The 122,248-nt window shown below is 49.7% G+C and overlaps 8 protein-coding genes across 16 annotated transcripts; 3 read left to right on the top strand and 5 right to left on the bottom strand.

Annotated features, from left to right (window-relative positions):
• Positions 1–1,304: 1,304 nt before the first annotated feature.
• On the bottom strand, positions 1,305–12,780 carry PNPLA1 (patatin like phospholipase domain containing 1). Its single transcript, XM_039699368.1, has 9 exons — positions 12,135–12,780; positions 9,140–9,372; positions 7,622–7,687; positions 5,375–5,587; positions 4,892–4,952; positions 4,673–4,813; positions 4,329–4,422; positions 3,962–4,075; positions 1,305–3,440 (listed from the first exon to the last, which is right to left on the bottom strand). Exons 1-9 carry the CDS (start codon positions 12,334–12,336, stop codon positions 3,437–3,439), a joined length of 1,128 nt encoding a protein of 375 aa, XP_039555302.1. The 5' UTR covers positions 12,337–12,780; the 3' UTR covers positions 1,305–3,436.
• A 5,889-nt stretch (positions 12,781–18,669) lies between these two features.
• BCL2L14 (BCL2 like 14) lies at positions 18,670–24,884 on the bottom strand. The gene is made up of 6 exons (XM_039699421.1): positions 23,180–24,884; positions 21,376–22,109; positions 20,695–20,829; positions 20,164–20,225; positions 19,636–19,893; positions 18,670–19,116 (listed from the first exon to the last, which is right to left on the bottom strand). Exons 1-6 carry the CDS (start codon positions 23,185–23,187, stop codon positions 19,069–19,071), a joined length of 1,245 nt encoding a protein of 414 aa, XP_039555355.1. The 5' UTR covers positions 23,188–24,884; the 3' UTR covers positions 18,670–19,068.
• A 2,037-nt stretch (positions 24,885–26,921) lies between these two features.
• On the bottom strand, positions 26,922–34,112 carry ETV7 (ETS variant transcription factor 7). 2 transcript variants are annotated; one of them, XR_005626544.1, is made up of 9 exons: positions 33,762–34,112; positions 31,519–31,636; positions 31,094–31,258; positions 30,340–30,447; positions 29,342–29,530; positions 28,923–29,065; positions 28,499–28,599; positions 27,380–28,067; positions 26,922–27,125 (listed from the first exon to the last, which is right to left on the bottom strand). XR_005626544.1 is itself a non-coding variant. In XM_039699422.1 (8 exons), exons 1-8 carry the CDS (start codon positions 33,765–33,767, stop codon positions 27,953–27,955), a joined length of 945 nt encoding a protein of 314 aa, XP_039555356.1. In that variant the 5' UTR covers positions 33,768–34,112; the 3' UTR covers positions 27,168–27,952. The 2 variants fall into 2 exon arrangements, 1 of the variants encoding a protein (XP_039555356.1); XM_039699422.1 differs by lacking the exon at positions 26,922–27,125 and having other exon boundaries at positions 27,168–28,067.
• Positions 34,113–35,757: 1,645 nt separating this feature from the next.
• On the top strand, positions 35,758–66,646 carry KCTD20 (potassium channel tetramerization domain containing 20). Of its 6 annotated transcripts, XM_039699346.1 has the most exons (10): positions 38,204–38,219; positions 38,704–38,791; positions 39,705–39,829; positions 57,479–57,675; positions 58,321–58,597; positions 59,630–59,732; positions 60,244–60,364; positions 61,313–61,510; positions 61,958–62,068; positions 63,475–66,646. In XM_039699346.1, the coding sequence occupies exons 3-10, from the start codon at positions 39,765–39,767 to the stop codon at positions 63,765–63,767; spliced, it is 1,365 nt and encodes a 454-aa protein (XP_039555280.1). In that variant the 5' UTR covers positions 38,204–38,219; positions 38,704–38,791; positions 39,705–39,764; the 3' UTR covers positions 63,768–66,646. The 6 variants fall into 6 exon arrangements, with proteins under 6 accessions (XP_039555277.1, XP_039555276.1, XP_039555280.1 ...); XM_039699343.1 differs by lacking the exons at positions 38,204–38,219; positions 39,705–39,829 and adding an exon at positions 35,758–36,007 and having other exon boundaries at positions 38,707–38,791; XM_039699342.1 differs by lacking the exons at positions 38,204–38,219; positions 39,705–39,829 and adding an exon at positions 35,758–36,007.
• A 3,287-nt stretch (positions 66,647–69,933) lies between these two features.
• On the bottom strand, positions 69,934–83,485 carry STK38 (serine/threonine kinase 38). 2 transcript variants are annotated; one of them, XM_039699341.1, is made up of 14 exons: positions 83,369–83,485; positions 81,401–81,533; positions 78,955–79,006; positions 78,686–78,808; positions 77,651–77,734; positions 76,841–76,964; positions 76,269–76,423; positions 74,610–74,712; positions 73,823–73,884; positions 73,160–73,277; positions 72,676–72,799; positions 71,886–71,981; positions 71,544–71,638; positions 69,934–70,742 (listed from the first exon to the last, which is right to left on the bottom strand). In XM_039699341.1, exons 2-14 carry the CDS (start codon positions 81,529–81,531, stop codon positions 70,612–70,614), a joined length of 1,398 nt encoding a protein of 465 aa, XP_039555275.1. In that variant the 5' UTR covers positions 81,532–81,533; positions 83,369–83,485; the 3' UTR covers positions 69,934–70,611. The 2 variants fall into 2 exon arrangements, with proteins under 2 accessions (XP_039555275.1, XP_039555274.1); XM_039699340.1 differs by lacking the exon at positions 83,369–83,485 and adding an exon at positions 82,307–82,546.
• A 2,573-nt stretch (positions 83,486–86,058) lies between these two features.
• On the bottom strand, positions 86,059–86,650 carry LOC120497650 (parathyroid hormone 4-like). The gene has a single exon (XM_039699401.1). The coding sequence runs from the start codon at positions 86,500–86,502 to the stop codon at positions 86,122–86,124; it is 381 nt and encodes a 126-aa protein (XP_039555335.1). The 5' UTR covers positions 86,503–86,650; the 3' UTR covers positions 86,059–86,121.
• An 11,712-nt stretch (positions 86,651–98,362) lies between these two features.
• On the top strand, positions 98,363–104,771 carry SRSF3 (serine and arginine rich splicing factor 3). 2 transcript variants are annotated; one of them, XM_039699359.1, is made up of 6 exons: positions 98,363–98,497; positions 99,243–99,450; positions 100,331–100,465; positions 102,968–103,006; positions 103,625–103,711; positions 103,956–104,771. In XM_039699359.1, the coding sequence occupies exons 2-6, from the start codon at positions 99,245–99,247 to the stop codon at positions 103,981–103,983; spliced, it is 495 nt and encodes a 164-aa protein (XP_039555293.1). In that variant the 5' UTR covers positions 98,363–98,497; positions 99,243–99,244; the 3' UTR covers positions 103,984–104,771. The 2 variants fall into 2 exon arrangements, with proteins under 2 accessions (XP_039555293.1, XP_039555292.1); XM_039699358.1 differs by lacking the exon at positions 102,968–103,006 and adding an exon at positions 102,659–102,697.
• Positions 104,772–116,627: 11,856 nt separating this feature from the next.
• Positions 116,628–121,473, top strand: CDKN1A (cyclin dependent kinase inhibitor 1A). Its single transcript, XM_039699403.1, has 3 exons — positions 116,628–116,719; positions 119,074–119,487; positions 120,215–121,473. Exons 2-3 carry the CDS (start codon positions 119,082–119,084, stop codon positions 120,262–120,264), a joined length of 456 nt encoding a protein of 151 aa, XP_039555337.1. The 5' UTR covers positions 116,628–116,719; positions 119,074–119,081; the 3' UTR covers positions 120,265–121,473.
• The last annotated feature ends 775 nt before the right edge of the window (positions 121,474–122,248 follow it).

Genomic DNA, 122,248 nt, shown 5'->3' with positions numbered 1-122,248 from the left:
CCAGAGAGATGTCCTGGGTTCCGACACTTAGTGTCACCATGTTGCTCTCCTTTTATGTGTTCATCTTTTTCTTTTCTCTGACTCAGGAGAGAATTGGTGTCTGTAGGTTCATTTGTTTTCAAGTTCTATCAGTTGGAAAACTTTATAGAGATCTGGAGTGCTGCAAGGTTACTCCTGTCTGGGCTCTGCATGGAGGAATTGCTGGCCATGCCTTTCACTGCTAGTGGCGTGGTCCACAGCGGCACTGTGCAGCCACACCGGTCATTGGCTCCATGTCACATCTCTCCTCACGTGAGGCACCAACAAGGAAAAGTTGCTGCTGCCGTTTCTGCCCTTCTGTCTGCAGCATGGCTGGCTAAAAGCGGCCAAGCAAGTACAGTTCATTGTGAGCCATGCTGAGATGGCAGCGGCCATGTGGCACCGCCCCGGCTGTGCGGTCCCAGCTGTGTGGCCTCTCCTGGACCACGAAGGCAGCAGCTGCTCCTGGCCCTGGCCACTCTCAACCTCGGCTGCAGGGCTGGGATTGCCCCCAGTGGCATGACCCAGCAGCCCCTCCAAGGAAAGGGCCCAGCAGCCCCCCTTGGGAAGGGGACCAGTGGCTCTCCCACCATCTCTCCAGGGAAAGGGAAAGATGAATTGCACATCTTTTTCCCTCATTAAATATGTCATCACAGAGGCATTGCTAACTTCTCTAAATGGGCCACCCCATACGCCAATCATCAGAGCCTTTAGGGATTGCCTCTGCTGGACATAGTACAAGTCTAGAGGAGCCTCCCCCTCAGAAGCAGCTTCTGTGGCTTTCTCTGCCACCATACCAGCCAGGTTCTGCTAACCTAACACTGTGCAAGGAAAGCATATTAGAGCTGCTCGTAAACATCTACCAGTATCATTTTCAAGGAACACAAGGCAGGTTTAAATACAAAACTTATCGTTTTCTGCAATCCTATACAAAATAATGCCAGCTCCCATTTTAGTTTTCAATGGAAAACCAGTGAATCCTCAGAATTTCCGTTTGCAGTTTACTAAAATATACAAGGAAGCAGTTGATGAAATGCAAAGTTTCTTTGAATTTTACTCTTTATTTTCTCTTTGCTTATGAGTGTTTCAACATTTCAGAATTTATCAGATTAAGTAAAATTACTCAGCTTTTTCAACATGATGATTATTTATGATGCAACCACATAAATTAAATGAAAAGTGAAAAAAGACACAATCTCTTGTATCTAAGAGGCCCACAACAAATGAGGAATATAAAGGGAAAGAATAGGAACATTACCATTCCAGATCTAAAAAGATAGACCAGTTTTGTTTGGGGGTTCCTTGCAGATTGATTTTGCTTGAAGTTCTCAATGTTTTACAATTGTTTATGCTCAAGCACCACATGGGGCAGGTGACATACATTGGGCAGATCAAACTGTGCTCCTCTTTGTGGCTGAGGTTTGCAGATGCATTTAATGGATTTGGAAGTCCAGTTCCAAGATGAGAATTTTCTTTGGGGGATTTTGACGCCCATTTCAATAGGGTAACTGCCTCGGGCTGACTGAGATGGTAATATCCTGCCTGGAGGTGGGGATGGTGCTTGCAGCAGCCTGGAGAAGGAGCTGTTGGATAAGTGGGAGGGAGCAGAGGTGCAAAAGCAAATGATGAGCTCATAGTTCCTGCCTGGGGAGGCCTGAGTGTCTCTGAGCCTTCCACTTTGCCCTGTGGCAGCAACAGCTGGATTGGAGCAGCCTGCCTCTGGCTGCAGTGCTTGGGAGGTGTAAATCCATCAGGATGGATGGAAGACAGGAGCAAACAGGATCCAATGCAAACAGGATCCATCAAATGGGCCACAGAAAGTTATAAGGGGACTTGAGCACCTATGGAGACAGGCTGAGAAAGTTGGGACTGTTCAGCCAGGAGAAGAGAAGGTTGTGTGGAGACCTCACAGCCCCTTCAAGGAGCTGAAGGGGCTACAGGGAAGCTGGAGAGGGACCCCTCATCAGGAACTGCAGGGACAGGACAAGGGTCAGTGGCTGCCCACTGCCAGAGGGCAGGGATAGATGGGACGTTGGCAAGGAATTCTTCCCTGTGAGGGTGGGCATGCCCTGGCACAGGGTGCCCAGAGCAGCTGTGGCTGTCTCTGGATCCCTGGAAGTGTCCAAGGCCAGGCTGGACAGAGCTTGGAGTAACCTGGGATAGTGAAGTTGTCCCTTCCATGGTAGGGGGGGAACTCAGTGATCTTAAATTCCCTTTTATCCCAAACCTTTTCTGATCTATGAAATAAGCTTCCAGGCTTCTTTATCAAGCTCCTTCCAGTGAAGGTATTCCCAGGTCCTGATTTTAACTGAACCTGGATAGCATAGAATATTGTTCTTTCACAGAGCACTCCTAGTTAACTTTGAGTCTGGTTACATCAAAGCTGCCTTCAGCTACTCCCCACATTCGTTCTTGCAATCTCCACGGCCCTTTGGATGAAACTTCCCTCTGTTGATTTCCCTTTGTCCAATTGAACAGGCTATTTCCTCTAATAAACAGCTGCTGCTGTTGGGATCCATTTGCATTTGTTTCCTGTCAGGAACCAACAAACAGGGGAGACACACTGGGGCAAAACCAATCCACAGCTTCTGGTATGCAGCACAGTTTTGGGATAATTAAAGTGCTGCCAATTAATTCTGTGTGCAGACCAGTGACACAGGGTGTGTTTGCCTGGGCCACGCTCTGTTTGTGGCCGTGAGTTACAGACAATTGCATGAGAAGAACTCACATATTTGTGAAATGTCAGGAGATGCAGCCTGCAGGACTCAGAAGTAGGGGGAAGTTAATCTTTAATTTCTCCATCCTTCTGCACAGCTGCAAGTTCCAGGGGAATCCAAATGCACTCCCACCTCCACAGGCAGGAGATGCAGGGCTATGGGCAGGTGTGAAGCTCAAGGATTAATAATTGTTTAAAAAAAACTTCAGGGAACTGTAGAAAAATTAGTTCCTGCCCTGTATGATGCTTCCTAAGGCTTCTCTATCTCTCTGAGGAATCTCTCTTGAAGTTTTTGAGTGGGAGGAAAACACTTAAAACATGGCATTTCCTGACAACTGCCCACCCTGTGATCTGCATTAAAGCAGGGAAGTGATGCTGCTGGTGGGAAGGAGGTGGAGTAGGCAGGGAAAGGACTGGGCTCTGAGGTCTGCAGGTGAAGCTGCCCCGTGGCCCCTGCAGCCTGGGGTGGGTCCCAGGAGCAGCACCAGAGCTTTGCCTCGGCCGTCATGGAAAAGCAGGTGAGGCCAGAGCAGGGACACTGCAGTGAGAGCACTGCAGACAGAACCAGACAGGTTCTGAAGAAAAAAATACTCCCCAAAAATTCCCTCGAGAACCAGCAGCCATGCTGGTGTGTGCTGGTGTTGCCCACCACATTCCGAGGCAGCGCTTCAGACCCCCAGGGCACCGCTGGGACAATCCTTGTTACCTGTGGGAGCAAGGTGAGAGCTGAGGCAGGGTGGAGGTACTGACAGGGATGAGCAGCCCCAGGAATGTTTGACTCCAAAGGCCTTTCTCACAGCTGAGGAGTTTGCAGCTGCCTCAGGGCAAAATCATTCTGAGTCTCCTGGGCAGCTGCACAGGAGGAAACATGCAAGCAGATTTTGGGGGTATATGCCTTAAATCCCTGAGAGCTTAGTGCCAGAACATCTCTCAAGATCTTGGTGAATGTGCCTGGTCTCCTGCCAGGACAGAGCCCAGCAAGTTAATACCTGGCACACAAATGGATTGCAGTAGGGAGGTAGCACTAAGCTGGTTTGTAACTTCTTTGAGATATCAAAATAATATCACAGGGATAAAAAATTAGCTACTTTTAATGTGGGCTACTCCAGATTTGGAGTTTTTAGCCACACTCACCATCAGTGACACAATGGGTGAGGTTCCCAAAGTTTGCCTGCTCTGCACCTTGCTCTATTTATGCTAAGTGTCTGCAGCCCCCCAGCCCCTCACCTCCTCCTGTCCACGGCTGTCTTAGGCAAACCAGGCACCAAGGTTTGGAGGAGCCTGTGGAGTCGTTGTACCAGGGACCTGACACCTTCCAGCAGCCCCCACACCTTCTTCACCCTGCAAAAGCAAAGTACACAGGCTGAGTTTAGTGATGGCCGAAGGCAGCAAAGGGGAGGTGTTCATGGTAAATACACACTGTAATAATCTTTTCCATAACCAAGAGATGCTGTGGCATTCCTGTCAGTTTGGATCCCTTGGATCTTGCCTTCAGAGAACACCAAACCCCTCCATGTGTCCCTTCAGCCCCTGCTAAAGGCACAGCCCCTGGTTTGTGTGTCATTCCCTAATGCCTCTGCTGGGATGCTCTTACCCCTTCCTGAACAAGGCTGGGAGCCTGTAGGGCTGCAGCAGGACCTTTGCCAGTGGGTCCTGCAGTCCATTCACCTGCTCCTTCTTCCACAAGCCTGCACGCAGGAATGACAGCACAGAAGGAAATAAAGACCAGTAATTAGAAACTATGAAATAAATGCAATAACTCCTCTTGCCCAGGTAGGTACTGAAGCCCAGGCCAGCGTCCAGCTGAAGCCACTCTTACAAAGTCTCTTTGCAATAGAAATATTTAATAAATAACTCAGTAATGTCTTAAATGTAACACTGCTGCTCTTGAAGGCTGCAGCAGCCCTAAAGCTGAGCTGAGCACCCCAAATCCTCTACCTGGCAGGAAGTAAGGGGTCAGGCACTGAGGGACCCTTTTGTACAGGCCGGGGTGTGTCCCATTGGATTTTCCAGAGTCATTCTTCCCACAGGTGCTGCCGAAGCGGAAATTGCCATCGAAGTAGTTAAAGCCAAAGGCATCTGGGAGACATGGAGAGAAGGGGATGATGTTTGTCTGCGTCACACCGAGGTGCCCCTTGGGTCCTGGGGTGCACTTACTGTTCCTGTACAGGAAAAGGGCAGTGTCCTGGTACCCCTGGGAGAAAATGTCGTTCAAGACCTGCAAGGAGAAACACTCAAGGTCATTAAAGAGCCCTGACCCCAGTCCTACAGGATCTGTGCAAAGCTGTTTGACTGTGGAGGGCTGGGGTGGCCCATTTGGGAAGGCAGCAAGCACTGGTTGGTTTCCAAACACCACAGCACCAGTCAGAGAAACACAGAATGATTTGGGTTGGAAGGGACCTTAGAGATCACCTGGTTTTGTCTGGTCCTTTGCAGGTTGTGGACCCCATCCCAAGCTGCCCACCCATCATCAGTGTCCCTTCCCCAAAATGTACTGCAAAAACAGTGGGTGCTCTCCCCTCCCTCTGAAATCCCATTAATTAACAGTGGAGATTGAGCTGAACCTTAAATCTTGAGAGGGCAGGAGCAGCATTACTCTTCTAACCAGAACTAAGCTGGGAGAAGTCCTGGTGGGCTCACCATGGTGCTGGGTGGAAAGAGAGCGTAGCTGATCCTGCAGAGGTTCTCTATGGAGATCTGGATGCTGCCGTTGAAGATCTGGAAGCAGAAGAAGATGGCGGGGCAGTCGCGGGGGCAGATGTCCAGCTCGCCGGTGAACGGGGACACGGTGATCACGGGCTCCTCCAGGCTGGACACGGGCTGCAGGCCCGTGAACCCTCCGTCCACGTAGCGCTGGGGGAGGAGCACAGGCAGGGTTTGCTTTGGGGCCTCTGTGGTGTCACTGGGTTGGGAGCTAGCCGCTGCACAGGTGACATTCCTGTCCTGAGCCCATCCCAGCTTGTCCTCCCCACTTCTGTCCCGCCTGTGCTCTTTATCCCTTTGCCAGCTCCTTCCCCTGCCCTGCCTGTGGCACCCAGCCAGCTCCTCGACCAGGTCTGTAATCCACAGCAGTTATTAAAATGGAAATATAATTATTTTCATTCACAAAGCTTTGTACAACAATTTTTGGCAGACAAGAGCCAATTCAGACATCACTGAATGCACAGTGTTTTATAACTTTCAAGTCCTGAGCTTGAGCAGTAGGGCCCCCATGTTTAATAATGGTCTGCAGATTCATGAGGTATTACATACTGGGCAAGGAAAATGTCAATTGCTCTATTCCAAAAGGAATCTGGATTTACCACCCACCTCAGTGGTTCTGGAAGTTGCAACTGATGGAATTAAATGAAATAACAGGGGAGAGAGGCCTCACAGAGCAATCACAGACCTGGGGATGGGTTGGGTTGGAAGGGACCTTAAAGCTCATCCCATTCCACCCCCTGCCATGGGCAGGGACACCTTCCACTATCCAAGGTTGCTCCAAGCCACATCCAACCTGGCCTTGAACATTTCCAGGGACCTTAGAGACCCTGAAGGGGCTCCAAGAGTTGAAGATGGAGTGACAGGGAGATGAAGGGATGGAGCCACAGGACAAGTGGGCAATGGCTTCCCACCGCCATTAGGGTTAGATGGAATACTGGGAAAAAATCTTCCCTGTGAGGATGGTGAGGCCCTGCACAGGTTGCCCAGAAAACACTGCCAATGGAAAACACTGCCAGTGGAAAACGCTGCCAATGGAAAACACTGCCCCAAGAAAACACTGCCGCTGGAAAACACTGCCAATGGAAAACACTGCCAGTGGAAAACACTGCAAAATGGAAAACACTGCAAAATGGAAAACACTGCCAATGGAAAACACTGCCAATGGAAAACACTGCCAATGGAAAACACTGCAAAATGGAAAACACTGCCAATGGAAAACACTGCCAATGGAAAATACTGCCAATGGAAAACACTGCCACAGGAAAACACTGCCAATGGAAAACACTGCCACAGGAAAACACTGCCCCTGCAAAACACTGCCACTGGAAAACACTGCCAATGGAAAACACTGCCCTTGGAAAACACTGCCCTTGGAAAACACTGCCACTGGAAAACACTGCCAATGGAAAACACTGCCCTTGGAAAACACTGCCAATGGAAAACACTGCAAAATGGAAAACACTGCCACTGGAAAACACTGCCCCTGGAAAACACTGCCAATGGAAAACACTGCAAAATGGAAAACACTGCCACTGGAAAACACTGCCCCTGGAAAACACTGCCAATGGAAAACACTGCCACTGGAAAACACTGACAATGGAAAACACTGCCACTGGAAAACACTGCCACTGGAAAACACTGCCAATGGAAAACACTGCCAATGGAAAACACTGCCAATGGAAAACACTGCCAATGGAAAACACTGCCACTGGAAAACACTGCCGAGCTCCTCCTTCCCCTCCCTCAGACAAGCAGAGTATGGAAATGCTCAGGGCTGGGGGAGGATCCTCCCACGAACTCTCGATGTCTCAGCTGTGCAAGTCAGCACCTGAGCCGAGGGATGAAGCTGCACTGCAGACAGGCCCTGCCCAGAATAGCTGGATTGTGTCTCAAGGTCCCACTCTGGGTGTCCTCTTGTCTCACTCAGACATCCATAAGGTCATCCACACTCTGTCCATGGGCAAAGCAGGAGAAGGCTCTCCAGATGGCAATTCCACCCAGCTGTCATCTTAGGATGTGGTGAAGAATAAGCTGATGGACTTTGTCATCCTCCATCAACTAAAGGAAAAGCCTGGACACACCTATCCCTCCCTGGTCTATACATTCCTCCTTTACTGAGGAGTGTAAAGCTCAAACCAAGAACACCCTGCTGGGAGTGTGTGTTTTAGTGGAAATATCACTCACCACTCCTCTGTAGGATGGAGGGATGAATCCACAGTAAATTGGAAGAAAGCAGCTGCAGAGGAGAGCCTGGGGAGGAGAGGGATTGCAGAAGTCAGTGTTCCTGTCAAAGTTCTTCTGGACAAAAGCTGCTGATGTGGTGCCTGAAAATCCAGCCTTGACAAAGTCTGGAACCAGGCTGTTGGTGCCACCTGGACTTTGCTGGGGACTGTGGCAAGAAAGGCTTCAAGAAGGGGAAAATATCTGATTTCACCGAAGTGGAAACATTTCTCTGGAGCAGAGAACAACACTGCATTTTTAAATTTTATAGCTGCCAGAATGAATAGTCGTAATGAATAGTTGTAATGAATAGTTGGCACAGACGTGCCAACTGGACACAGTTGGACACAGTTGGGACGTCTGTGTCCAACACTGTCCTTTGATGGTGGCAAGCTGAAGCTTTGGGGCCAATTTCCATCTTTGCAGGTTTTTGGACAAAACCAAGACACCTTCACAAGGTATCCTCACCCTGCTGGGATTTGTCAGTGGTGAAGCCACTGCTGGGGCATTTACAACCACTTCCCACCAATGACATCAGCTGGGAATGAGCACCCCAGGCTCCTGGGCTACCTAGAGGAGGCACCATGGAGTGAACTCCAACACCTCTATGGAGCTGCCATCCTCTGCTGTCTCCCTGGGACAAGGGACCCAGGACTTCAGGGTCAGCTCTGTTAGGATTTTACCCTGGTATTATCCCCCCAGCAGATAATTTACTGGTTAATGAGCTGCTTGTCGTTTAGCAGCAGCTTTTTCCAGCTCTTTCCTCCCAGGAAAATGCTGAGGCAACAAGAAAGCCATTGCCAGATGGCTGAGGAGAGACCTGTAGGGAGAGCTGAGAGGTCACACCAGCACTGACAGGGCTTTTGCAAAGTCACTATTAGAGCCCCAACATCAGCTCTATGAGGCTGGAAACAAACCTGCTGCTTTTTTTAGCATGATTTGTTCCATCTGATCCTGGAACTCAAACCTTCCTCCCCACGCCCAGGCTCATGGAGCCCATTGGGGTGGGATCATGGCTCTGGCAGAGCCTCCTGACTCTCTCCCCATCTCAGGTAGAAAAAGTGCAGTTAAAGCCAGCAGCACTTGGGTATGTCCATCCCAGGCAGACAGACCTTCCCCACGTCGCTGTTTAGTAGGAAATGACAAAAAGACAGTCAGAAGGCTGAGTGGCATAAACACGTGTCCTTACTTGGAACTGCTTTTATACACTGATCGATACAGGTGGACCTATTGGTCATTTAATCAATACATTTCTCCTGACTGGCTAATTAACAAGATGCCCATAAACAACCTTATGAGAATAACAAGAAAACAGACATTATGAAAACAACACCTGCGTTTTTTTTAGTAATTGGCTATCATTGTTTATCTCCAACTCCCTAAAGTCTCCCAGGCTGATTCTAGGAAAACTCATCTAGTTTTCTCACTCTCTGACCAGGCTGTCATGTCCACACCCATGGCACCAGAGGAAGGTCTCTGCACCTGAATGAGCTCCTCCTTGGAGCTGAACTCCGAGGCCATGACGTTCTGGCCGTCCACCACGCGTGTCAGTGAGATGTGCAGCCGCCCTGAGGCCAGCAGGTAGGAATCCTCGGGCAGCATCCGCTGCAGGACCGTCTTCAGATTGGCCAGCAAGCTGCACTTGGGAGACAGGGGGCCCAGGATGGTTTTCCTGACTTCTGTTGCCAGTGCAAAGAAAAACTCCTTGAGGTCATCTGAAAGAAGCAAGGGAAAGATGGAGAGAAAGCCAATATTCCTGCTGCACTGACAGTTATATTTTAAATCTTATTTTTAACACTCCTCACAAATAAAGCTTCTTGCAGCCCCTCTGTGTTACCCCAGGATGGTACTGCTGCTACAGTGGGGGACACTGAGGCAGGGCAGAAAGGGGGGCATGACCCCCATAATGTCCTCAAAGGACATCATGTCTTTATGTGACCCCAGTGGTGAAATCTCCACCTGCACCAGGGATGGGGCCTCAAGATGTTCCTGGTCGGGATTAGGGAAAGGTTCCAGAGAGCCCCACAAGGGGGACACTGAGTTATCCATGACAACGTGACTTGCACGACACATTCCTGTCTTCCACCTCCAGTTTTCCACGTGGGCAGCCCCAGGCTTTACAGGGAGCTGGGCTGGCTCCTGTGTGAGGATGAGGGGCACCAGTTCTGCCCAGGGGAGTGAAGGTGTCTCTGCCAGGTGTCCTGGCTCCACATTGCTGGCATTCCTGGCTCACCTGAGCTCCAGGGAGGTGTTAAGAGCCATGACTTGTGTCTGCACATGCCAGGAGCTGGGTTAAAGGAGCAGAGCCCTGGAGCCCTGGCCGAGGGCTCAGGAGACTCCAGGTTTTAAAGGTTTCATAGTGATGGGGAGGAAGAGGAGTGCAGCAAAATCTGCAGGCAGCCTGATCCCATAGAGGGAATTTGGTGCCTTTGCTGACATGGAAAACTCACCAGGGGTGAGTGAAACCCTTGCAGTGAAATTTGTCCAGCACCAAAGCTGCAAAGAGCTGTCCTTGCTCCCAGGGCTCCTGTGGGCTCCCTGGGACCCTGCAGCAGCACGGGGCCACGGGCCTGGCTCAGCACCAAGGCTTTGCAGGGGCAGAGGTTTCCGTGCAGTCTCATGGGATTGTGTGGACGGACAGACGGATTAAGTGCAGTGTCCTGAAGGCAACTGGAGCAACACAGGCGTTAAGAGGGGTCATGTGTGCTTGAGCAGATGCTGAGGCCACACAGGGCAACGATTAACACTGGGCAGGTTTGCACAGAGGGGATGCTGAAAGGGCCTGACCTCCAGGGAGGAGGGGCATCCCAGGTCCCTGTCTGGCTGCTCTGTGTCCTGGAAATGGGGGAAAACATGGAAAAACTGCCCACAAGCTGCTGGGTAAGAGGTGAGAGCCGAGCCCAGCTTTGCGGAGCGAGTGAAGGATGAGCCTGGCAGCAATGTGACTGTCCCTGCCTGCACCAGCCTGGTGACAAGCATGTCCCCACGAGGTGACTGGTGGGGTCACAGAGGACAGCCTGGCTCTGGGAGCTCAGAGCTCCTCAGACAGCCCAGGGCAGGGGACAGACACCTGACTGCAGCCACCCGTGAGCCACCAAACACACCTTTCACCTTCGTTCTGACCCAGTCATCCCCAGCATGAATGTGACAGAGCTTGTGCCACATTCATTGTCCTTGTTAGAAACCTGACCAGAGTCATCACTATCCAAAGTGTCTTTTGTTCCTCTGGGGAAGATATTTTGGGCACAAGATCATCTCAGCCCCTCTAAGTGGATGGTGATTTTCACCTCCAGGGAAGCAGATTCCAGTTCAGATCCAGTTCAGGACTGGTGCCACTGGCAAGAACAGTTGCTGAATGTATTTGTACTGCTGGACAGCCCCAGCTCCATCCATTACAGCTAGCAGGAGAAACCAGAAAGTTTGGGGCCCTTGCTTATTTGTGGAGGAGTTCATCCCCACGTGGGTAGAAATGTTCCTTTCTGCCTTATCTAAACACATTTGCCGATGTTTTGAATTATTTTTAGCTGCAGAAGAACAGTTTCAGCATCCACCAGAGGTTTCAGGAGCCATATGTTCCCTCCCAGATTCCTCCATCATTGTTTGGTCCCCAAAACCTTCTGCTCCTCCTAAATGTCCCCATTGCTTGAAGCAGAACTTGGATCAGGCTTTAGAGCCTTAAGTCTTGTGTACACTTGTTTACACATGGGCACTAATTGGAAATATGGGAGGATGTGATTATTAAAAGTGGATTAACTACTGTGAATTAATTCTACACATCTTGTTGCTAGAGGGGCCTGTTTCCACATGGTTGAAAGAGGGTCAGAGCAAAACCCCTTTAGCAGCAATAGGAGAAATTCCAGCCCTGGTCTGGAGCAGACTGCTGTTTTTCCAGGAATATCCTGCTGGAGCACCGGGGAAAGGTGCACCTGGAGTTGGGAATCACACATCTCCCCTTGTCCTGGGAAGGCTGAGGGGGATCAGCAAACGAGGCTGTCAGCTCTATAGATACCTGTGTGACAGCCACTCGTGTCCCTTCATAGCCACACATCCCAAGAAACCTGATCCATAGGGAAAAGAGGGTTTACGTGGGTAAATCCAGCCCCTGGGACTGCACAGGCTGGCTTTGGGACACACCTCAGCACCCCCAGAGCAGAAGGGCAGGAGATCTGCTCCTCCAGCAGGAGCAGGAAGAGGAGCCAGTGGAATATGGAATTTGGAATGACAGGCACATCCAGATTTCCCCCTGTAATTTCTGCCCACTGAGCCAGGGAACACTCGGGCTGTCAGAACCGGCTTTTTCACCTCCCAAAACTGCGCCGTGCTGGCTGCCAAGGTGACAACACCTTGGGTTTCTGTAATGCCTGGTGAGTGAGGAGAATTCCACCAGCCCCACCACCCCCCAGCACCCCGAGGCATCCCCCCAGGGTTTGTGGAGCAGAAGAGCTCCTGGAAGGACTCGGGGCCGGGGTTTTCTTACCGAGGCCGACGCCGCACACGACGGCGGCAGCGATGAGCGACCCGGCCGAGGAGCCGTAGACCTTGCAGGCAGACTTGAGGAGCTCGGGAGCCAACTCCAGCAGGGACTGCACCACCCCAACCTGGTACAGGGCCAGGAAGCCACTGCCCGAAAAGGAGAGCGAGAAAGGGGTGCTGGAAGCCCGGAGATCCTCCACAGTCATCTCGGGATCACAGCAGCGGATCTGGCTTGAGATCTTGGGGTTGTCCTTTTCCACCAGGTGAACCTCAGGCTCTCTTCTCTTCTGCTGCCTCCAGGCTCATCTCTAGCTGCAGAGGAGTCCAGAAGATGGATTTTCTGCCTTCTTTTATGACAGCTCCCCGAGGCGTTGAGATTCGCGAGCTATTTTAATTGCTGCCTGTGCTAAAAACAGAAATTTTCCCCTGATCAAAACAGCTCTTATAATCCTCAACCACAGCCAGCTCGGATGCTCAGGGCTGAATCAGGGCTCCTCTCTCGTGCCAACAGGTCTGCAGTGCCCCAGGAGCCCTCCCAGAGAGGGTCCTGGTGTTATTGTGCCCGTCACACTTGGGAACGTCTGTGCAAAAATTCCTCTTCGCTTCATCCTTCCTTCATCAAAGGGTGTTTTCCTAAATTGGATTCTCCATCAATCCCAGCTTAGGCACAGCTCAGTACTAAGTGAGTAAAGACTTGTATAAGACACTTAAAGCCAGAGGGTGTTACACAAGGGGTGGATGCAGGGCGTTACATTGGGTTAGGTTTAGAAATACTCCTTAACTTTGCTCCCTGTTGGAAGGGTTTTGCCCTTGCCTGACCCTTGGATATTGTTTGCATCAGGCAAAAACCAAAGACCTGGATTTGCTTTTTTCTCCCCTCTCATTAAGGCCTTACAGTAGTACCACATTGCCCAGACCTGTGGTTATTGAACGAGAATCAAACTGCCTTTGAACTGTCTTCACTGCCTGATTATAAAACCAGGGAGAAATGCCATAGATTTCTTGTCTTTTCAGCCTTAATGATCTGATGCTGCTGCCAACATACAGAACAAAAATTGCCATTTTAACAGATTTATTTATTAAGCACTGGTAAATATTGTCTTGTTTCTGTTGTCCAAATCCATAGAGCTGCACGCTGAGAGGAAACATTCCCTGGGTTAGAATTAGGGCTGTGTATGCAACACAACGTGGGCATGTGGGCAAGGAATAAAGCTCTCCTTCCCTGTGTCCATGTACCAGCCTGGCCAGAACAGTGCAGCATGGCCCAGCATCCTGATACCACCTTTGCAGTGCTGCTTCATCCCAAATTTTCATACATTTTCTCCTGCCTTCTCCAGCCATGACTGTGTCCCCAAGACAGGAATTGGAGCAGAGTCCCCCACATTGACATGCAAAATGTCCCTGGGTTGAAATATCACCAGGAGCAGCAGGTGGACATTGCCTGGAACCCCCCAGGTAGATATCACAGCATGGCCAGGGCTGGGTTCTGGTGCTCCCTGGATGTCAGGACACACAGGAGGAGGTTGCCAGCTCCAAGGTATATTTAGTAATGAATGGGATCATCCTGGAGGTGAACAACTGCCTGAATTAGGGCTTCTGGATCCACAGCCTTACTGGAGGCCCTAATTTCTTGTCTTTCCACTCTCTGATGTTTCTCATGATCCCCTTGCTGGGTGAGTCTCCCACACACCCCAGCCTCTCCACCAGCCTCCTGGAGATATCAAAGCTTTGATCTGTGTGATTGGTGCCTTTGGCTCCTCCAGCCCTTGGGAAAGTAAATCCCTTCATTTAAAGGATTTTCTTCCAGCACTGGCAAGTTCATGAAGGACAAAACTATCACCTGTTGTTGTGACTGGTCTAGACACGCCAGGGCACTGGAAGTGCAGAGGGTTTGTGTGTTCTAATGAGTTGTTCCCATGCTCCCTGTGCATTAACTGCTCCTATTGCTTGCCTCAGGCCCCCGGGACTCCATCAGGCTCTGCACAAAGAGGTGCAGGATGCTCCTGCTTCACTCAGCCCTTGCACCTCCTCAGCCATGCCCAGCCCTGACTGCCAGGGTTTGGCAAAGGTGTAAATGATCCCGTGGGAGCTGTGGGAACACACTCCTCTGTCCACACACAGCTCTGTCCTGCACTCAGTCACGGGGGCTCCTCCAGCAGGGCCAAGGTGCCATATCTCCCCCGCACCCTCCCCAGCTGCCAGCACCACGGCCCGGGACAGCATCCAGGAGGCATCATCCTGCCTGGCTCAGTTCCATGCTCCCGTGAGATGAAACCTTGTCATCATCCTCTTAGCAACAGCAAATTTTGCATTAATTGGCTCATTAAGTGCCAGGCTGATTTTCTAAGCTGCCCTCCCCCCGCCCCTGCACTCCCAAGCAGGATTAGTGGGGACTGACAGCTGTGGAGACACAGGATCCTGGGATGGTCTGGGGAGACAGCCCCCAGCCCACAGGAGCCCTGGCTGGGCTGGGGGCTGTGCAGGGCTGTGTTTTGCCCGGGCAGGGTCCTGTGGCTGCCCAGATGGCCGGTGGCCGTGAGCCGGGGATTTTCGTGCAAGGTGATTGTCTTCGCTGAGGGAAGCCACAACGGGGTGTTTAGGGCAGGATGAAGGTAATGCCAAGAGCTGGAAACGGCTCAAACCCCCAGGACTAATAACTTGCCCTTCTTTAAAACCTTCTTAATATCTTCAGTGGTCACAGGCAACCAGGTCCCAATTTTATAACCAGGAGATTAATCCAAGGTGCTGGGAAGGGACCTGGGCTCCAAAAGCCACCAGCCCTGGGGTGCTGCACGAGGGCAGCTGTGGTTCTCCCCGCCTCATCCCACCATGCCCAGCTGGAGCAGCATCCCTGCACACTGGGTTGGGTTTTCTGAGAGCAGGAGCCTCTTGTGCAAGGGGCTGGGCAGGTTTTGGCTCCTTGCTTCCCCAGCACGGCTGCCCCGATGGGTGGGAAAAGGTCCCGTGGCAGAGAAGGAGAGTTTGGTTCAGCTGTGGTATTTGGAATAGCACAGGAGAGGGGAATGGGAGTTTTCCTCTCTGCTGTTTCACCTGGCAGGTGCATCCCATGTGCTGATGGAAGATGATAACCTCTGGGACAGAGGATATTTGACTTTCCACTGGGTAGTCCGTGAGGAGACAAAGCCCTTTTCTGCTCCATGCAAATCCCAACACATCCCTGGCACAGCACGAGCTCAGATGCAAAACAAATTGGGGCATCCTGTGACCCTCTAACCACATCCCAGCACCAGCTCACCCAGCCCAGCAGAGCCCCACGGGTCTGGGCAGGGAACGGGAATGTCGGGGCTGTTGCAAACAGACGAGGGCGGTTTCAGTCTCTCCCACAGTAAAATCTCCTGGGTTGGTTTCCGGCCAGAAGGAATCGCAGTGTTGACACTGCACTCGTTGTTGGCAGGAGCCAGGAGTGGGATTTAATGTTTTCCACACTCTAATTACCCCAGGCTGAATTAGATGGAGCCCTGCATGTTGTCCCCCCTCCCTCGGCAGCTGGTGACTCAATCCTGTGGCTGTCAAACACAGCCCTGAAGGCTTTGGGGACGTGGATCTGGGTGGGGAAGAGCTGCTTCTGTCCTGTGAGGGCTCTGCTTGCCCTTTTTCATTTACTTTGGGTTTTAAAAGGACCAAGAAGCTCAGATCCTCCAGGAGAGGAGGTGCTGGGCAGAGCTGGGCTGTCACCAGTGGCCCGTGGGGGATTTTCACCCCAAATGTGGCAGTGACACAGACCCACACATTTGTTTGCCACCACCATCACCTTCAACCCACTAGAGCATCCCTCCTGCACAATGCAAACCCAAAAAGTTCATCTCCTTCACCCCAGGACAGCCCCACCCTTGCAGAGGAGATGCTCCTGCTGCTGCCACCATGCCGAGCCCTGGCAACCCCCCCACCCAGCCCAGAACTGCCTTAATCCATGGCCCTACTTAGGGGTCTGGGCAAAGATTAGCTGGAAACATTCCCAGTGATTAGGGCTTAAATCTCTTTGGCATTTCACATCTTCTTAGAGCTCCTAGGTGAGACCCCAGCAGCTGTAAATCCCCTCAGTCCCTGTGGATGTTACAGCTCCTGCACCGCCTGGGAATGAGCTTTACCCAGTTCTTGGTGTCAGAGCAGGCTGCTCTGGGTAGTAAATCTCCTTCTGCTGGAAAGGGAAGGCCTATAAATTGCAAAAATGGCAGGACAACACTGTGTGTCTGCTCTCAGAGTCCCTTGTGCCACTTGGAATCTGGCTGGAAAGGAGCAGCCCACAGCAGCTGGAGCAAAGCAAACATTATTCCATCTATAACACAACTCCCAGCAGACAAGCCTGGCTGGCATTTAGGCACCAATTTATTTGAGTTTTAGAATTTTTTTCTGGATTCTTGGCTGGTAGCAGAAAATACAAAAATTTTGCTGTACATTCACAAATACATTTAGAAAACAGGTAAATAAATACATATGTACAAACAGCAACAACCCCTGAGGTTCAACACAAGCAGTTGGCAGGAGCTAAAATATAAATACAGGGTGAAATTTGGACTCTGATTTACTGACTTTTCACCCCCAGACAGGTGGAGTTCAAACATTTCACACTGTTGGTTCTCCTGAAAAGATTTTAAATCCACAGCTCAGAAGGTCGCTCCACATCCAGGTCACCATCAGGGATTGTCCTCCCACCACAAATGTTCATCCTTGGCTTCCCAGGCACCACGGGCCCCTCGCAGCAGCTGTCAGTCTGGGCTGTCACAGTGGTCTGTCCTGAGCTTTTCTCTGTTCTGCTGTGACAGAAGAAATATGCTCAGAATCATGGAATACTTTGGATTGGAAAGGACTGTCACAGCTGAGACAGCCACAATAGACAGAGTATCACCATACAATATCAGAAGGACTGGGTAGTCCGTGAGGAGACAAAGCCCTTTTCTGCTCCATGCAAATCCCAACACATCCCTGGCACAGCACGAGCTCAGATGCAAAACAAATTGGGGCATCCTGTGACCCTCTAACCACATCCCAGCACCAGCTCACCCAGCCCAGCAGAGCCCCACGGGTCTGGGCAGGGAACGGGAATGTCGGGGCTGTTGCAAACAGACGAGGGCGGTTTCAGTCTCTCCCACAGTAAAATCTCCTGGGTTGGTTTCCGGCCAGAAGGAATCGCAGTGTTGACACTGCACTCGTTGTTGGCAGGAGCCAGGAGTGGGATTTAATGTTTTCCACACTCTAATTACCCCAGGCTGAATTAGATGGAGCCCTGCATGTTGTCCCCCCTCCCTCGGCAGCTGGTGACTCAATCCTGTGGCTGTCAAACACAGCCCTGAAGGCTTTGGGGACGTGGATCTGGGTGGGGAAGAGCTGCTTCTGTCCTGTGAGGGCTCTGCTTCCCCTTTTTCATTTAGTTTGGGTTTTAAAAAGACCAAGAAGCTCAGATCCTCCAGGAGAGGAGGTGCTGGGCAGAGCTGGGCTGTCACCAGTGGCCCGTGGGGGATTTTCACCCCAAATGTGGCAGTGACACAGACCCACACATTTGTTTGCCTCCACCATCACCTTCAACCCAGTAGAGCATCCCTGCTGCACAATGCAAACCCAAAAACTTCATCTCCTTCACCCCAGAACATCTCCACCCTTGCAGAGGAGATGCTCCTGCTGCTGCCACCACGCCGAGCCCTGGCAACCCCCCCACCCAGCCCAGAACTGCCTTAATCCATGGCCCTACTTAGGGGTCTGGGCAAAGATTAGCTGGAAACATTCCCAGTGATTAGGGCTTAAATCTCTTTGGCATTTCACATCTTCTTAGAGCTCCTAGGTGAGACCCCAGCAGCTGTAAATCCCCTCAGTCCCTGTGGATGTTACAGCTCCTGCACCGCCTGGGAATGAGCTTTACCCAGTTCTTGGTGTCAGAGCAGGCTGCTCTGGGTAGTAAATCTCCTTCTGCTGGAAAGGGAAGGCCTATAAATTGTAAAAATGGCAGGACAACACTGTGTGTCTGCTCTCAGAGTCCCTTGTGCCACTTGGAATCTGGCTGGAAAGGAGCAGCCCACAGCAGCTGGAGCAAAGCAAACATTATTCCATCTATAACACAACTCCCAGCAGACAAGCCTGGCTGGCATTTAGGCACCAATTTATTTGAGTTTTAGAATTTTTTTCAAACTGGATTCTTGGCTGGTAGCAGAAACTACAAAAATTATGCTGTACATTCACAAATACATTTAGAAAACAGGTAAATAAATACATATGTACAAACAGCAACAACCCCTGAGGTTCAACACAAGCAGTTGGCAGGAGCTAAAATATAAATACAGGGTGAAATTTGGACTCTGATTTACTGACTTTTCACCCCCAGACAGGTGGAGTTCAAACATTTCACGTCTGCTGGAAAGGGAAGGCCTATAAATTGTAAAAATGGCAGGACAACACTGTGTGTCTGCTCTCAGAGTCCCTTGTGCCACTTGGAATTTGGCTGGAAAGGAGCAGCCCACAGCAGCTGGAGCAAAGCAAACATTATTCCATCTATAACACAACTCCCAGCAGACAAGCCTGGCTGGCATTTAGGCACCAATTTATTTGAGTTTTAGAATTTTTTTCAAACTGGATTCTTGGCTGGTAGCAGAAACTACAAAAATTATGCTGTACATTCACAAATACATTTAGAAAACAGGTAAATAAATACATATGTACAAACAGCAACAACCCCTGAGGTTCAACACAAGCAGTTGGCAGGAACTAAAATATAAATACAGGGTGAAATTTGGGCTCTGTTTGATTTACTGACTTTTCACCCCAGACAGGTGGAGTTCAAGCATTTCACACTGTTGGTTCTCCTGAAAAGATTTTAAATCCACAGCTCAGAAGGTCGCTCCACATCCAGGTCACCATCAGGGATTGTCCTCCCACCACAAATGTTCATCCTTGGCTTCCCAGGCACCACGGGCCCCTCGCAGCAGCTGTCAGTCTGGGCTGTCACAGTGGTCTGTCCTGAGCTTTTCTCTGTTCTGCTGTGACAGAAGAAATATGCTCAGAATCATGGAATACTTTGGATTGGAAAGGACTGTCACAGCACGTCACAGCTGAGACAGCCACAATAGACAGAGTATCACCATACAATATCAGAAGGCTTCAAACATCAGCCCTTCTTGTTCTTTAGCCCAGCCTTTTATACCCTCATGGTTCCTGCAGTGCTCCCGTGTGCCCTCTGCTCCCTTTGGTGGGTGCTCAGCACACCTGGGCACTCCAAGGCTCATTGCTGTCAGTGCTGCTCCCCTGCTTCTCACAGCTGCACCCACGGGGGATGAGGCTGGGCCAGCCCCATCCCTACCACACAAGCTGTGTGCCTACAAGGGACCTTTAAAGCTCACCCAGTCCCACCCCTGCCATGGGCAGGGACACCTTCCACTGCCCCAGGTTGCTCCACGCCTGTCCTGGAACACTTCCAGAGACGGGCAGCCACATCTTCCCAGGGCACTTGCCCTAACTTGCTGCTGGGAGCTGAGCCCCAGGCTCACCCTCCTCCTTACCTGGAGAATTTTGCCGTAGGGTGCGAAGGAATCATCCAGGTATCGGGTGCCGAAGCCCATGATCCTGTTCACTGCCTGGCTGCAGATCCCCGCCACCGTGGCGGTGAGATGGACCGTGTAGGCAAACTGGATCTCCTGGGGGTTGACGTTGGGCCTGCTGGCTGTCAGCTCCCTCTGCACGTAGGCGTCAGCCAGGTTCTTGAAGGAGCTGTAGGACATGTCCCTGAAGAACAGCTGCAGCCGCGCGTCCTCCCTCACCTGGTTGGGAGACAAGAGGGCACACGTCGTGAGGGAAGGGCTCCGTGTGCCACCCTCGTGCTGACACCTTCACCCCACACCAGGACCCTCGTGCTGACACCTTCACCCCCAGCCAGGCACAATCACACCCAGGCAAGGAATTAAAAGTTGGCGTTTCCTGATTTTCCTGGGTGTTTTCCTGCCCCAGGGAAATCAATGGTTTTGCTGTGTTTATTTTACAGCAGTGCAGAGCTTGGCCCGGATTCGCTCAGCCCCATCCAGCTCTCTCACCTCCCTGTCCAGCTCATCTCCTGCACTCCGGAGCAGAGCAACAATTCTCTTGATGGCTTCATCTGTAGAGAGAGACACCAGGTTATCTCCAGCCCTTTCTCCAAGCCTCATCTAGATGCTCTGTTTAGTCCCCAGGAAAAATTCCTTGAGCAGTGTTTATCCACCTCCATCCTTCCAAAACCCATTTCAGCCTATTTCCATGTGCCTTGTTACCCTTGTTACCCTCAGACAGAAAAATACTCTTTTACCCCTGAATTTTGTCTTTTTTGTGGTCTAGTGGAAGGTGTCTCTGCCCATGGCAGTGGGGCTGGAATGAGGCATTCTTTAAAGTCCTTTCCAACCCAAACTCCATTCTGGGGTTCTGTGAATCTCCCTCTCCCCCAGTCAAACCCTGATGCTGAAAATCTCCCACCAAGTCTCCATCCAGCTCTGGGGGTTACAAAAGCCCCAGGCCCAGGCCTGAAGCAGGGGTGGATGCCATGCAGACTCTGCAGGGGACAAGTCTTCCCCACGTTTGTTTCCAACACTCACCGACCCCGTCGGTGCCGGGGGGCTCTGGGGGCTCCCCACGCTCTCCTGCTGTGTCCCCCCGGCTCTCGCCGCCCTGCACGATCAGCCCGATGTCCTGGGACACCTGGGTGTAGCATCCGTCGGGCTGCTCCGCCTCTGCCAGACACAAACACAGACCCAGGAGTGAGGACTGGCTCTGCCAGAGCTGCCCACCCCGGATCAGCGCATTCCAAAGGTGAAGGAAGCAGTGGACCACCTGCCCTGAATCCTCCAGAGCTCCCCAGGGGTCCCCGGGCAGGGTTTTGGCACAGGAAGGGCTGGGCTGGGGATGGTGTCCTGCGGGCTTTGCCTGCTCCCAGCCCCAAGGCCAACCTCAAGAAGCTTAACATTGGCCCTAGAGTGGCTTGGGATCTAATCTCAGGTTTTAACTAAACCACCGTGACCCTTGGCTGCCAGAGGAGGAAAGCTCACCCTTGGGTGATAACTGCCCACAGCTGACTTGGGGTGACTGTGCCCAAAGCACGGGCACAACGACCCTTCCTGGGGCAGCAGCTTGGGTTGGAGTCTCCAAAACCTCTCCCAGGCCCCAGAAAACCCTGGGAGGGCGTTAGAAACCAGCACTAAACACCATGGCTCTCCCCAGGGAAGCCCAGCAGGGCCCTGCTGGCAGCAGGGCTGGGCCAGGGCTGGGTCGGGTCCCACCTGGCTGGGCTGGGGCCAGGACGTGCCGCAGGGGAAGGCAGCTGGGGCGCTTGCTCCTCGCCCCGGATCCCGGCTCTCCCCGCTCCTCCTCCCCGTGCTTCTTCAGGGAGAAAACCTTCTTGAGGCTGGGTTTCTTCTTCAGGGCTCTGCCCAGCGCTGGGGACGTGCTGGAGTCTACTCTGTGTTTTTTGGCTCCTTCTGGTTTGGAGCCCTGATTTTTGACATCTTTCTCCTTTGCTTTTTGCCCTGTGTTTTCCTTCTGGTCCTCAGGGCTCTTCTTCAAGAAGAGATTTAGGAAACCTTTCAGCCAGACTGGTTTTGAACCCGAGCGCTGTGTTTTGCTCTGGGAAGAGTTCTTTGTGCTTTTCCTCTTGGCTTTCAGCCCCTCTTTAGGCACCTCCTGGGCGGCTTTGCTGTCATCACCCAAAGTCTCCTCCAGGTCTGGTGTTTTGAGTCTCTCCTCCTGGTCCTTCCTGGGGCTGGGTTTGGCACTTGAGTACGTGCAGAAATCACTTTCTGACCGTTGTAGCCCATCCGTTTTCCTCCCTCGCCCTCTGTCTTTCTCCTGGAGGGTTTTTTTGGCCACCAGTGAGTTTTCATGGCAGCTCAGTGAGCGCCTGACATAAATCTCCAGCACCTTCTTGGCCTCTCGCCTGTCCAGAGAGAGGATCTTGCCCGACGGCTGCCGCCCCACATCCCACCGAGGCATCTCCTCAGCCGGAGCCCGAGTGCTGCTGTGGAGAAAAACAACATTTTCAGCCTGGTTTTTGCCTTCCCCAGGCGGCTGCACAGGCAGGTTGGGCTGGATGGAAACCTGCCCCGTGCTGGCACACAGGGGTGCTGTGGGTGTCTGGGGTCGTTAACGCTCCTGGTTAATGATCAGTCAGTTTTATGGTCGTTATCTGAGTGCTCCTGATGCAGATGGCTCACGCAGGGTTTTATAACCACAGACTCCTTGGTAAAGGAACCGAAACTGTGGAGAGGGGGAAGATGGGCTGGGCATATCCTAGAGGAGGAGCCTGCTCATCACCCAGGGGGTTTTATCCAGCAAGGACGTCACCCAGACACCATCCCATTATCCCATGGCAACTTGTTCCCACACCAACATGAAAAACCACGCCCCAGGAGCACCCAGTGAGCCACAGAACCCAGAATTCAGAGTATTTCCCCTTAAAGAATTGGCTGCTAAAAATCATTCCAACCCCTGGAGAGGCCAGGGGATGTGGGCTCCTGCAAGTGGCCTTGGTCACCTTGTGATGACACAGCCCTTCTGTGAGCTCCCACCAGCACAGGGCTGGGAACAGAGCCCAGAGCACCAACCCCTGCCTTTCCCACCACCCTTTTTCTCTACACCTATAAGCAAAATTCAACCAAAGACACTGCTATTGGGAAACCAGAGAGCCAGGATGGTGCCTGCCTCATACTGATTTTACTTCCATAACCAATTTTACCCTTCAAAGAACCAGACCCAAACCAGACTTCTCCACCCCTGAACAGCACACGGGGAACCAGCACCAAAATCTGGCACACTTGGCTGTACAAAGCACCCTGGAGTTGGGCATCAGCCTCTGCTGAGATCCAGAGATCATCACAACACACAGCACACCCACCCACCCCACCTCAGCCTGCTTTTGTAATCAAAAAATCAGTTCCCTTCATCCGAGCCAGCACCAAAGCCCACCAAACCCCCAATAAAAAATCATCCCACTAAATTTACTCATGGCAAAGCCACAATCCCCACGCTACTTTGGTTGATTCCAATACATTGACCACAACATTGGCTATTTTCTGGTTTGTTTTTTACCTTTCCATCACTTTTTGTGCTCCTTTGGACACAGCTCAAGATGAGCTCCTGGGCCACGGGCGCTGAGGGATCCCAGGCTCTCCTGGGAGGTGCCTTTTTATACCCTGGTGGCTGAGTTCACTCCTATTTTTAGCAGCCATCCAGGTAGGAGAGCAGCCAAGGCTTCCGCCTGGGATCCCCGCTATCACCACCCTCGTGGTGCAGATCAACGGGCGTGAGTTTCACTGGAGGAGAAAGCAATTTCCTTATGACAAGTAGCAGCAAAACAACATAGAATCACCTGTCACCTGCTGTAAGCACTGCCCTTTGAGACCAGCTATCTCAGGCAGCTGTTTGCCTTTGGGTTTGGTTTGGTTTCTTGTTTTTTACTGGGTGTGATGCCCGAAATGGGCTCCTCTGGGTTGTTTCTGTGAGGGGAAGTCACAGCTTTCTTGGATGAGCAGGGTTTCAGTGCAGGAAGCAGAGTGCCCTGCAGCTCCCGGGCGGATCCTGGGGGGCCACAGGCACTCTGGGACATGGCAATGTCAGGCTCCTGCACAACCCTGGGCATGGCTGGGCTGAAACATCCCTGAACCCACCCTGGGTTCAGACAGCTCGTGCTTCCACCCTAAAACACGAACCAGCTCTTGCCCCAAATCCTTCCCACTCCCATGGCTCCCGCTCAGCCTCACCCAGGGATGGAAAATCTCCCACCAGAGCCAGCCCAACACCTACAAACTGCACCCAGATCGGACACCAAAGCTCCTTTTGGCCACCCAGTGCCCCCTCCCGTGGCTGTGGCATCCTCCGGCAGGTGCTTCCCACCATTCCCCATCGCTGCTTTGCCATCTGATGGCAAAACCCCGCACTGCAGCTCGCAGGGATGGGGCGGCAGCCGCAGACACGCAGGCTTTGGAAAACCCCGTCTTGGAAAACCCCTCGGGAGCATTTCCACCACAGCAGCGCTGTTTTCAGCTGGAACTGATGTTCAGCCAAGGTGTCTCCTGAATTGAAATTTTCTTTTCCTGATACGGAGTTCAGCTTGCAGTCAGGGCTGTTTTGTTTCTCTTTCCATAAACTCTCTGTGCTGTAATTTCCTGTGACTGGGAGAGGTCCAGACTGCATCCCTTCATTTTTCCTGAGCCCACACGCCTGAATCAGAGGCTGGTATTGATCAGGAATTACCTGGCTCAGTTTTTCAGCACACCCATCGACTGATAAACGGGTGAGGAGCTTCCAGGCTGCTTCCCAGCTCTTGTCCACATCCTTCCAAGAGCAAGTCAATTCCAGGGGATGAGGAGGATTTTCACAATCTCTTTTTTTTTCCATTAAAAAAAAAAAAATCCACATCCACTCGGACCATGGGGGTCAGTTTGGAGATCTTTCTACTGGAGATTCCCCAAGGCTGAGTCCAAACACCATCCCTGCTCATGATTCCACTGATGCCTCTTCCAGACACAGCCAGAAGATGGGAGAGCCAAACTCCAGGAGAAATCTTCACCTAAAATGTGATTCAGGACTGAGACCTTTATCCAAGCTCAGATCCCTCCAGGATTTGGGACATGTTCAAACTAATGGGAGAGAGGCACAAGAAAAAGATGCAGGAGACTGAGATAAACCAAAATCCCATTACCAGAGTGGGGGCAAGAGATCTGCACCCAAACTTTTCATCCTCTTTTCTTATCAGTGCTGGGAGAGAACGAGGAAGCTGGCAGGAAATGCAGTGGTGAGGGGGGAGCACCCTGTGCTGGGGTTGGGGGGAAAAGCAGAACTAAACCCACGGGAACACAGCAGGGGATAAGCGGCTTCTGTGACAGAAATTGCTTCAGAAGACAGAAAAAAACCAAGGGAGAGGCATTCCCCACATGGAGCTGCAAGGCGTGGAGGTTCAGAAGGCAGGGCTCAAAGCCCCTGAATTCCTTGGGAAGACACAGCCTGAGACTGGACATCAGGAGAACTCTCCTGTGCAGGAGGCTGGGACAATCTCCCGTGGGTGTCTGGAGGGGTTGGGAAACACCTCCCTTGAGAGTCTTCTAGGCTTGGCCAGCCACAGCCACAGCCAACCTAACCCAGTGTAGGAGGCCACTGTGTTTGGTGTTGACCACAAAGATCCCTTCAAGCCAACAGCCAACCATGAGTCATCAACAGCCACGAGCCACCAGCCAGCCACGAGCCACCAAACAGGCACTGGGCACAAAAACACAGCAGCTGCAGATCTGATCCATGATGGTGCTGAGGAGGGAAGAATACGACCCATGGTGGGGGTGTGGAGGGGAACACCTGGACCATGGTGAGGTGTTGAGGGGAACACCTGGACCATGGCAGGGTGTTGAGGGCAGCCACTGCTCCCTGCCCCAGCCAACCCATGGCCTCAGTGGAAACCTCTCAGCCCAGTTCTGCAGTTCCTCTGATCCAAGAGGGTGGTGGGCACCAGCCCCCAAAGCAAATCCACTTTTCCTCCAGCCCTGGGTGTGGTTTTAGCTGCTTCTCCCAGCAGATGAGCAACGTGCAATGCCCTGCCCCAAACACCAGCAGATGTGGGGCTGCTGAAGGGTGGCTGATGTTCTGCAGGGAATGAAGCACCTGGAAACCTCTGGGAAAGCCCACATGAGGGACCTGTCTGTGTTTCACAGCCCCTGAACCCCAGCCATGCCAAAAGTCACCGAGAGCCGTGTGCTGTCCCTCCCCACACCCCCACACCAAACTCCTGGCACAAGAAGTGGTTATTTCGCTGTTTACTGACAGGGATGGGTTCCTGTTCCAGGAAAGCTGCAGGTTTACAGCCCTCCTGCCTCTGTTTGCCACAGGTATTTCTCCAGGAGGTGCATGAAAGCTTCCTAGGAGCATGGACAAAGTTCATCATTCCAACCCACCCTTCCAAAGGTGCCCTTGGATTGTCACTGCCTAAGACCCCTCCAGAGCTGCCCAGGGAGGCACAAGGTGGGTTGAGGGTTTTTGGCAGCTTCCCAGCCAGGAAAGGAAATCCCCAGCCAAGCCCAGAGTGATCTTTAGTCACCACGGGAAAAGCAGGTAAAGAGAGGTCACCTCACACACTCCCTGTGAGCACAGCACAAGAGCCAGGGCCACCAACTGCCACCTGCTCCAACAAAACAAACACAGGTGGAAGAAGCAGTGGGATCCTCAGGAGCCATCAGGGCTGGCTCTGTTGCAAGAAAGTGGAGTGGAAAGAGGAGATCAGGAAAAAGGCACCCATGGGTGCGTATCCCAGGAGTGGCACAGGGCACAGATGTCACAGCTCCCAAGGAAGATCTGCTGTCCCACAGGATTTCACCCCGAGAAAGGTTTGGTTTGACCCTTCCCTGGGACAAAAAGCATCCTTTGGGGAAGGAAGGACGAGGTGCTTCACTGCACCTTCCTGCTGTGGAGCATCCCCAGGCTGCAGCTGGGTGGGTGCTGGCAGCCTTTAGCCCCCTCTCTTAGCAGGGACTGTGGCCTCCCCTCCCAGCCAGGATCTCCCCCAGGCTGTGACCTCACACTCATTTGCCCCACTAGAGCTCCTCGTTTCCTTCTCCTCCCCCACTCAAATTTTCAAGCACCTCTGCTCTGCCACTGAGCTGGTGATTTCTCCTGGAACTGAATCTCCTCAGGCAGCTCTCCAGAGATGTGGCACTGCTGAAGCTTTGCCATCCAGCCACCACCCATCCCACCACTCTCTCTTACTGGCTACTGCCCACCTAGCATCTCCAGGCTGCAGGTGTAAAGCAGTTTTGCAGGACCAAGACCAGTTACAGCCAAAGGGACTGTAATTTCAGGCTGGCAGTAACCAGTTTTGGTGGAAACCTCATGGTGAAACCACGTGTTTGTGCTGTGCTCACCCATCAGCTGCTGAGCAGCTCAGACTGGTGGCCTCTGGCTTAGCAGCTGCCAAAAGATGTTGGGGAGGAGATCTGGGTGCCCACAGGAGCTGGTTTTAAATGAGGAAAGCTTGGATTTCCCAGTTTCAGACCTTCAAACAGAAAGAAGTGAGATTTTCAACCTTACAGTCACAGCATTTTATTTCCTCTGTGGAAAGAGAAGTGAAAATAGTAGTGGATATTTTCTATTTTCACACTCACACACAGACACCGTTCACTTCAGGTATTCCTGCTTCAAATTCAAAACAAATAATCACATATCTGACCATGGGTGGGGTCACATTTGTTACTGGCTTTGTTTCTTTTCACATTATTTAATCACAAAAGTAATTACAAAAGTCATTACCTGGAGGGAAAGGAGTTAAAGTGAATATCAGCTATGGGCAGCCATGGAGCTTCAGCCAGGCCTGATCAGGCAGGTATTTCAGCACACTCCTAACCTCAATCCCAGGAGCAATCTCAGAGCAGACAGAGATTCCAGCACGCTGCAGTCTGCAATGTGCCCTGCTCACAGCTGGGCACAGCTCCCACTGCCCAGGCAGAGCAGCAGGTGCTCACGCTCGTGCTCTGCTCTGCTCTGCTCATCTCCCTGGAGGAACAGAGGGATCTTTTCCACAGGTTTGGACCTTAAAGACAAGCATCAAAATTTCAGAGCAAAAATGTCACATTCCCTCCCACAGGGAAGGAGAGGAACCAGCAGAAGGCCAGCCCACACATCCCCCTGTGCCCTTGGGGCTGGGGACAGCTTCTGGGTGTGTTTTGCTAATGAAACCCCAGAGATGTCCCAGATTTGGCTCGCAGAAGGCTTTGAAATCCAGGCCAGCTCCATGGCCTTCTGTCCAGGAGAGGCAGGAGACACCAGCACTGCCCAGCAAAGCACAAGGTCCCTGTCATGCACTGAAGTGAAGCCTCCAAAGATTTACTGTGGTGAAACCTCCAGTGGGTCTTCCTTCAAATCTTCAGGGTCCTCACTCTCCAGCTGCTCCAGTTTGCTGGATTTCTCATGGCCAGCCTCCCCAGGAGTCTTCAAAAACCTGAAATACATTTCTGTGATGACTTCAGGGGCACATCCAAGCCCAGCCCCAAACCAGGCTGTAAATGCTGGAGCTTTTGCCCTCAACAAGGCCAGGTTGGACAGGGCTTGGAGCAACCTGTGAGAGTGGAAGGTGTCCCTGCCCATGGCAGGGGGTGGAATGAAAGGAGCTTTAAGGTCCCTTCCTCCCCAAACCCTTCTGTGAGTCTGTGATCAGCTGAGCCCTGGAGCTCAGAGGGGATTTGCCATCCTTGGGCTTTGCTGAGGATCCCAGGAAGCACTGAGGTCTCAGCTGGACAGGACAGAGCTGGACACAAACCCACTGAGGATGCTGCTGGATGAAGCAGCTGCCAACATCTGGGGCTCATCACCTTTCCACGCCCCATCCATGCTGTCCCAGGCAGCTCATTTCTCTGCTCTGCTTCACCTCACCTGAACAACAGCTTCTGCCCTGGCTCCTTTTTGATGATGTTGAGTTTGTAGTAGTGTCGGAGTGCTCGTGACATCTTCTCATAGGTCATGTTCATCCGGTTCTGGAAGGGGAACAGGAATGTGGGGTGTTGAGCAAAAGCGAGCAACAGCTCTTGGTCTGGCTCTGTGTGCAGCAGGGCCACACGTGGGACATGTGAGGAGGTTTGGGGCATCGTGGGTCTGTAGTGTGGGTCCCTAACCCAGACTGCCCTCATGGTTTCCTTTCCAAGGGGTGAGCAAGTCCCACTGTCACCACCAGGCTGGCATCTCTCACCAACCCTGCACCCCCGTGTCCCCCAGACCAAGGGAGCAGCTCACAAAAGGGACACTCAGGGGTGACAAATTCCTTCTCAGGGACGCCAAATTGCCTCTCGGCTGCACTGACCTTGTGGTTGCCCCAGAGCTGGGCCAGCCCGTTGGGGTTGACGACGCGGAACACCTTGGCCTCCCTGTCCTCCCACCTGATGTAGGGCTCGTAGCGGCGGTCGGCCAGCAGCTGGTACACGTACTCCCAGAGCAGCCTGCAGTCTGGGCACAGGGCACCTGCTGCTCCCAGAGCTGCCACCGTGCTCAGCCAGGCTGCCCCAGCAGCAGGGACGCGCGTTTAGCAGCGACAATAAATGTGAGGAGAAATCAGAGCTCGGGCACGGCAATTTCACTGCGAGATCTCAGAGCAATTACAGTTTTTCAGGTGGGGAAACTGAGGTGGAAAAGCACGGAATGAGGGGAAGGGAGACAGATGGGCAGACAGGACAAAGCACCATCCCATTTCCCCAAGGAACATGGCTATAAATTCATCATTACCTGCAATTTTCCCATCCACTGGGGCTGACAGGGTAGCAGGAAAAGAGCAGATGGCACCTGGCCTGCAGCCACTCTCTGAGCTGTGGTGGGAGAGGTTCAGGGGCTGCGTGTGGCTGTGGAACAGGGGCTGCTCTGCACAGCCCAGCCGCGAGGAAACAACTGGGCCAGCCTCAGCACTGCAGTCTGCACCTGCAAAAAAAAAACCCTAATAAGCACCCTGTGGCTCAGTAGGGTCCCAGACCTTGCAAAGCCCTGAAACAGGAGGGGAGGGACAGCCCGGGGTGGTTATCAGCCTGGGACCAGCCCAGCAGAGGAAAGCCTGGGATTTCCCTAAGGCTGCAGAAGCACAAAGTCATGGGGGGTTAGAGGAGATGCCAGCTAGGGTAAGGGTCAGATGCCGAAGAAAAACTGGCATAGGAAAAGGCCCCAGAGCACAAGCATCCCCTGGAAAATTGCTGTGGAGAATTAATGTGTTAATTACCTCGCACAGGACACAGGAAAGTGCTCCCAGATGCATCTCCACACACATCCAGCCCCTGACACCAATCCAACCCCACCCTAACTCCTACCTGGGCCCCCCAAGGGCACAAAGAAGCCTCACTGGCCCCCACCAGCCTCACCTGGGCCCTCTCCCCACCCCACCCACTGACCCAGAAGCTCTGTGGAAGCTCAGCCCAGCTCCTCAGCCCTTTCCCAGTTGTTGCAGGACTAGTCTCCAGCAGGGCTGTGCCTCTGCCTGGCTTTGACCATCCCTGATCCAAATCTCAACCTGCAGGCAGACTTTTTAGGGAAGTCACAGCCTTGCCAGTCTGCCACAGACCCCCACAGCACCGGTTCTGACCTGCTGCATCACTACAAACTCCCCAGGTGACCTGGACTTTGCTGGGCCTGGTTGCCTCTCCCAGGTGGCGTGGGATGGTTTCACAGGCTGAGCTCCAAGCCCAGGTTCTGCCTGCTGGACACTGCCATTCTCCCAGGAGATTTTTCTCCCCTCATACCTTCCTCTGTGCTCCTGGCTTTCCTGAAGGGTGAGTTCAGCAAGGGGCTGCACACCAGCACTCTTCTCTGAGTTTTAATGAACTGGAGTATTTCATAAAGCACGTCCCCTGCAGGGAAGGAAGCTCTGCTCAGATGCCTTTGGGCAATGGTGCCTCTCAGGTAACGTTGCTGAGATTCTGAACTACACAGCGTGGGGTTCTTCCCCGTCCTAAAGTACTTGCAGATCAGATGGACCAGAGAAAGGAAGAGCTGTCCTCATCTCCAGCATAAAACCCACTCTGCTGGGACCCACTGAGTGCTCTCAGCAGAACACTCCTTTGTCATATTTACATTCTCTGAAAAATCCTTTTGCCCAGGGTTTTTCTCCTGGGAAGCTGAGAAGCCTCAGAGAAAAAGGAAAACAATATTATCTCATTTGCTTTTCCTGTGTTTTGCTCCTTTGGAAGGTGTTTGGAGGTTGTTTCTTTAGATTCTGGTATGAGTTGTTTTGACTCTTTGGCCAATCAGTACCAAGCTGTGTTGGGACTCTGGAGAGAGTTACGAGTTTTCATTATTATCTTTTTAGAATTCTGTAAGTATCCTTTCTATATTCTTTAGTGTAGTTTAGTATAGTATTCTTTAATATAATATAGATCATAAAATAATAAATGAGCCTTCTGAGAACATGGAGTCAGATCCATCATTCCTCCCTGCCACGAGGGTCCCTGCAGATACAATTCTCTGGGATGGTGCTCACAAGCCCCTGGCTCTAACCTGAGCTGGGAGCTCGGTGTCTGAAGTCGTCCTTGGTGAGGATGCACAGGGCTTTGCCGTTCATTTCAAACTTGCTCTGCTCCGTGGGCCGCAGGGAATATTCCTCCTCAGCCCATCGCAGCCAGTGGATCACATCCTCCTTGCTCCACAGGGAGGGCTGGATTCCTGAAACCAGGAAAACAGCTCTCTTCTCAAAACTGCTGAGTGGCAGGGTGGGGCTTCTTCTCCATCACCAAACTTTCCCTCTACATTAAGCACTCACAGGTCAAAAACACCACAAATAGAGAAAATGACCCCTGAGGAAGCCTTGTGCCCCTTGCCAGCAGGGAATGGTCCCTGGGTGGGACACCATGGCTGTACCCACCCTGTCCCACCCCATGGCAACTCCTTTCTGGGCAGCACTGACTTGCTTAACTTCTACTCACTCAGCCTCCCTGGAAGCCTGAAGATCTGCCCGGTGCTGATGGGTGAGGGTCTGCCCTGGGATGGGGGTGGCACCGACACGGCCACCACGGGGCTGGAAGAGCTGATGGCCACTTTGCCCTGCAGAAAAGATCAGATACATCAGTGGGGGAAATTCTGGTCCTGCCTTTGCTTTGGAGGTGCCTCCATGTCCTGGATTGCCAGGCAGATTGGATTCTCTTTGCCATCCGGATGGCAGTTGGACACCTGGCTTTCCAAACCAAGACACTCACCTGCTCCAGTATTTCCTAACTGGTTTCTTATAGCAGTGTGATGTGACCTGTGTTGTTGTTGTATTAAGGGTGGATGAATGAAGTGACATAAATAAACTCTTAGGTTTTTAGAAGGTAAATATAAATTTTATTAGACACTAGATATTCTTTTATAGATAGTTATGATAAAGTTGGATTTGATTGGTCTTTAATTTATACTCTTTATACTATTGGTTAATTAGGAATAACATCCTTCTTGCAAATATTTTATAAGTAAATAGTATGTTTAAAACGCTTGTTGTAAAGATTAAGGATTGTTTTAATTCCGCCTCTGATCTTTCTCAAACTTCCCAGAGAAATGCTTGGGAAAGTTTATCTGACTCTTTCTCTGACCAGACTTTCAGCAACCACAGAAACCATAATGTGTTGTCTACAGCTCTTCCTCTCACTTTTCCATACCCCTGGTTGCCAAGAGATCCCATTCTCCAGCTCTTTAGCAGAGGAACCTGCCCTCATGCAGGCTCTGGATGGATTATCCATCCCCACTCCCCATGGGAAGCAGGAGATGGAGCTCAGGCTGGCAGAGCCTGCAGTGCCTGTGCTCCTGCAGGACCCTCTGATGCTCGATGGATGCTCAAGGTTCCAGAAGAGCACTTCAGTTCTCTAGAGCCGTGAAAATAAACCTGGCAACAGTGCTTTGATTTTGTCTTGAAAGGAGAGGGGTCTCTCACTCTGTCCCCAGTGATCATTTGGGCATAAGTGGAAGTGGCCATCCCATGGTTTGGGGAGATGCAAGCTCCTCTTGCTCACCCTCCATGGAGTTCTGGCCCCCTCAAGAATTACTTTTCCCCCTCAGCCAGGCATGTGAGCCAGAAGGGAGCTCAGATCCTGCTTCCAGCCACATCTACATCTTGAAATATTACTGGCAGCCAAGCAGATAATGTTTCCCCTTAAAAACCTATTAATGTGAATCCCAGCAATTTCTCAGCTTCACTCACTGGAAAATTAACAATTTTGCTGTCAAATGGTATTTTCTGAAGCAGTTACCAACCCTGAGCACTCAGGCTCAGGCAGGCTTTTGCAGGTGATTTAGAGCAGCCAACTGTGTGTATGGGCAGAGTTGAGCCCTCTGAAAATGAGGGTGAGGAGATGGGAGCTGGACACAAATGCAAAGCTGAAGCTCCCAAAATCAGGAGAAGAGGAGACAGGAGCAATACAGTGCATCAGTCCAGGGAAAAATGCTTCCCTGGGAGTTACAGCAGGAGGAAGGCAGCAGGTGGTGAGAGGATTTCTTCAGCAGAAGGACAATTTGGTGGTCACTGGATTGGATTTAAAAAGCAGGCAGCTACATGACACTGCATGAGGAGAAGAGTGAGACCCCAGAATAAACTCTGAGCAGGCTTGGCAGCAATGCAAACTGTCTTTCAGATTCACTCTAAGCAATAAGCTATGGGGAAAATAAAAGTGAAAGAAATCAGCAGTGTATTTTGTCTAGAACGCTCTAAAAGTTATTTTAATTTTCTCCCATCGATGTGACTCTCTTAGAAACGAAATTTACAGTAAAACCCGAACAAATCTGGTATTTTTCTTGCTCCTAAAGATTTCTAGGCCTCAAGATACATTCTGAATTTTTATTATGTTATACTAATTTTATGTTCTTTCTTTTATCCCTGCTTAGCTGCTTTCAGACTTTTCTGAGATGGCGTTTGTTTTTTTTTTGCTTCAAGAGGAAATATTGTCCCTGGGGATGTTCGAGCGGGAAGGTGAGAAAAAGCAGGGTGAAAAGGAACCCGCGGATGTGTGAGAGCAGCTTTTTGCTGAGAACCAAATGCGGGAACAGAGGCTCCCGGCTGCTCCGGGCTTCGTGAGCCCGCTTGGAGATGGGGCAGGGGCTCACCCCCGGGGCATGAAGCTGCAGCCCCGGCTGAGGAGGAGAAATCCCGAGCGGGCCGGGGTGGGGAGGACAGTCCCGAGGACAAGGGCCGGGCTCCTACCTGCATGGCCGTGGGGTGCGAGCGGAGCCCGGCCGCGCCCGCAGCGCTCCGCTCCCGTCCCCGCGGCGATCCCGGCGGAAAGCGAAATCGAAAGGAGCCCCGGGGGGACGGAGAGCGGCGGGGGCAGCGCCCGGGGCCGCGTCCTGATCCCCCCGCCCCGCTCCGCCCGGTACCGGCAGCGCCGGGAGAGCTCCGCCGGCGGGATGGAGCCGAACCGGCACCGAACCGGCACCGCACCGGGACCGAACCGGGACCGAGCCGGCACCGCACCGGCACCGCACCGGCACCGAACCGGGACCGAGCCGGCACCGAACCGGGACCGAACCGGGACACGCCGGGAGCAGCTCCGGGAGCGGGGCTCAGCCTTCCTGACCGCCGGGAGGGAGGGGAGAGGGGGGGAAAGAGGGGAAGGGGATAAAGGGGAAAGGGGGAAAGGTGGAAAGGAGGAAAAAAGGGGGGGAAGGGGGAAAAGGGGAAAAGGGAAGGGGGAAAGGGGGAAAAGGGAGAAGGGGAAAGGGAGGAAAGGGGAAAAGAGGATAAAGGGGGAAAGGGGGAGAAGGGGGGAAAGGGGGAAAGGGAGGAAAAGGGAAAAGGGAGGAAGGGGAAAGGAGAAAGGGAGAAGGGGAAAAGGGGGAAAGGAAGAAAGGGGATAAAGGGGGAAAGGGGGGAAGCGGCGCACCGGTCCCGGAGCAATGCGAGGTACGAGCACACCTGGAGGGTGCCCGCCTGCCCCCGCGCACACCCGGGGATGTGGGGACACGCACGATGTGGGGTTCTAGGGGCAACTGGGAGGGGCTGGGATGGGCTCTGAAGGGACTGGGAGGGACAAAAAGTACACTTTTAGGAACAAAAGGGGCACTGTGAGGCGACTGGGAGGGGAAATGGGATAGACTGGGATGGACTGGGAGTGACTGGAAGAGATTTGGAGGGTACTGGCATGGACTGGGAGTGAGTGGAAGAGAGTTGGAGGGGATTGAATGGGATTTGGGAGGGACTGGACAGGACTGGGAAGGACTGTGAGGTACTTAGGGACAAAAAAGGCACTGGGAGTGGACTGTTAAGGCACTGGGATAGACTGGGAGGCGCTGGGACAGGGTCGGATGGGACTGGGAGGGACACGAAGAGTACTTTTAGGAGCAGAAGGGGCACTAGAACGGCTCTAGAACCACTGGGGGCACCGGCATAGACTGGGATATACGGGGATGGACTGGGAGGCGCTTTTAGGGACAAAAAGGCGCTTGTGGGAGGGAACTGGGCTGAACTGGGAGGGAACTAGGAGGGAACTGGGCTGGACTGGGCGGGACTGGGCTGGAAAAGGGGAAAAAGGGAAAAAAAGGGGAAAGGGGGGAAAGGGGAAAAAAGGGGAAAGGGAGGAAAGGGAGGAAAGGGAAAAGGGAGGAAAGGGGGAAAAGCAGAAAGGGGAAAGGGGTTCTAGGGGCAACTGGGAGGGGCTGGGATGGGCTCTGAAGGGACTGGGAGGGACAAAAAGTACACTTTTAGGAACAAAAGGGGCACTGTGAGGCGACTGGGAGGGGAAATGGGATAGACTGGGATGGACTGGGAGTGACTGGAAGATATTTGGAGGGCACTGGGATACACTGGGATGGACTGGAAGAAATTTGGAGGGTACTGGCATGGACTGGGAGTGAGTGGAAGAGAGTTGGAGGGGATTGAATGGGATTTGGGAGGGACTGGACAGGACTGGGAAGGACTGTGAGGTACTTAGGGACAAAAAAGGCACTGGGAGTGGACTGTTAAGGCACTGGGATAGACTGGGAGGCGCTGGGACAGGGTCGGATGGGACTGGGAGGGACACGAAGAGTACTTTTAGGAGCAGAAGGGGCACTAGAAGGGCTCCGGAACCACTGGGGGGCACCGGCATAGACTGGGATATACGGGGATGGACTGGGAGGCGCTTTTAGGGACAAAAAGGTGCTTGTGGGAGGGAACTGGGCTGAACTGGGAGGGAACTAGGAGGGAACTGGGCTGGACTGGGCGGGGACTGGGTTGAACTGGGCCGGACTGGGCGGGACTGGGTTGAACTGGGCCGGACTGGGCGGGCTCCGCTCCCCGCGGGAGCCAAGCCCTCTCGCCCCGCCCCCTCATGCTTTCTTGGTTTCTATTGGCAAATTGGGGAGCCAATCACGGATCTGGCCCAATCAGAGGGCGGCGTGGGCGGCGGGCGGGTCTCAGGGGCGGGGCCCCGCCCACCGCCCGCCTGAGGGAGCGGCCGCGGCGGGGACGCGGTGAGTGCGGCCTCGGGGGCCGGGGGGCGGCCGCGGACCCTGCGGGGCTCTGCGGGCCCCTTCCCGCTCTCCTCTGGGCTTCTGGGGGTCTTCTGCGTGCCCTCGGCGCTTTGAGGGCGGTTACGGGCCCTGGGGCGCGCTCAGTGCGCTCTGTGTCCGGAAAAGGGGTTGGAGGGGGGGCTTTCCTGGCCCAGCGGGCACAGAGGAGAGCGCGGGGCCGAGAGGGGCCTGGGGGGTCACAGGAAACCCGGGGGTGGGGGCTGAGGGGCTCGCTGAGGGTCACGGGGAGCTCCGTTGTTGTGAATTAGCTTTGGAGGGGGTTCGGGGCTGTCTGGGGATCACAGGGGACGTGGATGAGGGGTCTGGGAGGTGTCTGGTTATCACAGGGGATGTGGGGGTGTCTGGGGGTCACACAGGGTGTGCTGGAGTGGGCTGAGGGAATGTTTGGGGGTCACACAGGGTGTGCTGGAGTGGGCTGTGGGGCTGAGGGAATGTTTGGGAGTCACACAGGGTGTGCTGGAGTGGGCTGTGGGGCTGAGGGGGTGTCTGGGGGTCACACAGGGTGTGCTGGAGTGGGCTGTGGGGCTGAGGGAATGTTTGGGGGCCACAGTGGACCCTGTTATTGTGAATGTGCTTTGGAGGTGCTGGGAGAGCTTTGGGGGCTGCTCTGAGGGTGCCTTGTGTGCACTGAGGGGGGCTGTCTGTGAGGATGGGCGTGCTGCCACTTTGTAGTGTTTATTCACGAAGGGGGTCTCCTACACTGTGTGTTTGCTGGGGGCTGGCACTGTTATCCCCAGGTCAGCACTGCATCCTCGTGTCCCAGACGTGTTCCCATTTTCCTGGGCTGTGTGTGAGGCCGGGGCTGTGCCCAGTGCCCCGTGCTGTGCCCACCACCCCCAGGATGGACCCAGCCTCCCCTCGGGGTGCTGGCTGGACACACACCACCCTCCCACACGTGTTCTGGGGCTGTAGGCTGGTGCAGTGTTCTTCTTAAACACGTTTTTAAGCTGGAGTTAACCTTCCTTTTCATCCCTCATTTCTGGCCCCACTGTGCTTTGGAAGGAGCAGGAATTTCTGAGGGGTTTTCCACTGAATGGATGAGTGGGTGAGACCTCAGCCCACCTCTTAGGCACAGTTTTGTGTCAGCTGTGGTCCTGCCTGTCTCTGTTCTGCCATCTCAGTGACCTGAGGCTCTTCAGGGAAGGGATGATAAAAATGCAGTCTTGGGTATGAGGTTTAATAAGACCAAGGTCCAGGTGCTGCATCAGGGTCAGGTCAGCCTCCAGTATCAATCCAGGCTGGGAATGAAGAGCTGGAGAACAGCCCTGGGAGAAGGACTTGGGCATGAGCTGCTTGGACGTGCCCTGGTCAGGAGTGTTGGACGCAGAACCCCCAGAGCCCTGGGCTGCTCCCCAGCGTGGGCAGCAGGGACGGGGGGGTTCTCTTCCTCTGCCCTGATCTGGTGAGACTCCACCTGCAGAGCTGCCTCCAGCCCTGGGGTCCAGCACAGGAAGGGCATGAAGCTGTTGGAGGAGACCACTGAGATGAACAGAGGGATGGAGCAGCTCTGCTGTGAGGAAAGGCTGAGATTTGGGGTTGTTCAGGCTGGAAGAGAGAAGGTTTGGGGTGACTGTATTGTGGCCTTCTGGGAGCTGAAAGGTGGAGATAAACTGTTTACAAGGGCCAGGAGTGGCAGGGCGAGGGGGAAGGGCTTCACCCTGACAGTAGATTTAGATGGAATATTGGGAAAAAATTCTTCCCTATGAGGGTGGTGGGGCCCTGGCACAGGTGCCCAGAGCAGCTGTGGCTGCCCCTGGGTCCCTGCAAGTGTCCAAGGCCAGGCTGGATGGGGCTTGGAGCAACCTGGGACAGTGGAAGGTGTCCCTGCCATGGGGAGGGTGGAACAGGATGAGCTTTAAGGTCTCTTCCCACCCAAACCATTCTGGGGTTCTGTAAACCTGGCAGATTGAGAACCTCTGTTCTCATCAGGGAGAGTGTTTTGAATTGTTTTGCCGGGGTTGCTGTAACCCAAATGGTGTTGTAGCTGTAGATTATGGCTTTAAGGCAGAGAGGTCACCTGTGGTCCCTGTGAGAGCCTTATCCTCAGCTCAGCCCCAGTCCTTCCTGCTGGCAGTAGCAGCAGCCACAAACAGCCTGTTGGAAGGAAGTTGTGTCTGGGAATCAAGGGGAACCCTGAGCTTTCCCTGTTCAGGTGTGTCCTTGTTTACCCTGTGCAGGCTGCACTGCTCACAGTCACCTGGCTTGGAGGGTTATAAATACCTCAGTGCTCAGTTCTCAGAAGTGTTTTCAGTGATCTGAGCTTCAAAACATTGAATTATTTCGGTCAGGAACTGTGGGTTAGTGTGTGGGGTTATAAATACCTCAGTGCTCAGTTCTCAAAGTGTTTTCAGTGATCTGAGCATCAAAACATTGAATTATTTCAGTCAGGAACTGTGGGTTAGTGTGTAGGCAAAGCTGCTTGTGAGAGTTATTATTTTCCAGGCTGGATTTCCATGTGCCTTTATTATTATTCTGTTTAGGGAAGCAGCCACCTTTTGCTAAAATAAATACTCTGTTTATAGCATAACTCTGTATTTACATCACTAACAAATGCTCTTTTGCAAAGCAGCCTGTACAACAATTGTCTTTATTTTCCATAATAACATCCATGTTCTGATCTTATGCCTGGAATGCAGCAGCTTATGTAAACCAGGGGAAGCCTGTGCAGAAGACTGTGTCTAGACCTTCTTCACCTTATCTTAAAGCAATTAAGGACAGGTTAAAGTAAGTTCTGCTGTCATGAAAATAGGCATGTGCTGATTTTTTTTGTGTTTGTTTCAAGACATACTAATTTGCAGCATGTGAAATGCTTTTTGATATCTGTTGATGCTGTCTTCAGCTGCCAGAATTAAAGGGGATGAGTTTTGTGTTTGATTTGGGCAGGAAAGGAATGATCTTCCTGGTAGGAGTTCATTACATCATTTTATTTTGGGGGAGCTTTCTGTTTTGTGGTTGCTGTCTGTAAATGAGTGGAGTTCAGTGAGCTCAGTCAAGCTGCAGGGGCAGCTGGGAGAAGTTGGAGGTGAAAGAACCAAACTGGTTATTTCTATCCTTCTTAACAGTGGTGAGAACCAAGCAGCAAAGTCATTTGAGTTGTTTGGTGTGAAGTGTGTGTACCTGCAGACAGAGAAAGTGAATATGGGATTTTCTTGGGGTTGTTTATTTTCTGGAAAGGTTTTGAGACAGTTCTTGGAGTGGCAGATAAGATTCCAGAAGCCTCATCATTCTGTGCTAACAGAAATAAATCATATAAGATCCATCTAGAGTTGTTGGATGTGTCCAGTATAAAATCACTCACAGTTACACTTTGTTTTCCTGTGCTCCAGAGTCCTTACCTGAGCTCTGCACACCAGTAATCAATATTTGCCTCCCCAAAGTATTTTTAACCATCAGGCTTGAGAAACTCTCTTACTTCAGCTGATGTGATCATATGTCTGATCTTACCTCAGTCCTTTGAAGTTCCTTCATGTTTTGGCTTGCTCAGTCCTGCCTTCTCAGAATCCAAGAGTTTCATAACCACTTGCTTGGAGTTTTCTGTTCAGGATATTGTAACATTTTTTGTGTGGTGACTCAGTCTGTCCTTACAGGTCATGAGAAGTAAGAATCATCATCTCATTTTATTACTTGATACTTTCAGCCCTGAGTTTGGGCCATGCCAGGATGTGTTTGTCACTCGACCTCATGTTGAACTCATTCCATGTGCCCACGACAGGCAGCCAAGTGTTCAGTTCACTGTGTAGCAGTACATTCAGGAGAACCAAGGTATAATATTGCTTAAAAGTCTTGCTGTTAATTCTACTTAAACATCTGAAAACCCATAAGCAGAAAATTTGGGTGTAGAGAAAAGTAAGTAACATTTCACCTGTGTAATGAATTTGCTGTAAGGCTCAAGTGCTGTAGTTAACAACACCTTTGTCCCCCTTTGCCAAAAGCTCTGATCACCAGGGGACATTGGCCAGGCAGTGGGACTGGATTAATAATTGCATCACAGAGCTGCAGAGTCTGTTTGGAAAGTCACTGCACAATGGAAGGCCAGCTCAGCAGCCAGATCTGGGGGAAGGAGCTCTGCAGCACTCCTGAAATAGCACCTGTGAGCTCTCTTTGGTGCCTGTGCTTGCCAAAGCCACTGTCGAGAATTCTTCCTCCTCCTAGGAAGTCACATCCTGCCTAATTAATGCAAATGAGTCTTCTGAAAGCTTCAGCCTGGGATGGACTCTGGAACTGCTGTGTTCTGCTTGGGGATCAAAGAGGAGTGTGTGGATAATGAGCACTTTCTTTACAAGAAAAGTGCTGAGTTGGTGCCTACTGATAAAGGTCACTTGAGCTGTCTAAAGGATCTCCAGATTTTTAAATGAGTTTCTTAATAAAAAGTTAATTTAGCCACAGAATCAGTACATTACTGGCTAATTTAACCCACATAGACAAGCAGCCTAATAAACACCTTTTCTGTGGGGGAAAATGTAAAAGAATGGTGAGCCCTCATCCTTTTTTTCTTCACTTTATTCATAAATAGCATAACTGGAGTTAAGTAAAGCTTAGAAATTACCAATTTGGTGTCATTAACATTTTTGTAGAAACTGTGATTGCAATATCTGTTTTTTGGGGAGACCTGGCCAGGCTGCTGATGAAAGCCACTCTGATTTTGGGTTTCTGATCCCAATGTCCCCTCTGATTCCAACATGACAGTCGGGTAGCACTCTGGACCATCTTTGCCAAGGCTGGTACAGTTTTGGGTCTCTGGCTTTTGGATGGCCTTGCCATGTGAATTGTTCACTGAGCAGCCTCCCTGTTCTGAGCCATGGCAGTGCAGGGAAGCTGGGATTTGTGATCCAGGCAGTGGGGAGGGGATGTGTATTGGGAGTGTTACAGAGCAGTAATTACAGGTGCTGTGTCCTGGAACCTGCCTTCCCTGTGTTATTCCATCAGTTTTCACAACCATTTCTCCTCCTGTGTCTTGCTCCAGTTCTAATTTGCAGTCACAGTGTGTCCTCCAGCCTCTGCACAGACTTCACTGGCCCCTGTGGGCTTTGGATCCACTTTTTGGAGCACAAAGAGCACTAAGGACTTTTGAAGGGCAGCTGGTCCACAAGCACAGGCCTGAAATCAAGAAGGAAAATCAATCTGTTAGTCTTGGAAGCAGCATTGAACATGGGCTGTAGTTGCTGAAGCTCAACATTCAGTAATTTCTTCTGCAATTTGTGCTTCTTTCTTTCTTGTTGCCCTCAGAACAACCTCAAATGTGTTGTGTGCAGCTGTTAAAAATTGTGTTAATCCATGAATTGCTCCTGGGAGCAGGAATGTTCAGCCATTGCTTTGGTTTTGCTACTGAACACACAAATACAGAAATACCCTTGTGAACTATAAAATGTAACAGTCATATGTATCCCACTGTCAGAGTGACTGAGAATTACTCAGCTTTTTACTGCAGGAATAAAAACCTGCCTGAGGTTCAATACAGAAATAGCCAAAAGAAGCAATAAAAAAGAGGTGATGGAAATGGACTAAAGATAGAGAAATGAGAGTACAGCTCTGTGTCAGGTCTGCTTCTGCAATTTGTGGACAAATAGTCTAGATTAGAGTGTATTACTCAGTCCTGCTTTCAGTGGCAGCAGCATTTCCAAGAACTGGGAAATGGATGCATTTCCCAACCAGCTCCCATAAACCAGTGCTACGTCCCTGACCTGTGCTGGGTGTCAGGGTTTAGCCCATTGAATCAGGAAGTTTTCAGGAGGAGGCAGAGCTTGGCAGCCATAAAAACAGAACTGACCCTTGTGACAGCAGGGAGAAGTGCTGTGTAACAGTTGATGATTGCTGCTGCCACGTGCTTTGTATGCAAAGTTTCGGCTACGTAGCTTTGCAAAACAGAGAGGAAGATGTAAATAACAAGGGCATGTTTAATAAAAGAGGGGTTTTCAGGAAATGCATTTCCTGGACTAGAAGGCACAGCTGAGCCCCTTGGAGCCCAGCCCTGTGGCTCGCTGTGCTGGACAGCAGCTGGTCACGTTTCCTGGAATGAATCCGTGTCCACGTGATGCCTCTGCATGTCCTGTAAACTGTCAGGATTAAGCACTGCCCCACTTTGAGCTATCTGCTCAGTTTAATAACCATTCACGTTATTTTTTTTCTAAGTGGTGCCTGTTTTATAACTGAATGACTGCAGTTCTCTGGTTATTCTGGTAACTCAGATAAATTGGAGTGAGAGGTCCACAAAAGATGTGAACGTGGAAAAAGCAGGAAGAGAGAAAGTGATGGCAGCAGCAGCAGAGTTTCTGGATGGACTGGAGATGAGCACAGTGGATTTTCTGAGTCCCTCAGTTCATGTGCTCAGTATCAGCTGCTAGTTCAACATGACTGGAACAAATAATGGAGAAAAATAGAATAAGGAGGCTTTAACCTCCATGAAAGTGAGCTCATTTCTTCTTCCTCTGGGCAAGTGGATTAAAAATCATGGTGTTACATAATCTCTACCCACAGAAAAGCTTCCGTCTGCCTGGAATGTTATCTGCTGTGGCAGTTGGTGGCTATGAATGAGTTCCCTAATCCATTGACAGAAATGTTCCAGCAGGCACTTGCAGACTTGCCTGTAGTTTAATGCTTGCTGAGAAGCCCTTAGTCAGGTGTCAGGGGCTGATACAGCCTCAGGAGATGGATGTGTACATAGCAAAGGCCTTTAAACTGATAGGGCTTTTGGAAAAAAAAGACTTTACTGCCTGTGCTGGGAAAGGAATCCAACTAAGGAATAGAAAAGAAATAGAGATCATTAAAATCTCAGGTTTTGATTTGCAATTAAAATTTGATTTTTTAAATCCATGGAGTTTCATACATATGAGCACAACCTGGCCTTTTTCTGTAGTATCTTTCTTTTCCTTTCACACTGTAACTGACCAAGTTACAAATGTGAAAAATAATAAGTTTATCCAGTCATGTGCAAATCAGATGATTCAGTTATGTTTGAGAAGTGGTTCAGCTTTAATATAAAGCACCTAAAGGCCATAAGGTTTTGCCCACATCTAGGCTTTGCCAAGATCCATCCTAAGCATGTGTAAATTAGCTAATTTGAGTCTCTAGGGAGAGGCAGGTTTTAGCTTTTATTCTAAGTGCTGCTGATGTCTGGACCCAGCTGTGCTGCCCAGCGATCCCAGAGCTCCCTTTGAGTGCGGTCGAATCCATCGATTGGGATGCTGCACTAATGGAGAGCAGTATTGATCACGGGCGTTTCTTGGGCACGGGGGAGAGGAGCTTTCTCCTTCCCAGCATTTTCTCCTGTTTCACATCCACTGATGGGGCTGGAGCATCTCTGCCCCTGCCCCAGCTCAGGCTCGGGGTGAGGCTGTGCTGAGATGTGCTGGGTGGGGTGGCAGGGGTGCTGTGACAGCTCTGTCACTGCTCCTGCTGTCCTGGGGGTGGAAGTCCCCTCACAGGGCTGAGCAAGGTGGCTCTCAGAAGGACCAGAATGAGTTTATTTGATGCAAGGAGCTGTGTTGACGTGCAGTTTTGGTGTCAGGCCCAAGGAGTGATAAACAGCTGGGTTAGAGGAGGTCAGCTGGGGCTGCTTTGCACAAGATACTGAAGTGAAACCAGTCTAATGATTTCTGTTACCTTGTGCTGGCTGAGCAAGGGGGAAACTGGGTTTGTTTATTGATAATTATAAAGCTGTGGAGAGCTTTCTGCATTAGCACTGTGCTATATTTAAAAGGTATCCTGTCTGTCAAATGTCCCTATTACAAAATGTTCTTTGCCAAGATCGTGGGCTCCTCTTTTTTAAAGTTGGTTTTGAAAATCAATTGTTTTCAGAAAATTGGTTAATGTGCCATGGCTGTGGCACCTCTGTGTGTCTTGACTTTGTGCTGTTAAGTCATTCCAAGAGCATTTTAAAGGTGTTATGAACAGCTATAGGAAATGCCACTTCACCACTTGGAGAGTAGAATGATTGCATTTCTGAGAGATGAAATCATTCTTAGTGCAGAAAATAGTGTTCTCTAGCTTCTCACCCTGTGTGCTGCAGACACTTAGTGCTATCTTAAATTAGAAGGCTGTCACAGCTGAATTAAAAATAACAACTCCAAACAAAACCTCCTGTGAACCAGCCTGAGAACCATGAGCCTTAAAGGCTTTGCTTCTGGAGCAGCTGGAGCCCTGACAAGGAGCATTCCAGCCTCGTGCTGCCCAGGCCTTGTCCGGCACACAGGGCTGGAGGAAATGTTCCCCTGCTGGGACTTCTGTTTGTGGGAGAGGTGCTCCATGTTCAGCAGGAAGAGGTGATGATGTCTCGTGTCTTCAGCCAGGCTGACAAAAGCCACCTCATTTCAGGCAGGCCGTGTTTAGAGCTCTAAAATGTCACAGGGTGGTCACCTCTGGTCAGCACTGAGATGAAATCCTCAGGTTAGAGGGAGCTGCTTTTGGGACATTTATAGACCCTTTAATTAGCAGGCTCTGCAGGGAAACCTGTCTTCTTGGTAAGGATTTATTAAAATCACACATAAGCTCTGCTGCTGCAAGATGCTAATTAATGTGAGAGTCTCTTGGATTATTCAGAAGAGTGAATATCCCTCACAAGGACAGGCTTTGAAGACCATTTCCTTGAAATAAGTAACTTTTAAAAATTCCTGGAATTTCTTTTGCATGTTATCTTTGAGATAGACACGAAACCAGCTACAGTTTTGGCTAGAATATTGCTGGGTTCTTGCTTGTCAGGGTAAAAACAAGCCAGAAAGGCCTGCTCTGGAATACACTTCAATTTTAGAGCTTTCCCCTTTCAAGAGTGACCTTATCCAGTACCCAAATGGACACCTTCTATCAGCACAAACACCTCATTATGTGTGTTGAAATAGGCATCTTCTCTGCTTTTTCAATTTCTTTTTTTTTTTTTTTTTTGGTGGTATTTCCCTTTTTTTACTCCTTCAAAATACGGCTCCAGTTCCTGGCTAATTTTGCTGTAAGGCTGCACTAGCCAAATATTTTTGTGGAAGAATTATTAGTCATAGAAGAAAGAATGTAATGGAGTATTCTTAGAAAGTGTTATAACTATGCTTGACATGTAAAATATTTATCCAGGCATGTAAACAAAGCAAGAGGTGTCTTGCTAATGTGCCCTTGTAAACCTTGGCTGGTTTGAAATCACGAACTGTTTTTCAGTTCTTGAAAATAAGGTATCAGGTTCTCTGCTGACACGAATTGGCAGGGTGCTAATGGTTGGCCTCACCTAGATGAAATTGTAGCCCCTGCTCTTGCCTTCCTCAAAATAAACCAGGAGGTGTTTTCCAAAGAGCTGTAATTGTGCTAAATAAAACTCCCGTGTTTATTTTGGTTTCGGATTACTCAGTATTATTTGCAGTTACTAATGCAGCTGCACCGTGAAAGGAGCCTTATGTTTGTTTTGCTTTTTCTTATTGTCTGTATCTTAATGAGAATTAAACCACGTGTGATTCGGAGTTCTTTGTAAGGACAGCACTGCTGATGTTCCCTTTGTGCCCCAGCTCTGAGGAGCATCCCTGCACAGGGAGGTTCAGCTGTGGCTTTATCTGAAGCAGCCTCCAGCCCTGCTGGGGTGAGATAGGGCAGTGCCCGCGGGGACGCAGAGGTGCCCCTGGCAGGGACCCAGAGGTGCCCCTGGCAGGGACCCGCTGCCAGCCTGAGCCAGCCACCCCTGGGGCAATTCCCGCTGCTGGGGACCCTGACTGCCAGCCCTGCTTGTGCCCTTCCCTCTGGGCACAAGACCTGGAGTCTGAGCCTCCTTCTCAGCCTGGCAATAATTCCCTGCAATTTCATTGTCTGCCACTGCAGCCTCCCTGCGTTTGTTTCTTGGGCTTGCTTTGAGTTTTTTCACTGTTATTATTTTGAAAGCTCCTGTGACTTGCAGCCAACTTTCAAAAATGTGCCCCCTATTGTAAGTTTTGGAGCTGCTGCCGTGTCATTGGTTAGAAATGAATGGCAGATGAGCTGGAGTGAGTGAGCAGTTACTTGTTGGGATCCCTCCCAGGGCAGGAAGGCGGAGTTCTGAGCTGCTCGCAGCCTTGCTCAAATAAGAGCCCAAACAAATAGGTGCTTTTTGCTGTGGGTGAAACATCAGGTAACTTTTTGTAGCAAGCAAAAATGTAAATGATGAGAGGAATTTTGGTTTAGGGTATTGTCTGTGCTGAATTTTTAATTTTTACTTAAATTAATTAAAACTTGTGTAGTTCAAAACACACTGATAATACAGCAGCGCTCATCTTGAGAGATCCACAATGGACAGTTGCTGTCCTAAAAACAAACAGGGTAATTATCAAAGCTATATACATACACAAATTACGTAAATTATATATAAAAATATATAAATCTGTTATTTCTCCTGATGATGGCCACCAGCCTCACCTGGTGTGTGACAGCACCTCTTGGTGATTAGACATTCTTGCTGTTGAAGTCCCCCAGCCTATTGCACCTGTATCTGTTCAGATGAGAGAATTGGGCATTAAAGAAACAAAATCTTGCCCCCAAATCAAAAGTAATAACAAGGTTTTGCCTACAAAAGTTGGTAAATTAGTGACTTGGGGTTTTTTTCTATGTTGTATTGCTTGGTTTTTTTAATTAAGAGCTCTCTAAAGGCATCTTTTATTCAGACTTGCCAGGACACATGTGCTTTATCATTGGCATGAGTCAGGTGGAAAATAGTTTCCTGCCTGTTTAGACTCTCTTTGCATTAAAAATTATATATTATTGATGATGTGTGATATATTTAATTCTGTTGTTTTGTGAAATTGTGTTTGGAGCAGTCTCTGAGCAACCCAGCTGTATCTTTGGGGAAAGCAGTAAGAGATAGAATCGACTGATTTCATATTTGAGCTGACAGAGGGGAACATTTCCAGGTGACACAGACAGGTACTGCCTTGGCCATGGCACAGGAGCACTGAGGGAGAGTGGTGGTTCCTACTGAGGCTCTTCAGCAATGCACTGATGTGTCAAAAGAACTCTTTTTATCCTCAGTTACGGTACATTTGTTTGGGTCCAAGTCCTGGGGCTGCTGGCCTTGGGAATCCACGTGGACATAACCAAAATTCTGGTGGCTAATTCCTCTCTGCCTGTCTAGGGGATGTGTGGCAGGAGGCTGTTTTACCAAACGCCATCAAGGGTTTAATAAAACTGAGCTTTCTCTACCACACAATTCCTGCAAAAACAGTCTGAATGAAGAATTTGGAGAGATTTTCGGGAGGCTTTTACTGAAAAGAGCAGACTTTAAGATCATATCCAAACGAATCGGCTGCAGGGACTCTTAACCTGAAATATTTCCGTGAATCAGCGCCCGCTCGGGGAGTGCCCGGCGCTGCTCCCGTTTAAAGCCCGGAGCTGGCCGGGCCCGGAGCAGCTCGGCAGCGTGTGCGGGGAGCCCAGCGCCGATGAGCCGGCAGTAAGTGAGGGGTGCTGGGCAGGGTTTGCTCCACGGTTACACCCGGACCTGGGGGTGATCGCTGCTCTCACAACTTCTGCTGGCTGCAGGTGCATCAGAGTCTCTGTTAGAACTCGCTCAGAAATGCTCTTGTCCTTATGCAGTTTGCTGTGGTTTAGAATTGAAAAACTGGACTTCTCATAATATGAATGAGAAGACAGGTTCTCTGTTAGAGCTCCTTCAGAAATACTCTTGTCCTTATGTAGTTTGCTGTGGTTTAGAACTGAAAAACTGGACTTCTCATAATGTAAATGAGAAGACAGATTCTCTGTTAACACAGATGCTCTGTTAGAACTCCCTCAGAAATATTCTTGTCCTTATGCACGAAGACAGATTCTCTGTTAACACAGATTCTCTGTTAGAGCTCCCTCAGAAATGCTCTTGTCCTTACACTGTTTGCTGCAGTTTAGAATTGGAAAACTGGACTTCTCATAATACAAATTCAAGCTCCTTCAGAAATACTCTTGTCCTTATGTAGTTTGCTGTGGTTTAGAATTGAAAAACTGGACTTCTCATAATACAAATGAGAAGACAGATTCTCTGTTAGAGCTCCCTCAGAAATAGTCTTGTCCTTATGCAGTTTGCTGCAGTTTATAATTGAAAAACTGGACTTCTCACAATACAAATGCAGGAATTGAAATAGTAGGAATTTGGAACCAAGTGGATTTAACTGGCTAAGAACAAAGCTGAGAAATAAAAGGGATGTCCAAGGGATAAGGCAGCTCTTGCTTTTTTATGCTTTGCTGAAGTGTGTGGGATTTTCTGAAATCTTTATAAATACTTTTGCAGCAAATGGTAGAGAAGAGAACACAGCCAAGCTCTGTTGTCTGCTGCACTCACTCCTGTTGCAGGTTTTCACCAAAGTATTTGTAGCTTAATTTAACAGGTGAAGAGACAGTGTAACTCACAGGTGTCACCTGCCTTAAAACTTTATTTAGCTCCATATTGTTTATTTTAGCAGGGAATTTTTTTTTTCATGTCTCTAGGTAAAAATATCCTGCTTATATTTGCAACAGCTCATCTTTTGCCACAGTTTTTTCCCCTTTTCCCTGATCAGATCTGCACTGTCCAACCTTCTGCCAAGGAAGGAGGTTTGTACTCTGTATGGGCACGGCCAGCCTTATTAAAAGTGCTGAATTTCATCAGATAGCACTGGCAAAGCTGCCATTGCCATAGGGGTAAGAAGCTCTTTGTGGGGATCAAATACTAATTTTTCAGGTGACTGTTTTTATTCCATGATTGTGAGGAAATACCCTTTACAGTTCATTTGGGTTTGCTCTCTAGCATGAATGCCTTGGGCCTCAGAGGGAGGGAAATAAAAAAGCAGTAGGGTGTTGATGTGGTGAGGAATTTTGCCCCCGTGGTGGAACATTGCTGGATGCATTTCATCTCTTCTGTTGGTGAGGCTGCCTTGGTGTGACCTTCCTATTTTGGGAAAGTCTGTAATAGGTTACATGCAGTTAATAAATATCCATTATTTTTCTGCATGTTTCAGTCTTGGTGATTGTAGATTGGCAAAAGAAAAGCTGCTGTGAGTGTGGGGCACTGGTGAGGGGTCAGTTCAGTGCATGAACTGGGCACTGGTGGTGACAGAGGGACCTGGTGACCCTGGGCCTTAAATCAAGGTGTGCAAGTGCAGTGTTAAACCCATAAATGCATATTGCCAACTGTAGTTTTGAATTGCATTTGTAGAAACAGTGGATTTTTGTTGAGCCTCAAGTACATGAGTAAGTCAGTAAACTTTGCTAACAGTGTAGCACTATGCACAGAATGGGAGAAACAATCAAGCATTTCATCAGCCTCCTTGCTGTCTCTTGCCAACTTTTTCGGGCTGTCCTGCACTGCATCAGGCCTGCTGGACATTATTTTCCATCTATCATTTGAAGCCAGATGGAAAATGAATCCTCTGTATATTGATAGAGTTATTTCATAACAAGGGAAAAGCTTTTTGTCATGTGCCTGTGCTGGTTCAACCTATAAATCAGCTTTTATTGTCTGCTTGTGTTTGTGTTGGGAAAATGAAATGAGGATCAGTAGGAGGTTTGTGAAGAGCATGTGAAGGCTGCAGTTGGATGTTTTTCTCTCTGGTACAGTCCAGGTGCATGCCTGGACCATGCTGTTCTCCAGTGCTCCAGGTGTATCTACAGGTGCCAGGGAGTGGCAGCCCCACACCTGCCCAGTCTCACCTTGCCCTGGGCATCTCCTTTGGTTCAGGGCACGGGGCAGTGCTGGGGGCTCAGCCTGGGAGTGCTGGTTTCCCTGGCTGGGAGAGACCTGAGGAGCAGGCTGGGAGAGCTGGGGATGTCCAGCCTGGACAGGAGAAGGCTCCAGGGTGACCTTAGACCCCCTTCCAGTGCCTAAAGGGACTAAGGGAGCTGGAGAGGGGCTTGGGACAAGAGCCTGGAGTGACAGGACACAGGGAGTGGCTCCCACTGCCAGAGAGCAGGGATAGATTGGGAAGGAATTGTTCCCTGTGAGGGTGGGCAGGGCCTGGCACAGGGTGCCCAGAGCAGCTGGGGCTGCCCCTGGATCCCTGGCACTGCCCAAGGCCAGGCTGTACGGGTCGGCCTAGGACAGTGGAAGGTGTCCCTGCCTGTGACACTGGTGGGGTTTTAAGGTCTTCTTAGTTACAGAATGAGCCATCAGGTCTGGTCTAATTTTTTGATAGAGGAGAACGTTTCATTTTTTGCCTTTCTTTCTCGTGGATGAGTTCCTGTCACTGTGCACAGCCCTCTGGAATGCCTCCCTGCCACTGGGAAGTTTTATTGCAGGTGAACTGGGCTGACAGGCAGAATCTTTGTTTTTTTCTCTTTCGCTGGGAAAATCTTCATCTGATGATCAGAAGCAAATAGTTACTATGAAAATTAGAAGTTGAATTGCTGCCTACTTGCCAATATTAGAATTATTCAGATCAAGTTTGATGGCTGCTTTTTTACTGAACCAGTGTTACCCAGCCCAGGGGAGTTCCATTATCTCTGTGCTGCATTCCCTGCTATGGTTTATTCCTTACAGTGATTCCCCTAATCCTTAAGTACAGGAAACCCTCCTTATTTATCTTCAAACTGTGGGATTGCCCCTTTTCTCTCCAAAGTAGAAAGCCAATCATTGCTAATTTGTTTCTCTGCTTTTATGTTTAGAGAAACTTTTGGAATATTCTAAGGAGACCTTTTAAGAATTTATGCTGGTTTTATCTGATGTAAAGTTAGTTTTCTTCCTAGTAGCTTATAGGGGGCTGTGGTTTGAATTTTTGCTGGAAAAAAAGAGGTTGATAACACAGGGGTGTTTTAGTTATTGCTGAGCAGGGCTCACACAGCACCAAGGCCTTTTTTGCTGCCCACCCAGCAGTGGGCTGGGGGTGCAGAGGAGCTGGGGACACAGCCAGGCCAGCAGCCCCAGGGGTGGATGTTCCCCTCCTTATGGCATCCCAGGGGTGGATGTTCCACTCCTTGTGGCATCCCAGGGGTGGATGTTCCACTCCTTATGGCATCCCAGGGGTAGATGTTCCACTCCTTGTGGCATCCCAGGGGTGGATGTTCCACTCCTTGTGGCATCCCAGGGGTGGATGTTCCCCTCCTTGTGGCATCCCAGGGGTGGATGTTCCCCTCCTTATGGCACCCCAGGGGTGGATGTTCCACTCCTTATGGCATCATGCTCAGCATACAGAGCTGGGGGAGGAAGGAGCAGGGGGGGATGTTAGAAGTGATGGTGGTTTTCTTCCCAGGTGATGGAGCCCTGCTCTCCTGGGCGTGGCTGAACACCTTCCTGCCCATGGAAAGCAGGGAATAAATTCCTTTTTTGCTTTGCTTGCATGCACAGCTTTTATAGAGTCATAGAATGCCAGGCTGGCTTGGGTTAGAAGGAACCTTATAAAATTCATCATATTCCACCCCCTGCCATGGCAGGAACACCTTCACTAGCCCAGGTTACTCCAAGCCCCATCCAGCCTGGCCTTGGGCACTGCCAGGGATCCAGGGGCAGCCCCAGCTGCTCTGGGCACCTGTGCCAGGGCCTGCCACCCTGCCAGGGAACAATTCCTTGGCAGTATCCGATGTATTCCTGCCCTCTGGCAGTGGGAAGCCATTCCCTGTGTCCTGTCAGTTCATTATGAGCAGTCCTATCCCATGTATTCCTGCCCTCTGGCAGTGGGAAGCCATTCCCTGTGTCCTGTCACTGCAGTTCATTATGAGCAGTCCCTCTCTGGCTTCCTTGGAGCCCCTTCAGATGCTGGAAGGTGTGTGAGGTCTCCACACCACCTTCCCTTTTCCTTTACCTGTTAAAATGTCTGGCCCTCAAGCCACGAGTTACTCTTCCAGTTCCCTCCCCATCCCACCAGGGAGCAGTGAGCACGTGCCTCTTTGGGCTCAGTTGCCATCTGGGGTTAAAGCAGGACACAAATTAAAGCCAGGCTTTAGCCAGTGTGGAAAGACGTGCAGTTCCATTAGAAATCCATCTTGTTCTCAGAGCAGGGCTGTGGAATTAGGTCAGGCACACCCTGCGTGTTTCCTGCTTGCTCATATTTCTGAGAATAATTGTACATGGCAATGTTTTTGTAGACTTAAAGGAGTGTTGTCACCTTAAAAATGAGTTGTTTGGAGTTTTATTTCTGTCGTGATGGTTAGGCTGCGGTTTAGGAAGAGGGGAGGATTGTTCACCAGCTGATTCACTCTCTGCTGGTGCTTCCTCACCGTTTGCAAACCAAATGGTGAAGTAAAGCCACTGGTTTCTACTATTCTTACTCTCTTGCACCTTCTCTCTGGCCATGCAGATGACAGTGAGACCCTGTATAAGCTCTCAATGGATTTTGGCAGCTAGGCTTTTCATGATTTTTCTTTGAAGTTTCTGTGAAGTTATTCATACCTAAAATACTCTCTAATGGCTCTTTAAAAAAAATTCCAGTGAGTATATATTTATAGTAAAATATTGTATTTATGTAATACATTAAATAAAAAGTAGAAACCAGCATGTTTGTACTGATGCTTTTGTTTTCTCTTGCTTTAATAAAAGTGCTGTATCTAAATGGGATTTTTCTGCTGGCCACTTTGCAATATTTGAGTTTCTTTTCATGGCACACATCACCTTGTTCCTGGTGCTCTGTGCAAGTGAAGCCATTCAGCTCTTCCAGTAATGGGCTGAGAGCTGCATTGGGCAGTGGCTTTGGATGTGCTTTAGATCCCTTAGGGTGGGGAAGGATAATGTACTGAAGATGTCACAGCCTCTTTACATTCCAGAACACTTCCTTAAGCATTGCAAAGATCAGCTTCTTTATCTCTGCAAAACCTTTGCAGCATTAATTGTTTGTACCAATGGTGCATTGCAAAATTAAAGTGTTTCAACTTCATGATTAAAAACAACTTAAATATGACTTCCATGTTTTTCCCTCAGCAAAAGACAAGGCTCTAGAGAAGTTCAAATAGAGATGATTTCAGTGGGACCACCAGCACAGGGTCTGGAGAACAGAGATGTTTGTGCAGTTGCACAGCTCATTCTTGACATTGTTGTGTTCCAGAGGAAGGAGTGGCCCACATGCTCCATGTACGGCCAGAGCCAGATGGGAATTTTGGTTTTTTTTATTCTGATACTGATTCAATTAAAAAAAATTAAAATCCCAGCCTTTCTCTGGCTGGAGGAGCTCTTTCTCTGATCTTTAGTGCTGAATGTGACATGGGGCTTTTGCTGCTCCTGCGTGCCCAGCTCCCACAGTCCAGCTGTGAGGCTTCATCTCCTCTGTGGGCTCGTCCTTACCTGCTCCTTCAGGATCTGAGCATGCAAACAAATCACAGAGAAGTGAGGAAAGACATCAGGCTGCCTGTTCACTGCTCCTGAGCCATCCTGTGCTACCAGCCAATTTACACTTCCCAGAGGGTGGAAACGTGCGTGGCAGGAGCCCTGTAAGGAGGGTGGTGACCTGGCAGTGTTGGTCCTGCTAGCACAGGGGAGCTGCTGGTGCAGGGCAGGGAGTGAGCAGTGAACGTGCTCCAGCTCAGCAACACCTGAGTAGGAGTGGGGCTGCTGCTCTGAGCCTGGGGATTAGGTCTCTGCCTCTGTGTCCCTGCTTTCTCTATAAAACACTTCCCTGCAGTGCTTCCCAGGGCTCTAGGAGCAATGAGCAGTTAATATTTGTAAAAAGCTTTGAAGCTGAGTGGTGCTAATTATTATTTATAGGCATTCATTCTCACCACGGGTAGTTCTCCTTGATCCTGGGCATGAAAGGAAACCAGGACATTTGTAAGCTGGTCAGGCAGGAGTTTGGCCTTGAAGTCTTTATGTACTTGTTTCCCCACTGGGTTCTGGGTGTGTTTGTAATATATTTGTCACATTAAATGATCAGTTTGGGGATTTATTGTACCAGCCAGATGTGCCAAAAGATCTTTACTCATTTCCCTCAATTCTGCTGACACATGACATGCAGGATTTTGGCATGCCAGGAGACAGGGAAATGCCATCAGCCTGAGCTGGGTCGGATGATCAGCAGGACTGGGTGTTCCACTTCCAGGAAAGGGGAAAATCAGATCTTGTGCTTGGGAGAGCCACCACATTGCAAAGGGCAGCTGTTTTCAGCAGGTTTTGCTGGTGCTCAACTTTGTTGAAGAGAACAGAAAAGAAGGAGGGGAAAGTTGTCAAACAGCTGGGACATTTTTTCCCTGACAATCCTGCTTAGCAGATGAAGCAGCAGAAGAGGGGGAATGACAAGGGAAAATGGGTGTATTGTAGTTCCTGAGTAACTGGTGATACTTCTGTAAATAATTTCTGAGCTGCTGTAGTTAAGGACTCTGCTGAAGGGTGTGCAGGGTCTCTGCATTTAGTTCAGAGCTTGAGGTGATGAACAAAGATTTCAACATTTGCCCATCCCAGTTTGGTTGTTGTGAAATTCAGTCTGTTGGTGTTTCGTGCTATTTGACATCACTTAAATGGGGCTTGTGAGGCAGAGCTCTGGGGAAGTTAGGGAGTCTAAGTGTCCCTGAATAACTCTGTTCTTTGCCTTCATATACTCTACTTACTGATTTGATTTCCTGCCTAATTTCTCCTCTCTGCTGAGTAATGCATTAAATAATCAAGAGATTGTTCAGGCACTGCAAGGGGAGGTTGTTGGCAGAGCTGCAGCAATTCAGCACTGCTGGAAGAAAGAGGCCCAAGAAGTAAATTTTATGCTTATCTTGTTTTCTTAATGGAGTTCTTGTCAGCTCACAGAACAAATCCTGTTCCCTGGTGAGTGTGGTAGCATCAGCTTTGTCAGGGATTTTGTTTCAGTGTAGGAAAATTAATGCTGGGGGAAAAGAGTTCCTGAGCACTGCCCAGTGTGGTGTCTGTTCCTCTGAGCAGCCTGGGCTAGTGGCAGGTGTCCCTTGAGATGCTTTAAGGTCCCTCCAACCCAGAGCATTCTGGGGTTCCTCCTGACAGCCAGCAGGTCTCAAGAATGACTCCCTTTAAGGACTTTCCCTTAGGGTCAGGGTTATGATTATATATCTGCTCAACAAGGGTGTTCTTTTCCCTATCTCATAATACCTTTCCCTAAGTAAATCAAACTGCATTAAAAAAAAAAAACAACAGGTTTTGGCTTTCAGTGCAGTACCAAATTTTAAAGCATTTTGGTTCAGATTACAGGTTGCAGAATGTTCTGAGTTAAGAGGGACCCACAAGGATCCTTAAGTCCAACTCTTCAGTGAATGGCCCATGCAGGGATTGAATGTACAACCTTGGTGTTATCAGCATCCTGCCCCAGCCAACTGAGCTAATCTCAGGGTCAAACCATACAATATAATAATTCAGTGAATGTATCTGAAATCACGTTATTAGTTGTATAAAGACTTTAACATTTGCAGTCTTGAAAAATTCCATTTCCTCACAATAACTACAGTGCTGTGAAACAGGGGAATAGTTGACTTTTTGTTCCACTAGGCATTGTCAATTCTGGAATTGATTTAAAGGCCTTTGGGGGGAAGAGGTAGGGATGAGCTTTTTTTTCCCTTCAGGGTGTTTTAGAGTATGTGGGTCTTCATATTTAGATTTCCCTCCACGCCCCTGTGTCCCAGTGCCTGGCACTGCTGACATTCTCCTGCCCCTTTGCTGCTCTGGCACACAAGAGAAGAGGGCAGAGGGTTGCTCAGGTTGTTCACGTGGAGTTTGTGTTACTTCTGATCAGGTGAAAGATTTGTTCATGTGTGACCACATCCATCCCACCTAAGGAAAGGTTCTTCCCCAGAGGGGGCTGGGCACAGCCCCAAAGCTCCTGGGACAGGGTGGGATTGTTGGGCTGTCTGTGCAGGGCCAGGAGCTGCAGTGATCCCTGCGGGTCCCTTCCAGCTCAGGATGTTCCATATTCTCCCTGGAGGATGGCTGGTCACACAGTTCATTGTGGGTGGTCCTGCAGCAGCAGGGAGGTGAGCTCTCATGCTGATGTTCTCCTCAAGATATTCCATGAGTCTCTTCCCAGGTACAAGGCAGCATTCACAGGGGCTCCTGCTGAGGGGTTTCTCCAGGGTCCAGGCAGCCAGGACAGGAAAGCAGCCTGGAGGTGTGGGGAGTGGGAGTTTTCCCACACTGGGTATTTTGGTGAGGGCAGAGGGCAAGGCAGTGCTCTGGGTGCTGTTCAGGTTGCTGGGACTGAGATCACCCTTGGGGGCTCCTTGTGTCACTGTGCTGCCAGCCATGGCCTTTAAAAAAAGAAATGGTTTTGTTGTTGGCAAAAATCTTCCTTTGGATGACCATCACATGGTGTTTAAACAGCAGATTTTCTAAAAATATACAGATATAATAATGCTGGCAACTTAGAATTGGGTTTACAGAACAAAGGAATGAATTGTTACTCATTTTTTAAATTCTCATTAGGAATAAAATGCTTAATTCAGACTGCCAGTAACAATGAGCTTGAAACCCACTACTGAACTGCTCATTAAGGCCTTCAACCTCAGCAGGTGCTGGCCAGAAAACTCAGCAACTCTGACTTGGCATTTTGCTGTTTCATTAGTGCTGTGTTTTATGTGCTTTGTCTCTGCCAGGCGTCAGGGATGGCACCTGCAGGCCATGCACTCATCATTCAGCCAAGGGAAAGACACAGGACAATTGTTCTGCAGGGGGGACATTGGAAAAATTCATTAACGAGGAAATTGGTGTTTTATGTGTGAGAGAGTGAAAGGAAAACACTTGAAGCCAAGAAGGGAGAGCTGGTTCTTGTCCAGAGCAAAGCAAATGTCAAGGAGAATGAGGGAAAGAGACAGCAAAGAGATCTGATCTGTTAGGAGATAGAAAGGAGTGAAGTGGGTCTTAAAGATAGGAGGAGGAAGAAATTTTACTTGGAAAAAAAAGGAAGCTGTGTCTCTGCATATGCTGGAAGAGCATTCCAGATGTGAGTGGCAGTGGTTAAAGCATCCTGTGTGGGGCTGCTCCTGCCATGGCTGCTCTGCACCACCCAGGTGTTTGTTGTGGGACTGTAGGAGGCTAAATACTGGGGGGAGCACTGTGTGACAGCATAGCATAAATCAGGAATAAAGAACCAAAACCAAGCAATGACTGAGAGCAGGGAACCTCCTGGTCAAACCTCAGAGTGGTTAAGAGGCAATGCCTGAGCTGTTAACTGGGAAAATGTTACATTTCAGGCTGTAACCATGTTATAGAGCTCATTTGGCCAGGACTGAGAGTCAAGAATATAAACACTTTTAAAGGGCTCTAGAGGTCTGGAGGAGTTGCCAGGAAAGTATTTGCAGGAACACACATGTGATTTAAATACATCAGTGGCTTTAGACTTAGCTTTAAAAAAGTGAAGATCTATAAATTAAATAGATTTAATAGACCCCTGATTACTTTAAAATCTTTTTTTCCCCTCTTCCCAGGTGGGGGTAGGGGCATAGCCATAAGCCTCTGAAACACAGTTAAATACCTGAAGAAATGCCTTTTGCACCTGGGGGACCTTGTTTGTAGTACCAAACACAGAGATTTTAACTTCATTGCTTGGGAGTTCCTTCCCAAACTAACAACCTGGATTCTCTCTGCAGCTCTTCTCTTAGGAAACGCCACCAGCTCCTCACAGCACGGAGGCCCAGCATGAATGGGAACTGTGCTGGGGGCACAGACTGGTTGAGGAATCTGGAGTCCAGTTGTCCTGTGGAAAACAGAACTGTAGCAGCCCATGAGTCAGAAAAAAGTTCCGTGGTGTTAGGAGGTCACAGCCCTGCAGTTCCCAGGACTGAGGGTAAGGATAATGCCCTCAACCTCGTAATCTTTGAGGGAGATTATTTTTGGGGCTTTAAGGGGTGTAATATTTTGGAAAATGTTCCAGTATCACAGGCAGTTTGCACTGGGCAGTATGTGCCCTGCCTGTGCCAGGCTGCTGCAAAGGTCAGAAGTTCACAGCAGAGTTCAGCATCTTGGCAAAACCAACCCACAGGAGTGCCCTGGCCAGCCTGGAGCTGGCCCTGAACAGGTTCGCTGCAGGCATCTGGGCATCCTGTGTGCCCACCACGGACTGGCACCGGGCACTGCTGCCTTACACCACTCTGGTGAGGTGTGTGCTGCTGCTCAGCTTCCTGTGGGAGTCCTGCCAGCAGACTGGGTCTGCATTTCTGGCCTTGTTTAATGCCTGGGTTCCTGCCCTTTTCAGCTGAATCCATCTTGCTTTAACAAGGAACATTAAGCACCATGGCTCACCAAAACATCCAGCTGCTGGTTCAGTTCAATAACAGTCTGGTTTTATGTCATATAACATCACCCTGACAGTTATGGCATCCTTAATTATTGCATGACTCAGTTTTCTCATTTCAGTAGGAAGTGTTACTATGAAATGATGTTTTTCAATAAATTCTCTGTTCCCCTCACAATGTTTGTTTGTGTCCCTCAGGTTTGGATTCTGAATGCCGACACAACACTTGCCCAGTGAATCCCCAGATCTGTAGCATGCTGTCTGCTCCTGAAGAACCTCACAACTGCCATATCCCAGATGGAAATAAGAGACAGCTGGAATATTTTAATACCCAGGAACGCCATGGCTGTGCATTGTCTTCAAGCAGCAGTTCCCAGACAGTAGCTCCAGAGAAGGTGACCCTGGTGGTGGATGGCACCCGCTTTGCAGTGAATCCCCAGATCTTCACTGCTCACCCTGACACCATGCTGGGAAGGTGGGTCACTTCTCTTACCTTCAAGGTAGTACCTCAAGACAATGTTAAATTTTTTTAATGGAATAAACATGTAATGTTTGTTTTGTGGTCTCATCTGTACACGTGGTGACCTCAGTCAGAATTTGGCTGTGAATGAGTCCTGGAAGACCTGACCAGATGGAGAGTTGGTGGTTCTCTGGATAAGTCTCCCTTTAGTCCGTGTCCATCAAAAAATGCACACTTTTAGCCAAAGGTGGTCTCCTTTTCCTTCTCCCCAAGTGTTTGCCTGGTGTGTCAGCTGAACATCTGTCTGCAGCTGATAACCTTCTTCCTGAATGGGGGATATGGTAATGCTCCATCCCTTCCTTCTGCCACCTCTTGATACTCTCCAAAAAAGAAGTCACTCAGCTCCTACTGAGAGGTTGGAGCCTGTTGCTGCACCAAGAGCTCCTCTGTGCTGTATTGCCAGCACTTCCACCTCTCTGGCCAAAGGGTTCTGTTGGGTCACTGACCCTTGCATGGGTTATTGTGTAAAACAAGGCATCCAGAGTCATGTGGAGTTATCTGGAATAGGTCAGTGCAAGGGCTTTATTGCCAGGGGATTTTCTGCCCCAGGACTGAATGATCTGTTCCTTTGGCTTGTTCCTTGGAGTGCAGTAGCCAGAGCAACAGAGGCCTCCCTGAGCCAGCTCTTGTCCTTATTTACTACGGAAGAGATTGGAGTGGAGGTTTGAGTTACTGTATCTGTGTCCCTGCTGGGCTTCATCACAGAATCCTGGAATGTCCTCAGCTGCAAGGGACCTTGAAGCTCAGTTCATTTCACTGCCTGCCTTGGGCAGGGACCTTCCACTAGCCCAGGTTACTCCAAGCCCCATCCAGCCTGGCCTTGGACACTTCCAGGGCTGGGGCGATCACTGCTTCTCTGGGCAGCCTCTGCCAGGCCCTCCTCGCCCTCACAGAAAAGAATTTTCTAACCCCAGTGCACCTGTTTGTCTCTGGAATAAATGCATTTCAATGTTCTTGTGCTCTTACACTGTTCCTTACCTCTTCCAGAATGTTTGGGCCAGGCAGAGAATACAATTTCACGCGGCCAAACGAGAAGGGCGAGTACGAGATCGCAGAAGGGATCAGCTCAGCCGTGTTCCGCACCGTGCTGGTAAGGGCAGCTCTGCAGGTGGGGGGAAAAGAAAAATATCTGTTTGTCACATGTGCACAGCTGAGTCATCTCCAGGCAGCTGCACTCCCTGGAACATTCTCATTTTACATTTTGCATTGTGATTTCTAAAGAAAAAACATAGCTTTGGTATAAGTCCGCATTTCAGATATTTGCTTGTGTTGCCTTTTACCTTTTTTGTGTCCTGCTGTTGTAATTCCTGAGCTGTATCCTGACCTTGTGGTTGCATATAAATGCATATTGCTTATTATGATATTATGAAACCCTGTGCCATGGAAAAGTTTTAACTGGAGCTCACAATTTATCAGACCCTAGAGGATCTGCAAAAAGATGTAGATTCTCGAGCAAGCAGAGCTGTTTTACTGTGCACAGAGCTATAAACAGTTTCAGTATCTCTCCACTATTAGTAAACAAAATAAAGAACTAATTAGGAATTACCATAGTCCAAGATATTAATAATTTTTCTTTCCAAAAAATGTCCTTTTATTCACAGGATTATTACAAAACTGGAATCATTAACTGCCCTGATGGGATTTCCATCCCAGACCTTCGAGACACATGTGATTACCTCTGCATAAACTTTGATTTCAACACAATCAAATGTCAAGATTTAAGTAAGTATGGAGAAAAATTGGCTCTTAGGAGATCATCTGCAGGACGTTGAGCACTCTGATCCTGATTCAGTGCAGTTCTTAGTCCTGAGCTTTAGTTTAAGCATGAACACATGGATTTCACTGGGGCTCAAGTTGCATTTAAACAGCTTCCTTTTGCCTGCTTCAGTCCAAAGTGACCGAATCCTTCAGAACACAGAACACAGGCACTTTGCTCCAAAAGCAAATTATAAACATTTTAGCCTCTTTTTCTAACAGAGGCTGAGCAGAGCTTGCTGTTACTGCCAACAAAATGAAGGCTAAAAGCAGGATTATAACCCCTATCCAAAATGTACCAGAGAATCATGAATAATTTAAGATAAAGGCTGATGGGCAGAGCAGGAACCAAGGATACCAAATGTGTGGAGAGCAGTAGAATTCCTGGTCATGAAGGGATTTGATTGGGAGCAGCTTTTTGGTGGGCATGCTGGCAAAAAGAAGTACTTTTAACACAGGCAGGTCTGTGCAAGGCACTTTACTGAAATGGGGTGTGTGGTATCATAACACAGGCTGTGGGTGGAATTTCCTGCCCTGTTCTCTGGTGAGTGCTGCCTTCACAGGGAAGGCAGCAAAATATACTTTCAAGGGCAGAGGTTGTTGCTGGAAATTCAAGTTAAGTATCATAATGAATTAATTATTCAGTCTGTTACTGTTTCACTGTATTGATTAGAGCATGGTGGGTTTTTAATGGGAATGGAATGGTTCTGCAGTGCAATTTGCATCCCATTTGAAATGCAGTCTGCACTTCTGACTTTGCCAGTTCTGGATCTGGAGGCTGTTGATGTGTCTGAACATATGCTGAGCATTTTGTCTGAAGAAGAACTCTGGCTGTGCTCTCGGATGGATCTGGGAAGTGCAGAGCTGAGATATTTTCATGCTGCAGCAAAGCTGCTGTGGTCTGTGTCTCCTCAGGTGCTCTGTTACACGAGCTCTCCAATGATGGGGCTCACAAGCAGTTTGACAGCTACCTGGAGGAGCTGATCCTGCCCATCATGGTGGACAGCGCGCGGAAGGGCGAGCGGGAGTGTCACATCGTGGTGCTGACCGATGAGGACACCGTGGACTGGGATGAGGATCATCCACCTCCCATGGGAGAGGAGTATTCACAAAGTAAGGGCTCTGCACTCTGTTCCACACCCACCCAGCCATAAGGAAAGGACACATTCCCAAACTGGCTTCCTGCAGGAGGAGATGCTGGCACGTGGAGCCCTGATTTGTGTGCTCTGCATGAGCTGGTGCTGCTGGAGGCAGGATGCCTGGCTAGTTAGAGCTGATCCCAGCACTCACTGCACTTTTCCTCCTGTTTCTGCCTCCCCCTTAGCCTTTTCTAGGCTCCTTAATGAGGCAACATTCTTTGCTTTACACTCCCATCACCACCCAGTCTATCGAGACTGTGATTTGCATCTGTGCCTCCCAAAAGGAAGTGCAATTAATCCCAGTGAGGAAAACAGACACCTGAAGTCATCCTTGGAATCCACACCTGGCTTTTGGCACAGCAGGGCATGCCAGAAGCAGGTTCCTATTTGTTGATTCTAATCACCCCTTTTATTTCTCAAGTCCTTTACAGTTCCAAGCTGTACAGATTCTTCAAGTACATTGAGAACCGGGACGTGGCAAAGGCGGTGCTGAAGGAGAGGGGCCTGAAGAACATTCGCATTGGCATCGAAGGTAACGTGCTGCTCCAGCCAGGGAAGTGCATCCCCAGGTGACTCCACAGCCAGCACAGCCTGCTTTCTGCTGGACTCAGGCATTGCCTTGTTTACTCTGTGTTTTGCATTTATCTTTATGAAGCCAGTTAAAATTCAGCATGTTTTTCTTTTACCTCTACTGTGTTCCACTGAAATTGGCCAGGGGGCTTAAAAGTTAAAGGAAAGTGAAAGGTACATAACATGTACGAGAAGGACTTGTCTCCTTAGGAATGAGTAAACAGGAAACAGGAGTCAAATGCCTCCACCTGCTGATCCAAGCTTTCCCTTAGGGAGCTTAGAGAATGCTGGGCTCCGTCCTAGGAGACTTCTTTTTGTAGTAGCTATGTTTGCTCACAGAATGGCTGGTGCTGTGCAGCACCTGCAGGCTGCCTGCACACAGTGCTGCTCCCTCTTGTCAGAGAATCATGGAATGATTTAGATTGGAAAAAGCCTCTGAGGTTATTGAGTCCAACCATTAAACCAGCACTGCTAAGCCCACTACATCCCCAAGTGCCACATCCACATGTCTTTTAAATCCCTCTATGGATAGTGACTTCACCACTGCCCTGGACAGCCTGTGCCAGGGTTGGACAACCCTGGTGAAGAAATTTTCCATAATGTCCAATTTAAACCCCTCCAGCACAGCTTGAGGCTGTTTCCCCTCATCCTGTCCCTGTTCCCTGGGAGCACAGCCCGACCCCCCGGCTGTCCCCTCCTGTCAGAGTTGTGCAGAGCCACAGGGTCCCCCCCAAGCCTCCTTTTCTCTAGGCTGAGCCCCTTCCCAGTGCCCTCAGCCACTCCTGATGCTCCATTCCCTTCCCCAGCTCCGTTCCCTTACCTGGACACGCTCCAGCCCCTCAGTATCTGCCTCGTGAGGGGCCCAAAATTGAGTGCAGTACTCAAGGTGCCTCAGCAGTGCCCAGCACAGGGGGACAGTCGCTGCCCTGGGCCAGCTGGACAGACCATGGCTGCTACAGCCCAAGGTGCCCGTGGCCTTGTTGCCCACCTGGGCTCATGTTCAGCCTTGACTCCTCATTTTCTCCCCACATAACCTCATGACATTCTCATAGTCCTCCTGATTTATCTGGCCCTTTTTCCTTCTCCTCACTGTCTCATGTTTTGGCACATGGGGATGACCTGCTCCTGGAGCTTTAAGTTTTCCTTCTTGAAGGATGCCTGGCCTTCCAGGACTCCTTTTCAGGGGAAAACAAAGCAGTCTTTTGCAAGCCAGTAATGCTAAATGTGGAATCTGAGCATTTGTCTGCTGAGTTGTGCGTGTCTCCCACCCTGACCCCACAGTCACTCCTGCCTGTGTGTTCTGGAATCCTGTTGTCCCTTGGTGAGCCAGGGAGGTGCAGTGGAACTGAGTGGCTGTCTGTGTTCCAGGGTACCCCACGTGCAAGGAGAAGGTGAAGAGGAGGCCCGGTGGCCGCTCCGAGGTCATCTACAACTACGTGCAGCGGCCGTTCATCCAGATGTCCTGGGAGAAGGAGGAGGGCAAGAGCCGCCACGTGGATTTCCAGTGCGTTCGGAGCAAATCCCTGACAAACCTGGTCACGGTGGGGGATGATGTGTCAGAGGACCACGAGGTTATCATGCATCACCCCCCACAAGTGGATGAACTGGACAGGCTGAACGCCCCCTTCTCCCAAATGGTTGTTAACGATCTCCCGGATTAGCGCGGCTCAGGGTGGAGAATCCTGCTGCACGTGGGAGCCTCTGGCCGTAGTGTCATCCCAGCTGATGGGACACAGACTCCTGCAAGGTGCTTTATCCTCGTCCATGCTCTTACTACCTTGTCATATTTCAAGCATGTTAATAAAAGAGCCACAGTCCATAGTCTTAATTGTGCAATCAAAAGCAACGTCTGCTCAGACAAAAAGAAATGACTTCTTGTTTCTACTACAAAGGCTTCCGGATTGTGGGTGCTGAATATTTTATCTAAACTTCTGAAAGAAGAGCACAAGTGTGTGGAAACGTCTCATGTGACATGAGAGAGGAAATTCTGGGCCTGTCAAGACAAAGGTTTCCTTTACCATTAGGCACAGCTTTGTTTTTGTGAGTTACAGAGGAGTGAACATCAAAGCAGGACAGATGATATAGAATATCAACCAGCAGAAATGTAGCACAGTGTGACAGCAAACCCTGAGCATGGAGGAATCTGTTTGCACTGCCACCTGCCTTTGGATCCAGCGTGGTGTGCTGCTGCCCTAGGAAGGAGGAACCAGTTCCATAGGAAGGATATTCACAGGAATTCCCTGTCTGTACTTCTCCATGAGATGGAATCATTGTTTTTAGGGATGTTTTCTGTTAAGTTCAGTAAAATGAGTAGATCATGCTGAAGGAAAACCCAAAAGAGACTGTACCTGATATTTTACCAATAAAAGAAATCTGTTAATATCCAAATAGATGTAAGAAGCTTTCTAGAGGTGACTGTGCATACTGAAGACTTTGAGTTGTCTTCTCCATCCCCCTGCTAAGACAAATAAAGCCAGTGGAGGAGCTCCCAGTTTACTACCTGAGTAAAATCCTTGGTCTCACCAACCTTAGTCAGAATTGCTGTAGACTCTCCAAGGAGCTGCTGCTGCAGCTTTAAAAAACCAGCTGCTTTCTTCCCACTTTGGAGCTGACTGAACCATTTTTGTCAGGCAGGTAAAAAATACCAATAGTAAACCAACCCTAAGAAGAGAAAAATGCACATACCTGGGAACAGCTCTCCTTTGGTGCTCTGAGTGTGTTATCCTGGTCTGTGCAAGGCTCTGGGAGTTTGGGCTCAGGAACAGCAAAGCTGTGACTGTAAGAGCAGGCACACTCCAGGCTGGTTCAGCTCAGGGACATTGGAGCCTCACTGCTCCTGCTCCTGCAGCACTGAGTTCCCTGTGGGAGCTACATGCAGGAATTCCCTGTGGGAGTTCCCTGTGGGAGCTGGTTTAACCCCTGATGAGCACACAGCACGTTCTGCACTGCCCCAGCTGAGCTGAGGGCACTCAGAACTGGGCTGCCTCACAAAGCCATCCCTTCTGATGCCTGTGTAAAGGCTCTGTGTACCCAAAGCAGAGTTTTAAAACATGGTGCTGGTGCAAAGAAAGGCTGAAACCATTCAAGAAGGAGAGAGCCAGAGCTCCTCACAAGGCTGGGCAGGTCAGTGCTCTGGCAAAGGTGTTGAAACCTGCATTGCATGTGTTGTTATCTGGTCAGACTTGGCAAAACTGAGGTTTAGGTGTCAGTCTGGCCCTAGAAAGTTTAATCCTTTTTTGCCAGGCTGCAACATCAAGCAAATTTTTATTGTTCTCCTTCTGACTGCCAAGTGCATGGTTGATTGAGCAGTGAAGTTTGCTGCTGGTTGCTGCCAAGGTGTTTGTGGTTTTCAGTGCAAGCAACATAACAAGATCAAGCAGAAATTTTTAGTTGCAAGTAACAAATCTCTGCCAAGGCACATTTTAGTTTCCATTAGTATGGATACAAGTTCCATTCTCTCAGTGTTTCCATTCTTAGCTTCTTTCCCAAGTGCAGCAAACAGATTTCTTCTAAAAAGAAGTGCCTGTGGGAACATTTCAGGAGCTCCTAAGTGTCCCAGGTGTTCAGATGCCTAAGTTTCTCTTGACTACTTTTGAAAACTCCTCCCTGTGTGTCGTTGGCTCAGTGGAGAGAAGTGTCCTTTGGTGCCTGCTCTGAGCTGGGGTCACATGCAGACACTCCATTGTTGCTCCAGATGAATTGCTGTTTGTGTGGTAGAGAAAGGAAGAGACATGGACCATGAACCTCCACCAGGGGCCAGACCAGCCCCAGTCCTTGCCTTGGTGATGAGCTGTTCCTCAGAAGACAGAAGCACTGTGAGCCCAGCAGTGGTGGAACTTGTCCCTAGGCCCTGAGTGCCCAGCAGTGATGGCCCCAGGCTCTGTGATTGTGTTTTCCAGTGTCTGTTTCTTTCAGGTTTAAGTAGATGAGTGTTGGTATTGCCCAGCTGAGCTGGAATTGGGGGTTCCACACGTTCTGCTCTAAAGACTGAAGTGTGGGTGTTGTTCAGAGTCCTCCTCAGGACTGTGTCAAGGCATCAGGTGCTGGGAGTGGCACCTCAGCAGCACCTTTTGGGATCTGACAGCTAAAGGACCAAGTCCAGCCAAAGCAAATCCCACCTGGTGTGTCCCTGAGCCCAGGGTCAGTGTGGCCTCTGGAAGCATTCAGGCAGTTTATTCAACTGCAGCAGCCCCCCGTGGGAGTTACAGGCTCTCAGTGCCTGTAGAGTTTGTGATTCCCTGGACCTTCAGCATGGAATGCAAATTATCCAGCTCCCATGATTTCCATGCAGTTTTTACTACTTACCCACTGTAGTTTACTGGCTTTCCCAAGTCATTAATAATTTTGGATTTTAAATTTTGTTAGTAGAGCAAGTTCCATTGGAACACTGAATCAAATTTGAAAAGTGTTTGCTTTTCTTCCTCTCACAGTCACCTACTTCAAGTACAAGGTCAACTTTTGTCTTACTCTAGATGTACTGAAGTGCTCCTGTGCTGTGTATGAACCTCAGATGTATGGTTTCTGTATTAAAGTATGAATTATGACATGTTTGGCTCCTTTAAAAATTGTTTTAAATGTGGAATAGAACAGGCAGGGCATGGAGAGCTACAAGGTTTTGTTTCCTTGCTTCATTAAGTGTGGGTTGTGACTCCAAAGTCTCAGGAGCAGTTTGGCATCAGAGCCTGGTTTGCAGGGAGGTGTTCCCACCATTTGTGCTGAGGACCTCAAAGTTTCCTTCATCCCTACAGCTCATGGCAGTGATGCTCTAAAGGCAGCTCAGACAACGCTCCTTGCCCCACAGACTGCAGCATCTCTAACAAGCCCCAGTGGTTTTGGTGTGTTCTTCATTTTTATCTACTGGTCTTCAGAAGAAAGCAGCTTTGGAGCAGGTCTGCTTTGATTTCCATCTTCAGCCTTGGGTGTGCTTCCAGGCTTCTCCTGATGAAGGCAAGGGCACTGACACTTCAAACAAGGTGGGATTTGTGTGAGGACCTCACAGCACCTTCCACTGTCTGGAGGGGCTACAGGAAAAGTGCAGGACTCTTCATCAGGACCTGGACACTGTCAGAGGGCAGGAATACATGGGATACTGCCAAGGAATTGTTCCCTGGGAGGGTGGGCAGGCCCTGGCACAGGTGCCCAGAGCAGCTGGGGCTGCCCCTGGATCCCTGGCAGTGCCCAAGGCCAGGCTGGACAGGGCTGGGAGCAGCCTGGGATGGTGGAAGGTGTCCCTGCCATGGCAGGGGCTGGGAATGGATGAGCTTTAAACCCTTCCAACCCAAACCATTCCAGGATTCCCTGATTCCTGTTTGTAAAACACAGCATACCAACAAGGGTGTGTTTACTAAGAGGATTTTATTTACACAACACAATGAGATCGCTCCATAAAAAGTTGACTACACCTGCCAAATTGTACAGTGCAATTTTGTAACAGCTTTTAAATATTTACAGGACACTTTTTCAACTTAGAGGTTAAGGCAGAGTCAGGGCACAGTGATAAGAAACACTTAGTGCAGCTTTGTGCTAGGCATGATACAGAAATGAACTGGCAGCATAAAGTGTTCAGATCCATTGGAAATTCAGATTTACTTCTACAAATCCAGCAACTGCAGCTTAAAAAATAAAAAGAAGAGGTAAAGATACTAAGAACCTCAAAACACAAAAAAATGTAAAAACATTTGGCTACCATGGGAGATGTAACAGGCATACAACATCCTTCCTGTTAGCAATGAGTTATGGATCCTGGGAAGGAGATACTCTAAGAGACACTTTTTTCCCTAATGTTGGTAAAAAAACTGGAACAGGATGCAGGCTTACAGTGCACCTGGGATACAGAACCTCCCACTGCAAAGGTGTGTCCAGCAGCACTGGATTCAGACATCCAACTTTTGCTGGAAGACAACAGGAATGAGGTACCCAACTGCTCCTCGTGCCATTGAAAACTTCACCTTGGACTCCAGTGACACACCTGAGGGGTCCCACTTCAAACACAGCACTAAAAATGCACAATACACAGTACTAGAGAGTTGGTTTTTCACAGCAACTTACCACAACTTAAAATTGTTTCTCTTCTTCATCTTTGGTATTTATAAATAAAAATGCTGGTCCCTTTCAGTAAAGGGCTAAGAATGCAGCTATTATCTCAAAATCATTTGTTCCTAATCCACAGCAGCTTCAAAGGATTTTGATTTTTGTTTTTATTTTAAGGCAGTAACTAAGCTGTTAGGAATTGAAAAATAATGGTCTTAGATTAATTAATGGTTTATAAGGCAACATTTTTAAATGGCTAGAAGAAACTGCAGGATAAGGATGGAACAGTTTGAGAAGCTGGTATCAGTCCTTCATGCAAAGTCAGAAAGGAGCAGAATGTGGTGTGGGGACGAGCTGATGAAAGCCTGATCCTGTAAGTCATTCCTTCCCTTAGCCCTCATTCATCCGAGTGAGCCCTTCTGACCACAGAGATCCCGGCAATTCTGATTAAGGCTGGCTTTGCATTTCAGCTTGCTAGGATCCAACTGCTGCCTGAACTGCTTATGGCAATCAAACTCGTGACGAGCTGATGAAAGCCTGATCCTGTAAGTCATTCCTTCCCTTAGCCCTCATTCATCCGAGTGAGCCCTTCTGACCACAGAGATCCCGGCAATTCTGATTAAGGCTGGCTTTGCATTTCAGCTTGCTAGGATCCAACTGCTGCCTGAACTGCTTATGGCAATCATAAACTCGTAGGACATGCACAAAAAGCACAGGGGTGGTGAGGGGAGGACCCTGACCAGTTCTGGGCAGTGCTGGCAGTCCCCCACCAGTCCTTCAGGATGGCACTCGAGTCAAGAGACACCTGGGGAAGCATTCCCTAAAAACACCTATATTAAAAAAAAATTTATCCACTACAAATCCATTTTGTTTCATTTTCTAATTGAGAAAGTCAGGACTAAACAGACCTGGAAGCCTTTTTTTCTTTTTTTTTTCCCTGTGAAATATCACTGGAGCTTTGTCTTGTTTGTACTCCAGAGTTAGTGTTCAGCACCAAGAGAAGTTTGCAGGAATCAAGACAATTTGAATTGAGACACCATTTTAGAAAACTCATTGAATTGTATTTTTAATATCTGATTGTAAATTCCAGAATGGAACCATGCAGGCCCAAGGGTTAATGCCACCTGCCTCTGGAAGTGCAGAGTTAACTACACATGGGCACAACGTGGAGCTTATGATTAGAAAAACAAATTAGGAAAAGCTCAGCAGAATCCTCCCTCCCAAAATGCCGTCATTTCTGAGAGAGGCTTAGGCAAGGAAAGGCACTTTGGGGCTCTCCTGGACAGACCCTGATCAGAACTGAATGTACTTTTATAAATTAGAGTAGGCAACAGCCAACGAGTGGACACGCTGGGTTCCAGTGCCCCAAAAGTGACCCCGTGAGCACCATCCATGGAACACTCTGGGTACAGGTGGTACAGCCAGGGCAGCAAGGGCAGCTCTGTGAGGGAACACCAGGCAGGCTCCATCAGCAACACTCTGATCCTGTTCTGCTCCAAACCAACAGCAAAAAGGCCACAGAAGTTGGGTTTTGGCCTTTAAACCACTGGAGGTGCAGCAGAGAAACAGCAGCAGCCAGCCTGGGGAACCTCAGAGCTGGCCCAGCTGTGCACAACTTGCCCACCAAGGATCAGGATCCTGGAATTTCCCTCCCTCTGCTCTAATTCCAGACCCACTTATGTGACCAGCTGTAGTTTATCTGCATTGTTTATGGATCCATCCTGACACACAGTAACCAAAAACTCAGCGCTCGGTGGAGGAAATGGCCCATTTTCCCACTATTTAGGAAGGAAAGAGTGTTGTGTATTTTTTTAATTTAGAAAAAATATTAAATGGCTTGAGGGTCACTTAGTACCAAAAGTAAAGTGCACCAGAACTGGGGGCCACAGTGACAGAGCTGAGAAATGCTATTGAAGAGGCTTCCAGGGAGCATTATAAAAACAGCACTACAAAGTAAGGTTAAGGCAATCCGAGTTGTGTCCTTCTACTAGACAGTTTCCTGGAGAGTTGTCTGTCTCAAGCTTCAATTATTGCTTTGTTTCTTCTGTCCTGGAGTCCTCGACTGCTGGGCAAACAGTGCTGGCAGAATTGGCAGAGTGAGTTTGTCACTTAGTGCAGGACTGGATGCAATCCTATGGAATCCCATGCTTTGCAATGCCAAAGGGAAAGCTTGCTCTCATTTCCCAATGGACTGGACAGTCTGGCAAAGAATATAAAAAAAACTCTTGCTCCTGAAGCAGCAAAAGGTGCTGGCAGCAGAGATGATGCAAACATGTGGAATTTTTCAATGGCGCAGGGAAAAAAAAATCCTTAATAACAACAAGGTGTATAACAAAACAGGGTCCTGAAGTCTCCTCCAAGAGCTGATAGCCCTCAAGTTTCCTTAAAAAAAAAAAAGAACAAGTTCTTTTACGGGTATAAACCCAAAGTACAGCAAGAGAATTCCATGGCTCAGAAGTCCCAGGAAAAGCTGTGTTACTTCCCTCCTTTCATATAGGATGGAATTGCTCCTCGGGCCGTCAGCCCCTCGAAACGCTTGTAGGTGTAATTGATAAAAACCCAGTCTTTGTTCTTGTAGTCTGTCTCTGGGTGGTTGCTTGTTGCCACTGGGAAGACAGAGAAGAAATAGAATTAATTATCCTTTGGAGCTGCAGAGTTTATTTTCATACAAAACACTGGATGAATGTTTCTAAAGGAAAAAAATATCCTAAATGCAGATACAGCTTCATGCTTCAACCCCAGGAAAGAACTGCTGGGACACAGGACATGGCACAAGCATTGTAAGCTAGAAGGGGGTAGATTCAGACCACATAGAAGAAATTTATTACAAAGTGAGCTGTGAAACACTGGCACAGGGTGCCCAGAGAGGTGGTGGATGCCCCAATCTCTGGAAGTGTTCCAGGCCAGGCTGGACAGGCTTGGAGCGACCTGGGATAGTGGGAGGTGTCCCTGCCCATGGTGGGGAGCGGAGCGAGATGAGCTTTAAACTCTTCAAACCCAAACCAGTCTGGGATTCTGTTTTTCAACTCACTGAGCAAATGTGTGGCTATGCTGTGATGCTTCAGAGATTCACAGCAAAACATCCCCTTGAGTTCCACCCTTCCCCACCCCTACCCCAAGTGCCAGCAGGAATCAGCTCTGAGGGGAGCTTGCAGCACTGGGCTCTCAGCCCTGCTGAGATCTGAACTTTCTGGAAGCTCTGCTGCCTCTGAGAGCTGCCCTTTCTCAGGCAACTCCCTGCATCTCCTGGAACCCAAATTCCAGCTTGAACCCCTGCACCACAAGGCTTCCAGGCTATTTGGTCGTGATAAAAACCAAAATCAACATCTAGTACAATCTGACTAACAGGAAGGATTATTCTACAGGAGAAGAGGAAGGTTTACACAGAGAATCAAACAATCATTTACCTGTTGGTTTAAGGATATCAGATTCTGGAAATTCATCAAAGTTTGAGGTATCATCAATGCTTTTAATTTCTATTGAAATTGCAGCAGGTCTCTCTCTGCCAAGAAGAGCAGATGAAGCATTGAGATTTCAAAGGCAGACAAAGCAGGGTTCAGCCACTTTTCATGTCTTAACAGAATCAAGACTGAAGGTACCTAAACCTCAGCAAGCTTCAGGTAGAGAACAAAATGCTCTCACCCACAGCTGGATGTGATAAATGCCAGTCAGCTGCTCCCTGCTGCAGACCAGGGCTGGCCTGAGCAGCCCCTAGAGAAGAGCAGTTGCTTTTCTGCAAAGCATCTTACCTGATGTGCTCCCAATCAACCCCTTCAAAGAATGGGTTACTCTTTATTTCCTCCACACCAGATGCACCAATTCTGTGCTCCCATTCACAGCAAAATCTGGGATGGAAGGAAGAATGAAAATGAAGGGAGAATGAAAACGAAAGCATTCCATCAGAAATGGAACAGCTTTCTGAACTGATACTGCTGCAGTTTCTTAACATATAAATGGAGCAGACTAAGAACTTCACAGCAAAACCAACACACAAAGTTATGTACAGGAATGTCATGTCCAATGCCACAGTTCAGATGTGCTGTTCCTTCACAACAGGATAATGTGACCTTTCTATTTCAGGACCAGAGCAGAGAAGGAGAACATATAAAGCCTAAGAAACCAGACATTTATATTTCTGTCCTGAGAATAGATACTGAAGTACAAATGAGTCAGCAAGCACTGGGATACATTTGTATGCTCCAGTGCATACAAAGGCAAAATCATTGCTGTTGCAAGAAGTCAGCTCTGTCAAAAGGATTGAGCTTGTGTCCTTCCATGAGAAGCCTCCAGGCAAAATAAGGAGCAGAAACATTTTGCCAGAGTAGTAGCACTTCCATGGGAGCTCCTTTTTAGCACAGTTTAGTCAGGGAACCACTAAATGGCCTGAGAGACAAAAGTATTTGACAAAGGAGTTCAGCATTTGATGCATGTGTGTAACAGTTTGTAGCATCATGTGGAACGAGCCATGAGAGGCACAGAATACAGAGACAAGACAAGAAAGTTAGTGCTGTATGAACTGGCAAACCATGGGGCTGGCACCTTAAAATAAGATCCTTTGCTTTGTCAGAGATTGGAACCTCTGGAGGAAATGTCAGGGTCTCCTTCCAGTTCATCACTTTCTTATACGTCTCTTGAGGGGTCTCGGAGCAGAATGGTGGATAACCTGAAAAGAAACAAAAATATAATCTTAGATTGAGCAAAACTAATTCCTGAAGCCAGAACACACCACAGAGACCAGGCAAGGAGTGGATGCTCTGAGAATTTGACCCCAAGCACAGAAATTGGCTGCCCAGAGCAGCTGTGGCTGCCCCAGCCCTGGAAGTGCCCAAGGCCAGGCTGGATGGGGCTTGGAGCCACCTGGGACAGTGAAGGTGTCCCTGCCATGGCAGGGGGTGACAGGGATGAGCTTTAAGGTCCCTTCCAACCCAAACCAGTCTGGGATTCTATGAATACAGATGAATTCTATGAATATGATGTCCTGCTCCACCATTCCCACCCACAGCCTGCCCTGCCTGCTCCTTACCAATCAACATCTCGTACATGATGACCCCCAGGGACCACCAGTCACACAGCTTGTTGTATCCAGTCTGCATGAAAACCTCAGGAGCAATGTAATCTGGAGTTCCCACCGTAGAAAAAGCCTGGAACAAACACCATCAGTTATGCATCTGCAGGGAAAACTGCCTGACATGGACATAGCAACTTATACAACAGTGATTATTTTGAGCAAGACACCAGATTGTCTCTGAGATCCTTTAGCAAAGATGTTTAAAGCCTTTCTTCCAAGATATGTAGAGACAAAATTAACATCTTCATGTGAATGAGTCTTAAAATAGCACCAGGAAAACAGGGAAGGGTAACACCGTCCTGAATGGGTCACCTTGGAATGGGTCAGCAGCCCTTTGTGAGACTGGAAGTGGCAAGAACTGATCATTTTGGCTGGGAGACTTCAGATATCCATGTAAATAATTATGGCAGTGCTATCTCTAGCACATATGTCACAGCTGTTCAGCAGATGGATGAAGGACAAACTAGAGTCATTCCTCTTCTTTTTAAAAAATGCCTGAATCTTTTCCTTTCAGGATTGTCCAGAACTCAGATGCATTCAAAACTTCATGTAAATCCATGTTCCATGTGGATGCAACACCTCAGCAGGAACATCTCCAAGCAGGTGGAACCTACTCACCAGCTGCCGGCGATTCCTCTTCCAAGTCTCTGCCTTCCTCTTGGAATTCATGTTCTGGAAAGCTGAAGGAGATTCAATAGCTGTGACTGAATCCTGCTGCTCACCCAATATATTTTACCCCCAAACCATTACACTAAAGATCTCATTTAAGATGTGTGTCAATACCCCAAACCTAAACCTCTCAGAACTTCCAAACCTGTGAAATATGGGCAATATCTCACTGAGCCTTTCATGAGCAAACCATGCTTTCAGGGCTGATGTAACTCCATGATCCAAGTTCTTCCCATCCAGAACAATCCTGGATATTCAGAGACTGTGCTGGTTTATTCATGTCAGTAACACCTGAGATCCAGGCAGCAGCTACCAACTCACTGAGTTCTCAATTCATTACACATGCAAAGGCCACAGCAGAGTCTGCTTCAGAGACAGACTTCTGGAAATGAAAATGGGTCTAAAGTAACTGAAATGATTCTACAGAAAATGAAAATTCACCTCAAGATATAAAGCTGATTATTAACCTGAGATCCAGGCAGCAGCTACCAACTCACTGAGTTCTCAATTCATTACACATGCAAAGGGCTACAGCAGAGTCTGTCTCTGAGACAGACTTCTGGAAAGGAAAATGGGTTTAAAGTAACTGAAATGATTTTACAGAAAATGAAAATCCACCTCAAGATGTAAAGCTGATTATTGGACTCCTCACTGCAGCCATGCCCTCACACTGAAATGAGTTTTGTCAGGACCCAAGAGCAACCAACCAGATACCCTTTGGAGCCAAAGAACTTACTGAAGTCACTGGGAAGACTGTGATTCAAGTTCCTGTAAAATTCTGTCCTGTGGGCTTTCTTCAGTCCAGTACACAGACCAAAATCTGAGAGTTTCACATGGCCCTAGAAGTAAACGAAACAAAACAAAAAATATATAAAGTAAGGCATTATCATAGTAAATCACAGCATCAGCAAGGTTGGAAGAGAACCCAGCACCACCATCAACACCTCTGAATTATGTCCCCAAGTGCCACATCCAGATGCCTCTTGAACACTTCCAGAGACTGTGACTCCACCCCCTCCCTGAGCAATTTATTCCAGTGCATGACCACTCCTGCAGTGAAAAAAAAAACCTAAAATTTAATCTGAACCTCCCCAGCACATCTTAAGGCCAGTTCCTCTTGTTCTTTCACTTGAGGCATGGCAGAAGAGCCTGATCCCCACCTGGCTGCACCTTCCTGTCAGGGAGAGCAAGAAGGTCCCCCCGAGCCTTCCTTTTCTCCAGGCTGAGCCCCCTCAGGTGTCTCAGCCCCTCCTGGTGCTCCAGACCCTTCCCCAGCTCCATTCCCTTCTCTGGACATGCTCCAGCCCCTCAATGTCCTTTGCCCTCCTTGTGTAAACCCCACACTGGATGTGTACAGGGAATGAAGCCATCAATACTTCCATTGCTACTCCACAGAGAAAGCCCAGTGACAACTTACTTCAGGAATCCTCTGCTCTGCAAGTTCCCAACCCCTTCAGGGTGAAAGGGAACATCTCCAGAGGCAGCTGCAGTCCTGGGTTGTGTATTGGCCCCAGGAGATAAAAATCACCCTCAGTTCAGGGATTGAATCTGTCCTGGTGCAGAATGTGACCACACTGACTACAAGCAGTTTTTAGAAGGGTATATATAAAATACACCTCCTTCTCAAAGTCCTAAATGTAGTCATGTCTAGAGATGAACATTCTGAATTGGGCACACTGCTTGGAGCTGTGGCTGCCCCAGCCCTGGAAGTGTCCAAGGCCAGGCTGGACAGGCTTGGAGCACCCTGGGACAGCAGAAAGGTGCAACAGGATGAGTTTCAAGGTCCCTTCCAACCCAAACCATCCTGGGATTCTGCAGTAATTCCAACAGTGCATTGCATAGTAGTGGGAAAGCCTTTATTTACTGCTGGCAAACTCTTTCCAAGAAATCCTGATTTTAGGCAAACTTGGAGTGAGCAACAGGAGGGCACTGAAACAACTGGGATTTCTGCAAAGTGCCTGCAATAACCAGGCAGCCTGGGCAGCCCTCAGGGGTACACCCTGATCCTGAGGGATTCTCCACTCTCAGCCTGGCTACTGGAACAGCCACGTCCTTCACATTTGGTAGGACCAGAGCTGGCAAGTGGGAGTGTAACAGATGTGAGAGAAAAGGGAAACAGCTTTGCCTAAGAGGGAACTGAAACCACGTGCTTTAAACTGCATCTGAAATAGCCAAAAATAATTTAAACAGCTGTCAGAAGAGTTCAAGGTCTGAGTGGAGCTGGGGTCTTTCCTGGCTTTTGGGGATTTTCCCAGGCAATCTGGCAGACACATCCCTCAAAAGCTGGAAGGAACAGGGCTAAATAAAGAAGCACCATCTTCTTCCACAACTGTCAACACCCCTTCAGGTCAATATGAGCAATCACAAGGCCTCTTGGCTCCTCCCCAGCCCATACCTTGCTGTCCAGGAGGAGGTTGTCTGGTTTGATGTCACGATGGATGAATCCCAGCTGGTGGATGGAGTCAATGGCCAGCACGGTCTCAGCAATGTAGAACTGTGTCTCCTCCTCTGTCAGAGTGTCCTTCTTCATCAACAGTGTCATCATGTCACCTGGAAACCCCCAGAGGTGAACACACGGGCTCCACTCTCACTGAGTTTGAAGACATTTATAGAAAAAAAGCTATTTCTGCTGCATTCAGCTAAAATCAGCAGGTCAGAGGTTGCCAAACCTGGATATGCTCTGGCTCTATAGACAGCCAGGGCACAGCAAAGGTAGGAATTAGAATATTAAAGCCAAGTTTAAATAGAAGAATATTAAAGCTAAGTTTAAATCCCTGCAGCTTGAAGACCCAAACAGGAAACCTCAAGCCTGCCCAAACACCTCAGTACCCTAAAAAGCAGAAATCTTGTTCCCTTCCAGGTGTACAGTACAAACACCACGTGCACTCTAGTCCCAGACTGCGTTTGTAATGAAGGAATTGGCAATCCCCAAACAAAAGGAGGGCAGCCCTTGTGTTCCAGAGTTACCTCCAGGCAGGAACTCCATGATCAGGTAGAGGTTTAGCTTGTCCTGGAAACTATAGAACATCTTCACCACCCACAAGCTGTCTGCCTCCACCAGGATGTCCCGTTCTGCACGGATGTGGCCAACCTGGACAGACACAGTGCATTGGGTGAGTTTTATTAAATGCATTTATTTCACAGGCAATTCAATTATTATTCTGAACAGCATTGAATATTGAGAAGACAAAAGACAAATTTCTGCACAAGGGCAGAAACACTATCAGAACTTCAACATGTGGTTGATTATATTCATATATTTTATACCTATTATATATGCACCTAGTAAACCTATACATTATATAAATCCTATATACAAAAATCTCAATTCTTTACAAATACAACTAATCATTAGATCTCTTTTTAAAAATACAAGAGCTTCATCCCAGTGCTGAACATGTGACTGTCCCAGATCATTATATACCCAGAAGTACTACTAAAGGAAAGCCTTAAATATGTTAAATGCTGCTGCTTTATGTCTCTGAGTCTGAATTCCAGCAGTTCTATCTCTGATATTTACATCCAATCCTGTAAGTCAGAAGTGCAGTAAAACACTGGCCTTGAAGCCTGCACTGAATCGTTTGCACAGGACTTTGTGTTCAAAGAGCCCACTAGAAAAGAAGTGTGACTTCAGAGATTTTTCTGACTTATTTCCTCTATAAGAAAAGACAGAAAAACCCCCCAGAATTGTTAGCTACTAAAGCACAGAAGCCTATTCCTCCTCTGCACACACCCCGAGTGGTGCACGGCACAGCTCCTGCTCGGGGTGTTCCTCACCTGCTCCTTCTCAAGCATGTCAGCCTTGCGTAGGATCTTCATGGCATAAACGTGCCCCGTGTCCTTCTTCTGCACCAGGCGCACCTGGGGGCACACAGACACTGCATCAAAGCCAGCACTCCCAGCACAGCTCCTCACAAAGCTGGGGATCAAGCCCCTGGCTTCCATTGCATGAAATCATCTCAGATTGTAAAACAAAAGAAGCATCAGACAGTGAACAGAAATGGCAGAAAATCCAGTTAATGCTAAGAGCTGCTGTTATTTTTACAGGGCACCATAAGTGATTCACACCTGTAGGAAATAAACTTTTAAGAATTCTCTACAAATCTAATAGAAAGTTCACATAGTATACTATTGTATGTAAACTTTGAGATAAGAAATATTAACTTAGAAATATTATGGAATAGGATAAACGTTGTTGAGAGAAAAACAGATTTAGAAATAAGTTTTAAAATAAATACATTGTAGTAAGACCCACAAAGAATAATTTTAGATAACTAGCTTTAAAGCATTTACAACATAGAGTAGCAAAAACTGATAGACCAAGAAACATTTATTGTAAGTAACAAATAGTTAACTTCTGATTGTGATGGCATAAATTATAACATCTGTATTGTCTCACACCTCACATGAAACTAAAAACAGAATAAAAGTTTTTAAAACACCTCTCAATTACCCCATCTCTAAATCAGAAAAAAAGACAACACCTAAAGCAGGTGGTCCAAAGCCCCTTCTCTTCAGGCCACCAGAAGAGACTTTGCATGGGCCCTCCACCCCTCCCCAAGTCCAGCCCCAGAAGTTCACCTTTAAAACCCACTGCAAACCTATATTTAGCTGTCCATCAGATCATTTTCAACATCATTCTGTTTCCTTTAAAGGAAACCAGCATTTATTAGGTAAAAAAAAATCTGCACGTGACTGTTCAGCTAAAGTCAATCTGTGGTTGTTCTTGTTGCTTTTATATAAACTGAGCAAGTCTTTAACAAACACCAGAGCCAGTTAAAAACACACACAGCCATTTTTTCCTGGACTCACCTCTCCAAATGCTCCTCTGCCTATGACTTTGAGAGACTCAAAGTCCTCCAGTCCAAGCCTGGTTCTCTTCAGGCGAAGGAACTCCGTCTCCTTCTGTGCATGTGCCGACCTCCTGATTCTTTTCTAGAGTTTAAGAGACCCCAGTCAGAGCTCTGCAGGTGGGTTCCACAGGGACCACAGCAATTCCAAGGAAAGATCCCAGATCTCCATTTAGAAAAAGAAAATTGCTTGTATTTAACCATTAAGATAGTTTTTTCCATATTCATTACCTCTTCGTCTTTCAGGCCTTCTTCTTCCATCATTTGTTCTAGTTTCTTTTGTCTAGAGCAGAGACAAAAATAAAGGTTGAATCATTAACCTTGCTTTTTAAATTAAATCAGAAAAAAACCCCAGGTTGAATCATTAATGTTGTTTCTTAACAAGGTGCACATATCCACAGCCTCTGCTCTGTGCCAGCAAGTTACGAGGGTAAAGATGTACAAGAGACTCAGACAGGAAATTAATTCTGAAGAATCTGCTATCCAGTTTTATAATTCCAACCCTGTCCTCTCTGATTTTAATAAACTAAACCTGCCTTGAGTTCCACAAGTTATGCAGTACATTTTTGCTGAACACAAATACAAATTGATAGATCTGGGTTCTGTTCGTGTCTCTCTGACAGCTTGGCAAGTCACTTCAGGCCAGAGCCATAAGAAGCATTTAAACATCAAAATTTCACTTATTCCAGGAAGAATTGGTATCTAAACACATCTAAAATTGCATCTCAAACTGTTCACATGCAAGATGAGAAAAGTTATTTTAGCTTTCCTAATCCCTGAAATACTCAAAATATTTGGGAAGAGGAAACTTGTCTGTACATGATGTGCCCCTTAAAGAATCAGAAATATTTACAGTCTTAGTACAAAGGGATTATTTGGAAGAAAAGAAAGGAGGAAGCAAGACTTTAGAAGGGGAATGACTTCAGGGGACGTTTGTAATGATTCTCCTCTGGGAACTTTTTTCCCAGTGCCAGTCATATTAACAGCTGGCTGAACAGGGCCTGGTGGTGTGGGACATTACAAATGTAAAAAATTCCTTCTCTTTCTGCAAGTCATTCTTTGCAAGAACCTTCTCCTGTCTCCTGGAGCTCTCTGCAGCTGCTGTGATGTGATAATATTTGGGGTTATCACTTCAGAATCAGGCACAATGAAAATGCCCTTGCTCAAGTACCAGTGACCCCAACCCACACTCAACCCAGCAACTCCAGCAGCAAAGTCTGTGCAATACACAGAATTAAACAGCTCAGCAGGACTGAGTGATGCCAAAGCCATGCTGAAATTCCCCCAAATATCCCTAACAGGGTCAATCTGCACCTCAGAGTACAGTGTCAACACAGTTTAAACTCCAAATTACACACCCACAGACATGTGTTGTTACAAAAAACAAGTAACTTATAAAGCCCAGTCTGTTTGTTCAGACAAGGCCTTGATCCTAAACAGAAAAAAAAAAAAGAGATTTTTGGGAATACACAACAGGGCTCATAATAAGTAAATAAATTTTAAAGGTAAGAGCTGTGTGAGTAGAAAGAAACTAATTAAATCAGTGATATTTTCCACCTGAATTGGACCTCAGTCTCTCTTTACTCATCAGAAGCTTTGAAGCAAATACCTTTGCACGTTAGTATTTATTTCTAAATTGCTTCCTTGTTTCTGCAGCTCTTGCAGTGAGCAGGCATTGGGGAGCTCCCTGGGGAGCTTGTTAAGCAGCAAAGCCAAACCAACACTGAACCATTTTCCAAATTCTGGTTATAGACTCCATGGCAAGCTGGGAGAGCAGCAGAAGTCCCAGTGCTACAGCTTGAGGATATTCAGGAAATTAAAGGGTTCCAGGCCAAGTTAAGCCACACAGCTCAGGGCAGTCCATTGCTGGACTGGACTTAAAGAGGTGCCCAGGCTCAGGTCAGTCCCAGCACTGAGTGACTCCTCTCAACAGCCCCTCCTTGGCTCCCTGCACTGCCCTCCTGCACATCCTGCACACGGGTCAGGGCAATCCCAGCACAAACCCAGGGAATGGCACAAGGATTTGGGGGTGCTGCTGAGGCAGAGCTGGGCGTGCCCCTGGGCTGATCCCCCAGCGTGGGCAGCATTTCAGGGGGATTCTGTCCCTCTGCTCTGCTCAGGTGAGACCCCACCTGCAGCCCCGGGGCCAGGAAGGAGCTGGAGCTGCTGGAAAGAGTCCAGAGGAAGCCATGGAGATGCTCCAAGGGCTGAGGCCAGGCTGGGAGAGCTGGGAATGCCCAGCCTGGAGAGGAGGAGGCTCTGGGGAGCTCAGGGCCTGAAGGGGCTCCAAGAGAGATGGAGAGGGACTGTGAACAAGGCTCTGGAAGGACAGACCAAGAGGGAAGGGCTTCCCACTGCCACAGGGCAGGGATAGATGGAATACTGGGAAAGAATTTTCCCTGTGAGGGTGACAGGCCCTGGCACAGGGTGCCCAGAGCAGCTGGGGCTGCCCCTGGATCCCTGGCAGTGCCCAAGGCCAGGCTGGACAGGGCTTGGAGTAACCTGGGACAGTGGGAGGTGTCCCTGCCATGAGAAAGGGTGGAACTGGATGAGCTTTAAGGTCCCTTCCAACACAACCCAGTCTGTAATTTTATTCTTTTTGCTTTTAAAATGAAATCAATTCAATATAAAGTTTGGCTCCTAACCAGTATGGAAGGGAAACAAGAAGGATTTTTACCTCATCTCTCGCTCCTCGTGCTGAGCTATGAGGTTGCTGTAGAAGTTTTCCAATGTCACCTTTGTCATTGTGACTCTCTCCTTGGTGTGGTTACTCATGGATGAGCACGGTGTAGGGCCTGTCATGGCCATGGCTGGCAGGAAAGGAGAAGAGAAAACACTATAAATGACAAATAATCTTCAAACAAGAATCCATACCCATTAAGTGATGCTTAATCACAGAGTTCAGATTTTAACAACAACCACCACCAGTCTAAGCTAAGCAGGGAAAAGTCTTACAAAATAAAAGGTACAAGTCAAACTTCCTGTTTTGAACATTTTTTGATCTGAAATTAGAGGGAAGGAAACTTAAGAAACTTTGTGCCTCAAAAACCACAATTTCAGCCAGCACTGCAAATGTTTATTGCTCCCACCACAATCTATCTTTAATGAATGCTCAAAATTCAGGAATATCACACTGAAACATCTAATCCAGAAGTTATTCTTCCCATAACCCTTGCAGAAATAATTCCCTGGCTCTTCTGCTGTGAAATCTATCTAAATCCTGAAAGTCATCCCAATAAGAGAGCAACTGAGGAATGAGCAAAAAGGGCATTTAGTTGCCCTTAAGCACTTTTACTAGATGTTTTCTCACAGAAATTCAGCCAAATCCAGAGGATCACTGCCTTTGAACAAGTTGTAGTTTAAAAAATATCCAAAAACCCAAATCCTAGTGTAAGTATCTGACATATTTATTTCTAAGAAAGATATATATATTTTAATATTCTGTTTCTGAGAATACAGGTTATAAATACTGGAGTGTGGCACCCCCAAGCAGTAGCAGATTCAGTGTATTTAACACCCCAGCTCTATTTCCAGATATACATTAAAAAACCCCAAAGATTTCAAATCTACAATTACACCTTACCCTGCTTCTCCTGTGCACCACACAACTCGCAGTAAGGTAACAGAGTTTTGCAACTATTACTAGAAATTGCAGACAAAATAGGTGAGACACTTCCCGTTTTTGTAACCCTGGGCGCTGCCAGCACACTCGAATGACTCTTTCTGTTCACTTTTTGCAGACCTTTACGAGGCATCACCACGGAGCCCTGCCAACCTCCTCCTTCCCAGACAGGAGTTACGTGTGTGCTGACTTCACAGGCTCCCGTGGGACAGGAGCTGGTGACCATCGCCAGCTGGAGACTTTTGAGATGGAATCATGGCTTTATGTGAGGCGAAATCATGGCTTTATGCAAGAGCAGAGACAAATGGGGGGGTCACACTCTGAGAGTACCCCTGGAGCTCCCGTGGGACAGGAGCTGGTGACCATCGCCAGCTGGAGACTTTTGAGATGGAATCATGGCTTTATACAAGAGCACAGACAAAGGGGGGGGTCACACTCTGCGAGTACCCCTGGGTATGGGGTTACACCCCAAGAGATGAGTGCTTACACTCCCAGAAATGGGGGCTGCACCCCGGAGATGGGGGAGCTGCACCCCCGGAGACGGGGTTAGACACTCTGCGGCTGCGAGTGGGAGGTGTAAAAGCCACGGGCGGTTTTCACCGCCTAGAGAACAAACCAGGAAAATTATCTGACAGAAAGGGGCGCAGGGAAAAAGAAAAGCGAAAGTATCGGTGCCAAAGCACCTGTTGGTGCTCGGGGCCCTTACCCGGGATGGGCGCTCGGAGCCCCCGATGGGCACGGAGCGGGGCCGGGGCTCGGCCGGGGGTGGCACCGGCGTGGCACCGCGGTGGCCCCGAGCGGGCCGGCAGCATCCCCGGCAGCGGACAAAGGGGGCCCGAGCCACCGGCACGGGAGCAGCAGCGGGGACCCTGCGGCCCCGAGGAGCCCCGGCCCGCAGCCCCCGGCACACCGCCGCCGCTCCCCGGAGCGGCGAAGGGCCCGCGGGGAGCGAGGGAAAGATGGAAAGAGGAGGGCGGGGAGAGGATGCGGAGCGCCCGGAGGAACGAGGCGGGAGCGGCTTACCCGGAGCCCCCGGGAGGGGCGGCAGAGCTGCAGGCGAGGCGGCCGCGGAGCGGCGGGTGGGGGGCTCAGGACCGCCGGAGCCCCCCGCAGCCACAGCGAGCCGGCCGGGACGGGCGGCCCTGAGGGAGTGGAACGGGCCGGGCTGTGGGGCTGGAGCCGGCCCGGCTGAGGGAGTGGAACGGGCTCAGCTGAGGGGCTGGAGCCGGCCCGGCTGAGGGGGCTGGAGCCGGGCCGGCTCGGCCCCCGCGCTCCGCCGGGCCGGGCGCAGGCACCCGCGCTGGCAGCTCGGGGGTGCCGGCCCGCCGGCGGTGTCGGTGTGGCACGGTTGGGACGTGCACGATACGCAGAGAATCGTGCTTTAATTCGCCCGTACAGAGTAACACAGCAGAAGGCTTCAAGCGTCTGCTCATACAGAGTAACATCAGGTCGCTTCAGAAGGCTGCGGGAGTCTGCCCTTTCTTGTTCTTCAGCGCAACCCTTTATACCCGTACCGTACAGGCACTGCACCTGTGTGCCCCATAAATCCTGCCCTATAGCTCCACTGTGCCCCATAGATCCTGTCTGCCCCAGAGATCCTGAAATCCTGCCTCAGCTTCAGCGCAACCCTTTATACCCGTACCGTACAGGCACTGCACCTGTGTGCCCCATAAATCCTGCCCTATAGCTCCACTGTGCCCCATAGATCCTGTCGCCCCAGAGATCCTGAAATCCTGCCTCATAGATTCCATCTGCTCCATAGATCCTGAAATTCTGCCCCACAGATTCCTTCTGCCCTATGGATCCCCCGTGCCTCCTAGATCCTGTCTGCCCCATAGATTCCTTCTGCCCCAGAGATCCTGCCCTATAGATCCCCTGTACCCCACAGATTCCTTGCCCTGTGTGGTTGAGCAGCGCTCCTGGGCACTCCATGGCTCATTACCTTCAGCAGTGCTCACCTGGCCTGCACAGCTGCAGCCTGCTGGGATGAGCCCCTCTCCCACTGATCACAAACTGTGTGTCTACACTGCCCTGCTGCTAGGATGCTCCTGGGGTGCTCTTCCCAGCGTGGAAACCCTGTCCTGGCTGCCTTTCCAACGTACCTCCTTCCCAGAGTGGTGCTGTGCCCTGCTCCCAGCACGCAGCCTGGGCTCACCGTGGAGGGGAGGGTGGTTTTCTCATCCCCACAGGGGTGATACACATCACTCAATAGCCACAGGAGCAAGGTGTGCCAGGGACAGAGGCCACCAAGCCACCTCTGCCTCTCAGGGATCAAGGAAAAACCCCTCAGTCCCCAAGGAAACTGCATCTACAAGGATGGAGAGGCTGATCCACAGTGTGCTGGGCAGGACAGGATCATTTCCCAGAGGTCTGAGCTGTCACAGTCGGGTGCCCGGGGCTCCATCCTCTAACTGATGAGGAAGAGCTCTCACATTCCAGCTCAGCAAACTCATTGTACAGCTTGGGCTGCACAACCCATTTTCATCTCACTCCTCCCAACTCGTCTGAAATGTCTGAAACCATCAGCTTCAATAATGGTTTGACTGGAGAACCTAATAGGGAGCTGTGAGGAATGACATAACAAAAGAAATGTGATCCCATACTCATCCAGGTGTGTGGAGACACTGGGAAAATGTCATTGTGCTTCATTTTATTTACATTTCTACCAAAAAAAATTAAAAACCAGGTGCAATTAAGAGGGTGAAAAGGGTTTTTATTATTGACATTTTAATCACTGAGAGCTACATTCAGCACAGTTGAAGTCTATCAGCAATAGAGGAAATTTTTCAGGATTTAAAACAGCGTCCCTACACAATGGAAAAGCTGATATATTTGTAACACACATCACAGATTTAACTTCTGAAAGACTGACTTTACAGTTAAAGTGGACTTTGCTTTGCTTAGACAGACATGATCTGTTTGTTATCAAAGGTGAACAGCAAAATCCAGTGGTACCTCTCAGGACACACAGGTGGCCTCATGAATCTGTTGTCCTGCTGCTGTGGGAGCTCTTGGAGGTGATTTCACTTGAGGAAAGAAAATGAAGTGTGGAACAAAAGGCTCAAAGAGGGACCCTGAAAGCTCATTCTCATCTCCTCCACCAGCAGAACAAGGTGGGTGTCTGGGGCTTTGCTGAATGGGGACCACTGCCAACTTCTACCCGAGAAAACAAAGGAAAACCTGAGGGTCTGAGATGTTTAAAACAGTGTGCATGCTGAGGGAGCAGGGAAAATCCTTTGTAATTCAGTATAAGAAAAATGACTACTAGAGCAGAGTGTGAAGTTGCTGCAGGCAGGTGTGAATGGAAGAGAACCTGTATTAAAGTTCTTGGTCAAAACATTGGGCTGTGAATGTGCAGATTAATGACCCAAACTTCCTGCTAGGGTGAGCTCCAGGAGCCCCAGCTGGGTGGATGGGATGGGATGGGATGGGATGGGATGGGATGGGATGGGGATGGGATGGGGATGGATGGATGGGACAGATAGGATGGGATGGATGGATGGATGGATGGATGGATGGATGGGATGATGGAGGGCCCTGGTGGGGGAAGAGAGGGGACCTGTTGGAGTTCTGGATCTCACAGTCAGAGTGCTCAGATGGGAGAAGACCCTAACCCTGACCCTAACTCTCTGTGGGAGGGTCTCTGAGAACACCTGGAGGAGTGAGTGCCCTTAAGGGTTTTCATTTTGCTGTTCCCCTTTGTTCTGGAGCTGTTCCCTCCAGCAGTGCCCGTGTAAAGCGAGGCACAGACGCTGGGCTGACACTGCTGGGAGTGGTCAAAGGGGCTCGAAAAGGCGCTGTGGGTTCCAGTTACCCTCTGGGATCCTCCCATCCAGCTTTAGTGGGAGCAGGCCCTGAGCTTCCATCGGTCCCAGCAGCTGGCTGGAAGCTGGAGTCCTCACCAGGCTGGAAGCCTCACCTCCCTCGCTGCTGTTGGAATCGGAGGGATCTCGGCTCTTCTGCACGTCCCAGCCGGCGCTGGGCAGCGGGATTTCCCGGCTGCTGGCGGTGTGCACGGCACCCAGGGCGTGCTGCAGCCACAGCAGCCGCTTCAGCCCTTGCACCGCCCTCCCCTTGTCGTGCAGCAGCTGGTGCTCGGCCAGTGCCCTCCTGCTGCAGGGAGGAACGCCAGTCAGGCCGGGGATGCTGCTTCGCATCCGTCGGTCCCCGACGCTTCTCTGCGCTGGGGAAGCAGCGCTGTCTCGGGATCGCCTCTGGTCGAGGTGACCCCGAGTGTAGCTATGATATTTTATGAAAAATCCTCTGCTAGGATTTTTCCCGTCCTGAGGAGCTGAGAGCCTCAGGAAAGAAATGTAAACAATATTTGCTGCTGTGGAATGCAACAGGTGCGTCTTCCCTTGGTCCATGTGGATTGTTTTCAATTAGTGACCAGTCACAGCCCCCTGTGCCAAGGCTGTGAGCAGTCACAGGATTTTGTTATGCATTCCTATTCTATTCTTGTCTTTGTAGCCTTCTGATCTTCTTCTCTCTCTGTTCTTTTAGTATAGTTTTAATGTAGTATTTTAGTATAATACATAACATAATAAATCAGCCTTCTGAGCAAAATGGAGTCAAGCCTCGTGTCCTCGCACATGGGGTGTCTGCCAAGACAAGACCCGAGCTGTGATAAAAGCCTCTTTTCCCCAACCCAACTGTCGAAGAAAAAGTCAGAAGTCTTCGGCTCACGTTCTCAAGGTTGTTTATTATTTCTTATCTAAAACATTTTCTGTCTGGCCTGCTGACAGGTCAGTCTGAGGCACGCTGCACTCCCGCAGGGCTGGTGTTGTCTTTTATTCTACAAACCACATATTTGATATTTACAGTTATGTTCCAATACCTATCACCTGTGTTATATGTTACACCTATGTTAGACAGTGACTTCCTACTCTACACCAATCCCAAAGTGCCACCATCTCCATGAAGATGGAAGCTAGGAAGAAGAAGAAAGAAGGACAGGACAGTGCCCAAATCCCTCCATCTTGTCCCCTAGATCCCCATAGTAAAATTCTTCAAAATTTCACCTTTCACCCTGTGACAACTACTGTTATGCTACTTAAACTTTTGTGACCTGCAATTCTTCATATAAAGTTGGTAATTTGCTCCATGGGTTGAGATTGAATTCCCAAGTGTCTTTGGTTTCCTGCCAGGGTCTCTGAGCCCCTGCCAGGATTTTGAGCCATCCAGGGCACCCAGAGGGATGTCCTGGGTTCTGACACACTGGAGGTGCCTCAGGCTCCAGCAGCCTGTCAGGAAGCCTAAAAATTCCTGCAGATGGGATGCTTGTGGGGACTTTAAAGGAATTTTGAATTAATTTAGAGATGGGACTTTTTAGTTGTTTTAGATGGTGTGATTTTTTTTTAATCTTCTGCATAGGCAGGAAGGGTGAGTTTGGGTCACATCTTCACTCAGAAGGCTCAGAAAGTCTCAAGACTGAGCCATCCAGGGCACCCAGAGGGATGTCCTGGGTTCTGACACACTGGAGGTGCCTCAGGCTCCAGCAGCCTGTCAGGAAGCCTAAAAATTCCTGCAGATGGGATGCTTGTGGGGACTTTAAAGGAATTTTGAATTAATTTAGAGATGGGACTTTTTAGTTGTTTTAGATGGTGTGATTTTTTTTTAATCTTCTGCATAGGCAGGAAGGGTGAGTTTGGGTCACATCTTCACTCAGAAGGCTCAGAAAGTCTCAAGACCTCTAGTTATAAGACTTTTTAAGGATTTATTAACTAATAAAACACTGTCAACAAGGATATTTATGGTTTTTACTTAATCTTTAAATATTTCCTCTTATGGACTCATGCTACAGTGTAAGCTTTCTTAGCCAATTATGTTTTGACATACAAACCTACAGTACTTTAAAACTCTAAACTTTCTTCTACTTAGTTTAATGTGTCTCTGCTTTAAACTATAAATCCACATTCTCACTTCTAGCACCTCAGTTTGGAAGCCTTTTCTAAAGTATAAGATCAAATCCTGTGTTTAATTCTAAGCTTTGGCTTGCAGGCCCAAAGTTCTGAGAGTTCCCTGCATTTCAGATTCCAACAGAGCTGAAATGCTGTGCTGTTCCCAAAGCTGTGCCTTGAATCTCCTCTTTCTTAAGGAAGCTAAACTGGGGAGACTGACAGTTTGGTCTTTCCCAAATTTAGATTCTTTTCAGAGGTTTCAATAGCAGAATAAGGCTCCCTTTCCATCACCTCAGTGTTACAGAATTCTTGGGTTTGTTTCTTTCCTTCCAGAGTTGAAACTCAGGAGTGATTTGCCTGAAATCACTGATGTCCATGAAATAAAACCAAACTCCTATTTTGTTCAGATACAGCAAAATTTTTGAGTCAACTGTTGACTGAGGAGGGCAGGCTAAATCTCAGATGCAAATGTTTCAGGATTCCAGGCTGCTTAGATAAGATCTAACTGCAGCTATAGGCTCCTACTGCAGATTTGGATCTGAATGGGAACCTAAATATGGAATTTCATGTGCCATCTCCATGGCTTCTGTTGAACATCCTTATGTGATTTGCCACACTGTTTAAAAGTGACAGCTGAGATGTGGTCCATGTTACACATCTAAAAATGCAATTGGTCTAATTTTATACTGCAGAGAGGGTGAAGTAAAATGGTTCTGTATCAAATACATCAAATTTTTCTTCTGCCATGCCTGGAGTATCTAAGAGCAGTGCAGAACACAGCCCATGAAATCAAAAGTGAGCAGTTTTCTAATGATATCAATGAAAAAAAAAGGTAATATTACTTACGTTTCAAGGTCTTGGCCCATTGCAAAACAAGCAAAAAAAAGAATTGCCAAAAATGTAACTGTCTGCAGAGATCTCTGGGGCAGGAACATTTTCTCTCTTCTTTAAATCAGCTCCACAGGACCAGAAGCTGACAATGTGATCAGAAATCTTTTTCTCTGTTCTTGCTTTCACCTGACAAAATGAATTTCAGCCTTTAAGCAAGGGTGAGAGTGGAGCACTGTGCTGTGGTAAAACACCCCAGGACCTCCCACATCATCCCAGACCCGTGGATTTGTAAAGTACACAGGAAAGGATGGACAGGATTCACAGGATACTTATGCATTTCCTTGCTTACAGTCCTAAATCTCCTTTCCCACTGTTGCCTCCCAACATTTTGAACTCTTGTGCATTTGCAAGCACAGAAAATCATTTTAGGACTTGGAAGAGACTCTCCTGATCAAAAAAACTTCACAGCAATTTGACACAAAGATCAGGATTGCTGAAAATCAAGAAACACAAAAGGTATTTAAGGTGGAACAGGAATATCAAGTTAAAACATGTTCATAGCCCTGGGGTTTGGGCCTTCAATAACACAACTTTTCCATGAGCAAGACAAGTGCTGACACCCAAATATCCAGGATTATATTAGTCTGATGCTGGATTTCTTTTCTGTGAAGAAGTGGATTTCTGGCTTAGGGAAGGTACAACTAGAAGATATAATTGTGCAATTAAAAATTATTATTTTAATCTGTGTTATCATTTCATCCAGCTCTAGATCTGCTCATGGCATTGGTACACCCATACCTACCCATCCCTTCAACCCCACCACACCTTTATTGCCGGGTCTAGCCCTAAAATTTCTGCATTTTTGGTGCTAATGACAGAACACTGCTTTAGGATTGGCTCCAGCCAATTGGCTCCCTTTATTCCTGTATTAATTGTTACATCAAAACCTGGAGGAACCACAAAACAAAAGCTGTAGCATTAAAATGGTTATGTGAGAGTAGTAAAGACAAGTTCCTGTACAATTTTTTGTAGGAATAATTCTGTGCAGAAGAAATTTGGGATAATAAAAAAACCTCAGCATCTCCTCAAAAGACTTGTCTTTATACTTGAATATTGTCAGTGGCTGGATAACAAAGCAAATTATACATTAATAGAACATAAATACACATCAGTTCTGTGTTTGCTTGTAACAAGTTTGTTCTTAATAATACTGCCCTAGTAATTTGTGAGTAATTTTCTTGGGCAATATGCAGAAATCAAACTAGATGTGAAATAACAAGTGGGTATTAGTTCTGATGAAAAACACATGTATTAAATGCAGATACATGCACATAAATATACATAGAGATGTGTGTATTAAATGCTGAGGGATATTTGAAGTTATGCTAATGCAGAACTGCTCAGACACAATAAAGAAATGACACTTTGCTACTGTGATCAACACTAAACTCTACATTAATTAAAAGCATCTCCCAGCTACAAAAGGAACATTATGCACTTACTGATGGTGGTGTTTGGGTCCCAGGGAAGTCCTGACCTGCAGAGTCTCCTGCCAGCCTGTGGTGATGCTCCAGTGCAGTGACACCAAGTGCCCTTGAGCACCTTTTATAGCAGCCCAGAGAGCTCAGGAACAAAAGGAATGGGCTGCACAGCCCTCTGTGACTAAGACCTTGTGCCAGGGAGATGAGACAGCTCCAGCAATAATAAATCTTGGATTTTAAAATATTCAGCTCTGACTAAGGACAAGATCACAGCTTTGCAGGCAGTTTCTTCTTCCTTTGCAGTCTCTCCTGTTTTGTGAGAACTTTTGATTCTGACAGAGCTTTGCTCTGCCCCAAGATGATGGACAGGGGATATCCAACTGTTCCAGGGCTGATCAGGAAAAGTGTCTCTGGTGTGGAAATGGATTTTGCTCCTTTTCTGTTCTCATGGCTCAGGTGTGGACCCTGAGTTGGGTAAGAGGATCTAAATTAACAGTACTGGTGACACCTGCAATGTACAGTCAGCAAAGCCCAGTTACAGAATCACAGAATGAACCAGGTTGGAAAAGACCTTTAAGATCATCTAGTCCAACCTATATCCTAACACCTCCTCACCAACTAAACCACAGCACTGAGTGCCACATCCAGGCTTTTTTAAACACACCCAGGATGGTGTCTCCACCACCTCCCTGGGCAGACAATTCCAGTGCCCAATCACTCAGTTAAGAATTTTTTCTGGTGTCCAACCTAAACTTCCCCTGGTGCAGCTTGAGGCTGTGTCCTCTTGTTCTGTTCATGGTTGTCTGGGAGCAGAGACCCCCATCTGACCACAGCCACCTTTCAGGGAGTTGTAGAGAGTGATGTCACCTCTGAATCTCCTTTTTTCCAGGGTAAACAACCCCAGCTCCCTCAGCCATTCTTCACAGGGCTTGTGTTCCAAGCCCTTCACCAGCTTTGTTTCCCTCCTCTGGACATGTTCAAGCAAGCTCAAGTTACTCACAGAAAATCTCAGGAGCTGGTGAATAATAAAATCCCAGAGTGGTTAGACTGGAAGGGACCTTAAAGCCCACCATCCCACCCCTGCCGTGGCAGGGACAACTTCCACCATCCCAGGCTGCTCCACGCCCATCCAGCCTGGACCTGGACACTTCCAGGGATGGGGCAGCCACAGCTGCTCTGGGCAACCAGAATAAGATTCCACTGGATTTTAACATTCAGTACAATGTTAATTTAAATCTGTTGATTGTACAGTAAAAAAAAAAAAAAAAAATTGAAATCTTGGAAAATGGGAGAAACTTGCTAAACAATAAAAGTCTAAGTGGTAATACAGGCAAAAAGCCAAATTCCAATATGTTTTGAAACCCTGCAAGCTGACACCACACAAGGTTTTATATTCACTGTATGACCTCTAAGCAGGTGATTTTAATAGAATTTGGATACTCAGGATGTGGCTGGATCATTAGGCTGGAACTACTTAAGAGGACCAGTTCCTGCTTCTCAAAGTGAAAGACAGTGAATGTATTTGTATTTGTCACCTCTGGGAGGATTGCAAAGATCATTTGCTCGGTGTTTTCCGAAGCCATGGATTCCTTTCCCACAGGCACAGGGCTGTGTTCCTGCTCAGGTGGATGCAGACACGTTGTCCTGCACACACAGGCCCCTTACAGGGCTTCACAGCCTCTGCTCTCCAGCTTCCATGGACACCAAATTGCTTTTCATTGTGTTCCTCAAGGCAGCTTATCTGAGCCCCACAGTGTCCGAGACACCCAATAAACATTCCTGATTTCATTGCCTGAGTCCTGATCATTAAGGAGAGTTTCACCCATTAGAGTGTGTCACCAATTAAGGCTGACATTCGTTAAATATTGGTAGATCAGGGCCCAGCTTCACGTCTGGGTCTCCAGGGCAGCACTTACACTGTTACACCAAATTATCCACTGTGGATCCCTTGGTTACATCTTCAAGGATTAATAAGTGTTGGCCAAAGTCCTGTGAGAAACATCTGGGACAATTCATTCATGAACTTTTCAAGTCTCCAGCGTACAACGGGCTTTCATTGGAAGCAGTTATTGACATCTCCACCGGAAAAACACCAACTGAGTGACCTCAAGCAGAGATGGTGACGTGGGATCAGGACGGGGGCAGTTGGAGAGGGTTCTGGTGGTCACAGCACACTGCCATGGCTTTCCTCTTCCACCAGCCATTTTCCTCCACCCAAGGACTCAGAAGAAATCAGAATGACCATGGTTGTCACTTTGTGGCACCTCACAATGCCATGGCTTTGCCCCTCCACCAGCCATTTCCTTCCACCAAGGACTCAGAAGTCAGAATAACCAGGGTCACTTTGTGACATTTCCCCAAGGTGAGACTGTGCCAGGGTTACTCTATATCCATGAGAGATACAGCATTTCTAAAGAGAACATAAAATGTGTCCATTGCACTCTCCAGGCACTCACCCAGGAGGAAATGTTCCCAGCTGGGATGGGGTCAGTGCTGATGCCACAGGGAGAAATCGTACCACCAGCACTCTCAGGGGATATTTTTAGCTGGGATAAGTTGACTTCTGTGAGAGGCCTGAGCAGTACAGGAGGAGGTAAGGAGGGATTGGGGCTGACCAGAGCTTGGTCCCTCAGGGCCTCCTCCACAGCATTCTTGGAACCATCAAAGGTTTCAGCCTTGCCTTCAAAGACTTCACTCCCTCCCTCCGGTGAAATAAATGGGCAGGAGATCTTTCTCCTTTTTAATGCCTTTATTAAGAAGAATCAGCTCAGGTGGGGAGAAATCGACGTCGCAGACAGAGCTGGGGATTCCGTCCTCACGAGAGAGTAGGAGATTCTGCCTTTTTGGTCCAACACCTTGGGTCGTGTCTTTAATCAACATCTTTTCAGGTTAGGGTGAGAAGCAAAAAGGATCCAAGCAGGCACTGGACTACGCTCCCATCCTTAGACGTCACTTAGGTCACTCAGTTCTATGTTGGCTCGTAATTCTTAGGGGTTTTCCTGGAAAACTGCAAAATTCGGGGCGCAATGCATTTCTCATCTGCATACTAGCTCTAATGCCACTCCCACTCTCCTGGTACCTGGAGGGGCCCGGTGTCCCTCCCTGGCAAGCATCAGGGGGACAATGGTTCATCACCAACCATTAACAGGTAATTGAAGATGAACTCTTAACAATGAAACTAACTTAACAGCACTGGTTTGACTTGTTTTTAACTCTGCAACCTAAAAAAAATAGATAACTTTTTATTCATAACATCCGGCTTTTCCTGCTCCCTGCATGGGAGGCCTTTCCAGGGAGGGCCTTTCGCTCTTCCCTCACCTTCAGCAGGAGTTTTGGAGCAGGAGGGTTGTGCCAATTATAGTTTCCCAGGGAGTGAGTCTTTTGTTTTGCTTTCCAGTCCTTTCCCCGGGGAGCCAGGTGGGGGAGGAAGGGAATATGGCCTGCTGCAGGGCATGAAAGAAAAGGGAAGAGAAAGCCTGGAGGCCCAGCTGAGGGGGGAGAAGGAACTGGGGGAGGGAACAGAAAGCAAAGCAAATGTGCAAATAGCCTCGTTAGGGTAAGGGGGATCCTCTGGCCTGGGATTTGAAAACTTAATTAAACAAAGACTGTGCTGCATCAAAGGGATCCTCTATCTGTAGGGCTGAGAGATCTGAGGAATTTTTTCCGTGTGCTGTTCTCTGTTAGTCACCAGTAACAGGAGTGTGGGCTCCGGAAGTCTTCCTGCTTCCCTGACGAAAACATCAACTCTTTTTTCATTATCATTATTTTTGGGCTGTGGTTTTTTTTTGTTGTTGTTGTTTTTTTTTTTTTTTTTTTTTCCCCTTACTGCTCTTAGCCCAGCAGACCCGAAATCCTGTGAGCTGCTGTGTGGAGAGCCGGGCACCGCCCTGCCGAGAGGAAACGCTGTGACCACGCTCAGGGCAAACAGAGCTGCCCCGAGCTGCTGGAGAAGCAGCAGGGCTGTGTGCCCTCCCTGGCCTCCCCCACTCACACACAGAGCAAATGACACCTCACAGCAAACCACGAAGGTTCTGGCACCATCACACCTGCACTCGGTGCTCCAGGGGCACCTCCAGCTCTGTGTCCCCAGGGAAGGAGCCAGCAGACCCACAGCTCCCATAACCATTCCAAGAGGTGAAGTTCAGCTCCCAGAAGGGAGTTCCAGGCTTCCCCACCTTTCTGGGTGCTTTCAGCTCTTCTGTGTCACCTCCATGTCACTGGGGACAGTCCTGTGCCATCTGGAGAGGTGCCAGCAATCTCATTTGGGAGGGGGAAAACTGTTGCAGGAGCAGTTTGAAATCGTGGCTCCTATGCACTGTGTACTGCGTCATTCCGGAGAAAACTCCCATCTTCCAGGGAATTAAAATTAGAGTTGAACAGCAGTGACTCAGGCTCACTGTTTTCATTTTCCATTTTCTGATTTCAAGCCAGATCTACAGAAGCTCCTGGGACTCACAGCTCTGTCTGAGCATGATAGCAAGCAAAACCTACCCTGAAGCCAAGCCTGGAGCTGGTTCTCTTTTCTGCCCCAAATAGTCTCCAGATGGAATATTTTATTTGTGCAAAACAAATCCAGGTGAAGCTGAGACAAAGCCTCAGGTCCCTTTTGCAGCTTCTGTAACACCCACTGGAGTCTCTGAGCTTATCCCAGGTTCCACAGTGCTGCAGAACTCTCCTGAAGACATCACCTGAATAAAAACAAAAACAGGAAAAAAAACCCCAAACAAAAAAAAAATTTAAAAACCACAAAAAAAGAAACTACAAAAAGAAGGGATGTCTCCCAGTGCCATGGGCCCTGTCTCCATGAAAAGGAGCTCTCTGGCACCTGTCCCTGCAAGAGAATGTCACTGTGCTGTCAATATCTTAGCCATGAGACCCCAACAGTGGCAGAAGCCTCACACCTGGAAAGGTGAGGATGAAGGAAGAGCAATTAAATGTCATCCAAGTAAAGAAATGTCACACTGATTAATCCCCAAGTGCTGAGTCTTGGGGACATGCTGTGCTTGGTGCTGTGCCTCACTTTAGGTCTGTGACATATAAATTACAGTCTGTTGTTTTCCTCTCTCTTTATATGAAGCCTGAGGTAGAGAGAAAAGCTTTCACTGTGTAAAAATATGTTTTAAAAGTGAGGAAATACGGGACTTGTACCCTTTAAACAGAAGAGTGTGTGGGAATAAGCTCATGCACTGAAATATATCTAAAGATCAGGCTGCTTCTTCAGAAAACAGCTTTCAGCAGGGTTGGCCAGGATGGGCAGGATGTGAAAATGGGGCGAATCCACAGGAACCTCGTGACAGCAGGCTCAGATGTGCCCATGTGCAGTTGGTTTCTGACTGAAGATGCATCCCCTCCACCAGTTCCTGTTGTGTTTGAGCACTGACATTTCCCACAAAAGGCCTTTCTGTGGGCAGAACCGTGCCAGTAAATAACTGTTTTTGTTGGTGTCTGGTTTTGCTTGAGGAGCAGCTCTAAGAGATCCTCTTGCAGATAGAAGTGTTCTCTAGTAAATATTATCTATTTCCTGAGGTATCCAGAGCTCCAGGAGAGTTTGGACAATGCTCTCAGTCACTTGGTGGGATTCTGGGGTGTCCTGTGAAGGGCCAGGAGTAGATTTTTGATGGTTCTTGTTGGTTCTTCCAGCTCAGGATATTCTGTGGTTCGGTGATCCCTTAAATTTGGCTCACACAGCTGAGGTTTCTTCGAAATCATAACATCTAGAATCTGTTCATTTTCCTCTGAGACTGAAATCTCAGAAACCACGACAACAGTTTGACTGGAACACCTTACTCCAGAGCAGTGTGGTCTTGGATCCTGGTCTGGGGGTTTATAAAACATTTAACTAGTAACACTGGACACAAGTGAGTGCAATGCAGCAGGATTTTCCAAACACAGCAGGATTTTCCAAACACAGCAGATTTTCCAAACACTCACAACCATGGAAGGAGGGAAGTGATGCAGCACAAAGTTTCCACCACATGTGACATGCACAGGGCTGGTTTGGGGACCAGATCTGGGTCTCAATCAAAGCACTGGCTTTGGAATGACTCAAGAGTTGTGTGGCTGTGCTGGCACATCCCAACCCCAGCTCTGGGAATTTGGCTGAGCACTCTGACCTCTGCCTTGTGCCCCGTGGTGGGCCATGTTCAGCTTCTGAATAACACCAAAACCAAACTGAAAAGAGATGATGTTTGGATGATGTGATTTTTGTGGACTGTGATTTATAAAATGTGGTGACAGGCTTAACCCCAGGGAAGAAGTGCTTGAATAGAGCAGGTGACGTGCTAGGTGAGTGCTGAGTGCTCTGTTTGCTTTGCAGCAGGTGAGCTGACTTCTGCATAAATCCTTTGTTCCCAAGTCTGTCACCTGGAATTATCTTCATACATCATGTGTAACTTTGGTATGAAATTAAAAGTTATGCTAGGATTACAAGGTTGTCCAAGTTGCTCTCTAATATTTGTTCTGTTTCTTTTTTAAATATCCATTGTTGCAAAACTTAAATCATGTTTGAAATGCACATTATGTGATGTGAGGAGGGTCTGGGAATGTTGCAAACCCCCTTGGAGAAGGGAGGCGAGTGCTGGAAATCACCTTCTCAAAGAAGTCACAAAGTGAAATGGCTGAACAGCTCCAACCTTCAAATTATTTCCTTTGTTTGTGTTGCCTCAGGAAATTAGCCATCAGCTAATTTAGATTACAATGGATTAGATTTCCTTAATTAAAGGCAGGTAACTCTCACGTAACTGTATACACAATTAAGATACTTAGAGCAGTCATTACCTCAAAATCATTGTTGTGTTTCTGTCCCTTGGCCAGTTTTGATCCTTTGAGGATTTTACCGAGAAAAAGCTCTTAAAAATAATGGGAGATGCCGCAAAAGATTTTTGAAAATTCCAATTAATTATATCAGCTGTTTGTTTTTAACTCCAGTTGGGTATCTGGAATTCTGGTAGACGAGGACATCCCATCCTCAGCACAGCTCCTGCTTGGAAAGCAGAGTCAACCAGCACTATTTTGTACTTCAAAATACCTTTTTGCATATGATATGATTTAAAGTATTATTAACTATACCTGTACCAGATAAGTTTGTCTTCTCTGGCCCATGGCAAAGAGTTAAGTCTGGATTAAACCCAGCCTGGCTGTGAGGGGAGGTTTTTGCAGCAGCAACCCTGGGTGGATTTCTTGTATTACCTGATAACTGAAATCAGGAGGTTTGTTATAAAAGGGAAACCCTTTGGAGCAAGTTAATTGTGTAATTAGAGGTTAAAACTCATGTTGTATGTACAAGTATTAAGTATGAATGAGTTTGGCAAAGCACATCATCAGCACTGCGTATCTGTGACTGAAACTCCTCGTTCAAATCCTCTCGTTTTCTCAAACGCAAAAAAAAAAAAAAAAAAATCAGTTCCGTCCTTTGTGCCTCAGTAAGCCAAGCCAAGCCCGGACATAAAATTTACCAAAAACTCCGCCTTACAGCAGTTTGCTCAACGCATTTATTTAAAGCTCAGGGGGAGAAATGGCTCTGAGAGAACTGAAGCGTTCAGAGGTGTAAACCCTAGCGGGAGGGACCTCATGGGGCCAGAGACACAAGGAAATAAAACTTTATTTTCCACGTTAACCGGAAAAGCAGCAGTTCTGGGGGCGGCACCGCTCTCTGATTCCCGGCCCGGGCGGCGCCCCCTCAGCGCTCCCGCCATTACCGCCAAGATCCCGCCCGCCCGCGCGCGCGCCGTGACGCCACCTGTCAATCAGCGCAGCGGCGCCCTCTGATTCGCTCTCGCCCCGCATCACGTGGGAGAGGACTAGCCGTATATAAAGGCGGGCGGGGTCCTTGCGAGCCGCCATTTTGTCCAGTGAGGAAAAGCGGAGCTGGGGTCTTGCTGAGGGTCGAGTCGGCTGAGTTTAGCGCGGGCTCCCTTCGCGCGCCCTCCCTCTAAGCACCGGTGAGGATCATCACCCCGGAGGGCGGGGCGGGAGGCGGCAGCCGCGGTCTCGGTGCCCGGCAGGGCGGATGGAAGCGGCGGTGGCGGCAGACAAAGAGCGGCCGCCATTTTGTAACGCCGGGCCTGGGGCGGCGGCTGCCGCGGCCCTGAGCGGAACCGGGCGGGGAGGCGGCGGGCCGGGAGGAGCCCGATCTCGGCCTGCTCGCCGCGGGGTGTGAGGCCAGGCGGGGTGGGAAGTACCGCGGGGGCGGTGTGGCGGCGTCCCGGCCGCCAGTGGCAGCGCTGGTCCCTCACGGCGCGCTGAGGAGCGGCTCCGGAGCGAGTCCCCGGGCACTGCCCGCGGGGCCCGGCGGGAGATGGCGCTGCCTTCCCCCCCGTTCGTGCGCGGATCGCCCTGATCCTAATCCCGATCCGGGAACAATGGAGCCTCCCCCGCGCAGCGCCCTCTGCAGACCCCCCCGCGCTAGGAGGAAAAGGCGCAGGCACCTCCCCCCCATAAATTTAAACAGTAAAAGTAAACGAAATTCCCGGAAATAGTAAATTTTAATCACACTGTGGCATAGCAGCTCTCTTGTTGGGTTTTAAGTTTTTTTTACCACCCTCTCGCCCCTTCCAAACAGTGTCTCCATCACAACGCATCACTGCTGAAGTTTCAGGGGGAAGTAGCCAATTGAGTGACTTCCTTGGAAGTGAACAAACACATGCGGTGTGTTAAATGCATGTGAACTTTTTTTTCTTGTCCTAGCAATGCATCGTGACTCTTGTCCGCTGGACTGCAAGGTCTATGTGGGTAACCTTGGAAACAATGGCAACAAAACAGAATTAGAGCGAGCTTTTGGCTACTATGGACCACTGCGCAGCGTATGGGTGGCGAGAAATCCTCCTGGGTTTGCCTTTGTGGAGTTTGAAGATCCCCGAGACGCAGCTGATGCAGTAAGAGAGCTAGATGGAAGGTAAAGTGTGCTTGTCTGGTCAAAATGTGAGACATTATAGGAGTGATACAGTTTGAAATTGTGAAGCTGAAACTGCCAGACTAAGGTCTTGACACATTTCTTACTCACTGTTTATTTGTATGATACCATAAGGGTGTTCTTACAGTGCAGCAATAGAGTCCCAGAATGGTTTGGGCTGGAAAGAACCTCAAAGCTCATCCAGTCCCACCCTCCCCATGGGCAGGGACACTTTCCACCATCCCAGGTTGCCCCAAGCCCCATCCAGCCTGGCCTTGGGCACTGCCAGGGATCCAGGGGCAGCCACAGCTGCTCTGGGCACCTGTGCCAGGGCCTGCCCACCCTGACAGGGAACAATTCCTGCCCAGTATCCCATCTAACCCTGCTTTCCTTCATGAATAGCATTATAATGTTTAATTTTGCATTTCACAGTTGAACTCCCAAGTTAGGAATTTCTGCATCTCTTTGTGTGTGTTAATTAAATTGCAGATGATGTTACTTTAAAGAGGTAAAACTGATTGTGGACGCACCTTTGCTCTTTCCCTGCCTGCTTTACTGGCACAGCAGTTTTGAGAAGCAGCCAAACCTTTTGTCTGCCAGAGAATCCCAGAATGGTTTGGGCTGGAAGCCCTTTTGGTTCCACCCTCTGCCATGGGCAGGGACACCTTCCACTAGACAGCCTGGGTGGCTCCAAGCCTGTCCAGCCTGGCCTTGGACACCTCCAGGGAAGGGTCCCCCTCAGTCATGCTGGAGCTGACTCAGGGCACTGTGCTTTGACAGAACATCTTTGCCCCCATGCGTTGTTCTCCCATCTCGTGGCTGTGTGTGCTCTCCCCGCGCTGCCGTGTCGCTGGCAGTGCTGACCAGGCTCCCTCTGTTGCAGGACGCTGTGCGGGTGTCGCGTGCGAGTGGAGCTGTCCAACGGCGAGAAGCGCAGTCGGAACCGCGGCCCGCCTCCGTCGTGGGGCCGGCGCCCTCGGGATGACTATCGCAGGAGGAGTCCCCCTCCTCGGCGCAGGTACCTGGGCACAGCACAATCCTAGGGCCCTTGGCACAGTTACCACCTAGCATCCTAGGAGCAGGCTTGTTAAAGGCATGTTGATGGATGGCATCCATCTATTTGATCATGATTCGGAAATGACAGATGCCAAAAAAACCCCAAAATCAACCCCCCACAAAATCGAGGTGAACTTGAGTTGTGTTGAATGTTGTTGGCTTTTGTCCGTAGGTGACTGTGCAGATTGTAGTCAGTGCCCTCTGTCCTGGGCTTATCCTCCTTCCTCTTAAAACCTGCTCATCTTCTAGTCACACTTTCCCTTTCTTCCCCATACTTCAACTTAGGCTGTTCCTTTCCTTTACTCCATAATGGCAAAACATGACATACAGCAGTTTAGCATTTCCATGCCAATGGGTTTTTCCACTTTGTTTGCAGAACTTAAATACTTCCCAAGCAGGCAGCTGTTTAATAATAGATTGAGTAACAGTTGCTCTAAACATCTGGAATCTTGACACTTTAGTGTTAGCGTGGAAATAAAGCATCGTGTGACGATCCTGTCACTTGAGGTTTGCAAACCCAGCTCTAGCATATAGCAGGATTTTTGGGAACTGGCATGTTCTTGGACCCAGACTAGTTTGTCTGGCAGTTTAAGTGTGCACCGTGGTTTTTACAGGACTGAATTTACCTGTGGCAGGTGAGTGAAGTCCTCCCGAGCCAGGGTTTCAAGCTTACCCTTTTGCTGTTGAAAAAAAAAAAAATAACACATTAGGAGTATTTGTTAGCTAATAGATGGTTGTACTGATGGCTTGTTTTTCATTTTTTTTATGCTTTTTGGTCCATCTATTAATAAAAATGAACCCGTTACAGAGTCACCATCATGTCTCTTCTCACCACCCTCTGAGTCTGCATTAGCCAGCCAACTAGCCCTTTCAGCGTCATGTGACCAGCGCGCCCCATGCAGCTTGGCTGGTGTCGTTTCACATGACCCAGGCATGGCCAGTCGTCAGGTTGCACCGCCCTTTGGTTCCCGAGCATGCTGTTTTCTCTCAGCCTTCTCTCCAACCTTAACCAAATCGGCAGCAGCCACCTCGACCGCCCACACATTCCCGGCCAATCAGCTCAGCTGTTTATTTACCAAATGTCTTCACAACAACTACAGCAGCAGCCTTCGGCTAACAAAAAAGCAGGAAAAATCCACAACACCCCCTTCGCCAACCAACTAAATACAACGCAACATCTGGCAAAACCTTTTCAGCAAATTCTTCTTGGCAGTCAGTCCGGCAGCCTCACCTCACCATTTCTAGCTTGTTGAAACCAAAGACTTGTAAGTTTTTCCTGCTTATACAGTTTACTGCTGGTTAAAATAAGGAGTAAGCGGCTTATAAGTAATTACTTTTCTCAATCAAAGGCTGGCTGTGCATAATTGAGTGGTAACGTACATATGTTGCTTGAGAAAACTTTTAAGGGTGATATGGAAGCTCTTACACTGTGAATAATGTAAAAACCAGGATATTTGCATGTGAGATGCCAAACTAAATTTTTAATAAGGCTCTAACAAATGTAGCTTTTCCTTGCCAGAAAAATCCTATCACCTTTAAATGGTTTTACTAACAGTTTTCAAAACTTAAAACAATTACTTTTTGGGATGAACTGGGCCGAGCTAAGGTTATATTTTTTAATTTTTTATTTTTTATAAGAAAATAGTCTAAACACACTCTATGGCATTAAAAATTACAATCACAAATATGCAGTTCTAATGTAGCACTTAATGGCATTATCAATATTGACACTGAGCGCATTTTCACTTTTTTTTTTTCCACTTGATATCTCTTATGTCTTGTTATGGACCTTTTTGGCTTGCATGGGTTCCAAAACATTTGCTCTGTGCTATTTTTTTTTTTTTTTTGGAACCACCTGTGGGACTTTGGTGTGGTGTTCTGGGCAGTGTATTTAGTTGAAATGGAAAGTGTTGCATTGGACAACTCTGCTCTGACGCGTTCTTAGTTAAGTGAATTCGTGGTTGGAAACGTGCTGTTCACACTGAGCTTGGTTTTACTGCCTAATCTTTCCATGCCTTTTACTGGATGATGGATGCCAGTTATTCTTGGCACGTTCCCTGGGCCCAACAGTGAGTTTGACAAGTTGGGAAATGCCTCACCCCACTAAAGCTCAAAGAATGGATAAAGTGCCTCACATTTGGTTTTCTGGTTCTAGATCACCACGAAGGAGAAGTTTCTCCAGGAGCCGCAGCAGGTACGGATCCCTTCCCTGCCCCATGACTGCTCCAGCCTGGGGGGTTGGAAAGAACAGCCCCAAACAGCCCCACGTGTGGGCTCTGCACAATCAGTAGCTTGGTAGAAGAAAAACCAATTTGCTTGCATGCCTTTTACTGGATGATGGATGCCAGTTATTCTTGGCACGTTCCCTGGGCCCAACAGTGAGTTTGACAAGTTGGGAAATGCCTCACCCCACTAAAGCTCAAAGAATGGATAAAGTGCCTCACATTTGGTTTTCTGGTTCTAGATCACCACGAAGGAGAAGTTTCTCCAGGAGCCGCAGCAGGTACGGATCCCTTCCCTGCCCCATGACTGCTCCAGCCTGGGGGGTTGGAAAGAACAGCCCCAAACAGCCCCACGTGTGGGCTGTGCACAATCAGTAGCTTGGTGAAAGAAAAACCGATTTGCTTCTGTCATACTGCTTGCCTGGAATTAGTGAGCTGTTTGAGATTCCAGGGATAGCAGTGGAAAGATACTGAGAACAGAAAGAATTTCCTTTTTGCAGCTGCCTGGCATCTTCTGTTAGTTTTCCCCAAAGTTTAAGTCTTAATATGCTACTCTCTCACATACTGTGAGCATAGGATCATTGAGCCCTGAGGTGGGAAAAGACAATTAAGATTGAGTCCAGGCATAAATCAGAATTGGATTTTGTGGGATTCTGCAAAAAAAAACAAAAAACCCAACCAAACTTCTCCAAGTACTACATGCTTGTTCACAGCACATTATAAGCTGTTGGCTCAGGATGATTATTCTTCCCTCAAGAAAGGGTTAATGGCAGCATTGGTGACAGGCTTCCCGTGGTTGCATAGTTAGAAGCTTTCACTCCTGAAGGGAAGCTCCTCAGGGAGCCTCCTTGGCCTGATGAGGCTTTGCTCTGATGGTGTGGTGTTGTGGTCTGTACCAGGTCCCTCTCCAGAGACAGAAGAAGAGAGAGATCACTCTCACGGGAGAGGAACCACAAGCCCTCTCGCTCCTTTTCCAGGTCTCGCAGGTAAGGAGAGCCTTCAGTGTTCTTGTTCTGAGTAAATGTGAAAGTAACTTTGTGCCTTGTTGGAGAATCACCTCTAGTGTCATAGGAGATTCTTCACCTTAAACAACAAAGTACTCAGTTTTTTTAAATGAACAGTATTTTTAAAATGCTTAAATATCATCTGCTGATTGTGGCTGGGGGACTTAAAGGAAAATCTGCTGTTCCTGACACCTGATGCTAACCTTACCTGTCTGTTGTTCTTCAGTCGCTCCAGGTCAAATGAGAGGAAATAGGACTGTGGGAAGGAGCTGTGTACAGGAAGTCATGAGATCCGAGGCCAGGAGTATGTACAGAACATTGTTTTGTTTTGAGACTTCATAAAGCTTGGTGCATTTTTAAAATGTTTTAGCTGTTGAACTTGCTTTGTTCCTTGTATCTTGTAACAGGTGGCAAATGTAAAGATGTGAATCTGTATATGGTTCTGAGCAGATCCTATGATTTGTAATATTAATGGTTTCCAATGTACCATTAGACATGGAGAGTGTGTGTGTGGAATGACACATGGTCTGTGTTGTGTAGCTGGGAGGGCTGGGCTGGGCTGGGGGTTGCTGGGGCTCAGCTCAAGGAAGTGTGCAGGAATGGTGTGTTCCTTGTGGGATCAGGGCCAGGAGCAGAGCAGGACACAGGTGCTCCATAGCCCAGATCTGGGAAAAAAAGTAGTGAGCCACTGGCAGGGGGAGGGAAAGGGTGGGGGACTACAGGTTCATCCAGCTCCAGTTCTGACTGAGCTGCTTTATATTCCATGAAATAAAACTTTTTAGCTATGGGGTCAGTTAATTTTCTACTTGGTGTGAGTAGAGTCCTTAATTAATGATCGTTGATTGACCAAGTATTCCAGAAGCTCTGGATAGACCAAATCCACAGCAGAACTGACACCTGGAGTGGATGTGTTGTGTCTAATGGTACATTGTAAACATTAGTTATTAAACATTTCTTTACTGTACAAGAATTTTCATGTCACTTGTAAAATGTCTTTTGTGAGATCCTTGGGATTAAAGTTTTGGTTACAACTCGTTGTTCAGTATTTAACTCGTCCCTGACTGTGACAGTCACCCCACCTGGCTGTACCACAGCTGTGAAGTGTCCAGCACAGCTGTGCCTGCTCACCTGTGTGGGGAGGTGCAGGGTGTCACTCCACCTTGGCAGTCAGATCCTGTTCTACAGGTTCAGCTGGGCTGCTCAGCAGCTAAAACCACCTGACTTCTTGCCTACCAGTGAGCCCTGCAGTGATTCCTTAAAAAACCAGCTGGGGATGTGAAGGTTCACCATGAGCTTGTGTGCCAGCTGTGGGCTGGGAACAGCAGCTAAGGTATTCATCCCATCTCAGTCTGGAAACCAGAACTTACCCTGAAAATTCAGTTCCTGTAGAAATGCAGCATGGCTGGAGGGCAGGTGGAGCTGCCACGCTGCCCAAAGGCTCCCTTGCACCTGAATCCCAGATTGCTCCATTGGATCAGTTGTGTGGTTTAGATTAAATCCCTCATGAGAAACACCGGTGGTGGAGTTTCCTTTGCTTGGTGCTTTCCAGGCAGGGACAGGGAGATCATGAAGCTGTAAGGGAAGGATGTGCTGGTGCTGCTGAGCTCAGTGTCTGGATGGATTTATATTTCTAATGACTTAGTGTTGGTTGGGCTGGGTCTTGAAAGCCTCTCTCAGCCCCTCTGAGGTTCTGTTGATGAGTTAAAGACTGCATGTTGCTGTGACTCCCACCTCGTGTCCCAGAAACGCAGGGTGGCCGCAGGTGCTGCGAGAGGCACAGCCCGAGCTGCCCCTGGAGCGGGATTCAGCGGTGAGCTGGGAATGCCCGGCCCATCCCGGCTTTGCGGGCCCCGTTTGACCGGCGGAGGGTGAGGAGCGGCGGGTGGAGCCGGGCCGGGCCGTGCAGTGCTGCTGGTGCCCGGCAGAGGTCAGCGCGGGGCCTGTTCGCTCTCCAGACACCCCGGCCCGGCTCCGGGAGGGGCCGGGGGCTGCCCGGGACCCCGGCCCAGCTCCGGGGGGCTGCCCGGGACCCTGCTTGGTTCCGTTCCTTTTCCCTACATGCCTCTGGCAGTGTCAGATGTGCAGAAGGGTCAGAGCTCGTGGTGCCTCTGCCGGCTCAGACTTTCTTTCTGTGGTTACCTGGGGGAACAAGGAGCCTTCAGTAGTTCAGCTACTGCAGGGAGAGAAATCTGAAGTGCCAGAGACAGTGGGAAGCAGGTTGTGGTTTTCATACGCAACAGGCTTGTGGAACTGGAAGCATTTCAGTTTTAGGTTTCTGACTATTTTACTCCCCAGCTGAATGAAGAAGTTGCTCCTTAGATGAGAAGTGTGCTGGTTTTATGTAATCAGGCAGAGGTTTGAAGGGGAACACAACAAACAGCTTCTAGAGAAAGATGGAAAATGTATAAATATTTACAAACACTGACTGGACAGCCCTTCCCACAGGGTGTAGGTAAGGAGCTATTTTTGATGTCCCAGCACATTTGTGGATTTCAGGCATCTCCTTCCTGTCTGAGGGAGTGACCAGCCTGGGAGTGTTGTGTTTAAAAAGTTTGCTCTCAAATTAAATGTACAAGGAAGTGTTGGTGTTCTAAGGCCAGGGACGTCCCTTGCCTCTCCCTGAAGATTCTGACACAGGAAGAGTCACCAAGCAGTCTGTCCCTACACTTCCAAGGCTCCTTGGTAGAACCTCAGCCACAGCCCTGCTCTGGAAACCCCTGCAGTGATGGAGCAATTGCTGCTGCCTGGCACCTTCCAAATTGTTTCAGGGCCTGGTTTCATGGTGCTGACAGTAATGATTTACAGTGTTTCTAATTTGGGGAGAGGTTTAGCTGCCCCTGCTTCAGGCAGAGGCATCCTGGGGTTAATCCTCAGAGGTCCTCAACAGTGCCCGAGCACATCCTGGTTATTTTGTACACTCTCCCTGGGGAGAGCATTGTATGCAAATGGGTTTGCAAAGAAGAGGATCTTGTTTTTTTCTTTTTATGTACATGCTGCTCTTTGTTTATGAGCAAAGATCATGTTAAGAATGTGCCTTGTACTTAGAAAGCAGAGAGGTTAAGGATGTCCTTGCTTTGGTTGGGATTTGTTCCACCAGCCTTCAGACAGGGTCGTGCTTGGGTGAAGTTGTGATCATCCCAAGCTCTGTCAGTGCTTCTGGTTAGGCTGCTCCATGTTTCAGGATGACGTGTCCATGTACATATGCCAGTTAGGACAAAAACTGGAGAAAAGGAAGACTGATGGCTGATGTTAGAAAAACAAGGAAAAAATCCCATGAAAAATAGATTAGTTTTTGTCTGTTCCACCAGGTTTTAGGGTACCTTATCCTGTCAGAGCTGGCCCTGTTCAGAAAGCTGAGGGGAGCCAGTATGGGTCACAGCCAGTGTTGATTTCAAAGCTGAGCCTTGGGAAGGATTGCTGCTTCCCTATGCTAAACCCCTCTCCAGAGGTGCAGCCTGGCAGTTTCTGGTTTCTCCTCTAATAAATTGATTTGCTTTCCCTCTATGAGCAGAAAAGAGCTGCAGAGTCCAGAGCCAAACATTGCTCTGTGAAAGAAGGGCATTTTTCCTCTTGGACAAACAGGTGTGCTGTGTTACCCCCTCATCCTCCAAACCCACTCTGGTTCTGGAGCTTTGCTCTTCTGTCCTCCAGGCACAGCTGGAGCTGCAATGATGGAAGGGCCTTGCATTTCATCCTCTGCCGTTGCATTTCCTTCTTTTTGAAACCAGAGAGACACCACACAATGCCCATGGACCTTCTGCAGCAGCCTGGGGTGGGTTATACCTTGTAGCTCTGAACCTCTCCTGCTTTGGTGGGTGTCTGGCAGCAGAACCCCAGTGCTGGAAGGATCTTTTGACCTAGAGATGTTTTCAGGGTTTTGTGTTTATTAATAAAATCATGGAATCACTAAGACTGGAAAAGCCCTCTAACATTGAGTCCAACCGTTTCCCCGACAGTGCCTGAGCACTTCTGCAGCTTTTGACTGCTGTTATCACCTCTTTTCAGTTTCCAGTTTTACTTTCATTTGCCATGATGTCATCACCATGAGCTGCCTCAATGTCTCTTGATACACAGATCCTCAAAGTGGCTGAATGTTGGACAGATGTATTCCTGCTGGATTTAATCCCTGTACCCCTGTTCAAATCCTGCCCCAGAAATACTTTCCCTAAAACCTGAGCTGCAGTCCCTCTCACAGGTCAGCCTGCTCTGGTGCTGTCACAGTGCAGAGTCTCTGGGCTGAAAAAAACCCAAGTGAAACAACTGGAGCATCAGCCCATTTTGTAAACAAAGGGCTGGAGGGCAGGAGTGCAATTCCAGTCGCTCCAGTTGGACCTTAGCTCCTGCACAGGGCAGTGGCACTGTGCTGTACCTGCCAGAAAGGCAGCTCCCCACTGCCTGCTGCTGCAATGCAGCTGCCTGCACCTTCACCCCTCAACCTGCCAGAAAGAGGCAGAATGAAGCCAGTTTTTGTTTGGCCGTGCTTTGCAGTCTGTCAGGGGCTTGCCAGAGCTGAAGCCTTATCCCAGGCTCTGACATGAGAAGTGTTCTGGCTTCCTCCAAGCACCATCACTGTCTGGGGTTACTCTTTCGTTTCTGCAGTTTCACTGGGGCATGGCCACGAGTTCCTCTGTTAATGCCTTTCAAACAAACACGGCCGGGGACTAAAATAAACACAGCATCCAGACAAATATAAAATAGACATGCAAGAGGAACACTATGTTCGTTCCCAAGTGATTCATGTGGCTATTATTTAATAATTTAGTGGCTGACATAACTCGGAGTTGAACAAATCTTCACATTGATTCGGGTGGTGTTTCTGCTTGCTCCTCTCAGTCATTTTAGCCGTCAGATTTTCTGTGGGAGTGATCCCAGTTGGAAAAGTGAAGCACGTGTCCTTCCTGTCTGGATCGTGTCACCATGGCCAGTGGGAACCTGGCTAGTCAGGGACAACCTCCCTGAGTAAATTCCTCTTGCTCCAGTCCCACTGTTTTCTTGGGCATTTTTCTGGGTAGCACAGAAGTTGTCATGTGCCAGTGGCTGATGCCAGCCCCAGAAGAGCCCGAGGTGTGTGACAGGCCCTGGCAGCCCCAGCGCTGCGTCGGGCCGCGCTATCGGGGTGCAGCAGGGGGGTCAGGGTGGGGCACTGTGTCACTCAGGCTGTCACTTGGGGAGATCACCCCTGCCAGCTGTGAGACAGGCATTATCTCCTTGTGGGCAGAGGCTGCTTAGGACATGAATATTCAAAAATATTCAGCAGGAAGTCTCGGCGCTGTCCCTGCCCTCCCTGCTGATGGAGGGTTTGCTGTCAGTGTTTGATGCCATGTGTTTGCAGTCAGTGTTTCACTGAATCCCAGAATGGTTTGGGTTGGAAGGGACCTTAAAACTCATTTCATTCCACCCCTGCCATGGGTGGGTACACCTTCCACTAGCCCACATTGCCCCAAACCCCATCCAACCTGGCCTTGGGCACTTTCCAAGGCTGGGGCAGCCACAGCTGCTCTGGACACCCTGTGCCAGGGCCTCAGCCTCATTGCAGGGATGGATTTGTGCCAAACACTAGTGTTATTGCACCTTGCGCACTGGCTGCTGCTCTTCCTGGTGCTGGATTGATCAGCTTTTCATGCACTTGTACTATAAACTTTGTGGGAGGAGGCTGTCCCAGCTGGGGAGATAAGCTCCAGGTGTGGTTTGCTGCCATTCCTGCCAAGCTGTCCTTGCAGCTGCCTGGCTGACACGTGCCACTCAGGAACTCGTGGATGAAACTCCGCCAGGTTTGGAGCCAGGAGTTCCCCTGTGCAGGGAATGTTTGACAGGGACCCATGGGGTGTTTTTTGGTCTATAGATATTTTCAGTGTTTCCTGTTTCATAGAATCATGAAATCATTTAGGTTGGAAAAGCCCTCTAAGATCATCGGGTGTGTTCCCCCAAGCACTGCCAGGTCCAGCACTAACCCATCCATACTTTTTTTTGAAATATGTCCAGGGATGGTGACTCTGCCACTGCTCTGGACAGCCTGTGCATGTGCTTGACAACCCTTCTGGTGAAGGAATTTTTGCTAATACCCAACCTAAACTTCTGGTGCAGCTTGAAGCTGTTTTCTCTCGTTCTATCCCTGTTCCCTGGCAGCAGAGCCCAACCCCCCTAACTGTCCCCTCCTGTCAGGGGTTGTGCAGAGCCAGAAGGTCCCCCCAGAGCCTCCTTTTCTCCAGGCTGAGTCCCCACAGCTCCCTCAGCCACTCCTGGCTCCAGATTCTTCCCCAGCTCTGTTCCATTCTCTGGACACACTCCAGCCCCTCAATGTCTTTGTTGCCATGAGGGGCCCAAAACTGAACACAAGGTGTGGCCTTAGCAGTGCTCAGCACCCGGGCAGGGGCACTTCCCAGCTTTAAAACATCCCTCCCTTTGTCTCCCTCCTGCTCCCATTGTGGGTTTACAGTTGGTAATCTATAAATCTCTCAGTATTCTGCAAAGCTGAGGTTTGTGCAGAGGTGGGAAAGGCTCTGGTGCACCATCACTGCTGGTGGGTGAAGTACAGAACATTTTAAACCCTGTGGCACTGCTGACCACAGCCCCAGGTTCCAGCAAATTTTCTTTTTTTCCCTGAAACTGAAAGAGAAAGTTTTATTTTGGCACCTGGAACTCCCCAGCTTTAATTTCTGTGGATCTGGGCAGAGCCCCTCCAGTGTGTGGAGCACGTGCACCCCCTGGCCCAGCTCGGGGGGCAGCGGGGTGAAAGCTGCTCCTCCAGCCCCGCTCCCGGAAATCCTGCTCGACTGGCTGACATGGAGGAGAAAAGTGCAATCGACCCTTACCCCGTGTCAAGGTGGTGGCTGCCATATCCTCACCCTGCCTTAATTGCCATCTCAGCTGTCCCCTCCCATCACCTCTGCTCTGGGCTGTGCATGAGTCATTGCGCGTGGCAGGGCTCTGTCTGTCTGTCTGTCTGTCTGTCTGGGGTCTGCTCCTGCCCTCCTACAGATCCCATTTCGTGGCATGCTCAGGGTCTGCCTGCCCCTGGCTCTGCCCCTTCCCTCCCCACGCCCAGCCCCACTCCTCGCCCCCCAGCACAAAGTGAATCACGAGGCTGTGCTGGACTGGGGCATTCCCGAAAGGTGTGGCTGGAGATCCCAGGAGATGGTGACACACGCTGAGCCAGCGGGTGTTGGGATGGGCAGGCAGGCCAGTGTGCACGTCCCAGAGCCCAGGTTTGTGTGGGACAACCCAAACTCCCAGCACTTGAGAGGGGAGATGCCCAATCCTGGTGTCTGGGTGCTCCAGGCAGAGGGTGCCCCATGGAATGGGGTTGTTTCAGAGGTGACATCGTGAGCAAGTGCTCAGTCAGAGCTCCCCATCCTCATCTCGTGCCTATAAAGGGCCAGATCGAGCTCCCAATGGATTTCAAACCATCCATGGCTTGGAGAGCAGCAAACCCCTCAGCCACACGTGCTGTGGCATTGGGAAGAAGTTACATCCATGGACAGCTTCCAGGGGCTGCATGGACAGGAGCAATCCTGCCTCACTCTCCCTCCACTCGCTTATCCTGCTGGGGAAGGTCCTGCTCTTCCTCCCTGAGATGCCCCTGGGGAACTGCTGGCTGTAAAACAACCCCCAGGGGGTGTTTTGGATGGAGCTCATTCCCTGCAGGAAGCACTGCAAGAGGCTGGAGCCGCTTGTCCCCGGCTCCCCGAGGGTGTCTGTGTCCCCTCCGGTGCCTGCCCTGTCCTGCCGTGCTCGGGGCCGTGGGCAGTGAGGTGGAGCAGCAAGGGAATAAAGGGGCAGCCGGGTGCAGGCTGTGGAGCCAGGTACTGCGGCTGCACTCCCAACAATGAGGCCTTTGCTGCCAGCAAAAAAACCCCACAAAGCTTCCAAGCTGCTCATGGAAAGTCAGTGAAGCAATTACGTTAATGACTGTGAATGGGGCTAAAAACAATCTTGGATGAAAATGAGTGAGGGGCCGAATGAAGCGGCCGATTCATAGCCTGGCTCTCGCATCCAGGAATATTTCCAGTAAGCAAAGGCCTTGTTTTAGGACTGTCTCATCCCTATTTGTGCTTGGTGGGACTCTATTTCCACTCTGCTGGCTCTGGTGTCTCATCAAAATGCCTTCATAAATGGGGCAAACAAGGGCTGGATATGGCAGGGGAACAGTCAATTAACACGATCTGAGTTCTTTTAGGGGCAGAGTTAATCAAGCATTCAGCGTTTTGTCATTCTTGTCTTTCTTTCCTGGGAAAATCCTATTAGTATAAAATCACTTAATAGGGCACTTCAAAGAGCTGATGGGAAAACAGGCTGCACTGGGATGCAAACGCCCTCCAGCTGAACACTGGGTTCATTTAGACTTCTGCTGGAGCGTGAGGGTTTCATTAAGAGCCTTCACGTTTCCCACTTAAAAGAAAAAAGCTTGTTAGCAGAGATAATAAAAAAAAAACCACAGAGAAAAAACTCTTGGTGATTTGAATCTTGCTGAAGAGGCTTTTTAGTGCTGGAATACTCAGGACTTTGTCACTGGCAATCTGCTGTCCTGAGTTGAGTAATTTCCACCTGCCTGGGATGTTCTGGCAAATAAAAGCTGTTTGAGGAGGGGAAAAAAATCACCCCCGTACCCCATGGAGGAGGACACAGCCCTGGCTGGACATTTGGGGTGTAGGATGGTGTGTTCTGCAGGACTGAACCCCAGCCCCATGTGCTTCTCTCCCCACTCTCTGTGCTGGGGCAGAGGTCCTGTGTTAGTTCCCCCCATTTTCAGAAATTCACCTTTTTCCAGAGTTTATGTTAAAAAATAAATGTGCCCTGATCTCTGCCATCTCCTTCCCAGAAGACCCGAGGGATGCTCATCTGCCCAAATCTTTGCTGTTTTCCCCTCTGTGCTGGTTGATCTAACAGGAATATTACTTCCCCACCCCAAAAAAAAAACTTTTCACATAGACCTTTGACCACTAAATCTCCAAACCATGCAGAATCCCTACACGCCTGAATCTGTGTGCCTTTAAAACAGTCCTGATGAGCACGGGGTGGACCTCAGTGTGTTATTCCTGTTACAAATAAAGTTGGCTTTCGTAGGCAAGTTTATGAATTGTTAATTATGTAACTTTATTCTGAATTGTTAATTAATGTAATAAATTGGTATACCTAATTTATATAATAAGTTATGAAGTAATAAGTGATGGAGTTAAATGTACTGATATGAGTGTGTGCCCACTAGAAGGAGGGGGGCAGTGAGGGCTAGGTGAGAGAATTTTCTAGGAAGTTACCTCATGAGATGATAGCATTAATATGGATGGTGACTGGAAGATTTGCCAGGCAATGAGGCCTCGGAATTCCAAAATGATTGGCCAAGAAAGCCCCATCTTATGGACCAACCAGCAACGAGAAAAAGGACCAATTAACACGTGCATTGAAAACACACCAATGCTGCACCTTTAATAGACTTTAAAAGCCCTGGTGCTGAGCACCTGGGGTCTTTCAATGGTACTTAGGTCCAGAGAAACACCTTGCTGCAGAAAAACTGTTAGTGTTACTTCTGGCTGGTTGCGTAGGCCTTAAGTTTACCTTGGGGCCTCGTCCTCTGTTCTTGGATTTAATAAACAGGCACTTTTTCTTTTCAGGATCATCAGCCTCCTTTAATTTCTTTTTGCCTGTTTACTACATCCCTGTAAACACAGTTCCACATTTTCCCGTTCTCCATCCTACCCAAGGCTGGAGCATTCCCTGATCCCTCCATCCGACCCAAGCCAGCCGTTCCCTGCTCCACGGGAATTGCCACCCGTGTCCCCGTGGCTTTTGGGGTGCTGCTTCCCGAGGCAGAGGAGGACACGGGACAGGGACGAGCCCCAGTCACAGCGATGTGCCCAGGCACGTTCCCTGTTCCCTGACGTTTCCCTGGCTGTGTGTGGATGGGCTGAGTCACACCCCGCTCTGCCTGCTGTCAGTGCTGTGTTTGCTTCCGTGTCTGCCGAGGCTTCCACTCCCTTTGGCTTCTGCAGGACCCACCTGGGAGATCCCCTGGGAACGAAACGCTCCCGAGGGCTCCCTGCAGCCAGTGCTCGGTGTTTGGGTGTCCCCGATGCTGGGAAGGAGGTTCCTTTGAAGGCTGTCTAATGTATTCCTTTTGCTTCCAGGCATTGGGATGGGTTATTCAAGGAAATGATAAACAAGGATTTTCTCCCACGAACACACTCCTCCCCGGTGGGGCTTGGGAGCCCAGGACAGGGGAGGTGACAAATCCCACACTGTGGCTATAAATGGTGAGAAGGAAATAGCCCTCGGCTCTGATCCTGGTCCCAGGATGTGTCTGCCTTCCCCCTCCCCATTCTCCTCCTCCTCCGTGTTGTGGGATCAAACACCATGAATCACCTTTAGGATTTTCTATTTTTTTTAAAGTTCTTGTATCGCCTTCTTAATCACTCTTCCCCCTACCCCCCAGTCCTTTTTTTTCCTCTGGTAATGCCACTGCAGACGTGCCCATGGACTTCCTGACCCAGACCCTGACGCCATCCCTCTCCCCACTTCCCATTTCCAATAACCACTGGCTGAGGTCTCCTCGGATGCCGGCGTGGCTGGAGCTCCCCTCTCCCGGAGGAAGGGAAGCGAGAGTGGAGTTTGCAAGAGCCAGAAACCCCCCCATATCCCCCCAGGGTGGGGAGTGAACCCTCACCCATCAAAAAATCACTGAGAGTTGCTTTCCTAAGGGAAAATCTACATTGACTGATTTTCTCACTGGTTCAGTCCTGGGGTAACCCCTGGTGTAACTGGGACATCCCCAGCAGCCAGGCTGGCTGGCTTATCTCACTTTTTGAATCCCTCAGTCTTGCACCAGTGGCTCTGGGGCCACTCTGGGTTGCACAAGCTCCTTCCTCTGCCACTTCAAAAAGCTGCTGGTTTGATGGTCCCATTTCCTTCTGTGCACTGGGGGGCAGGAGGGAGGGGGTCTTCTATGGGAAAAAGGGATGTGTTTTAATCAGGGAGCATCCTCTGGTAAATGCTGATTCATCCCACTCCCAGGTGGCACTGGAGCTGCCCTGACCCGGGGGATGCCAGGCTGGGGCGGTGCCGATTGCATCCCTCACATCCAGAGGGAGCAAACCCACACCTGCAGCTGGCACAGGGCTGGAGCTTGGCAAGAAAATGATCCACAAGCACCCAGCGCTGCAGCTTCCTCTGCATGAAGTTCTGAAGGCTGCTCCTTGCACCCAGGAGCAGAAATTATTCCTAGGTGGAAAAACCAGTGACAGCTTCCCTGTCCCGACTTGCCCCCTCCTCTCCTTGCCTATTGCAAACAGAAAGACAGGATTAATTTTGGAGCCTTTAAGTACAGACTGCATCTTTCCAGGATGGGGTTTTGGCAGTGTAGCATGAATTTAAGATGATTTCCCATTCCCCATCCTCCTTTCACCTTTCCCGTCCCTCTGGCTGTGCTTCTCTGGGGGATTCAGCCACCACTGAACCAAATTCCTGCACCTTGGCACAGCTCCACAGAGTGGGGACGAATAATTGTGAAATACTCCAGCAGCTTGTGGCAGCCTCCAGCCAAACATGCCCAAACATATTTCCAGCTGCTCTGGCCAGTGGGAAGCTGCTGCTCCAGCTGGAAAAAGCAGGAGTGGTCTGCACACCAAGGGTCCTCCTCAGCACCCCGGTACCTGCTGCCTCCAGGGGCTTTCAAGGAGACCTGGCATTCCCAAGGGATCACTTTAACATGGCCTTTGTCACTTGGAATTGTGCTGCCACCTCCTTGTGCCCACGGGAGCAGGTCGTGTTTGTCTCTGTGTGCCCCAGCCGTGAGGGCACTGCAGGACACTGCCCCTGTGCCCTGCTGGGCTGGCTCTGAGGGCATCCCTTCCCTTCTCAGGCTGCCAGGCAGGGATGGAGCCCCCAGCCAGGCTCAGGGCAGCTCCCTCCAGGCCCAGCAGAAGCTGACCTGTCTTCACACCTTCCCTCGGATGCTTTTTCCAGCTAAGCCACAGATCCCCTCGAATCCTTGCCTCAGCTTCCTGCAGGACATGCACAGACTTGTTCCTCCTCTTCACCCCTGCCTGGACATCTGCAGGACTCAGAGCAGCAGATCCTACTCCAAACACTTTTTCTACCCACAGTGGGTGCTGGGGTTCAGCTGCTGGGGCAGAGCCAGGCTTGGGGGAGACAATCCAGCTGGGGAGGCCTGGGATGGCCCAGGATGGGTTGGGCAGTGCCTGGGGGCCAGGGGAGAATCATCACGGTGTGATTCTCAGGTTGGCATCCTGAGGGGCTGAGCCACCCCTTCTTTAACCCATTAATCTCCTTCCTGCAGTGGCCCCATGGGTGGGACAGCCTGGGTAGGACAGGACCCCCTTCGAGCTGCCTGAACTCCTGCATGTCCCGGCTGGAATGTGGCACCCCTGGATCCTCTGCAGGGGGCTCCTTGTACCCTCCAACAAGGAGATCTCTGGCTCCCTCGCGGGGCCATCTCCCTGTCCCCTGACCCCTCTAGGGAGGGAGTCTCTGCATTTCCTCATGTATTCCCTGATGGGGGGATCCCTGCACCTCCCAGGGAGGGAGGGGGGCCCTGGATCTCCTGGCTGAGGTTTCCTGCGTCTCCTGGCTGAGGTTTCCCTCTGGTCCCTGATGCCGGGTCCCTGCACCCACCTAGGAAGGGGTTCCCCCTATCCCCTGATGGGGGCCCCTCCATCTCCTGCTATAGGGGCGTCCCTGCACTCCCCAAGGAGGGGGTCCCCGTATCCCCTGACACAGGTCCCCGCCGTCCCCAGTAAGGGGGTCCCGGTGCCCACAGTCCTGGCATGCCCGGGTCTCCCCTGGCACCGCGCACATTCCCAGGAACCGGGAGATGGGAGAGGAAGCGGCGGTGGGGGCGAGGAGGCACACGCAGAGCGGGGGGCTGGTCCGGGGCGGGGCGGGAGGGAAATCCCGGGCCACGCCGGGCCCGGCCCCGCCTCGCCGTCCCCATAAAGGCGGCGGGAGGCGGCGCGCACGGGCACAAGCGCGGGGACGGCGGTGAGTGCGGGCGGGGACGGGCGGCTCCGGTCCTTCGCTGGCCGGGGAGGGAGGGCGAGCGCCGGTTTCCCCCCGGGAAGCGCCGGTGCTTGGAGCGGGGGGAACGCCGTAGCGGGGGCGGCTCCGCCTGGAGCCCAGCGCTGGGGGAGAGCAGGGCGCGCCCGGTGCCGGGGCTGGCGGTGCCGGGGCTGGCGGTGCGGAGCCCCCCGGGAGCCGCCGGAGCCCCCGGGGGATGCGGAGCCCCCGGGCTGGGTGGCTCTCGTCCCCCGGTGGCGGCGGTGCGGGGCGCGGTGCGGTTCGGTGCGGGGCGCGGTGCAGGGGAGGCTGCGGGCGCGGTCCCGGTCCCGCCGCCGAGCATCCTGCTGGTCCGGGCGGGTCCGGTCCCCCACCCACCCCGTGCCAGCCCCCCGGACCCGTCGGTGTCACGCACCGGGCGTTCTCTGCGCGGGATCAGCGGCTTCAGCCACTCCCGGCTGCGGGTGCCCCCCGCCCGTCCTGCTCGCCCAGCCTTCCCCAAACTGGTGTGACTGGTCCTGGCTGTCACAGGTGTCTGTGGAGCCCCGCTGGGTGTTCCCCAGGGGTGCTCTCATCACCCAGCCCGGCTGGCAGAGGTTTTGATGGGGCCGTGCACCTGCCGCTTCCTCGCCCAAATCTTGGGGTGCTGCCGGGAGCCTCGGAGCCCTTGCCGGGCAGAGGTCGCTGGAAGCGGCACCAGCCCCATGGGAGGGGACGATGACCCGGCCCCGGTCCCTCCCTCGTTGGTGGCTTTGGCAATCTGCAGCCATGAGTCAGGGCGAGCGTGTTATCTTGAGGCTCCAGGGTGGCACCTGAGTCGCGTCGGTGACCTGAGAATGGGGACATGGGCTGGTGACGCAGCAGGGAGGGCCGGGGGGTGTCTGGTCAGGGTGACGGAACGTGTCCCCCTCCCGCCACCTGCCCGGGCTTGCCTGGACATGCTGGGACTTGCCTGGCAGTGAGGTCACCCCTGTCTGTGTGCTCAGACTGCCCGGAGATAGGAAGCTGCATTTCTATTTTTACTCGAGGTGCTGAGTCTGAGCGCAGGGTACCCACGGGGGTGGCCACAGGGACTGAATGTGGCCCCCAGCCCCGGGCTGGGCACTCCCCAGCTGCCCACTGGCACACTGGGATGGTGACGTGCCTGGTAATGGGATCATTGAATCATTAAGGCTGGAAAAGATCTCCAAGATCCTCGAGTCCAAAATTTGACTGATCCTCAGCTCGTCAGCTAGACCAGAGCTCTGAGTGCCACATCCACTCGTTTCTTGCACGCTTCAAGGCGTGGAACGTGAGGAAGACAATGTGGCACAGGCAGTCCAGAGGGGCTGCAGGTGCTGAATTTGGGGACAAATCTTCCCTGCAGGAGGCTGAGAAGTGACTTCTTGGGGAAGTTTGGGGATGGGGAGGATCTTTTGTGGCCTGGCTTTGAGAGTCCCAGATGAGGTGGGAAATGGGAGCTATGAATCTTCCTTTTTTAAGCTGATTTAATGAGTGGCTGTCGCAGAGGGGGCAGGCCTTAGCTCTGAAAACTCAAATCCCAGAGCAGTGCTGACTCTTATCAGCTGGACTCAATGATCTTTTAGGTGTTTTCCAACCTTTAGAATTCAGATTCTATGTCAAAGTTCCTCATAAGTGGGGTGTAGTGAGGGGTCCTTTATCCCCACGTGTGTCAGGGGAAGGACTGCTCGGATGGAAAGGCTTTGTCACTTACTGGGAAGGTCAAGGCTTTTGGCACCGATTTGAAAAAAAACAAGGTCTTGTTTTTGGTTACCCAACAGCTCCTTGCAGATAAGGAGGGTGGTCAAGCTTGTGGCATGTTCTTGCAGTTCCTTGAAGCTTTCCTTACCACTGAGTCTGAGTTCTTGAGATGAAGAAACTGGCCAGAAAAACATCCTGTTGCTTCACTTGCCCGTGCGCCAACTTGCCCTTGCCTGCATGCGAGTGGGAATGAGCAGGCTGGGCAGTGTCTGGGGACAGGGGAGCATCATCCTGCTGTGGCTCTGAGGCTGGCACCCCGAGGGGTGTTGTGGGTGGAGTGGTGAGGTGCTGGATGCCCTGACCTGGCAGGGCTCTGCCTGCTAGAGGAGGAGTAGGGAATGTTGACATCTGCACCTTCTGTCTCGCACTGGGCTGTGTCTGACCTCGGCTGTGCTCAAGCTTTGCTAAAATCTCCAAAGTCAGGGTCCAGATGTGTCAGTCCCCTCTGGGTTGCCTCACTGCAGACCCAGCCCAGCTTGTCCCACCTTGGCTACCGTGTGCTTTGCCCTGGTGGCCAGCACTCCCTGTGTTTGCCCCCCTCATCCCAGCCCCTGTAACTCGCTCTGGTTTCCCTGCAGCCGTCACGATGCCGCTGTCCCAGAGCAGGGCTGGGCAGACCCCGTGCAGCAGCAAGGCCTGCAGGAACCTCTTTGGCCCCGTGGACCACGAGCAGCTCCAGCATGACTTTGAGGACAGCATAAAACAACAGCTGGAAGAAGCTCAGCAGCGCTGGAACTTCAACTTTGAGACAGAGACTCCCCTGGAAGGGCCGTTCAAGTGGGAGAGGATCCTGGTGGCTGAGCAGCCGCCCCAGGAGGCTCACAGCCTGGTCAGGGCTGTCATCAGCAGTGACAGCAGGAGCTCTGTGGCCCACAGGGTCCCCCCCAAGGAGCGTGTTGGCAGGATTTGCCCCGAGGAGGCTCAGCAGAGCTCGAAGGTTTACAAGGGTGGTTCCCTGCAGAGCTTGAAACGTGGGCAGACCACGATCAAAGGTGAGTGCTGGGGGTTGGGGTCACTCCCTGGGGGCTTGGTGGCATTGATGTCATGGCAGGGACAGACAGAGGGGACTTGGGTGCCAGAGCCCTGCCTGGCTCTTGGGCATGGGGAGGGCACCACCCTCCCTGGATCTCTCCTGGGGAAGCAGAGCCCATCTTCCAAAGGGAAAAAGGCCACCACCTGGGTGCCTTTTGGCTGCTAGGGTTTGTGCAGGGGACTGGCATTGGGCCTGTCGGTTTTGTAGCTGAAGATGCCTCCAAATTTATCACCTTCAGTTCCAATGGCCCGACCCAGTCATAGAATCACAGAATGTTAAGCGGTTGGAATGGATTTTAAAGATCATCTTTAAGGTCCTGTGGGCAGGAACACCTCCCAGTAGCCCAGATTGCTCAAAGCCTTTATCCAACCTGGCTTTGAACACTTCCAGGGTTGAGGCACGCAAAACCTCCCTGGGCAACCTGTGCCAGTATCTCACCTCCCACACAGTGAAAAATTTCTTCCTGTCCTCCATGGTCAGGGCCTGGAGTAGAGCTGCAGATGAGACAAAGAGCAGAGATGATGCAGACTTACAGCTCTGCTCTCCAGCAGCTCTGCACGGGGGCTTTAGGGTGAAACCCACCTGGGCTGGGCTTGGGGTGCCTCCCTGGGGACACCTCCCTCTTCCTGCCTTGCTGCTCCCAGCGGGCTGGAGCCACTTTCCAACCCTTTCCTTCTTCCTTCCAGACTTCTACAGTGCCAAGAGGAGGATCGTCCCTGCCCGGCCCCGGCCGTGACTCGCTGGGGCAGTGCTGCCCCCGGGGCGAGCGTGGCTCCCCTGCCCTGTGCTGTGCTCTCCTGTAGCAATGTAGAGTCTGTAGTTCCCTATTTATGAGTTGCTCTGGGGTCCTGAGGGACCTTCACTGTGTGCAATGTGGAGGAGGAGCCCCACGGTGGGCTGAAGGAGGACTGAGATGGACCTGGTGGGATTAAGGCACTGCCCTGCCTGCAGAGAAGTGTCCTGTGCCCTGTGCCTGTGGGTCCAAACGCCGTCCTTGTGCTGTCCTGCTGTCCAGCCAGGGTCTGTCCCCTGCTTATGGGCCGGTCCTGGGGGACACTTGTGTCCCCACCACCTGGTGGCACCAGATATCTTTAAGAAACGTCACTGGTGTGGTTTGTAGAGCCCTGGGACACCCCTGCTGCTGGCACATGGGGGTGGCCCTCTGTCCCAGCAGGCTGGACCCGAGCACTTGTCCGTGTGTGGGAGCAGAGTGACGTGGAGGCTGCTCCTTCCCACGGCTCTGGGCAGAGGCAGCTGTTCCCTGGACAAACCTTCCTTGGGGTGACTCCCCGGGAACAGCCACCAGGGACCAGCAGTGCCCCCAGGAGGCTTTGGGATCCCCTGCACTCTGCTGGCCCCAAATCCCACTTTCTCACCTTGTTGTTGGCTTGTTGAGTGGTGCTGCTTGCCCCCATGCCCCTGCCTGCCTCAACACTGACACTGGGCTGGGGAGCCCCTGCTCTGGCTCTGCTGGGCTCCTCTAGGAAGAAGTCCTGCTCAGCAGCAGGGATGATGCTGAAATAAGGAATTGTAGCTTGTTTTCCTGGACTTTTTCTCTTTTGGGGCTGGCGGGGAGAGGACCCTCAGCTGGCTCTGCTCTGGGACCGAGGGATGGCCTGGATCAGAGGCTGCTCAGTTCCAGCACCGAAGGATGAGTCCCTGAGGGACTCGACACTGTCAGGTCTCGGCACTTTCGTGGAGTTCATCTGCTGCTCTGCTGGATTTGGACTCTGGAAACTAGTGCAAGATGGTCCCAGGAAGAAAAGGGACAGGGTTGATCTCCCACCTTGCACCACCATGCACTTTGCTGTCGGTGAAGCTGCCAAGCTCCCAGCACTAAATGTTTATTTATATTTAAAATAATGCTATGAAGTGTATGTGAGGAGAGGGGAAATACCTGTTTGACTGTAAGTGTTAACTCTGAATAAACACCTGTGCAAAGGCATTCTGGGTTAATGTGGGATGGGGAGCAGGGCCTGGCTTGGGGAGGGGGTGTTCCAGGGGCTGGGGATCCCTCTGGGGGTGCAGCCCTGAGCTGGCATCTGCCTTTTTGAGGGCTGAGAGGAATAAAGCCTTGCCACAACCTCTGTGCTTGACCCCATTCCCTGGGGACTGGTCTGGTGCTGCCACCATGTCCCCAGCAGAAGCCAGTGCCACCTGTGTGGGCTGTCCCTGTGGCCCCTCTGTTGCCCCCATGATTCCCCCTTCTCCCTGTGACCCTGTTCCCCCTCACCCTCACCACCCAGGCCCGTGGTGATTCCCCTCCAAGCTGCTCCCCTCCCTTACCCCTTTAGAGGGGTGCTGGGGGCCCAGGCCCACAAGGGTGACCCACGCTGTGGGATGGGGACACCGGCATGTGCTGGCACTGCTGCTGGAACGTGCAGTGGCATTTCCTGAGGTGGGGCTGTGAGCCCAGGGGAGTCAGGGATGTCTCTACCCCTGGCTGCTTCCTTGGAGGACTGGGCAAGGCTTGGATGCAGACTCAGGCTCTGGTTCATGTCATAAATTACCTCATTTGGAGAGGATCCAGCTGAAAAGAAAGCTGATGGCAATGAACAGCTTCATGTCATTGTTCAGCTGAGGATCCCTAAAGCATTTGCTGTCCCTGGAGTGAGGCATGACACCCGTGCAGGCCCATGGCCCTTGACACACACTCAGCCTTTGAGCTGCTGCTGAGTCAAACCCTACAGATTTAGCCCCTGTAATCTTACGTCAGTCCT

Source organism: Passer montanus, unplaced genomic scaffold (genome assembly GCF_014805655.1).
Source record: "Passer montanus isolate IOZ18808 unplaced genomic scaffold, ASM1480565v1 scaffold132, whole genome shotgun sequence".
Classification (NCBI taxonomy): domain Eukaryota; kingdom Metazoa; phylum Chordata; class Aves; order Passeriformes; family Passeridae; genus Passer; species Passer montanus.
Note: the sequence above shows the minus strand (reverse complement) of the source record. Positions and strands in the feature narration are given on the sequence as shown.

Bases quoted from the DNA above. Each gene is read 5' to 3' on its own strand.
- PNPLA1 (XM_039699368.1), bottom strand. From the start codon at position 12,336: ATGACTGTGGAGGATCTCCGGGCTTCCAGCACCCCTTTCTCGCTCTCC. The intron at 9,373-12,134 runs GTAAGAAAACCC...TGCTTCTTTCAG, and splicing joins CGTGTGCGGCGTCGGCCTCG to ATGACCTCAAGGAGTTTTTC. The intron at 7,688-9,139 runs GTGCAGAGACCT...TCTCCTCCCCAG, and splicing joins CCAAGGAGGAGCTCATTCAG to GCTCTCCTCTGCAGCTGCTT.
- BCL2L14 (XM_039699421.1), bottom strand. The intron at 20,226-20,694 runs GTGAGTGTTGGA...CTCTCTCTACAG, and splicing joins CCCCGGCACCGACGGGGTCG to ATGAAGCCATCAAGAGAATT. The intron at 19,117-19,635 runs GTAAGGAGGAGG...CTTCTGTCACAG, and splicing joins CCTACGGCAAAATTCTCCAG to CAGAACAGAGAAAAGCTCAG.
- ETV7 (XM_039699422.1), bottom strand. The intron at 28,600-28,922 runs GTCAGTGCAGCC...TTCCCCTTCCAG, and splicing joins AGCTCTGGGGCAACCACAAG to AACCGGATGAACATGACCTA. The intron at 28,068-28,498 runs GTGAGGTGAAGC...AATGTATTTCAG, and splicing joins GGGCAGAAGCTGTTGTTCAG to GTTTTTGAAGACTCCTGGGG.
- KCTD20 (XM_039699342.1), top strand. From the start codon at position 35,866: ATGCTTTCTTGGTTTCTATTGGCAAATTGGGGAGCCAATCACGGATCT. The intron at 38,792-57,478 runs GTAAGTTCTGCT...TTCTCTCTGCAG, and splicing joins GCAATTAAGGACAGGTTAAA to CTCTTCTCTTAGGAAACGCC. The intron at 58,598-59,629 runs GTGGGTCACTTC...TACCTCTTCCAG, and splicing joins CCTGACACCATGCTGGGAAG to AATGTTTGGGCCAGGCAGAG.
- STK38 (XM_039699340.1), bottom strand. From the start codon at position 82,478: ATGCCTCGTAAAGGTCTGCAAAAAGTGAACAGAAAGAGTCATTCGAGT. The intron at 77,735-78,685 runs GTGAGTCCAGGA...GTGTGCCCCCAG, and splicing joins GCAGAGGAGCATTTGGAGAG to GTGCGCCTGGTGCAGAAGAA. The intron at 73,278-73,822 runs GTGAGTAGGTTC...TGTTTGTTCCAG, and splicing joins AGAGGAATCGCCGGCAGCTG to GCTTTTTCTACGGTGGGAAC.
- LOC120497650 (XM_039699401.1), bottom strand. From the start codon at position 86,502: ATGCGAAGCAGCATCCCCGGCCTGACTGGCGTTCCTCCCTGCAGCAGG.
- SRSF3 (XM_039699359.1), top strand. From the start codon at position 99,245: ATGCATCGTGACTCTTGTCCGCTGGACTGCAAGGTCTATGTGGGTAAC. The intron at 99,451-100,330 runs GTAAAGTGTGCT...CCTCTGTTGCAG, and splicing joins GTAAGAGAGCTAGATGGAAG to GACGCTGTGCGGGTGTCGCG. The intron at 103,007-103,624 runs GTACGGATCCCT...GGTCTGTACCAG, and splicing joins TTCTCCAGGAGCCGCAGCAG to GTCCCTCTCCAGAGACAGAA.
- CDKN1A (XM_039699403.1), top strand. From the start codon at position 119,082: ATGCCGCTGTCCCAGAGCAGGGCTGGGCAGACCCCGTGCAGCAGCAAG. The intron at 119,488-120,214 runs GTGAGTGCTGGG...TCTTCCTTCCAG, and splicing joins TGGGCAGACCACGATCAAAG to ACTTCTACAGTGCCAAGAGG.